The sequence below is a fragment of the Furipterus horrens genome, unplaced genomic scaffold (genome assembly GCF_987537825.1).
Source record: "Furipterus horrens unplaced genomic scaffold, mFurHor1.1.pri manual_scaffold_15, whole genome shotgun sequence".
NCBI lineage: Eukaryota > Metazoa > Chordata > Mammalia > Chiroptera > Furipteridae > Furipterus > Furipterus horrens.
In genome coordinates, this window is record NW_028327185.1 from 25,562,797 (window position 1) to 25,706,975 (window position 144,179).

At 46.2% G+C, this 144,179-nt stretch overlaps 1 protein-coding gene, 2 pseudogenes and 1 gene segment (V, D, J or C); all 4 read right to left on the bottom strand.

Moving 5' to 3' along the window:
- Positions 1 to 24,389: 24,389 nt before the first annotated feature.
- LOC149992544 (immunoglobulin heavy variable 1-46-like) lies at positions 24,390 to 67,285 on the bottom strand. The segment is given in 4 exon segments: positions 24,390 to 24,443; positions 25,618 to 25,734; positions 66,797 to 67,107; positions 67,193 to 67,285. Coding segments are annotated over 4 exon segments (528 nt in total).
- A 16,352-nt stretch (positions 67,286 to 83,637) lies between these two features.
- On the bottom strand, positions 83,638 to 87,128 carry LOC149992545 (immunoglobulin heavy variable 1-3 pseudogene; annotated as a pseudogene). Its single transcript, XR_016508258.1, has 3 exons — positions 87,042 to 87,128; positions 86,646 to 86,956; positions 83,638 to 83,748 (listed from the first exon to the last, which is right to left on the bottom strand). The product of XR_016508258.1 is annotated as an immunoglobulin heavy variable 1-3 pseudogene (transcript).
- A 23,755-nt stretch (positions 87,129 to 110,883) lies between these two features.
- LOC149992546 (histone H3.3A-like) lies at positions 110,884 to 125,563 on the bottom strand. The gene is made up of 5 exons (XM_090263296.1): positions 125,557 to 125,563; positions 124,357 to 124,452; positions 115,566 to 115,717; positions 113,177 to 113,217; positions 110,884 to 111,373 (listed from the first exon to the last, which is right to left on the bottom strand). Exons 1-5 carry the CDS (start codon positions 125,561 to 125,563, stop codon positions 110,950 to 110,952), a joined length of 720 nt encoding a protein of 239 aa, XP_090119422.1. The 3' UTR covers positions 110,884 to 110,949.
- A 15,815-nt stretch (positions 125,564 to 141,378) lies between these two features.
- On the bottom strand, positions 141,379 to 141,897 carry LOC149992547 (immunoglobulin heavy variable 1-2 pseudogene; annotated as a pseudogene). The gene is made up of 2 exons (XR_016508259.1): positions 141,808 to 141,897; positions 141,379 to 141,722 (listed from the first exon to the last, which is right to left on the bottom strand). The product of XR_016508259.1 is annotated as an immunoglobulin heavy variable 1-2 pseudogene (transcript).
- Between the last annotated feature and the right edge of the window lie 2,282 nt (positions 141,898 to 144,179).

A 144,179-nucleotide genomic window follows, 5' to 3' on the forward strand; every position in this document is an offset into this window, starting at 1 on the left:
AGAGGACGACGCAGCTCTGTCCTCCTCACACTGGGACACAGAAGATGTGGCCTCACTCTCTGGGCTTCTGTCTGAAGAGTAGACATGGGCCTGCAGTGGCAACTTGATGGGTAAAATGCATAATAGGCTGCCAGCTCTGTGACTATTTCCATCATTAATATTAATATTATTACCCACCTTGGAGGCAGAAAGATCCTCTGTGAGGCCTCACCTGCTCCAGTCCTGATATGTCACACCTGGGACAGGTCACCCGCCATTACCCCATGTCCTCACCACTGCGGTGAGTGATTTAGATCCATTTGTTTTATATTGAAAAGCCCTTTGCTCTACTTCTTTGCATGAACAAGGCTTTGAATGCACAATAATTCAGCATGGGTGTTCCATAATATTTATTGAATGAATTAAGTGATAAACTCTACATACCTGGAAGTAGGTTATTAAAGAGTAACCAGAATTTGGAGGATACATCCCAAGAAGAAGAAAAACCTCAGCGCCTTGTTTAAAACCTGAAAATGTGAGCTGACCTGTGACAGGCCAACAGAAGGGGAGAGACAGATCCTGATGTTCAGAACCAGGTGAGTCCCACATTCATCAGCTGGTCTCTGGCCCCTTGGTTTGAACAGGTGTACACAGGTCAGTCCTGGCCATAGAGAGAATATGAGCTTGGATGGACACTAGTTCACATTGTTGCTCACCCAGAAAAAAATATACTCGGTGTGCATATGCTTATGTGGGTTTGGATGGGTTACTCAAGTGTTCCAATCCCCAGGAAACAAAACGTTATGTCTACTTGTAAAAAAGAGCTGTGACATTTTGGTTATTAATAAACTGTGGAGGGAAACAAGATCATGTCACTCTGAGAGTAGGAAGACACAGTAAATACAATCCCCACCCCCAAAAAGGTAAAGGTGCCTTTTCAGGTTACCAGTAAGGAACACACCAAGGAAATTAACCTTCACAAGCAGAGGAATTACAACTGCAGGAGACAAGAAGTTCCATTTGACACAATTTCCCCAAAAAGGTGATTAGAGAATGAAGTATAAGAGAGAGTGATCCTAAGCACATGGACCCAGTGTTGGAGGAGGTGGAACATGTGTGGGGTCATTGGGAGACAAGTGTGGGCTCTACAGAGAAGCAGACAGTGCTCCAGGGTCATGTTTCTTCAGCGGAGTTTGGTGCTGAATGTGCAGCAGCCTCACTGTTTCATTTTTGTTTTTATCCTCTAGACTCTGTGGTAAAACCAGGTCCAAACATTGGGAACACAAATTTAAGTCAATCTTGATGCCATGTTTCGGCAAAGATGTAGAAAAACATTTATCAGTTCCTAAATTGATTGTACAAAAATTTTATTAAAATTTAAATATATGCCATATCACATTGTGTAAAGTTAATGTGCACAACATGTTACTTTGATATACGTATTTCTATACTGTAATGATTGTCGTTGTAGCCCCAGATAGCACCAGCATTACCTTTCATAATTTTCATCTCTTTTTAGGGCTTGGAATAATCAGGTCTAGTCTCTAAGCAACTGTGTGTTTATAATACATTAGTGTTGTCTGCACTCACTTTACTGAGCACTAGATCTCTAGGGTTAGTGTGCTGCTCACTGCAAGTCTGTGCCTTACACAACTGAAGATCCTCATGGCTTTCTCTGAGAAGGAATAACCCAGGGTCAGTGAGATCATTAGTTATATGAAAACATTGTTCTTTTTTTCTATCAATTACAGAACTGACGAATAACTCAAAGCCCTCCTGTTATTGAGTTGCTTAATTTTATATGAGAAATAGACAATCACATTGATGCAGCCCCATGTTCCACATCAGGAACCCGTGTCTCTGTGGACATGTGATGCAGTTCCAGTCAGGGAGGCAGGAGAGAGGGTAGGTCAGGGCTCTCCTGGCTCTTCAGAAGTTAATTTCAGGAAATCGTCTCCTGCTTCATTCGTCCTTTTCACACCTGACTGTGACCCTTGGGAATGCTGTCACCATGTCAGCTCATGACGGATGTCCATGGGAGCAGGAGCCTCACTCGCTGCGGTATCCATGTGTAACACTGGGGCAAAAGCAACCTGGGTACATGAATGGTGGGATTAACCAGGACTGAGGTCTCACATACTCCATGTTCTTGCTTAATTAGGTTGTGATTTTTCTTGTTGTTTAGTCAGCTCTTCTTCTCTTTCCTCATTTTCCTGTGAGATACAGTGACCCCTCACTTATCACAGGTATTATGTTCTAGACCCCCATGATAGCTAAAAATTGTAGGAACCTTACAATTATTTTAGCATTTATATATATTTTAAGGCTTTATAAACTATTCCCACACACTTATAAACACTTCCCAGTTCCTTATTAATCTTTCCCACTCCGTTATTAACCTTTTCCACACTTTTATAAACACTACTTATGTTCTTAAACACATTCTACACTCTTAAACATATGTAACTTTAACAACATATGTGTACAGTACTGTAAAATTTCATATGGGTACTCACCAGTGAAGTATACTACAACTTGAATGATGAAGATGATGAATTAGCTGTGCGGTACTGATGATGATGAAGGTGATGAAGATGAGATGAATGTACTGCACAGCAAAGAAGCGCATTACAGCTCTTCTAAAGGCACCGCTTCATCAGGCGCTTCTGCAGGTGGTGCAGTGATATCTTCGGCCTCATCTGTAACTTCTACTCCCACTAAAGGCATAGGCATAACCGACCTCTTTGTTCGAGTGATGAACGTAGTTATGGAGAGTTGCTGGCGCTGCTGCTTCTTCTGATTGAGAATGTTTTTGTAAACTGACGTGGCACTGTCGATTGAGTTTGCAAACTGCAACAAATGACCCATATGAGGGTCCCGTTCTTCAGCCACTCGTTGAAATTCTTTGGCCATTCTGACCATGGTTGCAAGATGATCAAGTGTTAGGACAACCTCCTCCTCTTCTTCAACCCATTGTTTACCTTGTCCCTTATCCCCTTCTCCATTTACTGACTTAGCTCCTTCAGGTCTTCATCCATTAGTGGTTGAGAGTGCACATTGATCAGGGTATTTACATCTTCAGTAGTCATGTCACTGAAGTCCTCTCCTCCCAGTATTTTGGCAGCTTCACAGCCTTATGCACCACAGAGTGATGGATTGCATCAGGAGAGAATCCCTTGTAATCATGGACCACTTATGGCCATAATTTTTTCCAGCTGACATTCAAAGTCTCACTCTTCATCTCCTTCATGGCCCTTTGAATATTTTGAAGACACGATGCAATTGTGTACGCATGGCAGTACGGCTTTAGCGAGAAGTCTTCATCCGAGTCCGCAGCTTCAACGAGGTTTTGCAGGGCGTTTTGGGTGTAGAGCACCTTAAAAGCGTGAATAACGCCTTGATCCGTTGGCTGAATGAGCGATGTGGTGTTCGGCGGCAAGAAGTCCATCTGGACGCCATCATACGTCAGGTCAGCAGCATGGCCTCCAGCATTGCCCGTTATCAGAAGCACTTTGAAATCAAGGCCTTTCTCTGCCAGATAAACCTTAACCTCCAGTATAAAACATTGATGAAACCAATCAGTCGTGAGGAGTTTCATGATCCAAGCCTTAGGGCTGTGCATCCAGTACACAGGCAACACATTCTCATTTTTGTTTTTAGGGCCCTTGGGTTCTCGGACTTATAAACAAGCCCTGGCTTTATCACAGAGCCCCCAGCATTCCCACACATGATTAAAGTTACCCTATCTTTTTGGGACTTGAAACCAGCGGCTTTTGCGTCTTCCTTCATAATGAAAGTGTGAGACGGCATCCGTTTCCAGAATAAGCACGTTTCATCCATGTTGAAAACTTGTTCAGGCTTATAGCCCCCTTCTAGATAATGTCTTTGAATGCGTTGTTCATGGGGAGCTGTGGTTAGAAGGAGCCATGAACCCTACAGAGCCACATCAGAGAGCTCAGGGTGTGAGCTCCGCACAGGGATCGCCTTCCAGAAAGAGGCCCCAGGGCCCCAGGGGCAGGTGTGTCTTGTCCATCAGGGCCTGCACTTCTCCACTAACCAGCCCCTGTTCTCAGTCCTGTGGACACAGCACAGTATTTCTTTTGGTGATGGATCTGATGGGTCCCTGGGAGGGGACTTAGGGGGCTCTCCTCCTCAGCTAGTGGAGGAATTTTGAGGTCTCAGCCCATGGTTTCTCGCCCTGTGCCCCTCACACAGTAATGCAAGGCTGTGCCAGAGGCCTTGAGGCTGCTCCACAGCAGGAGCCGGTGCTGATGGGGTTGTCCCTGGAGATGGTGAGGTGGCCTTGGAAGGCCAGTCTGTATCTGATTTCCAGGTCACCAGGATTTCTCCTTCACATACACTCCAAGTTTTTTCTAGGTGTCTGGTGCCCTTAGCTGACCCAGCTGCTCATAGGGATGTATCCTGAAGTCCTGCAGGAAATCCTCAGAGACTCCCTGGGTGTTTTCACCTCTGCCCCAGATGACACCAGCTGCACCTGAGTGCAGACACCTGTGTGGGAGAGCAAGATGCAGGCCAGGGGCTCCCTGCTGCCCTTCCTCCACTTTGATCTGAACACTGAGACCGTGACTCATCTGGGAGGACAACCAAAAGGGTGGCAAGGACAGTGGCACTGCCCATCCTGGAGGGGGACAGTGAGGGACAGTATTGAGGATACAGTGGGTGGTGAGGAACACTGCACTGTGGAGGGGGTGCTGGGTTCAAATGGGTGGTTCCCCACTTGAGTGTGCATATTTACCACCCTGCCTTGCAGGTGAGGCCTAAAGCCTGGGTTCATAACCCTAAAGCCCCAGGGCACAAGCACAGGGGCATGTGTGAGCCTCCTGGGAGGTATTGAGACATTCACACCCAGTCTGTGCTCCTGGGAGAAGGCAGGTAAATTCTGGTTGGGATGGAGTGCCACCTCCCAAGGTGGATGTGATCTGAAGTCATCAACTAATACTGCGTGGCAGGTATTTTGTGCTCTGTGGCCATGTTAATGGGCAGGAATGACGTACATAAGAATCAGCTCAGGCACTCAGGGGGCAGAGAGCTGAAGAAAACATTAACTCTCACCCTTGTTTAGCGCCAGGAAGGCTGAGTGAACTGGGAGGAGTATTCAATGGAGATTTGCAGAAGCAGAGAGAGACTGGGTTCAACTTTAAATAAAACAAGGACATGCTGAAATTTAGGTGCAGGGAGCAGGGTGGGGTCAGTGGACAGAAAGTACTAAGAAGGAACAGCAGGAGTGAACCTGGCTGGCTATTCTACCTGAACAGCATTCATGCTAAAAGCAGGCCCAGGTGATCAGATATCACTGCAGGCTGATTTCCAATGAGATAGTGAGGGTGATCAACTATTAACAGCAGAGGATTCTACCCAACCAACTTAACAGGGTTGATTCCATTATTGAGCTGTGCAAAGATGGGCCTTAAAGTCCCACAGTGGCAGCCTTCTGGTAAAGACACGGGGAAGAGCCTGACTAAATAGGGTTGAGGAGAGGACCTTTTTCCAGAGCTGCTTCAGCCGTAGGGGAGGCAGCCCTGCTCAGCCTCCAAGGTCAGGTCCAGGGGAAGACTTGCTGTGAACTCAGTTGTCACTAGAGTGTGTAGGGCAATACTTACTATTCTCTAAGGACCACTGCTTTCCTGGACTTTCTGACCCAGTGCACACATTTTCCTAGAGTGGACTCGAGGACTCATTTTATGGATTAATAATTGGCTTGCAATTTATGGTGTTAATTATTCTGCCAGATTTTAAAACAGAAAATCAGTGTCATTTTAGGGGTATTATAACATTAAATCTAAGGAAGCTGCAGAAGATACATCAAAAAGTGTGAATAGACCTGCCATACAAGCAACCTAGACTAAAAGGGGAGAGATTATCTCAAGTGTATTAACGTGGCCACCAATGGCTAAGGCTACAAAAAGCTCGTACAGAGTGTGCTGTGCAGCAGAGTGAGCGGGTTGACATGGCCAAGGGTTCATTATGCCAAGAGAGCAGCATGCAGGTTGTGAGGAGACCAGACACCAGAAGGAAATACAGACAGAAAGATACTTGCGAGACCTTAAGACAGGCAGCGAGTCAGCTCTTCAGTTTGTCCAGGAAGAACAGTGCATGGGCTCCATCTGAGAGGTGGTGGGAATTTAGAGAAGATTCGTCAGTGAGGGTCACTGGTAAACCACTCCGGAGAGTCCCAGGACAGGGCTGTGGAGGTCACAGCGCCTCTAGTGGTCACTCTGAGCCACTGAGGCAGCTTGACCCTCGTGTCTTTCAGTCCAGCAAAGGGTTGGGCAAGGCAGTTCTCAGCTGTAAGTTTAGAGTTAGTCTGTGAAGAAGAGAGGAACATGAGGACACAAAACCTGAAATTTTCATGCAAATTTGTATTTTTTATTTATTACAGAATGAGAGTATATGTTGTTAATTTGATATTTGCAATATCCCATGGTCTCAGTTTCAGAGTGCAAGCAAGTTAGTTGGTCATTTTAGACAGCATGAGTGAGTATGAAGAAAAGACAACATTATTATTTTTAATGTTTTGAGTTACACTCAATTGAAGTTTACATTTTCTGTCCCTTTTTCAATTTCTTAGGTAAACACTTCTATTACTGTCACTTACTAAATTTTGAGGACTCTGACATAATCCCAGGTCTGAATTTCTCTCCCAGTCCTGCTTCGTGTGTGACATCCACATCTCCAGATATCTATCTGTACATTTAAGCTCTGGCCACTGCAGACATCAGCGACCCTGGGACACCTTCCCTTGGCTGCCAGATGACAAAGGGCTTTTCTGTCCCCTGAAATGTTCTGCAGGTAGAAAAATGTGAGGACATCCACTGAACTCAACCCTGTGAGACAGGAGGTGCCCTGAGCTGCCTTGTCCCCATGTTTCACAGCCTGTCCTGCAGTAGCCTTGAGTCTACTGGTGTTTTGCTTGTGTGGCTGGTGGGCTCAACAGGGAGCTGCAGCCAGCTTCAGGCCACGTGTCTTGCATGTGTCCAGGATGTCCATGAAGTGATGCAGACACCAGATGAAGATATCAAATGTGTGTATGCAGCGATGGGTAAAACGTTATTAAAGACCACAAGGGGCAGGGGTGTGCTTGTCTGCTGAAAGGGGCCAATGTGAGGACAGTGTGTACCAGTCTGAGGACAGCGAGTGTCAGAGTAAAACAAGGAGTGTACTGATTTCCTTGTTGTCTCCCTTTAAAAAAAATTTGTCCCAATCAAGGGACCATGAGAACTCTCAGGAAAATCTCTTTGCCAAGGTCCTAGAGGAAACAAGTGAAGGAAATGTCTCCAGTGACTGTTCAGAGTTCACCTGCAAACAAGTGTTTGTTTCTCTGTCCTTGTCCCACCGATGATGTGAGAAGTTAGAGATTCAAAAAAAAGACATGGTTGTCCCAAGGGGCCAATAACAAGCAGAAGAAAACCCTGATCGCAGTGGAGACACGGTCTCTAGACTCTCGGCTCCTGCCCAGCAGTAGGTTTCTGTGATGTGGTGTCCTGTGGGCCCCTGAGGTCTTGTGAGCGTCCTTGTGTCCTGAGCAGCTCCTGGTGTCATGAGTGCCCCCTGGTGTGCTGTGTGCCCCCCGGTGTCCTGTGTGTCCCCTAATGTCTGAGCGCCCTCCTGTGCCTGAATGTCCACTGCCACCAAGCACTTCTGTCTCCAGCAGGGAGGTCTGTGTCTGGGCTCACGCTGACTTCCTCGCCCTGTGACTGTAGCACAGTAATGCACGGCTGTGTCCTCAGTGCTCCTGCAACTCAGCTGCAGGGAGAACTGGTTCCTGAACGTGTCTGCGTCAGTGACTAACTGACCTTGAAGAGATGGTGCATGATCGCTTTACCACTTGGACCTGCAGTGTGTCCTTCGCAGCCACTGGAGACCTCTCCCCAGGGGCTGCCTGAGCCAGTTCCAGGTATCACTGTTGCTGGGGACACTGCCCCCCGAGATGGCACAGGTGAGGGAGAGGGACTCCCCGGGCTGCACCACCTTGGAGCTCGACTCCTGCAGCTGCACCTGGGACAGAACACCTGAAGACAAAAATAAGCAACAATATTAGTCACGCCAGGTCGCTATGAACACTGCTGTGCACTGTCAGGTCTCCCAGACAGTGAGCCCACAAGAGACTCAGCATGGGAAGGAGGAGGAGGAAGGAGACAGGCATTTCTCTGGGTGACCAAGACCCAGCAGGCTCTGCACCCCCAGTGTGCAACCACATTGAAACAGGAAGCCGCCTGCTTGAGCATCGTTCCCTGATGATAGGCCCTGGATGTGCACAGCCCGCGGGAGCATGGCCCCAGTTCTGCAGCCAAGTTCCTCCAGAGTCGTGTCTGTGGGCAAGTTGGATGCAAGGCAGAAGCAGAGACAGGGGTGCTCACAGGCAGTCCCCTGGGTGTGGGCATTGTGGACCTACCAGAGTCTGTATACACACATCCATTGATTGGATTTAATTAATTAATTACTTTTGGCAACACCGAGGGCCAGTTACACACCTATCTCCCTCTAGGCAACAAGGACAGAGTCAAACACTCCTGTGTTCCTGGTGTCAGACACACAACACCCGACCCCCAGTCCCAGCACACTGAATGAGTCTGGGGCCATGGGGGATGCAGGTAACAGTCCTCAGTCCCAGAGGACCCCCAGTGGAAAGGAAACAGGGGTGCATTTGTATTTTGCTTGCACATGAGGGTGCCGTGCAGCTGAGCACAGGGAGGTGTTGGAGTGTCTCTGCAGGGGGCATGGGGTGGGAGGATGGAAGCTCTTCCTCCTAAAAGGACCCCAGTGTTGCTCAGCAGAGAGGGCTGGCTCATCACAGGTGACTCCTGCACAAGGCGCATCGTAGGGGAGAGTTTCAGTTTGGTGACCCTGCTGCACGTGTGGTACGGGGCTGTGTCCCTCCTGGTACTTCCTGCTGCAGCCCCCAGGTAGCTTCATCATCAGCCCCACTGCCCGCAGGCCTGTGGTCTTACTCTCTGTGCTTGACACACGCGTGTTGTCCCCCGAGGCGGCTGCATCCATGGCTGGGGCAGCATGTCACCATTCTCTGCACATCCAAGAGCCGCTGCAGGTCAGCTAATCGGTGCGTGGCCACTGTCTGCTGCTGGCCCCCGGGCAAAGCCTGGCTGCCGCTGAGGGGACCACAGGGTGGCAGTCTGCTGGGCTGCTCCAGCTTGAGGGTTGACGGTGGCACCTGGAGGAGGACAAAGCAGTGTCCCCAGCCGTGACCATGGCAGGGCCAGGCCCCTTCAGGCCCTGGTGTGTTCCCCATGGAGCGCCTGTTGGAAGGTCTGTGAGGCCTCTGACTGCAGGCAGTTCCTCACACCTGAACCGTCCCCAGCGGAACCACGGGAGGAGCCACAGTGGCACTGCTGAGAGGTCCTCACGGCAGCCCCTCAGCCCACCTGGAGCTTCCCTCCTGCTGGGAACGAAGGCTCTGACAGTGGGTGGGGAGGCGGTTCCTCATGTCACGACCGGTGACTGACTGCGCTAGCCACCACCCTCCCTGCTGTGTGTGGGGAGACGGTGGGAGCCAGGGGGCTGGTTGCAGGAGGGCCACCTACAGGGTGGAAATCTGTCTCTAAACGGCACACCCAGTGCCCAACCACAGCATCACGGGGTTTCCCCTGATTCACTTTAAGGCCTGACTGTGGCCCAGAAAGTGAAAACAAGGCCCCATGCGAGCTCTTCACCCCCAGCCACCTGTTTTGTTCTGCTGCCCATTCCGAGCCCAGAGGGAGGTCCAGGCTCCCTTGCAGACTGGGCCCTGCTGGGGGAGGGGACGTTGCTCTGACAAACCAGACTCTCCAGGCTCTCAGAGGCCCAAACAGCTTCCTTCTGAAAACCTAATTTTGTGCTGGATTCTGAGAAGTTCTGACGCCAGGTGGGAAAGGGGACCAAAGAAGGTTCTGAGGGAAGCAGTGAAACCTGCCGCGTCCCATGCAGCGTGGGAATGACCTGCCCCAGAGTCTGCCCAGAGCCCATCATGCAGCTTTGGAATCTGGACAGGAAGCCCGGCTGGTGGTGCTGCTGTGAGAGACGTCACCATCGAGGTGCGGCCACACTGCCTCCCTGAGCCTCATCTACATGGTCACCCCAGCAGAGCCTGCCCCGCAAGCCCACCAGAGGCTTCAGGGGAAAGGCCTGCTTTTCTGTTCAGAGATTATGCAATTAATTACATAGAAAATCTTAAGTAATATGAAAATATATATATATATATATATATTCAAAATAATTAGTATAAAATCACCAAGCAACAGGAAAATAAATTTGGAAAGAAAAAAAACTGCAATAATGTAAAAACAAAGAGAAAATGCCTTAGGATACATCTGAAATTTGATGCACAAGAACCGTCCATGGAAATTATGAAATGTTGCTCAGAGAATGTGAATAAGGGAAGAGGTAGGCCATACACTATGTGTGTGGATGGAAAGTTCAACCATAGTTGAGATGCCAACTGTCCCTAAATAACATTTATAGTTTCAATTCAAACCCAATTGAAACCCCAACCTGTTTCTGAAATAAAGAAGCTGCTTCTAAGAGTTTTGTGAAGATGCCAACAGCTGGAATAGCAACACATCTTGAAGGACACACTTGGAGTGACCCGCACTACCAGAGACGGAGATTAAACCCATGGTGATTAAGTCCCCACGGAGTTGGCACAGAACAGGCGCAGGGCACACAGGCACAGCGTGGAACCCGTGGACACCGTCATTCACGTAATGGCAAGTCACGGTGCAGGGGTGACCGGCAGCTTTTCTCTTGGCCGTTGCTGGTGGCAGTGCAGAGGGTCGTGGCCACGCTGGGGGACAGCTTGGTGGTTTCTTACAGAACAACACATCCTCACCACAGGATCCAACAACCAGACCCCTTGGTGTTGACCCAAAGGAGCATGAGAACCATGTTTGTAGGGAAGCCTGCACGCAGTGTTTGTAGCAGATTCATTCACATTTGCCAAAACGTCCTTCAGGAGGTGCGTGGATGATACACTGCGGTCCATCCTGACAGTGCACACTGCAGCGTCCCATGGATTTGGCAGAAACACCAAACGGTGTGAGGGAGTGTGACGTAGAGATGCCTGGATAGCCAGACCCAGGTGACAGCCTTGGTTTTCACGCCATTCCCCCTCCTTCTGCCTGCCTGAAGCTTTCTGGGAGTTTCCTGTGACTGTGCGGTGCATCAACCCGAGCTCTGTTTGGCCTTGATCAGCCCCAGACTCGCACCTGCGAGATAACGACTGAACTCAATAGTTTCTTTTTTCTCCCCCCTATAAAACAGCCCCTCCTTCCCTAGGACCCCGGAGTCAGGCCATTCGCAGCACGGCTTGCTCCCCACTTGCTAATTCCCTCAAATAAACTTCTTTTCTTCTGCTCGCTGCATCCTCATGGTTCTCTGAGCGACACCGTTCTTCCACCAGGCAATTATTTCTAGAATGTGAAAGAGGCCAGTGGGGATGGAGGCAAGGAAGAGGTGGTGTAAACTGAGACAAAAGAGAACATTGGTTGGATTTGACATCACAGCGTGTTCTACAACACGGGAGCGTATGTTAGAATTGGTCGTGTGAGCCAGAGCCTAGAATGAGTGCATCTGGTTGGTTTGACATATGCAGTTTTTGGTGTGTGCGGTAGACTCCGTAAAAGTACAATGAACCTCATTGACACTTCTAGAGAGTGGTGTAAAGGAAAGGCATAAAATCAGCTTAAATGTGTGTGGGAAGACTTATTTAACACACAGTAGAAGACAGAGGTGATGATGGGGCAGGTGATGATTTTAAGGAAGCTCAATGAGCTCAGCAATCTCAGAGAGAACTACAAAGACACCAGGGGAACAATAAAAAACTCTAGCAAAACTACAAAGAATTCCATGGAAATTACAAGGAACTTAGTATATAGAAACTATCGAGATAGAGCCAGGAGGAAATAAAAAATACTATTTCTGAACTGAAAAACACAGTAGAAGGAATTAAAAGCAGATTAAATGAAGCAAAGGAACAGGTGACCAAGCTGAAGGAAAACGAAGAAAAAAAAAATCCAGACAGTGTAACAAAATGGAAAAAAGACTGAAAAGAATGAAGTGTGTCATGACCTCCACATGACACTGGCCTGAGTCCACCAAGTTTATTTATAATGTTTCATTACATCAGCTACTGATGTTGGCAGTCAGGAGGTAAAACTAACAAGTGAAACTTCTAAGAAACAAAACTTAAGAGAAACCTCTGAGAAAGCTGTAGGCGGCGTGTTCGCAGATATCTTGCAAGCAGCTCCTGCTCTAATCTAGTAGTCACGATGTTCCCTGCTCCTGCCTTGTTTCCAGCCCCCAGGGCTCCAGCTTTCATTATCAAAGGCTACATGTTTCAGATGCATTAAGGCAAGTTCTTGCAAATACCTGATCCTGGCCAAGTGAGTTGGCCTTCCTTTTGTAACTTCAGCTTTCACTGTCCCCTACAGAAGAGGGTTTAAGAGAACTGCAGGACAACATAAAACATAATAGTACCCATGTCATAAGGGTACCAGAGGGAGAAGAGGAGCAAAGGATAGAAAAGCTGTCTGAAAAAGGAATGACAGAAAACTTTCCTAACCTGATGAGAGAAAAAGCCACTGAAGTCCAGGAATCACAGAGGATCCCAATGAAGATGAACTCAAAGAGGCCTACTCACTTACACATCATATTAAAATCGCAAAATTCAAAGACAAAGAGAGAATTTTAAAGGTAGCAAGAGAGAAACTGTTAATAATATACAAGGAGTTATGATAAGGCTATTATCAGACTTCTCAACAGAAACACTACAAGCCAGAAGGGAATGGCAAAAAATATTCCAAGCAATGAAAAACAAAGGCCTACAACGAAGACTACTCTACCCAGCAAGGCTCTCATTTATAACAAAAGGTGAAATAAGGAGTTTGCCAGACAAAGAAGGCTAAAGAACACATCTCCACCAAACTAGCATTGCAAGACATGCTAAATGGACTGCTTTACAAAGATGGAGAGAGAGAGAGAGAGAGAGAGAGAGAGAGAAAGCTACAAAGAGAAAAATGGCAATGAATAAGGACCACCCATGTATATGTTGTCTGTAAGAGACCCACCTCAGAACAAAAGATCTACACAGACTGAAATGAAGGGATGGAAAAAATATTTCAAGCAAATAGACATGAAAAAACAGCAGTAGAAATGTTTACATCAAACAAAATAGATTTAACAACAAAGGTCGTAACAAGAGACAAAAAAGGACATTTTATCATACTTATGGGAACAATCCATCAAGAAAATCTAAACCTTGTAAACAGATATGAACCCAACATAAGGGCACCCAAATATATAAAGAAAACGTTGGAGGACTTCAAGAAAGATATAAACAGCAACAAACTCATAATAGGGAGTTTTGACACTCCAATGTCAACAACAGACAAATCTTCCAAGCAAAGAAACAGCAACAATATGTGGCATTGAACAGTCCTCTAGGTCAGATGCACTTAATTGATGTATACAGAAATTTTCACCCCAAGAAGCAAGCTATACATTCTATTGACAGTACAAGGAGCATTTTAAAAGATAGACTACATGGTAGGACACCAAACAGGTCTCGAGAAATTCAAGAAAACTGAAAACATATCAAGCATCTTCACAGATCACAATGACTTAAAACTAGAAACCAACCTCAAGAAGAAAACTCAAAAACATTCAAATTCATGGAGACTGAGGAAGATGCTATTAAATATTGAATGAGTTAACAATGAAGTCAAGGAAGAAATAAAAAATTTCTCAAAACAAATGAAAACGAACACAAAATTGCCCAAAATCTATGGGACACAGCAAAAGCAGTCCTGAAAGGGAAGTTCATAGCAATACAGGCCTATATAAAAAGGGTACAGGAATTTTAAATAAAACACCTAACTCTACAGTTATAAGAGCTAGATGAATAACAACCAACAAAGCCCAGAGTGAGTAGGAGGAAGGAGATCATCGAGATCAGAGCACAATTAAGTGACATAGAGACTAAAAGAATAAATCAAAGAATTAATAACTCCAGGAGCTGGTTCTTTGAAAAGATAAACAAAATTGACAAGCCTTTAACCAGATTCATAAAAATAAAAAAAAGAGGACCCAAATAAATTAAATCAGAAACAAAAGGGGAGAAATCAAAACCCATACTATAGAAATACAAAGGATTGTAAGAAATTACCACAAACTACTGTATGACAAGAAATTTGACAACCTAGATGAAATGGACAAATTTCTGGAAATATACAATCTTCCAAAACTGAATGGAGAACAAGCAGAAAACCCGAATAGACCAATAACAACTAGTGATTTTGAAGCAGTAATAAAAAAAAACTCCAAGTACACAAAAGCTCTAAACTGGGTGGCTTCACAGGTGAATTTTACAAAACATTTAGGAAAGAACTAACTCCTATCTTTCTCAAACTATTCAAAAAAATCCAAGAAGAGGGAAGACTTCCAAACTCTTTCTTTGAGGCCAGTATTACTCTAATTTCAAAACCATGGCAAGACACAACAAAGAAAGAAAACTACAGGCCAATATTGCTGATGAACATAGATCTAAAATCCTCAACAAGATATTGGTAAACCGGATCTAGCAACACATTAGAAAGATCATACACCATGATCAAGTTGGATTCATCCCAGGGATGCAAGGATGGTTTAATATTTGCAAATCAATAAACATGATACACCACATAAACAAAATGAAAGACAAAAATCACATGATCATATTAATAGATGCTGAGAAAGCATTTGATAAAATACAAGACCCATTTATGATGAAAACACTCAGCAAAATAGGAGAAGAGAGAGCATACCTCAACATAATAAATGCCATAAATGAGAACCCTGAAGCCAACATCATACTCACTGGGCAAAAACTGAAAGCGTTCCCCCGTAAGATCAGGAACAAAACAAGGATGTCCATTCTCTCCACTCCGATTCAACATAGTCTTCGAAGTTCTAGCCACAGCAATCAGACAAGAAAGAGAAATAAAAGGCATCCAAACTGGAGAAGAGGAAGTAAAACTGTCATTATTTGCAGATGACATGATAGTGTACATAGAAAACACTATAGACTCCACAAAAAGAAAAAGAGAAAGAGAAAGAAAACCCTCCTGAACCTAATAAGTGAATTTGGCAAAACAGCGGGATACAAAGTCAATATTGAGAAGTTGAAGACATTTCTGTACACCAACAATAAAATATCAGAGATAGAAACTAGAAAAAAAGTCTTATTTACTATCAAACCAGTCTGGTACTGCTATAAGAACAGGCATATACATCAATGAAACAGGATAGAGAGCCCAGAAATAAGCCCAGGTCTCTGTGGTCAACTAATATTCGACAAAGGGAGAAGGGATATAAAATGGAGCGAAAAAGCTTCTTCAACAAATGGTGCTGGGAGAACTGGACAGGGACGTGCAAAAAAATGAAACCAGGACACCCAATTACTTCACACACCAGAATAAACTCAAGATGGAAAAAAGGCTTAAATGTAAGCCATGACACCATAAAAGTCCTAGAGGAAAACATAGGCAGGAAAATTTCAGATATCTTGCGTAGCAACATTTTCACTGATATATCTCCTAAGGCAAGGGAAATAAAGAAAAGAAAAAACAAATGGGACTACATCAAACTGAAGAGTTTCTGCTCAACAGAAGAAAACATCAGCAAGATGAAAAGGGAACTAACCATATGGGAAAACATATTTCCCAATGATACCTGAGACAAGGGATTGATCTCCAAAATATATAACAAACTCAACACCAAAAAGACAGACAACCCAATTAAAAAATGGGTAAGGGACCTGAACAAACACTTCTCCGAAGAGGCCATGCAGAGGATCCATATGCATATGGAAGAATGCTCAACATCACTAACCATCAGAGAGACGCAAATAAAAACCACAACGAGAATCGCCATCATCAACAAATGAACAAACAAGTGCTGGCGAGGATGCGGAGAAACGGGATCCCTGGTGCACTGCTGGTGGGAATGCAGACTGGTGCAGCCGCTATGGAAAACAGTATGGAATTACCTCAAAAAACTGAAAATGGAACTGTCTTTTGAACCAGCGATTCCATTGCTAGGATTATATCCCAAGAATCCCGAAACCCCAATTCAAAAGACCCTATGCACCCCTATGTTCATCGTAGCACTATTTACAATAGCAATCCTCTCTAAGCAGAATTCCACTCCTCCACCATTTAGATAAAATAAAAGCCCTGAGGAGGTCCCCTTTCCAGGCTCTGTCAAAGCATGTGTGACTTGCAGAAGGGTTTTTTCTGTACCCTACAGATTTTTCAACTCTGCATGATAAGCATTTCATGTCCCTTTGGAGTGTGTGTTTGTCATCACCTGCACATCCACACCAAGCTGTCATGGGTCCCTCTTCCTCTGTGTGGTGGCACCTACACTTGGTGCTGTGGGCATGATGCCATGTCTACGACTGTCACCACTGAGGGTCTTTCTCCTCTGCAGTTCAGTTCATTGGCCTCTGCTGTCCCCTGTCCAGCGCGCACGTGTCCTGTTAGTGGCCAGTTTGGACACTGAGCAGTGTGGGGTTGGAATGCACTGTTGGGTCCAGCAGAGCCTCTATTTGATTCACTGATGTGGCCCAGAAGGGTTCATGTTTCAGTGGAAGAAGTCACAACAGTGTCTGAAAGGGTCTCTGACTTTTGTCCATGTGAGAATGTTATCTTTCTTGACAACACACTTTTCTAACTCAGAGACTCAGAGGTGAGTGCAGATTCAAGAACTCAGAGAGGTTCCCTGAAGGAAGCTGTTACAGAAAAAGGAAATCACCCAGGAACCCAGCCCATACCCCCCACTGCACCTGCTGCTGGGACAGCCCTTGGGCTCAGAGACCTTGCGCGCCCCCTGGGGGTCGCAGCCCCTCCTGCAGGGAGGTTTGTGTCTGGTCTCAGGCTGACTCCCCCTCACTGTGTCTCCTGCACAGTAATACACGGCCGTGTCCTCGGTGGTCACGGAGCTCAGCTGCAGGGAGAACTGGTTCTTGGATGTGTCTCTGGAGATGGAGGTGCGGCTCTTGAGGGACGGGCTGTAGTAAGTGCTTCCACTATAACTTATGTACCCGATCCACTCCAGCTCCTTCCCTGGGGGCTGGCGGATCCAGCTCCAGTAGTAACCACTGGTGATGGAGTAACCAGAGACCGTGCAGGTGAGGGAGAGGGTCTGCGAGGGCTTCACCAGTCCTGGGCCCGACTCCTGCAGCTGCACCTGGGACAGGACACCTAGGGACAAAGAGCATCAGTCCCTGTCAGTCATGTGCAGTCACCACCATCCCATAGACCTGTGTGTGACATCTGAGACACTCACCCTGGGGGGCTGTCACCAGGCACAGGAGGAGACCCAGCAGTGTCATCTTCTTCTAGAGCACAGCTCTGCCTTCCCCAGAGAACTGAGCCCCGTGTGAGGAGAGAGCTGGGAGCCCCCACAGCACAAAGGAGCTTTTACCCTGCAGCTCTGAGAGAAATTTGCATGTGGGGCAGCCTTTCCTGTATAAGTGAGGAGGCCCTGGGGTCAGGCACCCGGGCATTCTGGGGCATCTAGGGGGCATTTTCTTCCTTGAATTCACCATGTAAGTCAGGGACAAGTTTATGGGACACATTGGAATTAGATCAAACGACAACCTCACCTTCTAAGCATTAGAAGAAATGGTGGACTAGAAGAGTCTGACACCTTTAAATTCTCAAGCATCTTGCCCTGGCTTGTTTGGCTCAGTGAATTGAGCGCTGGCTTATAAACCAGAGGTTCGGGAGTTTGGTTCCTGGTTGGGGCACACGCCTGGGTTCCAGGCCGGTCTCCAGTGGTGGCATGTTCTCTCCCTCTCTTTCTCCCTCCTTTCTCCTCTCTCTAAAAATAAATAAATAAAATCTTTTTAAAAAGATAAATTCTCATTCATCCTTCACACAGATTTAAACAGGTTTATTAGCATTTTCTCAGGCTGTTTCTGTCTGAATCCCAAATCTCTATGATATTTACAACTTCCACATTTTTACTTCATAATTTAATATACAAATAATGTTTATTTTAGTGCATAAAATAACAAAGCAGAGCCATTTTTAACATTATATTATATACATCCATGACATCATTTTTTTTAGTAATTGCTTCCTGATCACAAGCGGATATGACATTCTTGATTCTTGATGTTGGAAGGTCTATAATTGTGTCTACTTTTTCCTCTGTAATTTCTTTGTTACACAAGACCGGGGCACTTTGCTGTAACTGCATTTGAGGTGCATCAGAAGTGATCCTGTTTTTCCACGGAAAAAAGAGGAAAATCTAAAGGAGTGCATATGAGTGCTGACAATCAGTATCTGCACATGTTGAAATGATCATAACAGGAAATTTACTGACCTGTTTTTTTTCAGTGTAGTGTTGTCAGTGATGTTGGGATTCAGTGGGAGGGAAAAGAGTTCCTAGCACAGGTGTGCTCACAGGAAAGGGAACTTGTACCCTGACAGGAAACCCTCACTCCCAGCATCGCTGTGCCATTTCTGGGGATGGTCACTGTGGTCAGAGGGTGCTGGTCTCTCTGACACAACATAAAATGTTCTTTTTTAAAAATATGTTTTATTGATTATGCTGTTACAGTTGTCCCAATTTCTTTTCCCTCTGTTCCCCTCCACCTGGTGGCCCCCCTCCCTCCAGTTGTTCCCCCCTTTTAGTCCATGTCCATTGGTTGTGCATATAGTTCTTCTCAACATCTTCCTGTCTACTCCACTCCCTCCTACTATGCTTCTTAATTCCTGTACCATCTCCCTCCCTTTCCCCCTTCCCCCTTTCTGCTGATCTCCCCCAATATGTTCCCCATACCTATAATTCTTTTCCCACTCTCGTTGCCTGTTTAGTTTGCCTATGTTTTGATTCCCTAGCTTCTGTTGTTGGTTCTTGTGATGCAGTTTTTATTTTAATGTTCATAGTTTTGATCCTCCTTCTTCTAAACAAGTCCCTTTAACATCTCATATAACAGTGGTTTGGATCAAATGAAATCCTTCAGTTTTACTTTGTCCTGGAAGCACTTTCCCTGCCCTTCTATTCTGAACAACTATTTCGCTGATAGAGTATTTGTGGCTATAAGTTTTTGATTTTCATTACTTTGGATATTTCTTGCCAGTCCCTTCTTGCCTACAGGGTCTCCTTTGAGAAATCAGCTGATAGTCTAATTGGGACCACTTTGTACATGATTCTTTTCTTCTCGCTGCTTTTTAGATTCTCTCTTTATCTTTAATTTTTGTCAATTTGATTATAATGTGTCTTGGAGTGGTTCTCCCTGGGTCCAGTTTTTCGGGAACTCCCTGTGCTTCCTGGACCTGTACGTCTATTTCCTTCCCCAAGTTTGGGAAGTTCTGCTTCATTATTTTTGCACATAATTTTTCAATTTCTAGTTCTTCTTCTTTGCCCTCTGGCAATCCTATTATTTGAATGTTTGTTCACTTATAGCTGTCCCAGAGGTTTCTGAGTCTCTCCTCACTTTCCTTACTTTTTTTCCCTCTATCTGCACTGGTTGACTGTTCCTTCCCTATGTTCTGGTTTGTTGATTTGATCTCTGGATTTTATTTCCTCACCACGTGTCTTGTATGTGTTTTCATTCATTTCGGTATGAGTAGCTTTCATTCCTTCCCTGTCTTGTTCCATATCGTTTGTTAATTCTGTAAGCCACCTTACGACTATAGCTCTGAACTGAGCCTCAGAAAGCTTTTCTATTTGTTCGTCTTTTAGGTCCTGCATCTCCTGCCTGGTGAGCTGTGTCACCAGGATTTCAATCGTTGTCTGCTTCATTCTGACAGATCTGCATTTAGCTTTGCTTCCTGGGCAGCCTATAGGGGACGGAGCCCCATGCACTTGTCGCTACCAGGCGACTGGCGGTGATTGGCGGCTTTTCTTTGCCGTAATGTGGCGCTTTGTGTGCGGGCAGGGGTCCAAGATGAATTCCTGCCGTTACTGTCCGCTGAGAGACCAGGATCCATCCCCCCGTCCTTTGGACCTCACCGTCCGAGGCAATGGGGGCGGGGGGCTGCCTTTCCCAGCGTTGGAATCGTGAGCTGCGGGGTCTCGCCCAGAGCCAGGATGGCTCCCTTGGTGTTTCTCGCAGTCCTGCCGCCATGCCTGCTGCTACCACAGACAGAACCGTGGTTTCTCGCCCCTCCTGCCCATCTGGACGAGCACCGCTGGTTTATAACTTCATACGTTGGGCTTCCATGTAGTTTTATTTCTAGAATTTCTGGTTATCTTTTGTTTTGAGGTAGTTATATTCCTTCTTAGTTCTAGAGGGAGACCGAGCATGTCAGTCTAAGCCTCCATCTTGGCCAGAAGTCATTTAATGTTCTTACTGTATAATAAACATTTCCTTTCAACAAACATATGATTTGAAATTATATTTTCTGTATAGGCTTGTATTTTAATTCCCTTAATGGAAATTTTGGTGATTGTTGGATAAACATTTTTAATTTTTATACAGTTCTATGAATGTCCATTGTTAGTGTCTCATTTATTGTTTTTTTAAACTGCACGGAAAATGACCAGCCTCCTTTGTCCACATTCCCTTGTTACAGAAGCCATTGGGACTATAACCAGCTCTGGTTCCAGGAGTTGAGTTCTGGTAGAAAATGTAGCCACAAATCTAGGAGGGACTTTGGAGCTGTGTAAGGGTAGGATGTTAACTTCTTTTGAGCCACATGACAGAAATATGTCTGATTTTCATGAACAGATTGTTACTAAAAATATAGGTGGAAGACTTTTTCACTGGGGAACCACAAAGAGGTACAAGGCATGAGACAGATTAAGTTTATATTTGTCTTTTCATTCTTAATGGAGTCTTTGGTGGGACAAATGCATATAATTTTAGCCAAGTCTAATTTATAAATATTTTTTTTATGGATTCAGTTTGGGCGGTTAATACAACTTCCCAGGAATTGGTCAGCCTCCATTCCCCATGTTGATTGGTTACCACAGGCATAGGGACTGGAACAGGGTCTGGTACCAGGAGTGGATGCTGCTGGAAAATTACCCACAAATCTGCCTTCACCAATGTTCTCCTTGCAGTGCCCAGTGCGGTCAGTACACTTTCCATGGTGGCAGCAGCCGTCTTCAGTACTCGGGGCTCCGCCTCACAGATAAGCATCTTCAGGGCATGTGAGGTTCTGCCTGAGGCAGTGCCCAGAGGATCACATATGTTTGGGACTGGCCTGCAGAGCGTCCCCGGGGGTGAGTAGGTGCAGTTTGTGCAACACCTGCCTGAGTGACAAGCGCTTCCAGGTGCAAAGCTGCAGGCACCTCAGCAGCGTGGGTTGTCATCACTGCTGGAAGGACCCGCAGTCACACTGCTCTCTGTCATCCCCCAGAGTTTCCACATTGAGCAAATGTCAGGCTTTTATCTGAATACTCGAGTCCACTCTGGTAGGTGCCGTGTTTCCCACCATAATTAACTGTATTTACTGCGTGCACCATGGAGCAGTTACTGAAGGCATCTGTCAGCACAGGTACCAGGACATGATGCAGGTGGCCCTGCTCTGGCCAACATGGCTCCTCATCATAATACAGAGAAAAACTTCTCCTGATTAATTGTCTGGCTGTAGTTGATAACAATAAATAATGTCTTGACAGATCACCCAGTATGACAAGATTTGTATATTTGCATAGACCATATAAGACTGGAGTAAACCGAAGTTCATGAAGCCCATTTCTAATCATAATTAAAGCTGAATGTGGCTGAAGAGGAGTGTAAATGTTGGTTACATTATTGACATAAAACAGACTCTCTGGCACCTCACAGCAACACACTAAACAGATCATACACCAAGATCAAGTGAAGTTTATCCAAGATATGCAAGAATGGTATAATATTCACAAATAAATATAATACACCACATAAACAACATGAAAGCCAAAAATCACATGATCATATCAATAGATGCTGGAAGAGCATTTGATAAGATACAGCACTAACTTATGATAAAAACACTGAGCATTATTTTAATCTCATGAATTATTCAAGTGAATATTAAAACAGATTAACATTATGCTCCACCATCACCCCAAGTCCAAGGAAAGACATGAAGTAGACTTATCCTTTCCAGACTGGAAAATCATAATTTCATATAAAATAACATTGATGTAAATTTTGATGTAAAAAGAATTACAACATAAAGGGCAGTCTTTCCCTTGAGCTGGCTGAGGCCCCTGGGCCTGCAGGTGGCAGTGCAGGTGCAGCCTCTGTCCCAGTCCAGCGCCAGGGAACAGGCCACGCTGGTTAGGACCTGCCGCCCAGAGTCCCGCCCAGCCCTGCAGCTGAGTCAGGTGTTAGGCCCCATGTGTTCTTCCTTTAGTCTCACTTCCCCAGGGCAGGCAGCCCCTTCCCACAGGTGAACCGCTTAGAAGGCTTCCAGGTTCCTAGACCAATGGGGCACTGGGACCCTGGAGCCACCTCCTTCCAGAGAGACACAGGCCCTGACTCCGTGGCAGCAGGTGTTCTGAGACGTGTGTGGGTGATGGGGCCTGCTTCCTGGTGAGAGAGGGTCAGTTTGGAACCTGCCATCCCTGCATTCACCTGCGACCCTGGAGGGGGTGATCTGGAGGCTGCTGTCCCGGGAAGGGGACTGGGAGCTCATGAAGGCCAAGGTGACAGATGGGGGGAACCACAGTGCAGAGTAGGTGTATCTTTTATTAAACCACTAAACAGGGCTGAAATGCATGATGGGATTTAACAGCCTCATAAATACTTAAAAGCAGGTTTGCTTCCCTGAGTCTCGCACACCCTCCACACACAGCAAGTCCCTCTGCTGTCCCCATGATGTAATCATGCACGGTGAGGCCTGGGCACATCTCACAGACTGAGGACATCCATGGAGCAGACGTGAGATTTGCACAGGAGACAAATGTCTCAGGAGACTCTCCCTTTGTTGACTAGAAGCTGAGAGTGGGAGTAGGTGCAGCCATGTGGGGTGGAAGTGGCATCTGTGACAGGGGTTGCTCAACTGTCCTGCAGGTGCTGGGAACACCCAGATTCCATTTCCCTGGGGACACCCATGGGTCACCCCCCTTCTGAGGTTCTTGGCCAAAAGCAAGCTTCTCAGAATGATCATCCATACCAGCCCCCTGCCTGCAGTCCTGACGCCATTGCAACCCTGTAAGTCAGGAGGCACCACCTCTCCTGGGAAACACGTGCACACCTCTCATCAGTACTGGTGTGACATTTGCAGGTAAAACACACATTAACTAACATTCGCCGTGCTAATCAACTTTAAACAGACACAGTGATGTTAAGTACATATGACCTCACCACCATTCAAATCTAGAAATTCTCTCTTCCCCAGACTGACTCTGTGCCCATTGAGTAAGAACTCCCCACTTCCTGCTCCCACCCCAGACACCCACTCTGTGCTGTCTCCATGCCCTGACTGCTCCATCTCTCAAAGGGGTGGAAGCACAGCCTCTGAGATTCTAGAGTGATGCGTTCCCCTGGGCCTTGTGTCTCCAAGGCTCCTCTGTGTTCTCGCATCTGTCCCCTTTCTCTTCTTTTTAAGGGGAACGATATTTGTGTGAGGACAGAGCACAACCTGTTGTCGGGTTTCCCATTTTACTTCTCTCATTACCACAGGAATGCAGTTGCCCGTCCATAGGTGTTTTTGCTGTTTTCCTGATCAGGAAGGAGGGGGCTTGGCCCAGAGAAGGTGGACAACAGACTCAGGTGAAAGAAGTCAACACATGATCACATGACACTGACAGGAAGCACCTGTGAGCAGAGGCTGTGCTGAGGTAGGACACACAGTAACAGTTTCCATAGTGTGTCTGTCGTCCTCTGTCACAGGCTCCCATCTGTCCTGGAAGCAGCAGGGTGAGGAGAAAGGGGAGGTGGAGACACAGCCTGTGTGACAGGGAAAGGGCTGATGGGGCCCTGGGTCTCACAGGAACCTGGTCCACCTACGGGTCACACCTGTCTCATCCTGGAGTTCCTGGGACAGGGACTCACACCCCAGCCCTGCTCTGTGGCTCTGAGGAAATAAGAGATCGTGACAGAAAGGAGGGTCAGGGGAATCGAGGAGTGGGGGTGACATGAAGGTCACAGAGGGTTCTCATGGTTAATTCCAGTCAAAGGACGCAGGAGGAGCCCGTGTGCCATGGGTGCTGGAGGCTGTGCCGAAGCTCATGTGAACGCTCCAGTTCCAAGGCCATCAGACAGGAGGGTCACATTGGTCCCCTGCAGGCCTTCATCAGTCGACAGGGTCCCCCACATAAGGACAGTGATCTGCCTCATTCATTCCACTGATTTTAAACACCTTCACAGACACCCTCAGATAACGTGGTACACCCATCACCTATCAAGTGGACCCCTAAATTAACTGTCACATGACCCACATATCCACCTCTCAACACTCAGATGTCCTTCACCCCACATCATCCTCAATGGTATCGTCATGTTCCACCACTAGGAGATTTACCTGCTGAATGAGGAATCAGGGGAAATGGCTGATGAAGCTCATGGGGAGACCTCAGCATGTGTGTAAACAGCAAAGGCTGCAGTAAACGCAAAGGTAGTACCTGGGTTCACAGCTTACACCTCACAGACCAAATGTGACCACGTACATATGAGAACAGCCCCATGCAGGACATTAAACTCAGGACTCTCAGATCCCCCAGAAGCTGCATCCTTGGAGCAGGCAGCTGACCCACAACCATTAATACAATGAGAAGAATCTCAGACAGCGGAAACTGCAACTCAAGATGTCCCAAGAGACCCTGTCTAATCTGTGGTCTGTTCTCATCTGCTTGCTCATAACCCTGGATGCTGTGCACCCCAATGCATGGCTATCTCCCTCTCCCTTATTATTGCAATTATTCGATGGACTCAGCAGTCTGAAGCTGGGCTTCACTTCCGAACATCTCAGAGCTTTCGAACCTCACCCTCCTGTGTCCACGTCTGCCTCAGCTGGACACACTGATGAGAAAGCCTGGGTGATCGCTCCTTTAACCCTCGTGGGACAGTCAGTCCACCCAAGTCCGTGCCCAACACGAGAACCCTCACCGTCCCTCACCCTCTGACACCAACAAGCCCTGAGACAGGCTCCTGGCCCAGCTCTTGGAAGCCACTTCATTCGTGCTGGAGAGGATGGCCCCACCCTCCTGAGACCTTGACTATGTCAGAACTGAGCTCCACCTGATACCGTGGTGTGTGGGAATCATCAGACTCAACATCTGAAGTTCCTTTGGGTGGGAGCCTCTGTGGGTTTGCACAGAGGCCTCAGTGTCTGGTGCTCTGTGCAGGGCACTGGGACAATGCCCACCACCACTGTTCTTTTATTCCACCAGGTTTAACCTCTGCTCTGATACCTGATGGGAGGTGAGCCCTGGGAGCTGCCATTTGTTGCTGGGGTGATGTCTGTTCTGTTGCTGCCTTGACCCTCTTGTAGGAGCAGATGCAGGAGCAAATGTCAGATGAAGAAATGCCAGACTAACACAGGAGCTGAGGGCTTGACCTCCACCTGCACCGCTCCTGCAGTGATGCTCTGATAACTGGGATCAGGGTGCCCCCTGGTGTCCATGTGCCCCCTGCAGCCCAGCCACCTGTCTCCCACAGGAAGGTTTGTGTCTGGGCTCAGGCTGACTCCCCCTCACTGTGTCTCTCGCGCAGTAATACACGGCCGTGTCCTCGGTGGTCACGGAGCTCAGCTGCAGGGAGAACTGGTTCTTGGATGTGTCTCTGGAGATGGAGGTGCGGCTCTTGAGGATGGGCTACAGTGTGTGTTTCCATAGTTACCTATGCGTGTCCCTTCCCTGCGGGCTGGAATATCCAGGTCCAACGGTAACCACTGGTGATGGAGTAACCAGAGACAGCGCAGGTGAGGGAGAGGGTCTGCGAGGGCTTCACCAGTCCTGGGCCCGACTCCTGCAGCTGCACCTGGGGCAGGACACCTGGGACAGGACACCTGGGACAAAGGGCATCGGTTCCTGTCAGTCACATGCAGCCAGGACCATCCCATTGACCTGTGTCTGACATCTGAGACACTCACCCTGGGGGGCTGTCACCAGGCACAGGAGGAGACCCAGCAGTGTCATCTTCTTCCAGAGCACAGCTCTGTCTTCCCCAGAGACCTCAGCCCCATGTGAGGAGAGAGCTGGGAGCCCCCACAGCCCAGGGGAGAATATACCCTGGAGCAGGGAGAGAGATGTGCAGTGTTTTTCTTATAAATGAAGAGGGACTTAGTTCAGACACCTTGGTCATTATGGGACCTCTGTGAACTCACTCACGATGTAAATCAGAGATACGGGATGATCAGCTTTATGAGATACCTAAGAATTAGATCAAAGGATGACCTCATATTTCTTAGCATAAGAAGAAATGGTGGTCACCCTGGCTGTTGTGGCTTAGAGCCAGCCATTAACCAAAAGGCCCCTGGTTTGATTCCTGGGCAGGTCATAAGCCAGGGTTGGATGTTAGGTGACCGGTTTGTGGTGTGTGAGAAGCTACCAGTTCATGTATGTCTTGCACATTCCTATTTCTCTCCCTCTATTTTTCCCTCCTGTACCTTCTTTCTAAAGCTAAATAAATAAAATATTTAAGAAAGAAGAAATTATAATCAGATGAGCCGGGGATGCTTTAAAATGCTCATGCATCATCGAAATAGATTTAAAAGAGATTACAGTTGTTCAGACAGTTTCTATAACAACACCTAAAGATAGCTACGATGACCAAATTGTTTTCTTTGTAATTTTACATGCACTCAATGTCCTCCTTGGTGTAAAAAAAATAATAAAAAAATAAAACAAGCTGATTTCAACATCACATTTTTATTATTTATGACATTATTTCATTATTTTTATCTGAGTAACTTCACTTCAAGCACAGACTTGAGAGAGTCATGATTTTTTTATTTTTGGAAGATTTTCATTGTGGCTCCATGTGCGACTGCACACCCAGGGCACACCCAGGGCACGTTGCGGATCCCTAGACTAGTGATGCCTGTCTACACCCGAGACTCTTCCATGTGTTGAAATGATTATGACAGTGGAGTAACTGACCATTTTTTAAAATCTCATATTGGCTGTGATAGTGGGGTTCAGAGAGAGGGAAATAAGGAGAATTCTTTTCATAGAAGTGCTCACAGAAAAGGGAACTTCAACCGTGTTAAGAATCCCTCACTCCCAGTCTCTGTCAGTCCTGTTTCTGGGGATGGTCACTGTGGTCAGAGGGTGCTGTGTTCTCCCACAGGACATATAACCTTCTTAATGCATAATGCACTCTTTATCAGACATATGGTTTGGAAATATACTCTGTCTAGATGTGTTTTAATCCCTTAATAGAAGTTTTCTGGGTTTGGTGAATCATTAGTTTTAAATTTAATATTGGTCAATTCATCACTATTTTAATGGGTTCTTTATTCCACGCTTTTACAAAATTGCCACAAAAAATGGCCAGCTACCATGGTCCATGTTCATTGGTTACAGCAGCCATACGGAAGTAGGTCGATGCTGGAAAATGTACCCACAAATCTGGGAGCGACTGTGGACGTGGTTAAGGGGAGGATGCTGGACTTACTTTGAGTCAGATGACAGAAACATATCTGATGTTAATGAACAGAATATTACTAGAAATTTGTGTTTAAGACCTCCAGAAAGTACAGGGCACCTAACTATTTATGGACAGGAGAGTATCTGACTTCCTGGCCTTCAAAGAGACAAAGCAGACTGAGAGGTGAGAAGAATCTTTTCTTTCACTGGGACTCAGACACACTCAGAACTTAGAGATTAAATTAGTTGATGAAAAGGCTGAGTGTTTCCAACAACCAGATGAGACCATTTTCAGAGGGTCTCTCTGTATAGACAGTAATGAAAAAACTTAAAGAAGATAATAGAGTAGAATAAGTACTGAAATAAATGTGGGTTATAATAAATATGATCAGTGAGTTTGGCTGTGGTTGTTTGAACTATGCTTGGTACCTGTAAATTCTATATGGGAAGGGGCTTTTCCATGTTTGGTCAATTTAGAAATCTTGGGATCCAAAGATCCTCTAGGGTAACCTGAGTGGGTCCTAATATGATAAGTGTCTATATTAGAAGGAGGCAAGGAAGCAGAGACTGCAAGGGAAGAAGAAAGTGACATGACCAATGATGTCATGTGACCTGATCCTGGCTGTAGAGAAGGAGAGAGGTCATGGGACAAGGAATGCAGTTCTAGCATCTGGGAAAGACAAGGAAGCAGATTCCCTGTCAGAGTTTGTTCAGGCTGCTATAACAGTGTGCCAGGGACTGGGAAGCTGATAAACAACAAACATTTATGTCACACAGACCAGGAGACTGGAAGTCCACAGTCTATGTTCCAGCATAATGGAATGTTACTTTATGCTACTCTGACTGACCATGAAATTGAACTACAATCAGATGTCCTATTTAACTGATTAAAATAAGAACTTAATGCACTGACAGTTCCTTTGTAAGTGTATTACAAATGGGAACATTTCCAGGCCTGCTTGTACAAGAACAACCATGACCTTGATTTTACATGATGCAGATCCCCCAGCTGCAGGAATGTGGCTGCCATGGACCAGCTGCAGGATGCTGACATTCAAGATCCACATCAGGACCAGTGAGGACACAGCCTGCACATCCACAGCCTCTCCCCCTGATCCCCTTGTTCTCCTTGTCCCTCTCCCTCCTCATAAACCCCACATCCTGCAGTGAGAGGGTAAGAAGGGGTTTGAGACAAGACCTGCCTTTGGTTACCGTTTTTGTCAAAACTGATAAGGCAAAGTGGACCCGTGCTAAGGCCCAGATGGTCCGAGCTGAGGTCTCAGCTTCTTGGGACAGGCTGTCCCCATGGTAGGGATTGTAGGAATTTCCCTGTGACTGCCAAGGGTTCTTTATCTCGGCAAACCTTCTCGCTCTCCCTGTAAAGGCATCAGCTGCCTTTAAGTGCTTTGCTGATGAAAAGAAATAGGACTCTGGAGAATTGAAGGACTCCGGACTGGGTAAGTCCCTCGTGTGCATGACCATGAGCCCCCAGCCCCTTGGTTTGTGTTCTTCAAACCATCCGGGATTCACTGGAATCTATGGGTGCGACATGGCTGTAGGCACAGCTCAGGGACTAAGGAAAACCCAGGTCTTCAGTGTGGGATTTGGAGTTCTGGTTATGGGTGTCTGGGCTTTGAGTATTGGTTTTCTTTAAAAGCTCTCATCTCTTCTGTTTGGGGCTCTGTGAGAGCTGTGACCTGTCCAAAGTGGAACTTTGGCCTGAGCAGTTCTCTGCTTGCTTTCTTATGTTTAAGGACTTGGCTTGGTCTTTGCTGCTTTGTTCTCCCACATAATTTTCTCTTCTTCTCATCTGGGTGTTGTGCCATTTAAAACTTGTGAAGGTAAGGGAGAGGCAGAGAAGGGGGATAAGTAAGGATGGGTTTAGTCAAAGGACGTGTATGAACGACTCACGGACATGGACAACGGGGAGGGATATGATTGTGGGAGAAGGAGTGGGCTGGGTGGGGTGAAGCAATGTGGGAAAATAGGACAAGTGTAATTGAAAAAAATTCTATATAGAAAAACAATAAAACTTGTGAAGGTGTTTGTGCTAATGTCCCAGGATTTATTTTGAGAGCACTCATTTGTTTTAGGTCTTCCTTTGTTTTAGATTTTGTTGTTGTTGTTTCTGTTTGGAAATGGGAAGCTAGGTCTGGACCCATTATTAGTTCACATGTTAGCTGACCGGTCAACTTCCAGCTCTAAGTCAATGACTAATAAGAATTGTTTTGCCAAAGTTCTGATAAATAGAATAAGATCTCTTTTGTGCAAGCTTTCATGTTGTTAAATCATAAGGATTCTACTCAGAAAGAATTTACATTGATTTGTCAGATGAGGAAGGGACTCATGACCCCCCCCAGACTATATGTTCAGAAAGAAGGAAAATGAGAAGGTAAGTCTTCAAAAAGTCTTAATAATCCTCATGGAGAATTAGCTTCTGTGATGGTCCTGGGAACAAGGGGAAAATTAATGCCACAACCAAATACTGAGTAGGTGCAGAAGTAGCAGGGACGACTGCCTCATTTCAATGTGAAGAGAAGAAATGGCACTTTTTAAGTCAAGACACTCTCCGCCCAGGCCTGATATCTCCCCCGACTCTCCTCCAGCCTCATTACAGTTGTCAAGGGCAAATGAAAATAAGAAAGTTTTGTTCTTCACTACTATTATTAATCATACTGTTTATATATATGATAATAAAATAACTCAACAGCAGCAACAACGGCCATCTGCCTTCACCTGTAACAAGTGTGGCAGGGATTGTCACTCCCGAGTCGGACTGCACAGCCATTCTCGGCGGTGCAGATAGACTCTCGGGAAGCTACGCCATCGTCTCTCGAGACGGACGGCTGCCGACGACGATGACGACGAATAAAATAACTATAAAATATGTTATTTTTCAGTATCATGTAGTCTGGAAAAATAATTGATATTAAGAAATTCATGTTATTTATCTCTATTACAGAATTTGTCAAGAAAATGGATTTGGTAATCATTGACTTTAAAATTTGTCATTTCTTAAAATCGAATAAATAGATGTATCTAATATGAAAACAATTGACATAGTTTTACAAAGTCTTTGGTAATGTGGAACTTTGGAGTTTTGATAGGTTAAATGGTAGAAATTATTATATAGCTTGATAATTTGATGTCACAGGACACTAAAATATTAATTGACCTAAGTGTTCCTGCTTTGGCCTCTTAATGAAGAGAAGCTAGAAAGTGGATATAAATCTGTTAGAGAATATATTTTGTACTTTATTTGAAATATGTTTTTTGAAAAATATATATGTGTTTTCCAATGGAAACAAAATTATTTCTTAAAGTGGTGTAATGTTCATAAAAGTATTAATCTAAAGAATGTTAACCCTTAATTTTAGTTGTCACTAAAAGTCATGGTTTCTAAGAATCAAGAATTCTCATTAAGGTGGGAAGATATTGTGGGAGACCAGTATGTGTGGTACACAGGGCTGGAGCCGCTGTGTGAAGCTGGGACTGAAACATGGGCCCATAAGCCTTAACTGGCTGGGAAATGTGCCCCACATACCATACTGCTGGTCCCACGCTCCAGGGGGTTTTAGAAGTAGAACAGGAGTCCAATGTACTCTTTGAAGCTGATGAAGCCTGCTCTGCTCTGTGTAGCCCTAAATTCTCATCAGTAGAGTGTGGAAACAAAATGTTTAAGTAAAAAGAGATGTCTAGAATTCTATGGTATGCCTTCCCACCTCACTGTCTTGTTACAGAAACTGGGGTGTCCAAAAATCTCCAGAGTTTCCGGCTGGGGGATGGGGAGAAGGAAGCAGCTTTTAGAATGCCTCCACATGCCTGAGGCTGGTGGCTAGTGTCTTTCTTATGCAAAATGGCTTTAATGCATCCAAAGCCTCAGGTAGATGGGAGGAGCCTTGGACCAGGGGACGGTATGGAAAAAGCACACAGAGCCTGCGTGAGGTTCTGTGAATGGTGAGAACTGTTTGCAATGCCCACTGCGTCAGAGGACGCAGTCAGGGATATATAAGCAGCTGCGGACATTTTAGCTCTCGCTCTCTCGCTCTCTCGCCCCCTCCATGTGGCTTGGAGAAGGGGTCTCCAGGCTGCTTTAAGAGGCTCTCGCCATGCGGTTTTGAGAAGGAGAGGAGATCCGCGTGGTTTGCAGGAAGAAGGTAGTTTGCAAGGAGGCTGAGAATCCAGGCGGTTCTGCATTGAGAGCTGGAGGGCACCACAGCACAGAAAGGACCTCCCCAATCAGAAGAGTGATTGACAGCTGCTGGTGAAGCTGAACTGTGTTTGGAAAGTAGGGAAACGGTTTCTCTGACTTTCCTAAAACTAGCCTGGTTTGGTAGGGGGGAGGCAAGGATATGTGTTTGTGGGTGTTTTAAAGAACATAAGACTTAACAACAGAAATCCGCAAATAACTAAATCTATATAAGTGTTAAATAAACAATTCTTTTTCTTTTCACTAAACTCTGGTATTGAGAGTTATAATTTTGGCAGCGGGCAGTCGGGCCCCTAACTAAAGAGCCCGTGGGGTTGTTTTCAATTGGAGCAGCCCAGCGGTTCTGTAATAGTCTTGCTACCTGTCTCCCTGTGCTGACTTATGCTTCCCTTTGTCGTTACTCCCAACCATTTGGGGGAGGTCTGCATGCTTACCCCGTGCATTTCTGCACGTAGCAAACTCAATAAAAACCCTGACAGAGAAAAGAGTGATCAGTGATCTCCTCTGAGAGACACTCACCCTTCTCTCTCCTCAGACAGTTAGTCTCTGAGTCAGTTCTGTCATCTGCACTGAGGGATCTGCAGGATCAGAAACCCTCGCAAGTGGAGCTGAAGAGGGACCAGGGAGAAGGACTCGCGGGTGTGCTGCTGGCTGCGAGCCAAGCGTGAGGACTGCACGTCTAGACGGAGGAGGGCATTGCCCACATCCGTCCCGAATGGAGGGACGGTGGCACCATTTTCATTGGTAAGGCCGCAGGCTTGCCTAGTTAAGAGGAAGGGACTTCTCAGCTTGCAGCATTCTTTTCCACCCCGGGTAACTTTTAGCAACTCAGTTTGCTTCTGAATACTTCTTGCCAAAGCAGCAAGGAGGGGCAATGTTAACTTTCCCAGGTAAAGGTCTTGATCTCTCTCGGAGAAACTGCCGCACTTTGCAGGCATGGGCCAGTATAGTTCTCCAGAGGAAAAAAGTAAGATCCTAGCCTGCAACAAGAAGCCCTGGCTTTTCCAGGAGCTAGTCTATTCACTAATTTTTCTCTTTCAAATTACCTGGCTCAAAAGCCTTCTTCTCTTTTCTCTGACCGCTCCTTTTACGAATCTACCACCCCCATCACTATCTGCTTTATAAATTAATCGCTATGTTTGTTTTCCAGCCAAGCAGCCACCTAACCACCCAACAGGAAGTGACGCTATTCATTGCCTGCCTGTCCCAAGCCTATACAGAAAAACTGTAAAAAAGTGTTTCCTGTATTTGCCTAAAAACTAAGGTTCTGTTTAGTAAAATAATATTCTTGTATATTACTCACATACTTAACTAATATTCAGAAATTCATGTCTCTCAATGTTAAGAATTGAATTTTTGTCAGCCTGTATTAATGTTATACACCTCTTATTATCACTTTAAATAAAGAGTCAAATATCATTTCATAATATATATATACCTTAGTTACAAAATTTCCAAAATTTAAAATTTAAAAGACTTTCTTATAGCTTTGGGATATTTCAAAGTATCTCAGAATTTATTATTTTCTTCCTACCAAAAAGAAGAAAACTCTAGACCAATCAGGCTTAATACATTTTGAAATATTTGGAAAGCTTTGTCAAATAAAATTTTACAAGAATTTCCAAAAGTCTACAAAATTCTAATTCTTTATAATTCTAATAATTATTTTAAAATGTTATATTGCAGAATTGCATATATTGCAAAGCATCTAAGCATGTAAGTTGTAAATAGTCTGTGTAAATTTGAAGAGGTGAAAAAAAGGAGAAAGGAAGGAATTAAAAATGTTAAAAAGACACATGTCATGTCCATGTGTGGCATGGAGAAGAAAAACATTGAAAGTGAAAAATAATAAAAAGTAAGCATATACGTCTTTAAAACAGTAACTAAATTCTAAACCTAGGAGGAACAAGAGGGTAATTAACCTGCTATTCATACCCAAACAGTAAACAGCAGGGTGCCTGCCTCACCAACAGAAAGAAAAAAAGGTGACAAGTTTAAACTCCAGCCGCTTTTCAGCTGCAGCCTGTCATCTCAGCCGCCTCTCTCCAGCCCCTGCCCTGAGAGAGCAGGACAGGAGTGGGGGAGGCCACTCTAGGGTGGAAACTCTTAAAAGTTACCTTTGTAACAGAACCTGGCTAAATATTTATAAAAAATTGCAGAAGGTAAAGGAATGGTCCAGATAGAACAATTTAAAACTCCCTAGAAAAGCTCAGAAAGTGTACAGTAGAAGAGAGGAAGAAAAGCAAAATCTTAAAAAGCTGCAGGATATCTCTGCAAATGTAGAAACTTTTAGTACCAGATACTGAGTTTGAGTATAATCTTTCCCAGTGTGAAAAAAAACAAGTATTGAAAGCAAGTTATGGGTAAATCTACAGAAGTAAAGGATATTTAGAAAGTTTGTAAATGTTGCAAAAGGCCTGTGAAAAGTTCTAATAATAAGAAGGGAACAGTTATGGAAGTTTTAAACCTGGGAAAAGGAAACCTCAGCTGCTTGTGTTCTAATTTCGTAGAAGTGAATTTTGGTCTGTTCTGTTGTGGAATTCTCTGTATCTGTTTTTGACCAATAAAACCTAGGAAACGTCATCTGTAAACCAGTCGGGGAGTATGCCTTTTACCACTGAGAACCCAGGAAGGGTGGTTCAGGGCTAATGAGCATCCAGCCTGGGCGAGGGAGTATGTCTGCCGAGGGCATGTCTCTGAAAGGCCAGTGGGTATACCAGTGAGAGAGGGCCTAGCTTTCTGTGTTTTGGGGTTATCGCTCTGTTTACTTTCTGAAAGGAAAAATTGAAGTTTCCCAGGGAAAATTAAAACTTCACATAAAAGAAAGGGAACAAGGAAAAGTGTTGATAGGGAAAATAATTGCCATGTTCGTTTGTGTAATGGTACTTGTGTATTTGCATCAGAAAAAGGCATAAGCACCATGTTCCGTTTCTGTAACTGTGCCTGTACATTTGCATCAGGAAAAGGCATAATTGCCATGTTTCATTCCTGTATCTGTACTTGTATTTGTGTAACAGAACCCATGGGCTGCCCCGATTCAAACAGAACCCACAGGCTGTTCAGTTATTAGGGGCCACCAGAAGCATAACTCTCAATACCGGAGTTTGGTGAAAAGAAAAAGAATTGTTTATTTAATAGTTATATAGATTTAGATTATTTGCGGATTTCTGCCATGTCTTATATTCTTTAAATCACCCACAAACACATAGTTCTGCCTCCTCTTACCAAACCAGGCTAGTTTTAGGAAAGTCAGAGATACAGTCTTCCTACTTTCCAGACACAGTTCAGCTTTACTGGCAGCTCCCAGTCATTCGATCCTGATTGGGGAGGATTTTCCTGTCTGTGGTGCCCTCCAGCTTTTAATGCAGAACCGCCTGGAGTTCCCAGTCTCCTTGTAAACCACATGGATTACTCCCTTTCCTTTCAAAACCACATGGTGTTCTCTTCTCCTCAAAGCTGCATGGTGTTTTCCCCTGAAATATCTGCTGCTTAGTTTTAAATCCCTGACTGCATCCTGTGACGCAGTGGGCGTGGTAACCAGTTCTGACCATTCACAGAGCCTTACACAGGCTCTGTGGGCTCTTTCCACACTCGTCGTCGTCGGCAGCCGTCCGTCTCGAGAGACGATGGCGTAGCTTCTTGAGAGTCTATCTGCACCGCCGAGAATGGCTGTGCAGTCCGACTCGGGAGTGACAATCCCTGCCGCACTTGGTACAGGTGAAGGCAGATGGCCGTTGTTGCTGCTGCTGACGCTGCTTCCGCCTCGATCTTTTCTGGACCGCCTCCCCGTTGCGCGCAGCCTCCACGCGTGACGTACCTTGCCTGACCGCGAGCCTCCAGGCTGGGCGGTCGTCTGCTTGAACTTCCCATGTGTTGAGATTGATGGAGCATTGTGTCATGTCCTTTTTGCAGATGTCTTTGAACCGCAGTTTTGGGCGCCCTGTCATCCTCTTGCCTTCTGCTAGCTCGCCGTAGAGGAGGTCTTTGGGGATACGGCCTGCATCCATTCTTTTGACATGGCCGAGCCACCTGAGGCGTCTCTCGCTAAGAACTGCATGCAAACTGCTCATATTGGCTCGCTTCAGCACCTCGGTGTTGGGGACCTTATCCTGCCAGGCGACATGCAGGACGCGTCGCAGGCACCTCATGTGGAAGCTGTTGAGTTTCCTTTCGTGCCTTGCGTAGGTGGTCCACGTCTCGCTGCCATAGAGGAGAGTGCTGAGTACGCAGGCTTGGTAGATGCGCAGTCTGGTTTTCTCAGTGAGGCTGGAATTGTTCCACGCTCGCCGGTTCAGTCTGGCCATAACTGTGGCTGCCCTGGCGATTCTCCGGTTGACCTCCAAGTCGACTGACAGAGAGCTCGAGATGGTGGACCCGAGGTAAGTGAAGTCGTTGACAACCTCCAGGGTGTATCCGTCGATGGTGATGCATGGGGGAGTCCCCATGCCTTGAGCCATAACATTCGTCTTCGTCAGGCTGATGGCTAGTCCGAACTCCTTGCATGCGTGGGAAAGGCAAGTGACTAGCTGCTGGAGTCCCTCTTCGGAGTGTGATGTCAAAGCTGCGTCGTCGGCGAAGAGCATCTCACGGATGAGCACCTCTTTGACTTTGGTCTTGGCTCGTAGACGGGCCAGGTTGTAGAGCTTGCCATCGGATCTGGTGTGAATGAAGACACCCTCGCTGCAGTCCTTAAAGGCGTATTGGAGGAGCATGGAGAAGAAGATTCCGAACAGCGTAGGCGTGAGGACGCAGCCCTGCTTTACTCCGCTGCTGACTGGGAAGGCCTCAGAGGTTGTGCCGTTGTAGGACACCGTGCTGTGCATGTTGTCGTGAAAGGACATGACCACAGCAAGCAGATGTGGTGGACAGCCAATCTTCCGTAGCAAGCTGAAGAGACCGCTTCGACTGACCAGATCAAATGCCTTCGTGAGGTCGATAAAGGCGAGGTAGAGTGGTTTATGCTGCTCGTGACACTTCTCCTGCAGCTGGCGTAGGGAGAAGATCATGTCCACTGTTGATCGGCCAGCTCTGAAGCCACACTGGGACTCTGGGTAGACGCGGGAAGCAAGGGTCTGCAGGCGGGCAAGAGCGACCCGGGCGAATACTTTGCCGACGACGCTGAGGAGAGAGATGCCCCGGTAGTTGTTGCAGTCGCTGCGGTCTCCTTTGTTCTTGTACATGGTGATAATGTTGGCGTCTCTCATATCCTGGGGGATGTAACCCTCCTTCCAGCAGAGACAGAGTAGATGGTGGAGCGGCTGTAGCAGGACTGGTTTCCCGCTCTTTAGGATTTCTGGAGGGATTCCGTCGCTTCCTGGTGCTTTCCCGCAAGCGAGGTGGTCGATGGCTTTGCCGAGCTCTGCCGCAGTAGGTGGGGTGTCTAGCTCCTCCATGACTGGTAGGTCTGGGATGGCGTTAAGAGCAGTGTCTGTTACAGTGTTCTTTGTTGCGTACAGCTCGAGGTAGTGCTCGGTCCACCGCCGCATTTGCTGTTCCTGGTCAGTGATGACCTCACCTGTCTTGGACTTAAGGGGGGCGATCTTGGAGGGGATTGGGCCTGTTGCCTTCTTGATACCCTCATACATTCCTCGTGCGTTGCCTATATCGGCGGCTTCCTGAATGCTTCTGCACAGGTTTAGCCAATAGGTGTTGGCACAGTGGCGGGCGGTCTTCTGGACTTTGTTCCTGGCAGCCCGTAGAGCTTGAAGTGTACTGGGAGTGGGTGTGACCTTGTAAGCCAGTAGGGCCTTCCTCTTAGCCTCGACCACGGGTTCCATTTCTTCCCAGTGAGCCTCGTACCAGTCAGCGTTCTTCCGCTCTTTCTTCCCGTAAGCAATAATGGCGGAGTTGTATATGGCGTCGCGGAGACGTGGCCAATTGGATTCGATAATGTCATCTGCCGCCACTCCCTCGCCGAGTGCATCTTCCATCTTGTTGATGAATTGCTGGGTCTTAACTGGGTTGCTGGCACAACTGGTGTTGATGCGTGGGCGACCCTTCATCTTGGAGTGGTGCAACCTCTTCGGCATTATGCGCACCTTGCTTACCACGAGGGCATGGTCCGTGTCGCAGTCTGCACTGTGGTAGCTGCGGGTGAGGAGGGTGCTGCCAATATCCGTTCTTCTGGTGATGACGAGGTCAAGCTGGTGCCAATGGTGGGAGCGGGGGTGCCTCCATGACACCTGGTGGATCTCTTTGCACTTGAAGAATGTGTTTGTCACGCACAGGCCGTGGTGACACAAAAGCTCAAGCAGTCGCTGACCATTCTCATTGATCTTTCCTCTCCCAAAGTTTCCAAGGCAGGTGGGCCAGGCCATGTGGTCGGTTCCTACTCTTCCATGGTCAAAATCCCTCCCATCATCTTGGGGCCTTGGAAGAACCAAAGCCCTTTGCATAACAAAGACACTAGCCACTAGCCATAGGCAAGTGAAGGCATCTCAAAAGCTGTTTCTTTTCCCCATCCCCCAACCCGCAGGCGCTGGGGAATTTTGGAGACCGCCATTCTGTAATTTTGCATCAGAAAGACTTGAACAGTTTGCCCAACAACAATTTTCCAATGAACAGTTTGTCCTCAAACGATCTGTCAATGAGCACTGATTCCAACGCTCATTGGCAAAATGTCATAAAAACCTGTAAAATGCACTGCTTGGGGCTCAGACCTTTGGAGTCTACTTCTCCGGTTGTGCATGTGTGAATAAAAGTTTGTTCCCCCACCTCTCTGAGTGCCGCTTGAGTTTCTCACCATCGGTAAGTTGCTGCAACCTTTGGTGCATTGGTCCGGAAACTCAACCACACTGGTCCCTTGCGCCACCAGTTTGGGGCAGTGGCCATGAGGGAGGGAGAAAGCCTCCCTCCTCGCTGCAGCTTTGGGGAATGCAGACCCTAGCAGGAGGAAAGGCCCTCCCTGAAAAGGTCCTGCCAAGGGGCGCAAGGTGGCACTCAGCGCAGATCAGTGTGCTTATTGCCAAGAGACCAGCCACTGGAAGAATGAGTGTCTGTGAGGAAATGGAAAGGAGAGGATAGCTCCAAGAAATACCAGCCAGAACCTTGCACTGCCATCCTGGGGCTAGCAGATTAGGACAGACCTGGCTTGTTTGAACTGGGCCCCTAGAGCCAATGGTCAATATATAAGTTGGGGGCTAGACTATGCCATTTATGGTAGACACTGGAGCCAAGTTTTCAGTAGTAACTACACCAACTGCCCCTCTCACAGACAAGATGACCAGTATCATCAGGGTCATGGGAGACCAGGTCACTGAACATCCCTTCTGCCAGGCCCGAGTCTGCCAGCTAGGCAGCCACCAGGTCATGCATGAGTTCCTCTACTTGCCAGAGTGCCCAGTGCCTCTCTTAGGCTGAGACCTCCTGACCAAGCTAAGAGCCCAAATCACCTTCAGACCAGGGGCTCCGGCAAGTCTCAGCCTGGGAACAGGACTTACTCTCCTCATTACAGTCCCCCAGGAAGAGGAGTGGAGACTCCACAATCCAGGGGTTGAAGAACAGAATCCAGAGGCCCTGCAAAGAAAGTTCCTGGGAGTCTGGGCAGAAGACAACCTGCCTGGAATGGCTGTCAACCATGCACCCTTGGTCATAGAACTCAAGCCTGGGGCCAACCCCATCTGGCAATGACAGTATCCCATCCCAGGAGAGGCCCAGCTACGCATGGTCCAGCCATCAAATGGCTTTGGAAAAAGGGCATCCTGGTAGAATGTCAGTCACCCTAGAACACTCCCCTGCTCCCAGTCAAGAAACCTGATGGGTCTGGGTACCGGCCAGTCCAGGACTTGTGGGCAGTAAACAAGGTTGCAGTCAGCCTGTACCTCATTGTGCCAAACCTGTACACACTTCTGGGGCAGCTTCCACCTCAGGAAATGTAGTTCTCATGCCTCAACCTCAAGGATGCCTTCTCCTGCCTCAGGTTGGCCCCCAAAAGTCAGCCCTTATTCACCTTCAAGTGGGAAAACCTACACACGGGGCAGCGGACACAACTCACTTGGACGCAGTGGCCGCAAGGATTCAAAAACTCCCCCACTCTTTGGAGAAGGCCTGGTGACTGACTTAGCCACACTTCCCAGTGAGACACTCAAGTGTACATTGCTCCAGTGTGTAGATGATCTTCTGTTAGCAGTGGGAATGGAGAAAGATTGCTGGAAGGGGACACGCGCTTTACTTCACCACCTAATGGCAGCCAGGTATACAGTCTCCAGGAGGAAGGTTCACATTTGCAAACAGCAAGTCAGGTACCTGGGATTCATGGTTACAATGGGACACCACATGTTGGGGCCAGGGAGGAAGAAAGTAACATGCAGCTTACCCCCGCCAACCACCAAAAAGAAACTGAGGGAGTTGCTGGGGGCAGCGGGATTCTGCCACATCTGGATACGGGGGTACTCAGCACTGGCCAAGCCTTTATACAAGGCTCTGAGGGTCTCCAACAAGGAGCCCCTGACCTGGGCAGAACCTGAACAACCCACCTTCCAGAGGATTAGGGAAGAACTCAGCCAAGCCACAGCCCTGGACCTCCCTGGTGTAAATTGGGACTTTAACGTATTTGTACATGAAAAGGATAAGGTGGTACTCGGGGTGCTAACACAAACAGTGGGGCCATGGCGGTGACCGATCTCCTATCTCTCCAAGCAACTGGACACAGTGGCATCAGGCTGGTCCCCATGCCTGCAAGCCATAGCAGCTGCAGTCACCCTGATAAGAGAGCATGACCGACTTAGACTCGGACAAAATCTAAAAGTCCCAGTACCACATACCGTCACTGCCCTCATGGGAAGCCATGGGCAAAAGTGGATGTCAAACCGCAGGCTTACCCACTACCAGGGGCTCCTATGTGAAAATCCTACAATAGCCATAGAGACTGTCCGCAGTGTGAATCCTGCCACCTTCCTCCCAGCGCAGGAAGGAGAACTCAAACATGACTCCGCAGAAGGAACTGAAGAAACATATGCCAGCAGACCAGATCTCCAGGGTACAGCCTTGCCGTCCCCAGACTGCACCTCTTACACAGATGGCAGTAGCTACATCGAGAGTGGAGAATGAGTAGCTGGATGTGCAGTCATCACAGACAGTCAGGTTATTGAGGCTGCACTGCTACCAAAAGGCTGGTCGGCACAGAGCAGAACTGTGTGCCCCGGTGTGGGCATTACAATTAGCAAAGGGACAGGAGGCAAACATCTACACGGACTCGCCACTGCCCATGTCCAAGGGGCTATGTACAAGGAAAGAGGTTTCCTCGCTGCGGGTGGCAAGGAAATCAAGAACAAGGAGGAAAGCCTCCAGCTCCTAGAAGCGCTGTGGGCTCCAACCCATGCTGCGGTAATCCATTGCAGGGGCACCAGGAAGGCAATACCCAGGAGGCAAGAGGAAACCAGCTGGCCGGCGGGGCTGCCCGGAGGGCGGCGGACGAAATAGTCATGCCCGGGGCAGGCCCACCCCAACAGCTACCCCGTTGCCGCTCCTCCGACAGGAGCCGCAGAGTCTGAACTACTCCGAGGACGAAGCACAGTGGGCAAAAGGAGAAGGTAGACTGAAAACCGAAGAAGGAGTGTGAGTGTCGCCATGGGAGAGTGTATGTCCCCAAAGGGGCTGCTCTGCCTGCCTCTCATGCAACTGTGCCTCCAGCTGACACACTCAGGAAAGAGCACCTGAAGCAGTCCTGGCAAGGTACTATTACATAGCTAGGCTGCCTTCCTCTGCGCCACCATCTGCCTTCGGTGTTAACTTGTGCTAAAAAAATCCCTCCAGGGTACCAAGCCCCCGCTTGGGATTCAACGCATGGGAATGGCCCCTTTCAAGGACCTAGAGGTGGACTTCAAAGAGGTCAAGCCCCACCACGGTTATAAATACCTCTTAAAATTAGTCTGCTCCTTCTCGGGTTGGATAGAAGCATACCCCACCCAAACAGAAAAGGCACGTGAAGTAACTAAGGCCCTTCTGAAAGACATAGTTCCCGATTTGGACAGTGGCTGTATGTTTGTAGCAGAAATAACTCAAGGACTGGCACAACTACTTGGAATTAGGTGCAAACTACATTCAGTATTTTGACCACAAAGTTCGGGGAAAGTAGAGCACATGAACCAAACCATAAAGGGCACCCTGGCCAAGTTCTGCCAAGAGAAAGGGCTCCCCTGAATAGAACTCATCTCACTAGTCCTGCTAAGGGTGAGATGTGCCCCAGGGGCCTCAGGGTTTTCCCCTTTGAGATCATGTATGGCAGGCCCCCACCACTCTTACTGGGTGATCTACAAATCATAGGAGAAACCAGCCAACAGATCTACCTCAAGCAGCTAGGAAAAGTGGTAACCAGAGTACATCACACTGTCCTAGCTAAGGCCCTGATTCCCCTTGGACAGCTAGTGCATCCATAGGAGCCTGGAGATGAGGTCTGGGTAAAAAGATGGAAGAAGGAGCCACTGTAGCCTACTTGGATGGGCCCACACACAGTAGTCTTAACCACCTCTACTGCTCTTAAGGTTATAGGTATAACCCCCAGGTGCATCACTCATGAGTGAAGAAGGCACACTCTACAAAGGATCTTGAGACATGGATCACCCACCTGGTGCCCTCACAGCCCCTGAAACTCCGACTGTGGTGCAGCAGCCTAGAAGCCAACAAGGAGGGCTCCTGAATGGCTTACTGCCCATGGTGGTTCCTCGTGCCTACTGGAATCTTCACCAGCATTCTCGGGATTGGACTGGCAGTCACCACTCTGGCAGGATGGGGCCGTTGGCAGAGACTCCTATTCCTAATTGTTTATGTGTGTTCGATATTGTGTTTTGGCTTTTTATGCTGCTTGTCCCCTTCCTTCAGGGTACTAGTGCTAGAGACTGCCTCTCAAAGTGCAGTAAACTGGTCACTTTGCAAGCTGTAGGTGGTAGCTGGAGATATACTGGGGCCACTTCATTTACATCCTGGACTGTGTTTCCTACCTATTGTTATGACAAGTCCAAAGCCACCTTATGTACACAAGGCGGAAGCAAGTATTGGACTGGAACCCTCGACCTTGCCGAGGCAGGGAAAGGGCCATGCAGAACATATGGGAGACACAGGGAGCAAGTGTGCTGGACTTACTACCCTCAATAGGTTGGTCAAATCAGGGAGAAAAACAAGATGATGTCCAGGAGCAGCTCTGGGATACCATTAAGGAAAGGACGTTAGTAAAGTTGAAAGAGGAGGCTAGGTTGAAAGAGGAAGCTAAGTATGACAGACTCAACCTCACAGGCATTGGGAACCAACTTGTTCAGGGACCACGTCCCAATGAGCAGACAAACAAGGAAGTTCAAGCAGCTTACCTGCTCTGTCAGAACACCAGCACTCAAAGCAGGACTTGCTGGATCTGCCTGCCGCTAGCCAGGAAGCACTCCTAGGGGTCCCAAGGCCTCCAGGATGGGAGCCAGACAGTCAGGGACCTAACCAAGTGGCACCAATAGGGCCTGTACCACAGGGGTTCAGTTATATTATACCAATAACAATCTGACCTGTTAGTGGGGCACAGGAAGGCCCCTAGCTCCCCAGGAGGTGGGATACATACCTAGGGCCTTCTGTGGGAAAAATCACACAGTCTCTAATAATTAGACCCATTGTAGTCCTTTAGGGTGATTCTACCTCTGTGGAGACACTGCCTACTGCTGCCTTGAGGTAAACTGAACTGGCTGTTGTATAACAGTATTTTTAGCTCCCAACATGTCTGTATACACCAAGGCTGAAGTAGAAAGCATGTTGATCCTTACCGGGTGACAGAGAAGAGCAATGCTAGCAGCCTCCCTGATAGGATTAGGAATTGCAGCAGGAGTGGGAACAGGAGTAGGGGGCATTATTACATCCATCAGATACTATTACAAGTTATCCCAGGAGCTGAATGAAGACATGGAACGTGTAGCTGATACACTAGTTTCCCTCCAGAACCAGAGAAGTTCCGTAGCAGCAGTAACCATGCAGAACAGGCAAGCATTAGACCTGCTCACAGGGGGGAATCTGTGTTTTCCTCAGGGAAGAGTGCTGCTACTATGTAAACCAATCCGGCATAGTAACTACCAAAATAAAGGAGCTAAGAGACAGGATCGAGAAAAGAAGAGAAGAGCTAAAGGATGGGGATTATTGGGGCCTAGGACAATGGTCATCCTGGCTCCCACCACTAGTGGGACCCCTCATCACTATCTTACTACTAGTCACTATTGGACCTTGCCTAGTTAATACCCTTACCAAATTTATAGAGAAGACAGTAACCTGAAGAGCAACCACCAAGATTTTGGCCTTGAGGGGATATCACCCATTAGCGGTAAGTGATGCCTTATAGAGAAATAAGGGCATCAAGGACTTCCGGCTAAGATGGAGGCATAGATAGACATGCTGCGCCTCCCTCCACAACTAAGAAGGAATATAACTACCTCAAAAGTAGAAACAACCAGAAGTTTCCGAAAATCAAAGTGCATGGAAATCCAGAAAACAAAGATATAAAGAAGAAATACTCATCCAGACAAGTAGGAGGGGCGGAGTCGGGGCAGAGAGGACACAGTGTGGCGATGGCAGCAGCGGCAACAGCAGCAGGCCAGCAGAAAGCACAGTTACACATTTTAAAAAGTCAGGAGGGACACATGGGGAGTGCTCCCAGTTCCTCACCAGACAGCGCAGCTCACTGTCCCAGTACCAGGGAAAATCAAGCCTCATTGCTTTTGACTGTAGAAACCAGTGGGAGTTGTAATGAAAGTAAAAATTGCCAGTCTCTCAGCAGAGTCCGTTTGTTTAAAGGGCCCCCATGGATCTAGAACATCTGCAGAACCACCCGCTCAGGGAACGATGGCCAGGGCAGCAGCTAGAAGGGCACCAGTCCCGTGCAGAAGTGGTAAAAGTGCCTCAAAAAGGGGCGAGTGCTGGTCAAGCGACATTGTTCCTACTCAGATCCCTCCTCCACATATAGCACCACAACGTGGTGAAAATGACAAATTCCTTAGGCTCCACCCCTTGCAATGTAATGGGAGCAACAGCTCTGACTAAGACACCACAGAAGCAAAGAAACACAGGAGAATTCCAGCCAAGATGGAGGCCTAGATTGACACACTCCATCTCCCTCTACAACTAAGAAGGACTACAACTACCACAAAACCAGAAATAACCAGAAGTTCCAGAAAATAAATGGAAGTCCAACATATGAAGTTATAAAGAAGTGGTGCTTGTCTGGTCAGGTAGGAGGGGTGAAGCTGGAGGGGAGAGGTCAAGCTGTGAGGTCCGTGGCAGCAGCAGCGACAGTGGTAGGACAGCAGTAGGCACAGACACCCGTATTTAAGGGGAGGTGAGAAGCGACTGGGGAGCACCCCCAGCTGCAGACCAGACCTGCCAGCTTGCAATGCCAAAGCTGGGAAAGACAGACCACCATTGCCTTGGACTGTGAGGCCCAGAGGGCATGGGGAGAGGAGGAGGAGGCTCCTGGTCTCTCAGCAGAGAGTGAATGGCAGGAATCCATCTTGGAACCCCACTCCCACAGAAACAGCACAGCATGGTGAGATGGGTCACACAGTTGTGATGAGTGCACAGGGCTCTGCCCCCTATAGTGTAGGAGGTGTGACAGCCCTGCCCAGGAAACAAAAATAAACACAAAATGATCAGGATGGCACAGATCATGATAGAGATCCCAGTGACACAATTGACCAGACAGCAAATATCTAATCTAATGGACCAGCAGATAGATAATTTTTCTGAGGCTCGGTTCAGAGCTATAATTATAAAAATGCTTACAGACATAACAGCTAAGCTTAAACAATACAGGGAAGGAATGAAGACTAGTCCTCCTGAAATGAACAATAGTACATATGAAACTAGAGGTTAGGGCAAGAAAACCAGGGATCAAATCAACAAATCGGAACATATGGAAGGAACAAATCGTTAAGAAGTGCAGAAAGAGGAAACGAGAAGTGAGCAAAATGAGGAGAGGCTCAGAAACTTATTGGACAGCTATAAGTGGGCCAACATCTGAATCATAGCGTTGCCAGAAGGTGAAGAACAAGAACTGGAAATTGAAAAGTTATGTGAAAAAATAATGAAGCAGAACGTCCTTAACTTGGGAAAGGAAATAGACTTACAGGTCCAGGAAACAGAGTTCCAAAAAAACTGGACCCAGGGAGAACCACACCGAGACACATTATAATCAAAATGTCAAAAATTAAGGATAAAGAGAGAATCTTAAAAGCAACAAGAAAGAAAATAATTACATACAAAGGGGTCCCAATAAGACTATTAGCTTCTTTCTCTTAAGAAACTCTGCAGGCAAGAAGGGATTGGCAAGAAATATTCTAAGTAATGAAAAGCAAAAACCTACAACCACGATTACTCTATCCAGCAAAGCTGTCGTTCAGAATGGAAGGGCAGAGAAAGTGCTTCCAGGACAAAGTAAAACTGAAGGGGTTCATCAGATCCAAACCACTTTTATATGAAATGTTAAAGGGCCTTGTTTAGGAGAAGGAGGATCAAAACTATGAACATTAAATGAAAACTGTATCACAACAACCAACAACAGAAGCTAGGGAACTGAAACGAGGCAAACTAAGTAGGCAACGAAAGTAGGTAAAGCATTATAGGTATGGGGAACATTTTGGGGGGAGGTCAGCGGGGAGGAGAAAAGGGGTAAAGGGAGGGAGATGGTACAGCAATTAAGAAGCATAGTAGGAGGGAGTGGAGTAGACAGGAAGAGGTTGAGAGGAACTATATGCACATCCAATCGGCATGGACTAAGGGACAACTGGAGGGAGGAATGTCACTGGGTGGAGGGGAACAAAGGGAAAAGAAAATGGAACAGCTGTAACAGCATAATCAATAAAACATCTTTAAAAAAAGAATTGAAATGACAAAGAAAAAGGAACGGCATTAAAGGGGGGAATGATAGGGAAAATAATTGCCATGTTCTGTTTCTGTAACTGTGCTTGTGTATTTGCATCAGAAAAAGACATAATCGCCATATTCCGTTCCTTTACCTGTACTTGTATTTGCATCAGAAAGACTTTTTGAACAGTTTGCCTGTGAACAATTCTCCAATGAACGGTCTGCCAATGAGCACTGAGTCCCACGTTTATTGGCAAAATGCCATAAAAACCTGTGAAATGTGCTACTTGGGGCTCAGACCTTTGGAGACTACTCCTCTGGGCCCACGTGCGTGAATAAAAGTTTGTTCCTCTGCCTCTCCAAGTGCCGCTTGAGTTTCTCGCCATCGGTAAGTTGCTGCAACAGTGTAAGGCATGAAAATAAAAAAGGTTTGTTAAAAGTTTATAAAAGTTTTGAAAATAAATTGTATGGTTTTAATAATGGAAGGTATAATGCATGGAAATGCAACTTTGAAGAACAGGATTTTCCTTCATACTTTTATATTTTTCTCCCTACCTAATCCCTCCAGTATTTGGCATTCTAAAGAAGTAAGCAATGACATCAGGTTTCTTTGCATAAAGCTAGTAAGACCCGTTGTTAATGGTGGTTTTGTCAACCAAATTTTGACTATAATGTCGTACCAAAAGGAGGCATGCCTAGGCTCTGTTTGTTACCAGATATTCTCTGATTTGATAACAGAAGGTATAAGGTATGAAAACACTTGAAGAAAAGAAGAAAATAATTTGTTCTAAACTTGGTTATTTCTAAATGAATTATAAAAAACAAATTAAAAGCAACTGTGTACAGCACAGAAAGACTATGTTTGTCACAGAGAGTTTATGCAAATTAAAGATTTGTGAAAAGAGAGCTGGTTGGTGTGACTCAGTAGTTTGAGTGCCATCCTGCAAACTGGTTTAATGATCAGTCAGGGCACATGCCTGGGTCGTGAGCTCGGTCCCCAGTTGGGGGAATGGGAGAGGCAACCAATTGATATATCTTTTGTACATCAATGTTTCTCTCCAGCTCTTTCTCCCTTCTTTCCTCTTTCTAAAAGTGAATAAATAAAATCTTTTTAAAACGTCTTGTGAAAAGAGATCTTCAGAGGAAACCATGTACATAAGTAAATTTAATAGGTAAATTAATCTAAATATCAAAAGTAACCTAAAAGAACTTGTTTCAATTTTCTTCAGTCTGTTAAAAGAGAAAAGTTTCCCTTCAAATAGAAATATGATTCTATATATTTTTTGAAATAGTTATGTGTTATATTATGTTAATCAAATACTTTTACTTAAAAACCCATATTTCTTATTGCAAGATAACGTTTTGCTAGCCTGTATTTATGTTTGATATCTTTATTGTCAATTTGTGTAAATAAATATCCAATAATTTAATATTCAGTCCTTTGTTTACATATGTTTGACAAACTACCAAGTGTTTAACTTTTAAGAGACTTTCTCTCAACCTAAAATTAGCTTTGAATCATTCCAATGGCTTCACAGAATGCCATATGGATTTGTACTTTCTTCTTATGCAGAAGAAAATTTGAACCAATTAGGCGTATTCGATACATATAGTACATGGGAAGTTTTGTCAAATAATAACTATGTTCTATTTATATACATATATTTGCATTATTACAATGGATGTTTAGAGGTTATATAAAAATCTCCAAGATATAATTTCATTTGTCATTTTAATATACCATTAAATGTTGTTATAGAAAAACAAATTTTTTTTTGTCAATCACATTATAATCAGATTTATAACCATATCATTTTAAGTTTCCTTTCTATCATTTAGGGACAGTCATTGTTTGATCCTGATGCATTTACAAATATCCTACCTCTTCAGAAAGATCCACGGAAAGGACTATCACTTTAAATTCAGTATTTCTGAGAATACATTTTCAGATCATATGTTAAAATAGGATAAAGATTACTAGAATCCTATGGAATAACTGGACTTATAGAAGTATTACCAAATAAGCAGCACAAACAAAATGGGTTATAGGGTAGAATGAACTGAAGATAATTCTAGTTTTGTAACTTTTGTTGAAAATATTACTAATTTCAAATCTTTTTGATTTTCAGACACAAGAAATCTTGAACTTCTTTCTAAAAGCAATTTGATAAAGATACTTTAATAAGCAATATTGAGGCTTTCTCCCAAGACTACCGGCCAAGATGGAGGTGTAAACAGACACACTGAGTCTCCCTCCACAACTAAAAAGGGATACAACTACCTCAAAACTAGAAACAGCCAGAAGTTCCAGAACATTAAATTGCATGGAAGTCCAACAAAGTATAAAGAAGAAATACTCATCCAGACAGGTAGGAGGGGCGGAGCCAGGGCAGAGAGGTCACAGTGTGGTGATGGCAGCAGCAGTGCCAGCAGCAGGCCAGCAGAAAGGACAGTTACATGTTTTAAAAAGTCAGGAGGGACACCTGGGGAGTGTTCCCAGCTCCTCATCAGACTGCTGTAGCTCACAGTCCCAGCACCAGGGAAAATCAAGCCTCATTGCTTCTGACTGTGCAAACCAGTGGGGGTTGGGGCAGAGGCAGAAACTGCAGGTCTCTCAGCAGAGTCCACTTGTTTAAAGGTGCCTCATGGACCTAGAACATCCACAGACCCACCCACTCTGGGAACCATGGCCAGGGCAACAGCCAGAGTGGCAACAGGCCCATACAGAAGTGGGAGAAGTGCCTGGAAAAGGCGCAAGTGCTGGGCAAGCAGTATTGTTCCCTCTCAGACCACTCCCCCATATACAGCGCCACAACATAGTGAAACACGTCGCCCTGTACTGACGATTCCGTAAGGTCCCAGCCCTTACAACCTAACAGGAGCAACAGCTCTACGTAAAACACAAAGGGAAACAAACAGAGGGGCCTCTCAAGATGAGGAGAGGGAAGATCAAGGTTCCAGTGGGAGAACTAAGTGATGAGGTTATAGCCAACTTAACGGATGAGGAGATAGCCAACCTAACAGATGCAGAGTTCAAAACACTGATGAAAAAGACACTCACAGGCTTGACAGATATGCTTGAGTACAACAGACGTATAAGAGAAGAGAAGGCTATGCTAAGTGAAATGAAGGAAAATCCACACAAAACCAATGGTGAAGGGAAGAAAACTGTGGTTCAAATCAGTGATTTGGAACATAAGGGAGAAAAAAACAGTCAACCAGTACAGAATGGGGAAACAAGAATTGAAAAAAATGAGGAGAGGCTTGGGAACCTCTGGGACAACTTTAAACATGTCAAAATCTGAATCATTGGGGTGCCAGAAGGAGAAAAGAAAGAGCAAGATATTGAAAACTTATGTGAAAAAATAACGGAGGAAAACTCCCCAAATTTGGTGAAGGAAATACACATACAAGTCCAGAAAGCACTGAGAGTGCCAGGTGAGCCAGACTCAGAGGGGACCACACAAAGACACGTAATGATTAAAATGCCAAAGGTGAAAGATAGGACAGAGTCCTGGGGGCAACAAGAGAGAAGCAGAGAGTTGTCTACAAAGGGGTGCCTATAAGACTATCAGCTGATTGCTCAAAAGACATTTTGCAAGTAGAAGGGACTGTCAAGCAGTATTCAATGTGATGAAAAGCAAGGACCTACAACCAAGATTACTCTTACCCAGCAAAGCTATCATTTAGAATGGAAGGCAGATAAAGTGCTTCCCAGACAAGGTGAAGCTAAAAGAGTTCATCATCACCAAGCCATTATTATATGAAATGTCAAAGGGACCTACTTAAGGAAAAGAAGATCAAAACTGTGAACATTATAATGACAAAAAACTCAAAACTATCAACAACTGAATCTAGAAAATAAAAACAAAATCCAACTAAGCAAACCAGAATAGGAACAGAATCATAAGTATGGGGATCATTTGGAGGGTTATCAGCTGGGAGGGGGAATGGGGAGAAATGGGAAAATGGTGCTGGGATTAAGAAGTATAATCAGTTGGTACAAAATAGACAGGGGGAAGTTAAGAATAATAAAGGAAAGGTTAAAGCCAAAGAACTTATATGCACAACCCATGGACATGAACTAAAGAGGGTGGGATTGCTGGAGGGAAGGAGGGTACTGGGCAGAGGGGAGCAAAGGGGGAAAATTTGAACTACTATACAACATAATCAATAAAATATACTTTAAAAAAGCGATATGAAGGCATTTGTGTTTCCCTCCTGTTTGATATATCTGGAATTTGGAAACTGTTAATGGATAAATATTATTATTTCCATGGAAATATATTTGTTTGCATTGATTGAGCAGGAATCAGAGTGATTCATAATAGGACACATAAAGCCACTTTGCAATTGTGGTTTTATTAATCAAGACTTTGACTGGAATGTCATATCAGAGAGAAACATACCTAGACTCTAGATGTCAGCAAAAGCTATAAGAAATTATTTTTAAAGCTGATAAAAGAAACTTGGAGAAAAGACTTGATGCTTGCTTATTCAGAAGGTGCATGGTAGTTTTTCCAAGCAAGCAGTGAAAGCTGCTTTCCTGGGAGATGGCAAAGAACTTTAAGACACATTGCAGGACCTCAAGAATTTGAAGAACTCCCCCAAAGATATAGGTATTGCAGGCAAAGCCTAATAGCAACCAGGTGGATTGTCTTCTCTGTCCATTGGGGCTAATTAAGGTCAATCTGCAAATTCCTGATAAGACTCCAACAAATCACACTTCTGAGAGCCTATATAATCAATCGCTAATCCTGTTATGTTTATGCAAATAATTAGGCTGAATCAAAATTGAAATTGAGGCAGTAAATAAATTGGCCTTATTTTTGATTTTTGATAATAATGAGGTTGATTCTACATAGAGAAATTATGTTTCTATAGACTCTGTAATCCACAGTTATAGACATTAAACTCTAGTTCAGTGACTCATCTACAAAGTTTTATTTTTCACTTATGAACAGACCTGAATCTTAAATTTTTCTGCCTATTTTCTCAGCAATATTGACATTAGGAGCACAACTTGACTCCTCTTGATAACAAGCCCTACACTCACTCAGGGAATACCAACCACCTCTAGGCACCATAACAACCATCTGCCTTGGTTGGCCTCATGTCCCCTCTGACGGGGAGCAAGGATCTCTTGACTCTGAAGGAAAATAACACCCATCTTCAGCAGGAAGAAGTTGCAGAAAAGAATCTGCCCCTCTTTTCCATGAAAGGATTCAGAGACAAAGTGCTTGAGTAGGAAATATAGTGAGCAGTAAGACAAAATCAGAGCAAGGACAAAAGACCAGGTACAGAATGTTACCAAGGCAGAAAAGTAAGGTTCCTAGCAAAATACGTGCAGGAGAGAAATAAAAAGAGGCACATAGGACAGTGATGAACTGGAAGGGTGAATCATGTGATGAGTGAGGGGGCCCTGGGCTTCTCTACACACCTCCCAACACATCATTATTCCCCCAGGAGCCTCAAATACAGTTGATACTGAGGAACAAGATAGTAGACTTCCAGTTGACATGGGAACCATGTACTCTTTCAAATTCCAAATTGACTTTAAAAAAAACAACAGTCTCAGTCATGGTGTTAAAGAGACTAATGCAGCAACAAGCCTTTCTCAGGTCACTAAAATGCCACCTCGGAGATCTAAGGTTATCAACAGCCCCCTCACTTTTGTCTGAATCTTTGATCCCTCTGCTTTAACAGGACTTGTTCTGTAAATTGCCTGCCCAAGTAACCATTTCTCCTGAAAGGCAGCAGCTTTAACTGATGGTCTCACCTGAACATGCACTCACACTACAGATGCCTTTAAACTTCTAAGGGGGACCCAGAGCAGAACTGTTTCCTCCTGAGAGGTAAAACCAAGTAAATATAACTGTTTGGGAAGATGGGCATCCAGGGTGATCAATCAACGTTTGCCCTAACAGCCTGACACCTCCCAGGAGATTCTCACACAATGATGATTTCCTTAGGTGTACTCCATTACCTGGGGACCAGCTGCACATCAGCCTGCACTTCAGAGTCTCTCCAAGACTTTGATCACCATAGCCAATCAAACTGCCACCTCACTTGTTAATATTCAGAAATCTCTTGGCTCTCTAGCTCAGGTTGTCTTAGAAAACCAAATTCTCTTAGCCTACGTACCAGCCGAACAAGTAGGAGTTTGCATGACCATCACCTCCTCTTGTACTTATAGTGAAACCTCAGCACAGGTTGTAGCAAGTATCACCCAGATCAGGAAACAGGCTCCCTGGCTTCAACAGGCAGCGGACTGTCACACCAATCTCTTTGGGGAAGCTGGAAATTGGTTCATTAGTCCGTATTCATGGATACCACAGGGACTCAGGTCCACATTAGAAGGGAGGTTTAATTTAGTTTTAACCATTCTTTCTTCACAATGCTTGCATTTATTTTTTCCAAAGATCTTTATGCTTGCTTTTCCCATGCCTGAAAAATAGAATCCCCCTGAGAGGCACCTCTAAAACTTATAACTGCATTCTACTTGTGAGATTTTGCTTTACAATAGACTCAGGGTTTTTATTCCCCAGGAAGGACTAGAGGACATCAATAGCTCCATAGATATTAAGGAAGAATGGACAGTGGGGAATTGAAATGGGAATTAAATATTATACTACTCTGACTTACCATGAAATAGAACTGAGGGTGTACTAGCAACCTTATTAAAAACTCACACACTGACAGTTTCTTTGTAAGCATATTGCAAACACCACTATTTACAGTCCTTCCACATGAGCCTTGACCATAAATCTGGGTGACACAAATCTCCCAACTGCAGGAATACAGCTGGATGGCATGGACCAGTTCTAGAAGCTGGAGTTAAAGATGCATATTGGTCACAGCAAGGACACAGGCTGCAAGTTCATAGCTTCTCCCTATATCTCTTTGTTTTCTTGTACCTCCCTCTTCTTAGAAAATCACCTGCCTGCGCTGAGATGTTAGGATGGGCTTTGAGGTGAGATATATTCCACGTTGTCAGCACCTGAATAAAACCATTTTCTTTACAGCAGCACCTGAGCCCTGAGCATCGAGGAACTGCACCTGCATTTGGTTACACCAGCGTGGTGCCTTCTGGAGAGGGCCCTTTTCCTGTTTCACTTCAGAAAACTTCTTGCCGGATCTTCATGTGGTGGTGGAAGGACCAGAAAACCCTTTGGGCTCGTTGAGAAAGACACAAACTCTCTTCATGGGGCAATCTCATGACCTGAGCATCTCCCTAAGCCACACCTGTTACACTATCCACTTTGGGGATGAGGATTTTCCATATAAATGTGGGGTAATACAAGTATTCAAACCAAAACACTTCCCTAAAGTCTGCAGAAAGGGTGGTCCTGCCACCACCTTGACGTCAGCCTCCTGAAGAAACTTCACGACCCTACTTCCAGATGGTACAGGAATAAGTATATGTACATTGCAGCCCTAGGAGTCTGGTGATTCATTCAGTTGTCATAGGAAGAGAATAGGCTGATGCTGCCTCCCATTGTCAAGGGTGTCTCCATGCTGCTACCTGCTGTGTGATGACATCATTACTGTCCCAGGGACAGGGACACTCACAGGGCTGTGTTGTCAGGTGAGGAGACTCCTTAGGATCTCACCTGAGGGAGGACTGAAAAAACGCTGTGGTCTCATAGACGGTGCTGGCACCTGGCACACCTGTCACACCTCGACTTTGCTGCCACAAACCTCTGTGCGATGTTTGGCCAGAGACAAGGACATGGAATTTCATCCTTGTCCCCATGCACAATTCAATTGTTCAGAAACAGGGGAATGTCATAGAACTTGCCGGGGAGTCACTACAGGCCAAATTCCTATAACTGACCCCAACCAAGATTCCCAGATGATGCCTCCAAGAACACCTCCTATTCAGATGACAAGGAGGCTCCCAATGTGTCCCCTGAACAAATCTCAATAGATAACAGGGGTCTTTACAGGGGCATCTTCCCTTCCTCTTCCTTGCGGGACATCTGGTCTCCTGAAATCTTCCCTGAGTTTCTATGTGTCCATGGCAGCATCAGTCCTGGTCCCAGATACTGACTGTGTGTGAGGAAGTGAGGAGACCCATCGCCCTCTCATCTCCGCGGCCCAGCACAGCTGCCCTGTTCTTCAGGGCTTGTGACACACTCAGGATGTGGGTCACCACACTGTATCTCTCACACAGTAATACAGGCCATGTCCTCTGACTTCAGGCCATTGGTCTGCAGATAGGCGGTGCTCACAAAGGTGTCCATGGAGATGACATTTCATTCTGAGAAGCCCTGGGCATTCATTGGTGTCCCGGTGTTTGTGTTCGTCCATCCCATGCACTGCAGGCCCTCTCCTGGGGCCTGTCGCACCCAGATCATAGCATAGCTGGTGAAGGTGTACCCAGGGCCTTGCAGGGGACCTTCACTGAGGCCCCAGGCTGCACCAGCTCCCAGGTCCCTGAGCTCTGTGGTGGAATACTTTCACAGAAACGCATGAAGTGCTAGAACATCTAATACAGGATCAAATCAGTAAGTACTTATTACATGCTTATTATGTGTCTGGGACTTTTAAAGAAATGCCTCATTCTGGTCCATAACCTCCTTGTCAGATCCTTTTAGCCCCTAAACTAACTCAAGAGGAGTTGACAAGGACTGTCCCCTTGGCCAAACCTCAGTCAGTCTCCCTCCAGCCATCTTACCAACCAGCCCATGACCTCGGGCCTCAGTGCCTGTCTTTGCTGTGCCTGCATTGCTCACTTTTTGCAAGAGTCCTGTTTAGAGGGAATCTCCCCATGATATCTGATCACCCCAGTTGGGTTTTGCAAGAATCCTGTTAAGTTGCTTCAGCAAGAACTCCCTGTCCTTGAAACCTCTCTTAGTAATTTCCATCCGCTGACTTCCATGACCTTCTCCTTGCTAGCAAGTCCCTCTTTCACCGAGGTATTAAGAACTGAGCCCAATTCTGTACTGAGGTCCCTTTCCATGATTTCAATAGTTCCTGATTACAACTGCAAGATGGAGCCCTGGCTGGTGTGACTCAGTGGTTGAGTGCCAACCTGTGAACCAAAGGGTCACCAGTTCGGTTCCCTGTCAGGGCACACGCCTGGGTTGTGGACTAGATGACCAGTTGGAGGCACACGAGAGGCAACCACTCGTAGATATTTCTCTCCATCTCTACCTCACTCCCTTCCTTTCTCTATAAAAATAAATACATAAAACATTTATGAGGCAGAGTTGCCTCCAACACCCGAGGCTCAGTTGGAAACTACTCTGTCCAGCAAAGGTTTCACGACCATGGCAGAACAAATCTATCCCGGACACTATATTATGTCTGCGAGGTAGGGAGGCAGCTGCTCTCTCTAGGGAAGAACAGCAGTCAGACCTCTGTCCCTTGTGCTTTTTATTGAGAAGGATACACACGGGAGATACAAGGTCAAAATTCATGAATCACCAATAGCTTTTAGGTGCTTGGATTACAGTTGACAATAAAAGATTACATGTACAAGTACAGAGGGCACAGTGACCAGTCTGTGTCAGGGTCTATCAAACACCTTGATGCCACACTGGCATTAGGTCCAAGGTTTCATACATTCCTTGCTAGAGATTGTTTATACTTAACTAAGAGATAAGAAAAGCAGAACAAGTTCTAAAGCATAATAAGTATTCTTTAAATCCAATTCCCATGGAAACCCTCTGAAAGGTTTTTGGTTATGTCTCTTGCACAGCCTTCTGTTGAGACTTAAAGACAAGCCAGAGGGGCAAGTCAGGCTCATGGCCGGGGTTATAATTCCCTAAAACACAAGGAGCAGCTCTCCACACATTTAAAAAATCTGACACATGGAAACGGAAGGGTGATTTTTGCACAAAAACAAATAAAAATTGAAATACTGCTTGACTGAGCTGTTCTTCTACTAGTTGTTCATCGAAATAATAAAAACTAGGGTTTGGAACAGGTATTTGCACCGCTCTGTTCATTGCAGTATTACTCACCGTAGTCAATTCATAGAAACCAGCTCAGTGTCCACCAGTGGGTGAAAGGATAAACATGCGCTATGTACTCCTGACAGGGTACTACTCGGTCTTTAAAGTGGGAACTCCTGTCCTCAACTGCAGCATGGTTGAAAGTGGGTGACACTCTGATCTCGAAAATAAACCCATAATGGAATAACAAATGTTGTACGATTCCACTCACGCTACAAATTTAAATTAGATTTCACTTCCAGCAGCAGATAGAGGTGCTGGAGGCCTGGGTGTGGTGAGAGGCAAAGGCAGGAGATGAGGGATCTTGGAGTGTCACTGCCCTGGGGTCCTGCACCTGCAGGAGAACCACAGACGGAGGCACCTGGAGGAGACAGCTGCTGTCAGGACCACATCAGACCTGGTCGCGGACGCTGTGAATTCACAGGGGCCTGGAGGTGTTTGCGTCTGTGTGTGGAGCCGTCCATCCCTCAGGGCCCTGCTGAGAATGAGGGAACAGTCAGTCTGCATGGAGTGCAGCTTCCCACCTGGGATGGGAGGAAGGGAGAAAGGGCCCCAGTACTGTTGTCTATTGATTATAATGGGAATAAACTATTCAAATATCTTTTCATTCCTGGAGCTGGTGGATCTAGCTTTATATAAAACTGGTCGGCCATTACAGTTTTAACCTTAGTTTTACCATCAGCCTCTGGGGCTCAGTGGACTTGTGATGTAGTTCTGATCAGGAATGGAAGAGACAGGTTCATCCCTGGTTCATCAGAAGTGAATTTCAGAAGCTTCACCTCCTCCCTCCTTCATCCTTTTTCATGTCTGCACATGACCCTTGTGAGAGCTGTCACCTCATCCACATGAGATGGGTGTCCCCTGAGCATGAAGTCACATGCTGCGTGGATCACTGCCCAGAGCTGGACAGAGATCCTCCCAGGTACATGGATGGTGAAGTTAAGCAAGCATGGAGCCAACACTTCCAGGTTTCTTGTTGTTTCTTTAAAGTATATTTTATTGATTATGTTGTCACAGTTGTCCCCATTTCTTTTCCCTTTGATGCCTTCTTCCCAATACGCCCCTCTCTTCACCAATCCCACCCCCTTAGTGTAGATGTAGTTTTGTGTGTCATCAAGCGACACTGAGGTAATTCCAGAGGACAGAATTATTGGATGAATGGGGGGCTGCCGCACACTCAGGCAAGTCAGCCAAGAGCAGCGCAGAACTCCATCCTTTTATTGAGTTTAACATGATAGTAAAAATAGATTAATGAGAACAGGCTCAAGGTAGAGAACTTAAAAAATTTTACAGAACACAATCATTATCTATAAAAGTTAAGTAGGATAACATATGATGAGGCTTTAACTTCCTAAAGATTTATAACTTTGTCCTTAGGTCTGGTTTCAGACAAGAGTTACCTATAAGGCAAGGAGATGGAGTACTCAGCAAGGTCTCTTTGCGCGCAGGATACCACGGCTCAGCGGCCTGATACAGCTTTGCAGCTGCAGGCGTCAGCAAGGCCGGCTGGCTTATCTGAGACACAGGACACCCGGGCTGAAGGACATGGGAACATATCCTTCCTCAGAGGCTCGATTCCCTCTAACACCTTAGTTCATGTCCATGGGTCGTGTATATATGTTCTTTGGCTTTACCCTTTTCTTCTTCATTCTTAACATCCCCCTGTCTATTTTGTATCTACCATTTATGCTTCTGAGTCCCTGCATGAATTCCCCCTTTTTCCTCCTTCCTCCTCCCAGGGGTTACTGCTCAAAATGATCCCCATACCTCTGGTTCTGTTTCTATTTTGGTTCTTTGCTTGGTTTGTTTTTTATTATGCTGTTGATAGTTTTGAGTTTTTTTTTGTCATTTCAATGTTCAGAGTTTTGATCATCTTGTTAGGTCTAGCTAGACTGAGAGGACAAACAACAGGAAAACAGGTGAAGAGTTTAAAAATATTCATTTGGCCACTACACAAGTGGGCTGAAACCCAGAGGTGTCAGCAATGAACAATGAAAGGCCCGGGTTTTTAAAAGGCTAATGGGGAAAGGAGTTGAAGGGGCTCTCTGTCAATGGCTTTTGTGGAGTTGGCCCTGGAAACAGAGAGGCTTACTAAGACAGAAAAGTTAGTAAGTTCTTGCTGGCAGGCTCTGATATCTTTGAAGGACACAGACAGTCACTGGCATCAGTAGTTACTGTGGGGGCTTGCTAAAACCAGACCTGGATTCCAAGAACCCAGTCCTTATGTCTAAGATTCCTGCCTTTGTTTTTATTGATTCTGGGAAGATGGGCCAAAGATCCATTATCTGCAACTCCTTCAAAGCTGAGATTTAGGATGTAGTGTTGTCCTTGTATTTCTTCTTGAGATACTGGTTGATGTGGAGGGGTATGGAGCAGGAGCACGTCACCTGCACTGTCCTGCAGACAAATCTTATTAGAAGACCTAGGAGACAGGGGACTACTAAGAGGAAAAAACAGATGATTATCATGGGGGATATTAAGGGTATTAGCATGGTTTGGAGGGGGGAGGAAAAATGGGAGAAGACAGTCTCGAGCCAGGAGGACTCAGTGGCAGTATCTATTTCTGCATGTTTTATGATGTCAATGTTTTCTTTGAAAACTTCTAAATCTTCTACTAGCTGCCCTCTGGTGTTGATATAAAAACAGCACATGTCATTCAACAGAGTGCATGTCCCAGCAGCCTCAGCATACAAGGAGAGGCAGGGCTACTTCTGTAAAAATTCCAGCGGGAGGAGGTGGGCTTGCAAGGAGGCTGTCCTGCACAGAGCAGGGGTGGAGACCAGCGGCTGAGATCACAGGCTCAGGCCTCAGGCTGCGGCTGAGTGTTAATGTCACACTTTTGTCCTCTGCGTTAGAGAGGCAGGCACCCAACTGTTTCTGCAACCAGTAATGAGATTGAGTAGTGAGTTAATTACTCTGTTGTTCCTAGGACCCAGCAGCTCCTAGCTCTAGAAATTACAGTGTTTCAAAGACTTATTTGCTTACATTTTCTTATTTCTTAACTTCATAATTTCTTTCTTTTTCTGCTCCCTCACAATCTTTTTTCTCAACATATAAGACCTCTACAACTTACACAAACCCTCTTCAGCATGCTCAGATGCTCTGCAGCATATGCAATCCTGCAATACATTCTAAAATAATTTATAGAATTATAAATGAAAGTATATTAGAACTTTGGGAGATTCTTGTATAATGTCCCATCTGTTAAAGCTTTCTAAGCATTTTAAAATATATTAAATAAGCCCGATTTGTCTAAAATTTTCTTCTGTGTAAGAAGAAAGAATAAATTATTGAGATATTCCAAGGCCCCTGTCAAATATCTCAAAGCTATAAGAAATGTCTTTTAAATTTTAGAACCTGGAAATTTTGTCTAACATTTAATTTAAGGAATATATATTAGGAAATTATCTTTGACTCTTTAAAGTGATAATGAAAGGTATGTGATACTAATATGTGCTGATAAAACTTCAGATCTTAGTATTGAGAGATATGAATTTTTGAAAGCTAGTTAAGTATTTGAATAACATACTATGTCACATAATTATTAAATGAACATTTCTTTTCTCCATTGGCAGACAAACACACAGTGCTTGGAAGTGAGCCATGCTATTACCACATAACCTTGACAACAGTATGGAGCCTGGAGAAGAAGGGGAGAGATCAGGCTGGGATGAGCTTTAGCCACTTTGGTTTAAAAGGACCAGATTTTTTTTCCTTTGTATGTTAAGGGAGGGTTGAGATTTCTCCCTCTTTGTATCCTTGTTCCTAGTTAAGGTAGGTGTAGTGGGGCCAAGCCCATTTTGAAGTCCAAGTCAAGTGCAAGGTGGGGATGAGGTGGATAATGAATAGCGTCACTTCCTGCTAGGGGATAGTGATCAAAAGCTTGACCTTGGGGATTAGATGGCCACTTGGCTGGAAGACAAACACAGCAATTACATTGTAAAGCAGATAGAAGTGGGGGTTGGTAGAGCTGTGAATGGAGGAGTCAGAGAAAAGCAGATTTGAATGAAAAGGCCTAGTTAGGAAAAGAGAACCTGGAAAAGCCAGAACTTTTCACTTCAGGCTGAAATCTTGCTTTAATACTGTGTCTTTCTTGGCAGCAAGCACCCTAGTGTTTCAGAAAGGGGGTGTCCAAGAACCCCCAGAGCTTGGGGCTGGGGGGTAAGGAAAAGGAAGCAGCTTTCAGAACGCCCCCACATGCCTGGGACTGGGGGCTGGTGTCTTTGTTACATAAATGGCTTGGATGTTTCCAAGGCCTCAGGTAGATTGGAGGGGTCTGGGACTGGGGGATGGTATGGAAAGAGCACACAGAGCATGTGTGAGGTTCTGTGAATGGTCAGAACCGGGGACCATGCTGACTGTGACACAGGACACAGTCCGGGATTTAAAAATAAATGGCACACATTTGAACCAGGCTCACAGTGTGGTTTGGGGACTGTCTGGCCCTGCTGCTTTGAAAAGGATGCCCATGCGGTTTTGAAATGGTCTCTCCATGTGGATTACAAAGGAGGGTGCACCATGCTGCTTTAAGAAGGGAAAACATGCAGCTTACAAGGAGGCTGGGAATTCATGCAATCTGGATTAAAGCTGGAGGACCCCATAACACAGACAAAACCTCCCCAATCAGAATTAAATGATTGGCAGCTACCGGTAAAGCTGAACTGTGTCTAGGAAGTAGGGAAACGGTATCTCTAACTTTTCTAAAACTAACCTGGTTTGGTAGGGGGAGGCAAGGTTATGTGTTTGTGGGTGTTTTAAGGAACATAAGACATAACAGCAGAAATCTGCAAATAATCTATATCTGTATAGCTATTGAATAAACAATTCTTTTTCTTTTCCCTAAACTGGTATTGAGAGTTATGCCTCTGGCCGCAGGCAATCGGGCCCCTGAGTAAACAGCCCGTGGGTTCTGTTTCAGTTGGAGCCGCCCAGCGGTTCTGTAACACTAGTGGCTTTTAAATGCTCACCTGTGCCTGCAGGTGCAGCTATTTCTCGAGGAGAGAGATTAAGACATTTACCTGACAATATTAATATTACCCCCTTTGCTGCTGTTGCAAGGAGTATTCTGATGCAAATTGGGTCGCTAGACGTCACCTCGGGTGGAGAGAAATGCTTTGAGCCTCTAATGATCTAAACTGGCTGGAGACAAAGAGTGGAATCCCAGTCACAGCACCATTTATGATAAATAATGGAGGGAACAGAGTGGGGATTGGTGGGTGTTGGAGACAGAGAGAGGAGAAAATGCCATGTGAGCTCTGAGGAGAGGAGGGTGTAACAGAGCACAGAGTGGGAGAGGGACCCCAAATTCCCTACAGCCTATGGTTTTGGGATGGGGAAAGGAAACAGCACAATGTTCAAGGCACCTTTCATGACAATGACATACAGCGCTCCAGGTCAGCGGTTACAATTGGGGAAGCCCATTGAAGAGGAAGATGTGGTTTTGCATTAGAGCTGGAGTAAGAAGGAGGAGATCCACTGGGAAACCTGCCTAGAGGATATGGCATCGTGGCTGATGGGGCTGGGATTGCGGGGACCTGCCTAACCAAGCACGGATTAGTGGGAGATGCCTGCAATGCTGAACTGTGGCCGGGAATACTGGGCCGTGGACTTCTGCTTTTCTGAAAGACAGTACCTCTGACTGGAATATTCTGAAACTGGTCTGGTTTGGCAGGAAGGGGCAGTTGAAATTTTTAAATAAACCTTCTTTCCACAAATTTTTTTACTGAGAGTCACGCTTCTTGGTGGTGGGCAGTTGGACCTCACAACTTTCCCAGAGCAGCATAGGGGTGGGCAACCACTCCTCGGGGTTTAAGGAACTGCAGCCCCGGCCTGAGCATGACAAGCCGTCAGCTTTCTGGCCGCGCTTGCCTCTAAGTCTCACCATGAGGCTGCGTGCGGAATGTGACTGACAACCACTCAGAGGGTTGCCATGGGAATTGGATCATTATGCTCATTATGCTCGTTATGCTTTAGAACTTGCTCTGCTTTCCTTATCAGTAATGTAGCATAAACAATCTCTAGCAAGGAGTGTATGAGACCCTGCACCTGGTCAAGATGTTTTATGGACCCTGACACAGACTGGTCACTGTGACCCCTGTTCTGGTATGTGTAATCTGTTACTGTCAAACGCCTAATTGCTATTGACGATTTATGAGTTTTAGCCTTGTATCTCTCGCATGTATCCTCCTCAATAAAAGACATAAGGGATGAAGGTTTGGCTGCTGGTCTCCACTAGACAGGCAGTCACCTTCCTTCCCCCAGACATAACACAGTGTCCTGGGTGAAAAGTTTGTTCCGCCGTGGTCACGAAGCCTCTGCTGGACAGAGTAACATCTGACTGTGCCTAGGGTGTGTGTGGCACCTCCGCCATACATAGGCTGGGGTTATTTAACAGTATGAGTATCTGGGCTTTGAGCTTGACTAGAATGTCTCCTCCAGGAATTGACTGGTGTTGGTCAGAGGAGGAGCACTAGAAATGAGTGGGCATAAACATGTTCTTCTGAGGAGCATGGGAGGAGGAGAGTACTGATGGTTGTGAGACTACGCCATCCACCAACAATCAGGACTGAGGAATTAGTAACTAGCCCAGAATATTAATTGTCAGGGCAGCCTTGCTCTGAGAAATCACCCAGAGACCACTGTGGGAGCAGGCAGTGGGTTTATTGAAGGGAAAGCAGGGTGGGGAGGGGAGAGGCAGCTCCTGGACCAACTCAAGGGCCCGTGGGAGCAAGGGGAATGGGGGACAGGGAATGGGGCCTCCCGGTCCTCCTCGTGGGCCTGTAGGAGTCCCACCCGCACTTCTGCAGGCACCTTTTTTATACTTGTCAACCACACATTTTGGTGAGGGTGAGTTTGCTCATCAACATATTCAGTAGATCATTTACATCTCATTGCTCGCCCCCCCCCACTCATCCCCCACCAGGTTAGTTAACACACTGGGCTCGGTTCATTACCATTTCTCTTGAAAATGGTTTCAGTCCATCAGCATAACTTGTGAACTGCTAAATCCATCAGCATATCTTTGGGAATGGCTAAGTCCAAGGCCACGCTGATTAGCATAGACCAGAAGTCCAGGTGTGCATTCTAGCTGCCTCCATGTTCTGACACTAATAAGAAAAAATATTGACTTACCTGCTACTGAAGGAGTTACCTGAGGCTCTGTCCTGAGATAGGACTGGAGGTCCATGTGGTCTCTGGGCAGCTTGTCCTCCACTGCAAATCCCAGAAGCTCTGGGCGACCAAAGTCAGGGGTCCATTCCATGGGGGTCTCTGATATCGCTGTGCCCTGAGGGGCCTGGAGGCTGCTGAATTTCCCGTGCCCTCCAGTTTGTACAGTGGGCACAGTCCTGGGGGGTCGTGGATCTGGACACTGTTTAGCCCAGTGTCCAGGCTTCCTGCACTTGAAGCAGGTCCCTGGAGGGGGATCTGACTTTCGCCTTTTGATGGGTTAGGTCCGTGGAACTCTTTCTGAGCAGAAGCCAGTAATTGGAAAGTCTGAGTTCAGGATTGGTCATGTTTCTCATCTTGATTGTTGAAGACATTGAAGGCCAAATTAACTAATTCGGTGCGACTGGTCTGAGGACCTGCCTTTGCTTTTGGGCGTTTGCTGCATAGTTGGGAGGTGGGTGGGAAATAAAATACCGTGGAGAATAAGAATGCCCTTTTGGGAATCAGGACTCAGGTTAGTGAAATGCTGGAGGGCTTCCTTAACCTGCCTAGAAAGGCAGGCCCAGGGTTTTCATTGATTCCCTGCTGTGGCACCTGTGGGGCCATTGTTAGGGTCCTGCCTGTTTAGGATGTTGGCATGCACCTGGGCTTCCAGCCATGCATGTTTCTTTTCCTGAGCAGACAGACAGGGAGAAGGACAGGGATCCAACCTGGTTAGGTCATAAGGAACAGTGAGATATTAGGGTTCTTTTATGAAGCAAGTGGGGTCAGGAGAATACAAACTGAGGTGGCCCTCAACCTGGGAGATGTTGGAGAGGGAGAAGGGGATACATACCCTATGGGTCCTTGGGAGCCTGTGACTTTCTGGAGGTTGTGGTGCAGGGCAAAGCTGAGAGAGGGAGGGAGCGTGAGGTGCCTCTGTCTCAGAGGCAGTGTCTGGTGCAACAGGGGACTTATCAGTGGCTGCAGCTGCTCCTGCTGGGCCAGGCAGAGGTGGAGGAACATGAGGAGGGACAATTACCATGTTGAGATAGGGAGGGGAGAGAGGTCCTCCTCAGGTCAAGGGTCATCAGTGGGTCATTCCAGTTTGCTGGGGCTGCATACAGACGAGGGGGATGGGAAGGACAGAGAGGAGGTGATCCCCCACATGATCTGAAGGGGTTTTGAGAAAGAGTCATAGGGGAAGCAGTTGGAGAGGAGGTTTGGGGAAGAGCAGAGAGGAGGATTGACAGAGAGAGAGGGGACATCTGTGAAGCACCAGCTTCATGGCCAGGTGGTGACAATAAATGTCAAGGTCAGTCAGGATTTGTACTGAGCCCAAGCTGTATTGCACAAGTTCAGATGGAAGTGTCCTGCACACTGAAAAGGTACATAGTATGAAATGATTTAGAGAGATTACTCCCCATGATTGATAGGGAGTCAAGACATCAGGAGGCCCTCTCCAGTCTAGGGTAGACTCACTGGGGACACCCCACATGAGAGATTCCTAAGCAAGATAGGGGTTTGGGAGAAAGAGGAGGAAGGTCTCCCACCATCTTTAGTTCTCAAGGGTCCTGGACCTGGCAGCAACTCTCACCCAGCAATGGGATTTTCTGGTGAAAGTGTCCTGGGCACTATAACCATACGTAGTACGGGACAAAAAGAGTGACATTGGAAGAGGACAGGTTCTTTATATACTAACTTTCACAAGTGTTGATGCAAAGGTCATCCAAAGGAAGGTAGACTCTGGCTCCTTAACCTCTCCTCACTCTCCTGGGATTTGGCACCAAAATATTAGGTCCTGTATAGAGAGAGAACAAATGACAGAAAAACAGGTGAAGAGTATAAAAAGATTTCTTTGGTCAGCTACACAAGCGGGCTGAGGTCTGAAGGTGTCAGCAGTGAACAAAGAAAGGCACAAGGAAGGGAATTGAAGGGACTGTCTGTTGGATTTGAGGGAGGTGGCCCTGGGAACAAAAAGGCTTACTAAAACAGAAAAGTTACTAAGTTCTTGCCAGCATGCTGAAATATCTTTGAAAGACACAAGAAGTCCCTGACACCAGCAGTTACTGTAGGGGCAGGAGTCTTCTTGGGGATAGGCAGTCCCTGACAATAGCAGTAACTGTGGGGCTTGCTAAAACCAGACCTGGATTCCCAGAACCAAGGTCTTGTGCTTAAGACTTCTTTTTCTTAAATAATTCCCTTTAACATTTCATATAATAAATGGCTTGGTGATTTGAACTCCATTAGCTTTACCTTGTCTGAGAAGCACTTTATCTCACCTCCTGTTCTAAATGATAGCTTTGCTGGATAGAGGTCCTTGCTTTTCACTAATTTGACTACTTCTTGCCAGTCCCTTCTGGCCTGTGAAGTTTCTTTTGAGAGATCAGATGATAGTCTTATAGGAACCCCTTTGTAGGTAACACTTCTTTTCTATTGTTGCTTTTAAGATTCTCTCTTTATCTTCACATTTTGGCGTTTTAATTATGTTGTGTCTTGATGTGATCTTCTTTGACTGTGCTTGTTTGGGACTCTGTGTTTTTCGACTTGTATGTGCTTGGGGAGTGTGTTTGTCATCAGTCTGCACATCCACACCAAACTGTCATGGGTCCCTCTGCCTCCGTGTGGTGTCACCTAAACTTGGTGCTGTGAGCATGATGCCAAGTCAGTGGCTGTGACCACCAGTGGTCTTTGTTCTCTTGCTTTGGGTTCATATGCCTCTGGTGCCCGCTGTCCCGCATGCACGTGTCCTGCTTCTCGCCGGCCGTATGAGCCTGGTCTGCACTGCAGGGTCCAGCAGAGCCTCTGGTTAGAATCAGCGACATGGGCAGAAGGTTTGGTGATTCACTGGGATTAGGCACAATACTGTCTGAAAGAGACTGCCTTCTTTTCACCAGAGAACGCTGTTTTCCTTTACAACTGAGGTTTCTAATCCGGAGACTTCATAAGTGAGGAGTGAATCCGTAATCCAAGGAGGTTTCCTGAGGAAACTGTTTTACAGAGGAAACCGCACAGCAAACGGGCCCAAACCTCCACCTGCACCTGCTCCTGGGATGGTTCTCGTGCTCAGAGAGCCAGAGCGCCCCCTGGTGGTCCCAGCCCCTCCTGCAGGAGGTTTGTGTCTGGGCTCCGGCTGACTCCCCCTCACTGTGTCTCTCGCGCAGTAATACACGGCCGTGTCCTCGGCTCTCAGGCTGCTCAGCTCCATGTAGGCTGTGCTCGTGGACTTGTCTGCGGTCATTGTGACTCTGCCCTGGAACTTCTGTGCGTAGTCTGTGTCACCATCTCCAGGGTAAATCCTCCCCATCCACTCAAGCCCTTGTCCTGGGGCCTGTCGCACCCACTGCATCCAGTAGTCTGTGAAGGTGTACCCAGAAGCCTTGCAGGAGACCTTCACCGAGGCCCCAGGCCTCCTCACCTCAACCCCAGGCTGCAGCAGCTGCACCTCGGAGTGGACACCTGTGGGGAGGAGGCAGGAGTGGGTGGAAATCCCCCTTGACATCCCTGGTCCCCTCCTCAACCCAGGGACTGGGGAGCCCCTTACCTGTAGCCACTGCCACCAGGAAGAGGGCTCTCCAGCTCCAGTCCATGCTGAGGGGCTGTGCCGTCAGGACCTCTGTAGGGGAGGGTGTGGCCGAGGGTGATGCTCTCAGGGCACAGACAGACCCACATTTAACCTAGTCTACCTCTTCTCATTTGCATATTCATGAGGCAGAGTGTTTCATAACTGAAGACTTGAACCCACCTGAGAAAAGATAGAGGGCACAGGGACCCTGCTCAGAGGACTTAGGGAGTCAAGTCCTAATCAGCGTTGTAGGATTTTTGCTGCCTGGAAGGTCCCCGAGTTCTGTGATGGCATAGCTCCTCACACAAGGAAGGGGCCCCCACAGGATATGCTCCTCATTGTGAGCCCCCCTCTGAGTGACACTCAGACCGCCTGGACTAGTTCTGGGCTTTAAAGCCTGAATATCTTATCCTGGGACCAGGGTGTCCCCAAAATGCTGCCCCTAGTGAGTTACTAAAACCATCTCCTTCTCTAGTTTCTTACAATTCACATATAAAGATGTTTTACAAATACCCTATTAACTGTGATATTCTTGTCATATCAAGTCTCATAAATGCTCTGATGGAATAGGATATTTCTAGTCACCTTTGTACAAACCTTATTTTAGATGTTTTCATGAAAAGAAGAAGGCCCAGCCCTCAGAGGAAATCCCCCCGAGATCCTCCCACAGCTGCTCACAGGGCAGCAACCCAGAGCCTGTGGGTCTGGCACGCACCCTGCTGCCCAGCCTGCACTCTGCACTGGAGGGTCACCTCTGGGCTCACAGGGAATGGACTATTCAGCATCTCAGCTCCAGAATTAAAGGCCACACCTGACTTCAGTTTGCTCCCTCAGAGACAGCATGGGCTTTGACAACTCCAGACACAGAGAACTGGCCTTAGCAAACCCAGGTCACAATTAAGGGATCCCCCAGCCAGGTCTCTCTGTGAAACCATCAGGGAACCCCTTCCCTGGAGCTGCAGATGCACTGACAGAGCCAACACTCCTGACTCCAGAAGCTCTCAGGGTCCTTGGGGGACTCTGGCGTCTTCATTTTCCTCTGCAGGAGGTCCCATCTGATGATCCTTGCATGGATCCTAAACTCAGTGCACTTCCAGTGCTCAATGGACCTCTCTCTCTCTCTCTCTCTCTCTCTTTCTCTCTCTCTCTCTCTCTCTCTCTCACACCCCCCCCACACACACAGAAGATTGTCATGATAATGTTTTCCTGGTCTCCCTTCTTCCCTGTATGTATCACATAGGCAGGGCCCCTACATGGACTCTAGGCCTGGATGTGACTTCCTACTTGAGGTCAGCTCTGTGGGTGATACCCTGGCTTTTTGTTCATTTTTGTCCCTTATAACCCCATAAACCATGGCCCTCAGTCCCTACCTCCCACATGGAGACAGTCTTACTGCTCAGTGACCCACAGCTGCGCCTGTCAGTCACTGCAGGAATCACCATCTCACCTGCATCTGGGTCTCTGGTTCAACCCTCATGGACATTCCTGCACTGACCACGGCATCACAGGTGAGAATGCAGACACTGCTGGTCATTACTGAGGCTCCCATACAAAGGTGGTCTTCTCTAGGGTCAGTCATGGAGGAGCTGAGGTGATGTTCCACATGAGGACTCTGCGTCCTCCAAATCCAGCAGCTCAGCAGGCACTGAGTTCCCGATTAGGTTCAGGGACAGAGAAGAGCATCTGTTTTGGTTCCCACTGTGTGGGGAATGTCACAGGTGGCTCCTACCTGGGAGAGCACTGAGAAAGCCCCCATTCCCACAGGATCTGGGATCTGTGCTGGATTGTTCAAGCAGGTGTCAGTCATGTGTGCCACACTGTCATTGCAGTCAGTGCATCTTTATCCTCTGTGTTGACCTTGCTATGATAAGGTATTATCACCCTTGAGACCTGCATCAAGGAAACACCCTTTCTAAACAAATATTCACAGTAATCTTATGAACCAAATAAATCTCTATCATTTCAGTAAATGTTTTTCCGGGACGGTTCCACATGACTACAAGTTGCAGTTGGTTTTGCGTAAGATCAAGATGAATAAAAGTCATTTGCAAGATCGGTCACAGATGACCCGTATCCTGTGCCTTGTCCTCAGCTTTGTCATGCTGAAGTCCTCTCAGTGAGCTCGGATGCCACACAGTACTGCTCTCTTCAAGCCTCAGTCATCTGCCCTGAGTCTTCATGAGGTTCTGGGATTTTCCATGGGCCTCACAGATCTAGGGCACAGGGAATGTTTGTTAACTGCTTTGCAAATTCTAACATGACATTACTTAATGTGACATCCCTGTTTGTTCAGTGAATGCATATTAATATTTATGTTTATATGGAATTCGTGCTCATATTCCAGACAGTGAGATGCACCAAAGCCCATGAACTGCAGTTTCCAGGAGCACACACTGCAGAGTTGCTGTCATGATTAAGCCTGGTCTGAAGGCAGAGGGCCAGGGTGCCCAGGGCAGGAGAAGGCCTCTGCCGAGCTCCAAAATCCAGCTCACAGGCAGGAAGGGCTTAATTGTCCCTTCTTCACTGTTTGATCCAGTCAGTCCCTCAGTGCAGTGGAGGGTGCCCCCCGCATTGGGGCAAACAGCCTGGCATTCTGAGCCACCAATTCCAAGTTAAATTATCTAAACACACTATAGACAAACCCATGAAAAACTTTGAGTCAGAACTTTGGGCACCATGAAATATAGTCAAACTAATATAAAAAACAACAGTCACAATAAAGGTATTTTGGGAAGAGCTCCAAGTCAGAGATAATGTGAATCTGCCCAGTGCATTTAGATGGAAGAGAAACAACCACTTTAGACGCGTCTCGGTGATCATTTTCTTAGGTAACAACCTATTGAGTGTCAGGTGGGGAGTAAGCTCCAGCCAGAGATGAAACCAAGTCATAGTCTCCAGGTCCCCGCTCCTGGGATGGTCCTTCTGTTCAGGGACCCTGCGCGCCCCCTGGTGGTCGCAGCCCCTCCTGCAGGGAGGTTAGTGTCTGGGCTCAGGCTGACTCCCCCTCACTGCATCTCTCGCACAGCAATACACGGCCGTGTCCTCGGCTCTCAGGCTGTTCATTTGCAGACAGGCAGAGCTTTGGGAATCATCCCTTGAGATGGTGAACCTGCCTTTCAGAGACGCAGCGTATTCTGTGTGTCACTGTCAGCTTTGTTTCTAATGAAACCTACACACTCCAGTCCCTTTCTTGGAGGCTGGCGGATCCAGTATATGTAATAGTGTTACAGAACCCCTGGGCTGCTCCAGTTGAAAACAAACCCACGGGCTCTTTAGTTAGGGGCCCGATTGCCCGCCGCCAAAATTATAACTCTCAATACCAGAGTTTGGTGAAAAGAAAAAGAATTGTTTATTTAACAGTTATATAGATTTAGTTATTTGCAGATTTCTGTTGTTAAGTCTTATGCTCTTTAAAATACCCACAAACACATATCCTTGCCTCCCCCACTTCCAAACCAGGCTAGTTTTAGAAAAGTTAGAGAAACCGCTTCCCTACTTTCCAAACACAGTTCAGCTTTACCAGCAGCTGCCAATCACTCAATTCTGATTGGGGAGGTCCTTTCTGTGCTGTGGTGCCCTCCAGCTCTCAATGCAGGACCGCCTGGATTCTCAGCCTCCTTGCAAACTGCCTTCTTCCTGCAAACCGCATGGATCTCCTCTCCTCAAAACCGCATGGCAAGAGCCTCTTAAAGCAGCCTGGAGACCCCCTCTCCGAGTCACATGGAGAAGGCCTCTTTACCAAGCCACGTGGAGGGAGCACACAAGAGAGCGAGAGAGCGAGAGCCCCAGACCGAGCGCGTGAGCGTGAAAGGGAGAGCTAAAATGTCCACAGCTGCTTATATATCCCTGACTGCGTCATCTGACGCAGTGGGCGTTGCAAACCATTCCGACCATTCACAGACCCTTACGTAGGCTCTGTGTGCTTTCCATACCGTCCCCCGGTTCAAGACTCCTCCCATCTACCTGAGGCTTCGGATGCATCAAAGCCATTTTGCATAAAAAAAGACAGTAGCCACCAGCCTCAGGCATGTGGAAGCATTTTGAAAAGCTGCTTCCTTCTCCCCATCCCCCAGCTGCAAACTCTGGGGTTTTTTGGAACACCCCTGTTTCTGTAACAATAGTCACTGAATGTGAATCCAGAGCCTTTGCAGGAGAGTCTCAGAGACCCTCCAGGCTGTCTCAGGTCTCCCCCAGAATCCAAAAGCTGCACCTCACATTGGACACCTGCAGACAAGTGATTCTTGTGAGCGGCAGACACACACACACACACACAGAAGTCCCCAGTTTCTCTGTACTGTTACCATGTAGAAGCATCAGAGCAAGTGCCCAGCTCAGACCAAACTTCATGGTGCTTCCTCTGGGTTAACTGCTGCAGGGAATGCAGACAGCAGAGACCCCAGCGCTGGGGCTGCGCTGCCAGAGGTGCTGGGACAGCTGTGGGGCCTGGTTTATCAGCACACGGAGCGCCCCATTTGCATGCGCTCCTCCGTTCTGGGACAGAGAATTGAGGTCCTGGGTGACGGTCTCCACTCCACTCAGAGGGACAGGCCCCATCATTGTGACAGTGGAGACTTTTATGAGAGGCTGGTTAATCTGTGTTCTGTGGAGTTACTATAGTTGTTGCTAATTTCTACCATCGGTCCATTTAGCACAATTTCATGTACCAGGATATTCCACATGTGCAGTGTTTCATGGTATCCAGCTCAGAATGAATTCCCTGTGCGACCTTGTCAATGTTTCAACACACAGAGTGAGGTTCTTCACCACCATCAGCCTCCTGGGGCCGAGGGCAGCAGGCGCTGCAGGGGCTGCTCTTTGCACTTCAGGTAAAAGTCCCTGCCCATCGCACGTCTGTGCACTGAGAGTCCATCCACATCAGAGAGAGAGAGTGGGAGCTAGGAACAAACACATGCAGAGCATTTAACTGTCCTGCACACCCTCTGCTCTTGGTCTCCACCCCCTCCTCCCCCAATGGCTTACCAACTGTCACATCAAGTGACTGAGGTGCACACAGCACATGAATCATTATTCTGTAAGGTGCTGCTATGATCAAGAAGCCACTCTGTCATTATATATGGTCTCTGGGAAGTTAGGAAAAAATGACATGCTTAGTTAAAATGATCAAACCTAACTGAACCCTCAAACCCCCCTTGGCCAGTGCCCTTCCTGAGTGGCATTCATGTCCACGACTTCAAGATCACATCAGTCATATCCCTATGACACAGTGACTGGGAGGAACGCATGTTCATGGACTTTACGTCCAGTGAGACTGGGGCCTGGCTCCATGCTGATGTGGTAAATGCTGAAAGGGTCATGGATTACACCCACTTCTAACACTGCCTTCCCGCTACAACTGTTCAGGAGCCTCCCATGGCCTTCAGCCAGGAAATTCTGTCTGTAGAAGAAAACACCAGAGAAAACTGCCCTTGAGCATCATGGAGGGACACTCATGCCATACTTTCTACAACAAATAGGGCATTGAAACCCCAGGGAGTCCACCCTTGTGTCATGTTACACTGCACTCCTCATCCATTCTGGAAGCTGTAACAAAGTACCACAGACTGGGCCATGGGCCAACAACAGAAATTTATTCCTCACAGATCTGGATGCAAAAAGTCCAAAAATAGATGCTGGTACATTTGATGTACAACCCACTTCTTAGATGACTCTTTGTTTACTATAAGCTCAGAGGGCAAGGGAGCTTCCTCTGTCCTCTGTTATAAAGGCCCTAATCCCCTCATGTGAGCTCCACCTTCAGGACTGACCCTTCTCCCAGGGCACCACCTCCTAACACCATCACGTGGGTCTCGGGTTTTAATGTGTGAGCTTTTAAGCAACACGAACACCAGCCCACAGTAACAATAATGGATCAAATCATGATTTCACCCAACCGTAAGGTACTCCAGCAGAGCTCCCCAAAATGATGATCTCTGTGTCCTGTGGAAGCTTCTCACCTTTGGGAGGAGAAAGTGGACCTAAGTCCTTCAGAACAAGGTGATGGCCTTGTAGAGTGGACACATCCTACCCTAGACTTTGCACTAAGATGTCTGTATAATTTATTACTATTTCCCATTATTGCTGACATATAGCCATTATTCTCATTTTCTAGGAACTAGAATTGTTTTCTACCCACAATGGTCAGGAGCTGAGTTGTCACTCATGTTTCCTGGGTATTAGGTGGAATAAGTAGTCATGCTGTAGTTTTTGACAGTTGATGTCAACATGTTAAGATTCACCCTCTCTCCTCCTGCACACTCATGTGAAATCTGAAGAGAAAAGGGAGATTCCCCATGGTTTGAATCAGGTGGGAGATTGACACCTTGCAAGAACCTCCTCCGCCCCGTCCTGAATGAACAATAAGAACCTGAATCTGTCTCCTTACCTGATGTGGTCCAGTCATTCCTGACTTTCTGAAAAAGTGCCCTGCTCTCAACAGGTTCCTCAATGCAGTGACAACCTTTTTCCTAGTCCCTCTGTGTGTGTGACTTCCAAAGCCTGGACCTCTGTCCCAAGGTATGGTGGGTGTCCTTCACTTCCACACTGTTGTCATGGACATGGAATCTAGTCTCCACTGGGGGATCTTTGTCCTCCAGCTTTGGGTTCATGCACATCTGGTGCCCAGTGTCCAGCACGCACGTGTGCTGCTGATGGCTGGCGAGGACTCTGAACTGTGTGGGGCTGGACTGCACTGTTGTGTCCAGCAGAGCCTCTGGTGGACCCAGCTGATGTGGGTCAGAAAATATGTTTCATTGACGATTCATTAGGACAGGAGTGTTGCAGGAAGACAGATCTCTGGGTAGGGGCATTCTCATGCCCCACCACCCAGGTGGCATCCCGTGACTCAGGAGACGATGAGCAACTCTCGTCTCCGCCTTCGGCTTTAGGCTGTCGAGGCCCCTGAGTCGTGGAATCCTGGGTAAAACAGGTTCTGTTGTGTACTCCATCTGCTTCCTTGTTAATGAAGTCTTGATATGGAGCTGGCCTTGAGGATTAGTGGATCTGCCTTGCTTCCTTGATAGGTACTAGATAAAACAGGAGTTACCCTGGCCGTATTTTACATATTAATGCTACTGTAAGAATTCTTTCACTTGTAAAATTCTCCTGTTGTTGGCTGGAATGTCACACCCTGTTCTATTTTTAGTAACTTTTGAAACCCTAATAAAAAGAGGATGAGGCTTCCCACTCTCTGCTGATGGTCTGAGCGAGCCACAGCCCTTCGTTTGTTACTGGCCAATCATCCTGCCTGGCGGATTTATTTCAGCGTCCGAAGTCACAACCAACCCAACACAGGAGTAAGAAAATGTATGCGACTCCCTGACTTTTGTGCATATGAGACTGTTTTCCTCCTATTACAACACCTGTATTTCAGATACTTCAGTGGTCAGCACAGAATCACGAAGGAAGGGAGGCTCCCAGAGGGAAGCTGCTGTGTGGAAACTTAACCCCACAGCTGCCAGGAAACCAGCCCTTAACCTACATCTGTACCTGCTCTTGGGCTGAACCCTGTGCTCTGTGTGTCCTGAGAGTCCCTGGTGACCTGAGTGCCCCCTGCAGCTTGGCCCTCCTGTCTCCCACAGGGAGGTGTGTCTGGGCTCACACTGAGTTACCGTCACTGTGTCTCTCACACAGTAATACAAGGCTGTGTCTTTGGTTATTAGACTGTTCATTTGCAGAAACAGTGCGTTTTTGCCACTGTCTCTGGAGATCCTGCAGGGACCCTTCACAGAGGTGGCACAGTAAGTGGTGCCACCATCACTATTACTGTGTGAGACCCACTAATCCATCAGGAAGGACCAGCACTTGTGATACCACATAGGTGAGGTCTCTGGTCAGCACAGCTCACAGACACAGGTAGCAGGATGGTGCGTGCAGCACGGGAGGAGGGACTTGGGAAGCAGGTGTTCCCTGGCTGGAAGTTTCCCTCATGAGGCAGAGTCAGGGCTGGGTCTGCTGTAGTGCTCGAGCCTGCAGTGAGTCACACTGTGTGGTGCACTCAGGGGTTTGTGGAGGCCACATCTCATGGACAGGGTTCTTACTGGGAGAAGGTGGCAGGAGAGGAGCCTGGTTAAAATGGGTCACAGGCAGCCATTCCAGAAAAAACACCTTGCACATCTTCCTTCTCCTACCTGTGATGGGCTTGGTCTCAGCACAGTCACCTCTGCACTGGGCCCCCAACGCTGTGTTTCAAACAATTGTTTCCACAGATAATAGGGAAGAGGCATCCTGAGTACAACACTGAAAATTGCAGACAAACTAGAATTTCCACCACCACGTGCAGCTAGAGACTGACTTACCTTCTCTGCACCTAAGGAAGTTCCTTCCCTCTAGTCCTGTAACTGCATCCCCCGCTTTCTCATGAGCACCCCTTGCCTTCACCCCTAGTCAGAAATGCATCAGGGCTTTGCCTGAATCCTGCTTCACAAATAGCTTTTCCTTTTGTTCTCAGTTAAACACTGGTTGTCGCTCACTTTGTTCTTTTATTTTTACAGCATCATTTCAAGAATTAAAAGGACATCCTGTCACATGCAACCACACAGGTGAACTTTGAGGACATCGTGTTGAGTGATGCAACACAGACACAGATGAGCAAACACTAAATGGTCCCTCTTATGTCGGGACTCTCAGACAGTCCACACGCAGCAGTGGAGGGGAGCCTGGTGGTTTCCGGGAGCTGGTGGGAGGAGAAGGGGGAGCTGCCTTTCCAGGGAAGAAGCATCCTGTTTTGCAGGGAGGTGAGGTTACAGAGGACCACTGCCAATCGCTGCACCTGGAGTTAACAAGGAGCATGAGAATTTGGTTTGTGTCAAGAGTAGATCTCACGTGGAGTTCTCTCCACAACAGAAAAAGTGAAGACAAGAATTCAACTCCAGCACGAGTGTATGAAGAGCTACAAGGATTCAGTCCAAGTCAGAATGCAGAAAATGTTTTGAAAAGTCTCACCATAACTGGAGATGGTCCTATTGGAACATGCACAGTGAGGAAGCATTTACTCCAGAGGAGATGCTAACAGCGGAAACAGCTAGACAACATAAATGAAAGTACATGCCCCCTTCCCCATCCCAGTGCAGCTACGGAAACTCCCCAGATAGGCCCATTCAAGAACGAGGTCTCCCTGCTGCCAGCTCCTGGCCACATGGTGCCTTTTGAGGGGGGAAGACATGAGTGTCCCTCATTCAGCCCCAAGGTGCTGGCTGCTGACATTGAGCTCCATGCGGGGGCCACCAAAACGCAGGGCTCACTCTGTCCAATAAACCCCACTCCTGGGACGGAGGCCATGCCCTGGGCACAGCAATACTGGGAAACTGGTTCCCTGGTCCCTGACTACACCACACTGAAGTGCCTGGCTGGGATCACCCACCAGGACAGACAGGCCATAGGGACGGGAGCTGACAGCACCCGACTCTGAGATCTCAGCTCCTGACTGAGTGAGGAGTGAAGTCACCTTTGTGCCAAGTGGCAGCTGAAGAACCTGCCTCAGAGTTGTCAGGAAAAGGGCTCGAAATCAGCCACCAAGTAGTGTTCCGGATCTATTCCCATAAAAATGATGTCTGCCATGTCCCAGGAAGGCTATAGCCAGGATCCCCGCCTCAACACGTATGTATGTCCCCAAATCATCCTTATGTTAGAGAGTGTCCTAGTGCATGTGTGCTGTGCTATGCACCATTCTTGTTGGCCTTGTGCCACTTTTGTACACACACCCTATATATGCACCCCTGTCGTTCAATGGCGTGGGTGCTATGTTGTTCTTCCTGTCTGCCTCCATGAGCATACCCCTGGTATGCATTCCCTCTCCAGCTCCTCATTGCTGATATTTCGTCCCGCCACATCCAATGTTACCCTGCCTGCAACTGCGTTCCTGCAACGCACTGGGCGTAGTCAGCGGGATTCACCACAAATTGAATCTAAGGAGCAGGGGTCAGCCAAGGCCCCTGAGCGTGGGCTACTGGGTTGACCCATAAAGCATATATGGTTCATGTTAGCAACCGTGTTTCAAGATTGGGTGTTCCCTCAGTACTAGGAGGCAGTGGAAGTTACTCTTAAGGTGAGAGGAGAACCTGTTGAAGAGAGGGGACTCGGTAGAGAAAAGTGTCTGGGAAACAATCGGTGTCACATTGTGCTTATTCCTCACTATTCTATGTAAAGTGGTCCAGGAGTCACTGGTATTGGAGACACAGTTCCAAGAGTTGAAGGAGGACCTACTTAAGGAACTGTAAGTGAGGGCTGCCTGTGAGAAAGCACAGGAGTAACTGGAGATGGAAGTGGCCACCCTGAGGGCTCGGATTCAGACCAGCCCTGTGAAGGATCAGAGGCACAGGTCATAGATTCCTCACAGGATGAGGATGATGGGGTGGGACATATCCAATCCCTGTTATGGGCACAACCAGTGGTGATGCAGAAGATCAAAACCTAGTGCCCCCAAGTGCCCCAGAGGCAAGCTCAGCCTCCTCTGCAAGTAACTGAGCTCTCCACCATCAGTCCATATTTGGAAGCAGAGCTGGTGATTATGGGGAGCAAATTCCGGCAAAAGACAGTGGAATCTCATTTTCTTTATGTAGTGTATTACATTTATTGATTTGCGATTATTAAACCATTCTTGCATCCCTGGGATGAATCCCACTTGATCATGATGTATGACCTTTTTAATGTGTTGCTGGATCCGTTTTGCCAATATTCTGTTGAGGAATTTAGCATCTATGTTCATCAGTGATATTGGCCTGTAGTTTTCTTTCTCTGCTGTGTCTTGACCTGGTTTTGGACTTAGGGTAATACTGGCTTCATGAAAGAGTTTGGGAGTCCTCCCTCTTCTTGGATTTTTTGGAATAGTTTGAGAAGCATAGGCATTAGTTCTTCCCTAAATGTTTTGTAAAATTCTCCTGTGAAGCCATCCGATCCAGGACTTTTGTGTGCCGGGAGTCTTTTGATTACTGTTTCAATTTCACTCTTCGTTATCAGTCTCTTCAGGCTTTCTGCTTCTTTCTGATTTAGTTTTGGAAGATTGTATGTTTCTAGAAATTCGTCTATTTCTTCTAGGTTTTCAAGTTTCTTGCCATATAGTTGTTTGTAGCAATTTCTTACAATCCTTTGTATTTCTGTGATATTGGTTGGGATTTTTCCTCTTTTGTTTCTGATTTTGTTTATTTGAGTTGTTTCTCTTTTTTTCTTGATGAGCCTAGGTAAAGGCTTGTCGATTTTGTTTACCTTTTCAAAGAACCAGCTCCTACTTTTGTTGATCTTTTGAATTGTTTGTTTAGTCTCTATGTCATTTAATTCTGCTTTGATCTGGATGACTTCCTTCCTTCTACTCACTATAGGCTTTGTTTTTCTGTTGTTGTTATAGTTCTTGTAGCTGTAGGGATAGATCTTTTATTTGGGCTTCTTCTATCCTTTTTAGGTAGGCCTGTATTGCTATGAACTTTCCCCTCAGGATTGCTATTGCTGTGTCCCATAGGTTTGGGGCTGTTGTGTGTTCATTATCATTTGTTTCCAGAAATTTTTGATTTCTTCCTTGATGTCATTGTTAACCCATTCATTATTTAATAGCGTGTTATTCATTCTCCATGAGTTTGAATGTTGTTGAGTTCTTTCCTTGAGGTTGATTTCTAGTTTCAAGGCATTGTGATCTGAGAAGATGCTTGATATAATTTCAATTTTCCTGAATTTGTTGAAGCTTGTTTTGTGTCCTACCATGTGGCCTACCTTTGAAAATGTCCCAGGCTTCCGCCAAGATGGAGGCTTAGACTGACATGCGCTGTCTCTCTCCACAACTAAATAGGAATACAACTACCTCAAAACCAAAGACAACCAGAAATTCCAGAAAATAAAACTACATGGAGGCCCAGCGGTGCTCGTCTGGATAGGTAGGAGGGTGAAATAAGAATTCGGATGGGAAGGTCAGGCGGTGCTGTCCGCGGTAGCAGCGGGGATAGTGGTGGGACTGCGAGAAACACCGGAGGAGCAACCCCCACTGCAGCCAAGACCCGGCAGATCGCGATTCCAATGTTGGGGAAGGCAGACCCCTCATTGCCTTGAACAGTGAGGACCTGTGGAAGGAGCCTCCCAGTCTATCAGCGGAGAGTAATGGCAGGAATCCATCTAGGACCCCCGCCCCCACACAGAGCGCCACACAGAGGTGAAAAAGGTCACCAGTTGCGGGGTAGTGATGAATGCACGGGGCGCCGCCCCCTACAGCCCTCCCAGGAGACAAAGGTAAACAGAAAACTGACAGGTTGAAACAAACCATGATTGAAATTCCAGTGACACAGCTCACCAGGCAGCAGATGAGAGACCTAAGGGATCAGCAAATAAGAAAGCTTTCTGAGGCTCAGTTCAGAGCTATAATCATAAGATGTCTTCCAGAATTAACAAAAAATTTGGAAGAAGACGAGGAAGGAATGAAAGCTACTTACACTGAAACAAATGAAAACACATACAAGACAAGTGGTGAAGAAATGAAAACCAGAGATCAAATCAACAAATCAGAACATAGGAAAGGAACAAACAGTCAACCAGCGCAGAAATGGAAACTAAATGGGAGGAACACGAGGAGAAGCTCCGAAACGTCTGGGACAGATATAAGCGAATGAACATTCTAATTATAGGATTGCCGAGGGCAAAGAAGAACTAAAAATCGAAAAATTGTGTCAAAAAATAATGAAGCAGAACTTCCCAAACTTGGGGAAGGAAATAAACTTACAGGTCCAGGAAGCACAGAGAGTTCTAGAAAAAACTGGACCCAGGGAGAACCGCTCCAAGACACATTATAGTCAAATTGTCAAAAATTAAGGATAACGAGAGAATCTTAAATGCAGCATGATAGAAGAAAAGAATCATGTACAAGGGGATCCCAGTTAGACTATCAGCCGACTTCTGAAAGGAGACCCTGCAGGCAAGAAATATTCAAAGTAATGAAAATCAAAAACTTACAGCCACAAATACTCTACCCAGCGAAACTGTCATTCAGAATAGAAGGGCAGAGAAAGTGCTTCCAGGACAAAGTAAAACTGAAGGAGTTCATTAGATCCAAACCATTATTATATGAGATATTAAAGGGACTGGTTTAGAAGAAGGAGGATCAAAACTATGAACATTAAAATGAAAACTGCATCACAACAACCAACAACAGAAGCTCGGGAATTGAAACAAAGGCCAACTAAGTAGACAACGAGAGTGAGAAAAGAATTATAGGTATGGGGGAACATATTAGGGGGAAGTCAGTATGGAGGGGGAAGGGGGAAAGGGAGGGAGATGGTACAGAACTTAAGAAGCATGGTAAGAGGGAGTGGAGTAGACAGGAAGATGTTGAGAAGAACTATATGAACAACCAATGGACATGGACTAAAAAGAAGGAACAACTGGAGAGAGGGGAGTCACTGGGTGGAGGGGAGCAGAGGTAAAGAAATTGGGACAACTGTAACAGTATAATCAATAAAACATATTAAAAGAAAATAGAAAATGTTCCATGTGCATTTGAAAAGAATGTATATTTTGCTTCTTTGGGGTGAAAATTCCATATATATCAATTAAGTGCATCTTGTCTAGAATGTTATTCAATGCCTCAATATCTCTGGTGTTTCTTTGCTTCGAAGATCTATCTTGTGTTGACAATGGGGTATTAAAGTCCCCTACTATGAGTATTGTTGTTCATATATTTTTTGTAATTTTTAAATATTTTCCTTATATACTTCGGTATCAATAGATGCTGAAAAGGCATTTGATAAAGTACCACACCCATTTATGATGAAAACCCTCAGCAAAATGGGAATAGAGGGAGCATACCTCAACATAATAAAGGCCATATACGAGAAACGCGAAGCCAACATTATACTCAATGGACAAAAACTGAAAGAATTCCACCTGAGGTCAGGAACAAGACAAAGATGTCCACTCTCTCCACTCCTATTCAACATAGTATTGGAAGTTCTAACCACAGGAATCAGACAAGGAAAAAATAAAGGTATCCAAATTGGAAAAGAAGTAAAACTGTCACTATTTGCAGATAACATGATAGTATACATAGAAAAACCCTATAGACTCCATGAATAAATCTACTCGATCTAACAAGTGAATTTGGCAAAATAGCAGGGTATAAATTCATTATTCAGAAATCAAAGACATTTCTATACACCAACAATAAAATATCAGAGATATAAACTAGAAAAAAAATTCCATTTACTATAGCAACAAGGAAAATTAAGTACCTAGGAATAAATGCAACCAAAGAGGTAAAAGAGTTGTACCCGGAAAACTACATAACCCTGAAGAAAGAAGTTAAGGAAGATACAAATATATGGAAGCATATACCATGTTCATGGATGGGAAGAACCAACATCATTAAAATGTCCATACTACCCAAAGCAATTTATAGATTCAATGCAATCCCTATTAAAATACCAGCAACCTATTTCAAAGACCTAGAAAAAATACTTCAAAAATGTATATAGAACCAAAAAAAAAAAAAAAAGCCCAAATAGCCACAACAATCTTGAGACAGAAGAACGCAGCAGGAGGAATCACAATACCTGACATCAAACTATACTACAAAGCTGCTGTAATCAAAACAGCCTGGTACCGGCATAAGAACAGACAAATAGATCAGTGGAACAGAATAGAGAGCCTGGAAATAATCCCAGGCCTCTATGGTCAAATAATATTTGACAAAGGGGGAAGAAACATAAAATGGAATCAGATGAATCTGTTCAACAAATGGTGCTGGGAGAACTGGATAGGGATGTGCAAGAAAATAAAACTAAACCATCAAATTATGTCACACACCAGAATAAACTCAAGATGGATGAAAGACTTAAATGTTAGACATGACACCATAAAAATACTAGAGGAAAACATAGGCGGGAAAAATTCAGATATTCCATGTAACAATATTTTCACTGATACATCTCCTAAGGCAAGGGACATAATAAAAAAACAAATAAACAAATAAGACTACATAAAACTGAAGAGCTTCTGCTCAACAAAAGAAAACATCAGCAAGAAGAAAAGGGAACCAACCATATGGGAAAGCATATTTGCCAATGATACATCAGATAAGGGATGGATCTCCAAAATATATAAAGAACTTACATATCTCAACACAAAGAAGACAGACAGCCCATTAAAAAATGGGCAAAGGACCTGAACAAACACTACTCCAAGGAGAATATACAGATGGTTCATAGGCATATGAAAAAATGCTCAACATCACTAGCCATCAGAGAGATGCAAATAAAAACCACAATGAGATACCACTTTACACCAGTCAGAATGGCCATCATCAACAAATCAACAAACAAAAAGTGCTGATGAGGATGCGGAGAAATGGGAACCCTGGTGCACTGCTGGTGGGAATGCAGACTGGTGCAGTCACTATGGAAAACAATACGGAATTTCCTCAAAAAACTAAAAATGGAACTGCCTTTTGATCCAGCGATTCCACTGCAAGGATTATACTCGAAGAGTCCTGAAACTCCAATTCAAAAGAACCTATGCACCCCTGTGTTTATAGCAGCCCTGTTTACAATAGCCAAGTGCTGGAAACAGCCTAAGTGCCCATCTGTAAATGAGTGGATCAAAAAACAGTGGTACATTTACACAATGGGATACTATGCAGCACAGAGAAAGAAGGAACTCCTGCCATTTGCGACAACATGGATGGAACTAGAGAGAATTATGCTTAGCGAAATAAATCAGGCAATGGAAGAAAAATGCCTAATGCTATCACCCAATACAGGAGACTTATGAACAACACGAACAAATAAACAAAATTGAACAAGAAGCAGAGTAACAGTTATCGGGGGGGTAGGAGAGAAGGGGGTAAGTAGGGGAAGGGTTTAACAAAGGAAATAATATGAATAACCCATGAACATGGACAACAGGGTCGGGAAGGACTGTGGGAGAAGGGGTGGGCTGGGTCGGTGGGAGCAATGAGTGAAAAAGTGGGACAATTGTAATAGAAAAACAATTTAAAATTTTTTTGAAAAAGACAGTGGAATCTTTAGCTGCTTAGTGCTCAGGTTTTGGCATGTGGGGGAGGACAGCCGTTTGCATTTCTGGATAATCTTACATCCATCATCGCACACCAGTGCCCAGACAGTGGCCTCAGAATGCACACCAGACGCCAGGCAATCATCCCCTGTTAGATTGGATCACAGCGGCCACTCTCATTACATGGTCAAACCCGGGTGGTTTGCTATCTAAGACCGAAAGGTGTCAAGCATATACTGAATTAGAGCAAACATTGCAAAAAACTGGGAATAAGGAATATTATTTATAATTTGAGTATCTATGGCCCAGATCAAGTAGTGTTCACAGTGGGAATGAGGGATTTGGTCTTACAAACTGCTCCGTGGGAGTTATTCGGACCCTTCATAACAGTCTTTGCTCATTATGTGGGCAACGCAATCCATGTGGTGACCGGAACTGGATCTGATCTAGGGAAGGCTGAAGCTCTCCGCACCAGGAAGCCTTTGCAGGCAGTAGGGCCCGTAAAGGGAACGAAGGGACCCATTGAGGTCACTAGGACCCAGATATGGGTTGGTATCCTAGAGCAGGAGCTGATACGGAGAAATTAGACAGGGTGTTTAACAAGCTGCTCTTGGAGATGTGGCAACAGGTGAAACTGGAGTAACAGTTTCGCCCACTACAAAGGATTGTGGGCTGTGAATTTATTGCAGGATTACTTGTGGAAGTCACCCAGCAGGGCTGAGGACCCAGCCAATGACGGGGAGAGGGCTTTCCAGTTTGACTGAAGAGATGGCTGAGGGGCCTGCTTAGTGGGACCTGGTGGGGACAAGAGGCCACAAAAACATACAGCAGGTACTGTCTTTAGTGCACAGCAGAGTCGAATGTCCCCTTTTGCAAGGCAACTCTGATCACTTGCATGGTGCAGGGGCCATCATAGCAGGGTATTGTCGTACCGCTGTACAGGTGAAACAAGTGTCACTTACACTGGGGATAGGATGCCTGACACCCAAGTAATATGTGGTCTATGTCTCCCCAATACCAAGTATATCTTGGGAATTGATGTGTTACAAGGGTTGTGGCTCATTACTACTGCCTGGGAATTCTGCCTTCATGTCCGTGTTGTGAAGGCTGTTATTTGGGATCACGCCCATCGCCCCCATTGGTTTTTCCCGAACCACAGCAGGTAACCAATACCAAGCAATACCGCCTTCCTGGAAGTCATCAGGGGACACTATCAAGGAACTGGGAAAGGCCCAGATAGTTTGTCCAGCACAAAGTCCTCATAATTCCCCCATGTGACTTGTGAGGAACCAGATGGCACGTGCAGGATGACAGTAGATACTGCGAATTAAATAAGTTAATACCACCATGACATGCTGCCGTGCCCTCAGTAGCTGATTTTTTAGAGAAGTTGAGCCATAACTATCATTATGTTCTTGATTTGATAATGTCTTTTTCTCCATTGACATAGCAGCCGAGGGTCAAGTTCAATTCGCCTTCCCCTCAGAAGGAAACAAATGGACCTTCACTGTATTGTCACAGGGATATCTGCACAGCCTGACACTGTGCCATGGGCTTGCGGTGCAGGATTTAGCAATGTGGCAAAAGCCCCAAACGGTGCAATTGTATCATCATATTGATAATATCATGCTGAGTTCTCACTCTCTTACAGGTTTAGAAACTGCTGTGCCTGCCTTGCTGAAACATTTGCAGTAATGAGGATGGGCAGGAAACACAAGATACAAGGTCCTGCTGTTACAGAAACAGGAGAGTCCAAAAACAAACCCCAGAGTTTGCGGCTGGGAGATAGGGAGCAGGAAGCAGCTTTCAGGATGCCCTTGCATGCCTGGAGCTAGTGGCAGAAAACATTATTGCAAAGATCCACTTTACTTCCAAAACTCAGGTCTGGGAGGGGTCTTTGACTGTGGGCTGGTATGGAGGGAGAAGACAGAGCCTACGTAGGGTTCTGTGAAGGGTCAGGACTGTTTGCAACACCCACTGCGTGAGAGGAGGCAGTGGGGAAGGGAGAGAGAGGAGGCAGGGAGGGAGAGAGGAGCAGCTGCGGACATTTTGGGCTGGCTCTGGCTCCAGGAGGCTCTCTCTCAGGTTCTCTGTCTCTGGCCCTCACACCCTCACTCTCTGGTTCTTGTGGGCTCCTTCCATGTGGCTTGGAGCAGGGGTCTCCAGGCTGCTTAAAGAAGAAGCTCTCACCAGGCGGTTTTGAGAAGGAGAGGAGATCCACGCCGTTTACAGGAAGAAGGCAGTTTACAAGGAGGCTGAGAATCCAGGCATTTCTGCATTGAGAGCTGGGGGGCACCACAGCACAGAAAGGACCTCCCCAATCAGAACTGAGTGACTGGCAGCTACTGGTAAAGCTGAACTGTGCCTAGGAAGTAGGGAAATGGTGTTTCTGACTTTCCTAAGACTGGCCAGGTCTGGGAGGGGGAGGCAGGACAACGTGTAAATAAGCAATTCTTTTTCTTTTCACCAAACTCTGGTATTAAGAGTTATAATTCTGGCGGCGGGCAATCGGGCCCCTAACCAAACAGCCCATGGGTTCTATTTCAATCGGAGCAGCCCAGGGGTTCTGTCACACTGCTTTATCTGTCAAGTTATTCAGAGTAGTCTTGTCTCGTAAGATGAAAGTGCTGCCCAAGGTGGTAATTATGATAAAGTACAAGCAATGTCAATCCTGGCAGTGATCGAGCAGCTCCAGGATCTCCTGGGTGTATTTTGGACTATTGGAGGGTGTTTACTCCATATTTGGCACAAATTCTAAAGTCTTTTTACCATTTGGGACAGAAAGAGCCAGGTGGGCCTGGGAACACAAGCATGAAAGGCTTTTGCAGCAGCTAAATGGGACATAAAAACTGTACAGGCCTTGAGTGTGACATCCAACATTATTGTGTGACTTGGATGTCTGTGTCACCCCGAAAGGGTATGGTTGGGGTTCATGGCAATGTCAAGAATCAATCTGTCACGGATGGGGTTCTGGTCGCAACCTTGGAAGGGAGTGGAGCTATGTTATTTCCTAACTGAAAAGTAATTTGTTGCTACTCACTGTGCACGTGTCCTGTTAGTGGCCAGTTCAGACACTCAGCAGTGTGGGGCTGGAACGCACTTTGGGTCCAGCAGAGCCTCTATTAGATTCAACAGACACAGCACAGAAGGCTTTGTGATTCAGTGGGAGTGGACACAGCAGTGTCTGAAAGGGTCTCTGACTTTGTCCATGTAAGAATGTTATCTTTGTTGACAACACACTTTTCTAACTCAGAGACTCAGAGGTGAGTGCAGATTCAGGAATCCAGGGAGGTTCCCTGAGGGAAACTGTTACAGGAAGAGGAAACCAGCCCATACCCCCCGCTGCACCTGCTCCTGGGATGGTCCTTGTGCTCAGAGAGCCAGAGCGCCCCCTGGTGGTCCCAGCCCCTCCTGCAGGAGGTTTGTGTCTGGGCTCAGGCTGACTCCCCCTCACTGTGTCTCTCGCGCAGTAATACACGGCCGTGTCCTCGGCTCTCAGGCTGCTCAGCTCCATGTAGGCTGTGCTCGTGGACTTGTCTGCGGTGATGGTGACTCTGCCCTGGAACTTCTGTGCGTAGTATGTGCCACCATCACCAGGGTAAACATACCCAATCCACTCAAGCCCTTGTCCTGGGGCCTGTCGCACCCAGTGCATGCTGTAGTCTGTGAAGGTGTACCCAGAAGCCTTGCAGGAGACCTTCACGGAGGCCCCAGGCTTCCTCACCTCAGCCCCAGGCTGCACAAGCTGCACCTCGGAGTGGGCACCTGTGGGGAGGAGGCAGGAGTGGGTGGAAATCCCTCCTGACATCCCGGATCCCCTCCTCAACCCGGGGACTGGGGAGCCCCTTACCTGTAGCCACTGCCACCAGGAAGAGGGCTCTCCAGCTCCAGTCCATGGTGAGGGGCTGTGCCGTCAGGACCTCTGTAGGGGAGGGTGTGGCTGAGGGTGATACTCTCAGGGCACAGACAGACCCACATTTAACCGAGTCTACCTCTTCTCATTTGCATATTCATGAGGCAGAGTCTTTCATAACTGAAGACTTGAACCCACCTGAGAGCAGATAGAGGGCACAGGGACCCTGCTCAGAGGACTTAGGGAGTCAAGTCCTAATCAGCGTTGTAGGATCTGTGCCGCCTGGAAGGTCCCCGAGTTCTGTGATGACATAGCTCCTCACACGAGGAAGGGGCCCCCACAGGACATGCTCCTCATCGTGAGCTCCCTTCTGAGTGACACTCAGACCGCCTGGACTAGTTCTGGGCTTTAAAGCCCGAACGTCTTATCCTGGGATCAGGGTGTCCCCAAAATGCTGCACCTAGTGAGTTACTAAAACCATCACTTTCTCTAGTTTCTTACAATTCACATATAAAGATGTTTTACAAATACCCTATTAACTGTGATATTCTTGTCATATCAAGTCTTATAAATGCTCTGATGGAATAGGATATTTCTGGTCACCTTTTGTACAAACCTTATTTTAGATGTTTTCATGAAAAGAAAAAGGCCCAGCCCTCAGAGGAAATCCCCCCGAGATCCCTTCACAGCTGCTCACAGGGCAGCAGCCCAGAGCCTGTGGGTCTGACACACACCCTGCTGCCCAGCCTGCACCCTGCACTGCAGGCTCACACCTGGGCTCACAGGGAATGGACTATTCAGCATCTCAGCTCCAGAATTAAAGGCCGCACCTGACTTGAGTTTGCCCCCTCAGAGACAGCGTGTGCTTTGACAACTCCAGACACAGGGAACTGGCCTTAGCAAGCCCAGGTGACACTTCAGGGATCCCCCAGCCAGGTCTCTGTGAAACCAGCAGGGAGCCCTTCCCTGGAGCTGCCAGATGCACTGACACAGCCGACACTCCTGACTCCAGAAGCTCTCAGGGACCTTGGGGGACTCTGGCATCTTCATTTTCCTCTGCAGCAGGTCCCATCTGATACTCCTTGCATGGATCCTAAACTCAGTGGGCTTCCGTTGCTAAATGGGTCTCTCTCTCTCTCTCTCTCTCTCACACACACACACACACACACACACACTGATAATTGTCATGATAATGTTTTCCAGGTCTCCCTTCTTCCCTGTATGTATCACATGGGCAGGGCCCCTACATGGATTCTAGACCTGGATGTGACTTCCTACTTGAGGTCAGCTCTGTGGGTGATACGCTGGCTTTTTCTTCATTTTTTGTCCCTTATAACCCCATAAATCATGATCCTCAGTCCCTACCTCCCACATGGAGACAGTCTTACTGCTCAGTGACCCACAGCTGCGCCTGTCAGTCACTGCAGGAATCACCATCTCACCTGCATCTGGGTCTCTGGTTCAACCCTCATGGACATTCCTGCACGGACCAAGGCATCACAGGTGAGAATGCAGACACTGCTGGTCGTTACTAAGGCTCCCATACAAAGGTGGTTTTCTGTAGAGTCGGTCATGGAGGAGCTGAGGTGATGTTCCACATGAGGACTCTGCGTCCTCCAAATCCAGCAGCTCAGCAGGCACTGAGTTCCCGATTAGGTTCAGGGACAGAGAAGAGCACCTGTTTTGGTTTCCACTGTGTGGCGAATGTCACAGTGGCTCCTACCTGGGAGGGCACTGAGAAAGCCCCCATTCCCACAGGGCTTGGGATCTGTGCTGGATTGATCGAGCATGTGTCAGTCATGTGTGCCACCCTGTCATTTCAGTCAGTGCATGTTTATCCTCTGTGTTGACCTTGTTATGATAAGGTATTATCACCCTTGAGACCTGCATCAAGGAAACACCCTTTCTAAACAAATGGTCACAGTAATCTGATGAACCAAATAAATCTCTATCATTACAGTAAATGTTTTTTCGGGACGTTTCCACATGACTACAAGTTGCAGTTGGTTTTGCCCAAGATCAAGATGGATAAAAGTCATTTGCAAGTTCGGTCACAGATGACCCGTATCCTGTGCCTTGTCCTCAGCTTTGTCATGCTGAAGTCCTCTCAGTGAGCTCGGATGCCACACAGTACTGCTCTCTTCCATCCTCAGTCATCTGCCCTGAGTCTTCATGAGGTTCTGGAATTTTCCATGGGCCTCACAGATCTAGGGTACAGGGAATGTTTGTTAACTGTTTTGCAAATTCTCACATGACATTACTTAATGTGACATCCCTGTTTGTTCAGTGAATGCATATTAATATTTATGTTTATATGGAATTCGTGCTCATATTCCAGACAGTGAGATGCACCAAAGCCTATGAACTGCAGTTTCTGGGAGCACACACTGGAGAGTTGCTGTCATGATTAAGCCTGGTCTGAAGGCAGAGGACCAGGGTGCCCAGGGCAGGAGAAGGCCTCTGCCCAGCTCCAAAATCCAGCTCACAGGCAGGAAGGGCTTAATTGTCCCTTCTTCACTGTTTGATCCAGTCAGTCCCTCAGTGCAGTGGAGGGTGCCCCCCACATTAGGGTAAACAGCATGGATTTCTGAGCCACCAATTCCAAGTTAAATTCAGCTGTAAACACACTATAGACAAACCCATGAAAAACTTTCAGTCAGAACTTTGGGCACCATGAAATATAGTCAAACTAATATAAAAACCAATAGTCACAACAAAGGTATTTTGGGAAGAGCTCCAAGTCAGAGATAATGTGAATCTGCCCAGTGCATTTAGATGGAAGAGAAACAACCACTTTAGACGCGTCGTGGTGATCGCTTTCATAGGTAACAACCTATTGAGTGCCAGGTGGGGAGGAAGCTCCAGCCAGAGATGAAACCAAGTCATAGTCTCCAGGTCCCCGCTCCTGGGATGGTCCTTGTGTTCAGGGACCCTGCGCGCCCCCTCGTGGTCCCAGCCCCTCATGCAGGGAGGTTTGTGTCTCGGCTCACGCTGACGTCCCCTCACTGCGTCTCTCGCACAGTAATACACGGCCGTGTCCTCGGCTCTCAGGCTGTTCATTTGCAGATGGTCAGAGCTTTGGGGATCATCCCCTGAGATGGTGAACCTACCTTCCACAGACGCAGCGTATTCTGTGTGTCACTGTCAGCTTTGTTTCTAATGAAACCTTACCCACTCCAGTCCCTTTCCTGGAGGCTGGCGGATCCAGTATATGTAATAGTCACTGAATGTGAATCCAGAGCCTTTGCAGGAGAGTCTCAGAGACCCTCCAGGCTGTCTCAGGTCTCCCCAAGACTCCACCAGCTGCACCTCACATTGGACACCTGCAGACAAGTGATTCTTGTGAGCGGCAGACACACACACACAGAAGTCCCCAGTTTCTCTGTACTGTTACCATGTAGAAGCATCAGAGCAAGTGTCCAGCTCAGACCAAACTTCATGGTGCTTCCTCTGGGTTAACTGTTGCAGGGAATGCAGACAGCAGAGACCCCAGCGCTGGGGCTGCGCTGCCAGAGGTGCTGGGACAGCCGCGGGCCGGGTTTATCAGCACACGGAGCGCCCCATTTGCATGTGATCCTCCCCTCAGGGACAGAGAAGTGAGGTCCTGGGTGACGTCCCCACTCCACTCAGAGGGACAGGCCCCCTCACTGTGACAGTGGAGACTTTTATGAGAGGCTGGTTAGTCTGCGTGCTGTGGAGTTACTATAGTTGTTGCTAATTTCTACCATCGGTCCATTTAGCACAATTTCATGTACCAGGATATTCCACATGTGCAGTGTTTCATGGTATCCAGCTCAGAATGAATTCCCTGTGCGACCTTGTCCATGTGTCAACACACAGAGCGAGGTTCTTCACCACAGTCAGCCTCCCAGGACTGAGGGCAGCAGGCGCTGCAGGGGCTGCTCTTTGCACTTCAGGTAAAAGTCCCCGCCCATCGCACGTCTGTGCACTGAGAGTCCATCCACATCAGAGAGAGAGAGTGGGAACTAGGACCAAAAGCATGCAGAGCATTTAACTGTCCTGCACACCCTCTGCTCTTGGTCTCCACCCCCTCCTCCCCCAATGGCTTACCAACTGTCACATCAAGTGACTGAGGTGCACACAGCACATGAATCATTATTCTGTAAGGTGCTGCTATGATCCAGATGCCACAGTGTCATTATTATATATGGTCTCTGGGAAGTTAAGAAAAATGACATGCTTAGTTAAAATGATCAAACCTAACTGAATCCTCAAAACCCCCTTGGCCAGTGCCCTTCCTGAGTGGCATTCATGTCCACGACTTCAAGAGCACATCAGCCACATCCCTATGACACAGTGACTGGGAGGAACACATGTTCATGGACTTTACCTCCAGTGAGACCTGGGCCTGGTTCCATGCTGATGTGGTAAATGCTGAAAGGGTCACATATTACACCCACTTCTAACACTGCCTTCCTGTTACAACTGCTTAGGAGCCTCCCATGGCCTTCAGCCAGGAAATTCTGTGTGTGGAAGAAAACACCAGATAAAACTGCCTTTGAGCATCACGGAGGGACACTCATGCCGTACTTTCTACAACAAATAGGGCAGTGAGACTCCAGGGAGTCCACCCTTGTGTCATGTTACACTACACTCCTAATCCGTTCTGGAAGCTGTAACAAAGTACCACAGAATGGGCCATGGGCCAACAACAGAAATTTATTTCTCACAGATCTGGATGCAAAAAGTCCAAAAATAGATGCTGGTAGATTTGATGTCTGGTAACAACCCACTTCTTAGATGACTCTTTGTTTACTATAAGCTCAGAGGGCAAGGGAGCTTCCTCTGTCCGCTGTTATAAAGTCCCTAATGCCCTTATGGGAGCTCCACCTTCAGGACTCACGCTCCTCCCAGGGCACCACCTCCTAACACCATCACATGGGCCTCGGGTTTTAATGTGTGAGCTTTTGAGCAACACGAACACCAGCCCACAGCAACAATAATGGATCAAATCATGATTTCACCCAACTATAAGGTACTCCAGCAGAGCTCCCCAAAATGATGATCTCTGTGTCCTGTGGAAGCTTCTCACCTTTGGGAGGAGAAAGGGGACCTAAGTCCTTCAGAACAAGATGATGGCCTTGTAGAGTGGACACATCCTACCCTAGACTTTGCACTAAGATGTCTGTATAATTTATTACTATTTCCCCTTATTGCTGATATATAACCATTATTCTCATTTTCTAGGAACTAGAATTGTTTTCTACCCACAATGGTCAGGAGCTCTGGGTTGTCACTCATGTTTCCTGGGTGTTGGGTGGAATAAGTAGTCAGGCTGTAGTTTTCTATGGTTCATATTGACATGTTAAGATTTACCCTATCTCCTCCTGCACACTCATGAGAAATCTGAAGAGAAAAGGGAGATTCCCCATGGTTTGATTCAGGTGGGAGATTGACACCTTGCAAGAACCTCCTCCACCCCATCCTGGATGAATGATAAGAACCTGAATCTGTCTTCTTACCTGATGTGGTCCAGTCATTCCTGACTTTCTGAAAAAGTGCCCTGCTCTCAACAGACACCTCAATGAAGAGACAACCTTTTTCCTAGTCCCTCTGTGTGTGTGACTTCCAAAGCCTGCACCTCTGTCCCAAAGTATGGTGGGTGTCCTTCACTTCCACATTGTTGTCATGGACATGGAATCTAGTCTCCACTGGGGGATCTTTGTCCTCCATCTTTGGGTTCATGCACATCTGGTGCCCAGTGTCCAGCACGCACGCGTGCTGCTGATGGCTGGCGAGGACTCTGAACTGTGTGGGGCTGGACTGCACTGTTGTGTCCAGCAGAGCCTCTGGTGGACCCAGCTGATGTGGGTCAGAAAATATGTTCCATTGACAATTCATTACGACAGGAGTAAGAAAATGTATGCAACTCCCTGACTTTGGTGCATATGAGAATGTTTTCCTCCTATTACAACACCTGTATTTCAGGTACTTCAGTGGTCAGCACAGAATCATGAAGGAAGGGAGGCTCCCAGAGGGAAGCTGCTGTGTGGAAACTTAACCTCACGCCTGCCAGAAAACTATTTCTTAACCTACATCTGCACCTGTTCTTGGGCTGAACCCTGTGCTGTGTATCCTGAGAGACCCTGGTGACCTGAGCGCCCCCTGCAGCTTGGCCCTCCTGTCTCCCACAGGGAGGTGTGTCTGGGCTCACACTGACTTACCGTCACTGTGTCTCTCACACAGTAATACACGGCCGTGTCCTTGGTTATTAGACTGTTCATTTGCAGAAACTGCGTTTTTGACCTCGTCTCTGGAGATGGTGCATGGACCCTTCACAGAGGTGGCATAGTAAGTGGTGCCACCATCACTATTACTATGTGAGACCCACTAAGCCATCAAGAAGGACCAGCACTTGTGACCCCACGGAGGTGAGGTCTCTGGTCAGCACAGCTCACGGCCCAGGTAGCAGGATGGTGCCTGCAGCGCGGGAGGAGGAACTTGGGAAGCAGGTGTTCCCTGGCTGGAAGTTTCCATCATGAGGCAGAGTCAGGGCTGTGTCTGCTGTGGACCTCGAGCCTGCAGTGAGTCACACTGTGTGGTGCACTCAGCGGTTTGTGGAGGGCATATCTCATGGGAAGTTTTCTTACTGGGAGAAGGTGACAGGAGAGGAGCCAGGTTAAAATAGATCAAGGCGGCCATTACATAAAACCCACCTGGCACATTGTCCTTCTCCAACCTGTGATTGGCTTGGTCTCAGCACACTCACCTCTGCACTGGGCCCCCAACACTGTTTGAAACAACTGTTCCCACAGTTAACGGGGAAGAGGCTTCCTGACTGCGGCACTGAAAATTGCCGACAAACCAGAATTTGCACCACCACGTGCAGCTAGAGACTGACTTAGCTTCTCTGCACCTAAGGAAGTTCCTCCCCTCTAGTCCTGTAACTGCATCTCCCCCTTTCTCTTGAGCACCCCTTGCCTTCACCCCTACTCAGAAGTGCATCAGGACTTTGCCTGAATCCTGCTTTATCAATAGCTTTTCCTTTTGTTCTCAGTTAAACCTGGTTGCCGCTCACTTTTTTCTTTTATTTTTACAGCATCATTTCAAGAATTAAAAGGACATCCTGTCACATGCAACCACACAGGTGAACTCTGAGGACATCGTGTTGAGTGATGCAACACAGACACAGATGAGCAAACACTAAATGGTCCCTCTTATGTTGGAACTCTCAGACAGCCCACACGCAGCAGTAGAGGGGAGCCTGGTGGTTTCCGGGAGCTGGTGGGAGGGGAAGGGGGAGCTGCCTTTCCAGGGGAGAAGCATCCTGTTCTGTAGGGAGGTGAGGTTACAGGGGAGCCCTGCCAATCGCTGCACCTGGGGATAACAATCAGCACGAGAATTTGGTTTGTGTCAAGAGTAGGTCTCACATAGAGTTCTCCCCACAACAGAAAAAGTGAAGACAGGAATTCAACTCCAGCACGAGTGTATGAAGAGCTACAACGCTTCAGTCCAAGTCAGAATGCAGAAGATGTTTTGAAAAGTCTCACCATAACTGGAGATGGTCCTATTGGAACTCGGACAGTGAAGAAGCATTTACTCCAGAGGAGATGCTAACAGCGGAAACAGTTAGACAACATAAATGAAAGTACATGCCTCCTCCCCCATCCCAGTGCAGCTATGGAAACTCCCCAGATGGGCCCATTTAAGAACAAGGTCTCCCTGCTGCCAGCTCCTGGCCACATGGTGCCTTTTGAAGGAGGAAGACATGAGTGTCCCTCATTCAGCCCCAAGCTGCTGGCTGCTGACGTTGAGCTCCATGCGGGGGCCACCAAAAGGCAGGGCTCACTCTGTCCATTAAACCCCACTCCTGGGATGGAGGCCATGCCCTGGGCACAGCAACACTGGGAACCTGGTTTCCTGGGTCCCTGACTAGCCCACACTGAAGTGCCTGGTTGGGTTCACCCACCAGGACAGACAGGCCATAGGGACAGGAGCTGACAGCACCCAGCTCTGAGATCTCAGCTCCTGACTGAGTGAGGAGTGAAGTCACCTTTGTGCCAAGTGGCAGCTGAAGAACCTGCCTCAGAGTTGTCAGGGAAAGGGCTCGAAATCAGCCATCAAGTAGAGTTCCAGATCTATTCCCATAGAGATGATGTCTGCTGTGTCCCAGGAAGGCTATAGCCAGGATCCCCGCGTCAGCATGCATGTATTCCCCCAAATCATCCTTATGTAAGAGAGTGTCCTAGTGCTCGTGTGCTGGGCTCTCTCAGCATTCTTGTCGGCTTTGTGCCACTTTTGTACAACACACTCTGTGTATGCACCCCCGTTGTTCAATGGCGTGGGATGCTCTGCTGCTCTTCTGTCTGCCTCCGTGAGCATGCACCTGGTCTGCATTCCCTTTCCAGCTCCTCACTGCTGATATTTTGTCCCGCCACATCCAATGTTAACCTGCCTGCAACTGCGTTCCTGCAACGCACTGGGCATAATCAGCGGGATTCACCACAGATTGAATCTAAGGAGCAGGGGTCAGCCAAGGCCCCTGAGCGTGGGCTACTGGGTTGGCCCACAAAGCATATATGGTTCATGGTGGCAACCGTGTTGGAGGATTAGGTGTCCCCTCGGTACTAGGAGGCAGTGGAAGTTACTCCTCAGGTGAGAGGAGGCCCTGCTGAAGAGAGGGGACTCAGTAGAGAATAAAAGTGTCGGGGCAACAGCCGGTGCCACGGGGTGGTTGTTCCTCACTATTCTATGTAAAGTGGTCCAGGAGTCACTGGTATTGGAGGCACAGTTCCAAGAGTTGAAGGAGGCCCTAAGTAAGGAACTGTAAGTGAGGGCTGCCTGTGAGAAAACACAGGAGTTACTGGAGATGGAAGTGGCCACCCTGAGGGCTGAGGTTCAGACCAGCCCTGTGAAGGATCAGAGGCACAGGTCATAGATTCCTCACAGGATGAGGATGATGGGGTGGGACATATCCAATCCCTGTTATGGGCACAACCAGTGGTAATGCAGAAGATCAAAACCTAGTGCCCCCAAGTGCCCCAGAGGCAAGCTCAGCCTCCTCTGCAAGTAACTGAGCTCTCCACCATCAGTCCATATTTGGAAGCAGAGCTGGTGATTATGGGGAGCAAATTCCGGCAGAAGACAGTGGAATCTCATTTTTTTTATGTAGTGTATGACATTTATTGATTTGCGATTATTAAACCATTTTTGCATCCCTGGGATGAATCCCACTTGATCGTGATGTATGACCTTTTTAATCCGTTGCTGGATCCGTTTTGCCAATATTCTGTTGAGGAATTTAGCATCTATGTTCATCAGTGATATTGGTCTGTAGTTTTCTTTCTCTGCTGTGTCTTGACCTGGTTTTGGACTTAGGGTTATACTGGTTTCATAGAAAGAGTTTGGGAGTCCCCCCTCTTCTTGGATTTCTTGGAATAGTTTGAGAAGCATATGCATTAGTTCTTCCCTAAGTGTTTTGTAAAATTCTCCTGTGAAGCCATCCGATCCAGGACTTTTGTGTGCCGGGAGTCTTTTGATTACTGTTTCAATTTCACTCTTTGTTATCAGTCTCTTCAGGCTTTCTGCTTCTTTTTGATTCAGTTTTGGAAGATTGTATGTTTCTAGAAATTTGTCCATTTCTTCTAGGTTGTCAAGTTTCTTGCCATATAGTTGTTTGTAGCAATTTCTTACAATCCTTTGTATTTCTGTGATATTGGTTGGGATTTTTCCTCTTTTGTTTCTGATTTTGTTTATTTGAGTTGTTTCTCTTTTTTTCTTGATGAGCCTGGCTAGAGGCTTGTCAATTTTGTTTATCTTTTCAAAGAACCAGCTCCTACTTTTGTTGATCTTTTGAATTGTTTGTTTAGTCTCTATGTCATTTAATTCTGCTTTGATCTGGATGACTTCCTTCCTTCTACTCACTATAGGCTTTGTTTTTCTGTTGTTGTTATAGTTCTTGTAGCTGTAGGGATAGATCTTTTATTTGGGCTTCTTCTATCCTTTTTAGGTAGGCCTGTATTGCTATGAACTTTCCCCTCAGGATTGCTATTGCTGTGTCCCATAGGTTTGGGGCTGTTGTGTGTTCATTATCATTTGTTTCCAGAAATTTTTGATTTCTTCCTTGATGTCATTGTTAACCCATTCATTATTTAATAGCGTGTTATTCATTCTCCATGAGTTTGAATGTTGTTGAGTTCTTTCCTTGAGGTTGATTTCTAGTTTCAAGGCATTGTGATCTGAGAAGATGCTTGATATAATTTCAATTTTCCTGAATTTGTTGAAGCTTGTTTTGTGTCCTACCATGTGGCCTACCTTTGAAAATGTCCCAGGCTTCCGCCAAGATGGAGGCTTAGACTGACATGCGCTGTCTCTCTCTACAACTAAATAGGAATACAACTACCTCAAAACCAAAGACAACCAGAAATTCCAGAAAATAAAACTTCATGGAAGCCCAGCGGTGCTCGTCTGGATGGGTAGGAGGGTGAAATAAGAATCCGGATGGGAAGGTCAGGCGGTGCTGTCCGCGGTAGCAGCGGGGATAGTGGTGGGACTGCGAGAAACACCAGAGGAGCAACCCCCCACTGCAGCCAAGACCCGGCAGATCGCGATTCCAATGCTGGGGAAGGCAGACCCCCCATTGCCTTGGACAGTGAGGACCTGTGGAAGGAGCCTCCCAGTCTATCAGTGGAGAGTAATGGCAGGAATCCATCTAGGACCCCCGCCCCCACACAGAGTGCCACACAGAGGTGAAAAAGGTCACCAGTTGCGGGGTAGTGATGAATGCACGGGGCGCCGCCCCCTACAGCCCTCCCTGGAGACAAAGGTAAACAGAAAACTGACAGGTTGAAACAAACCATGATTGAAATTCCAGTGACACAGCTCACAAGGCAGCAGATGAGGGACCTAAGGGATGAGCAAATAAGAAATCTTTCTGAGGCTCAGTTCAGTGCTATAATCATAAGATGTCTTCCAGAATTAACAAAAAATTTGGAAGAAGACGAGGAAGGAATGAAAGCTACTTACACTGAAACAAATGAAAACACATACAAGACAAGTGGTGAGGAAATGAAAACCAGAGATCAAATCAACAAATCAGAACATAGGAAAGGAACAAACAGTCAACCAGCGCAGAAATGGAAACTAAATGGGAGGAACACGAGGAGAAGCTCCGAAACGTCTGGGACAGATATAAGCGAATGAACATTCTAATTATAGGATTGCTGAGGGCAAAGATGAAGAACTAAAAATCGAAAAATTGTGTCAAAAAATAATGAAGCAGAACTTCCCAAACTTGGGGAAGGAAATACACTTACAGGTCCAGGAAGCACAGAGAGTTCTAGAAAAAACTGGACCCAGGGAGAACCGCTCCAAGACACATTATAATCAAATTGTCAAAAATTAAGGATAAGGAGAGAATCTTAAATACAGCATGATAGAAGAAAAGAATCTTGTACAAGGGGATCCCAGTTAGACTATCAGCTGACTTCTGAAAGGAGACCCTGCAGGCAAGAAATATTCAAAGTAATGAAAATCAAAAACTTACAGCCACAAATACTCTACCCAGTGAAACTGTCATTCAGAATAGAAGGGCAGAGAAAGTGCTTCCAGGACAAAGTAAAACTGAAGGAGTTCATTAGATCCAAACCATTATTATATGAGATATTAAAGGGACTGGTTTAGAAGAAGGAGGATCAAAACTATGAACATTAAAATGAAAACTGCATCACAACAACCAACAACAGAAGCTCGGGAATTGAAACAAAGGCCAACTAAGTAGGCAACGAGAGTGAGAAAAGAATTATAGGTATGGGGGAACATATTAGGGGGAAGTCAGTACGGAGGGGGAAGGGGGAAAGGGAGGGAGATGGTACAGGACTTAAGAAGCATGGTAAGAGGGAGTGGAGTAGACAGGAAGATGTTGAGAAGAACTATATGAACAACCAATGGACATGGACTAAAAAGGGGGAACAACTGGAGGGAGGGGAGTCACTGGGTGGAGGGGAGCAGAGGTAAAGAAATTGGGACAACTGTAACAGTATAATCAATAAAACATATTAAAAGAAAATAGAAAATGTTCCATGTGCATTTGAAAAGAATGTATATTTTGCTTCTTTGGGGTGAAAATTCCATATATATCAATTAAGTGCATCTTGTCTAGAATGTTATTCAATGCCTCAATATCTCTGGTGTTTCTTTGCTTCGAAGATCTATCTTGTGTTGACAATGGGGTATTAAAGTCCCCTACTATGAGTATTGTTGTTCATATATTTTTTGTAATTTTTAAATATTTTCCTTATATACTTCGGTATCAATAGATGCTGAAAAGGCATTTGATAAAGTACCACACCCATTTATGATGAAAACCCTCAGCAAAATGGGAATAGAGGGAGCATACCTCAACATAATAAAGGCCATATACGAGAAACGCGAAGCCAACATTATACTCAATGGACAAAAACTGAAAGAATTCCACCTGAGGTCAGGAACAAGACAAAGATGTCCACTCTCTCCACTCCTATTCAACATAGTATTGGAAGTTCTAACCACAGGAATCAGACAAGGAAAAAATAAAGGTATCCAAATTGGAAAAGAAGTAAAACTGTCACTATTTGCAGATAACATGATAGTATACATAGAAAAACCCTATAGACTCCATGAATAAATCTACTCGATCTAACAAGTGAATTTGGCAAAATAGCAGGGTATAAATTCATTATTCAGAAATCAAAGACATTTCCATACACCAACAATAAAATATCAGAGATATAAACTAGAAAAAAAATTCCATTTACTATAGCAACAAGGAAAATTAAGTACCTAGGAATAAATGCAACCAAAGAGGTAAAAGACTTGTACCCGGAAAACTACATAACCCTGAAGAAAGAAGTTAAGGAAGATACAAATATATGGAAGCATATACCATGTTCATGGATGGGAAGAACCAACATCATTAAAATGTCCATACTACCCAAAGCAATTTATAGATTCAATGCAATCCCTATTAAAATACCAGCAACCTATTTCAAAGACCTAGAAAAAATACTTCAAAAATGTATACAGAACCAAAAAAAAAAAAAAACCAAATAGCCACAACAATCTTGAGACAGAAGAACGCAGCAGGAAGAATCACAATACCTGACATCAAACTATACTACAAAGCTGCTGTAATCAAAACAGCCTGGTACCGGCATAAGAACAGACAAATAGATCAGTGGAACAGAATAGAGAGCCTGGAAATAATCCCAGGCCTCTATGGTCAAATAATATTTGACAAAGGGGGAAGAAACATAAAATGGAATCAGATGAATCTGTTCAACAAATGGTGCTGGGAGAACTGGATAGGGATGTGCAAGAAAATAAAACTAAACCATCAAATTATGTCACACACCAGAATAAACTCAAGATGGATGAAAGACTTAAATGTTAGACATGACACCATAAAAACACTAGAGGAAAACATAGGCGGGAAAAATTCAGATATTCCATGTAACAATATTTTCACTGATACATCTCCTAAGGCAAGGGACATAATAAAAAAACAAATAAACAAATAAGACTACATAAAACTGAAGAGCTTCTGCTCAACAAAAGAAAACATCAGCAAGAAGAAAAGGGAACCAACCATATGGGAAAGCATATTTGCCAATGATACATCAGATAAGGGATGGATCTCCAAAATATATAAAGAACTTACATATCTCAACACAAAGAAGACAGACAGCCCATTAAAAAATGGGCAAAGGACCTGAACAAACACTACTCCAAGGAGAATATACAGATGGTTCATAGGCATATGAAAAAATGCTCAACATCACTAGCCATCAGAGAGATGCAAATAAAAACCACAATGAGATACCACTTTACACCAGTCAGAATGGCCATCATCAACAAATCAACAAACAAAAAGTGCTGACGAGGATGCGGAGAAACGGGAACCCTGGTGCACTGCTGGTGGGAATGCAATGCAGACTGGTGCAGCCGCTATGGAAAACAATATGGAATTTCCTCAAAAAACTAAAAATGAATCTGCCTTTTGAACCAGCGATTCCACTGCAAGGATTATACTCGAAGAGTCCTGAAACTCCAATTCAAAAGAACCTATGCACCCCTGTGTTTATAGCAGCACTATTTATGATAGCCAAGTGCCGGAAACAACCTAAGTGCCCATCTGTAGATGAGGGGATCAAAAAGCTGTGGTGCATTTACACAATGGGATACTATGCAGCACAGAGAAAGAAGGAACTCCTGCCATTTGCGACAACATGGATGGAACTAGAGAGAATTATGCTTAGCGAAATAAGTCAGGCAATGGAAGAAAAATGCCTAATGCTATCACCCAATACAGGAGACTTATGAACAACATGAACAAGTAAGCAAAATTGAACAAGAAGCAGAGTACCAGTTATCGGGGGGGGGGTAGGAGAGAAGGGGTAAGTAGGGGAAGGGTTTAACAAAGGAAATAATATGAATAACCCATGAACATGGACAACAGGGTCGGGAAGGACTGTGGGAGAAGGGGTGAGCTGTGTCGGTGGGAGCAATGAGCGAAAAAGTGGGACAATTGTAATAGAAAAACAATTTAAAATTTTTTTGAAAAAGACAGTGGAATCTTTAGCTGCTTAGTGCTCAGGTTTTGGCATGTGGGGGAGGACAGCAGTTTGCATTTCTGGATAAACTGACACCATCATCGCACACCAGTGCCCAGGCAGTGGCCTCAGAATGCACACCAGACGCCAGGCAATCATCCCCGGTTAGATTGGATCACAGCGGCCACTCTCCTTACACAGTCAAACTCGGGTGCCTTGCTATCTAAGACCGAAAGGTGTCAAGCATATACTGAATTAGAGCAAACATTGCAAAAAACTGGGAATAAGGAATACTATTTATAATTTGAGTATCTATGGCCCAGATCAAGTAGTGTTCACAGTGGGAATGAGGGATTTGGTCCTACAAACTGCTCCGTGGGAGTTATTCGGACCCTTCATAACAGTCTTTGCTCATTATGTGGGCAACGCAATCCATGTGGTGACCGGAACCGGATCTGATCTAGGGAAGGCTGAAGCTCTCCACACCAGGGAGCCTTTGCAGGCAGTAGGGCCTGTAAATGGAACAAAGGGACCCATTGAGGTCCGTAGGACCCAGCTATGGGTTGGTATCCTAGAGCAGGAGCTGATACGGAGAAATTAGACAGGGTGTTTAACATGGTGCTCTTGGAGATGTGGGAACAGGTGAAACTGGAGCTACAGTTTCGCCCACTACAAAGGATTGTGGGCTGTGAATTTATTGCAGGATTACTTGTGGAAGTCACCCAGCAGGGCTGAGGACCCACCCAATGACGGGGAGAGGGCTTTCCAGTTTGACTGAGGAGAAGGTCGAGGGGACTGCTTAGTGGGACCTGGTGGGGACAAGAGGCCACAAAAACATACAGCAGGTACTGTCTTTAGTGCACAGCAGAGTCGAATGTCCACTTTTACAAGGCAACTCTGATCACTTGCATGGTGCAGGGGCCATCGTAGCAGGGTATGGTCGTACCGCTGTACAGGTGAAGCAAGTGTCACTTACCTTGGGGAGAGGATGCCTGACACCCAAGTAATATTTGGTCTGTGTCTCCCCAATACCAAGTAAATCTTGGGAAGTTATGTGGCTCATTACTACTGCTGGAGAATTCTGCCTTGATATCCATGTTGTGAAGGCTGTTGTTTAGGATCACGCCCATCATCCCCCAATGGTATTTCCAGGACCACAGCAGGTAACCAATACCAAGCAATACCGCCTTCCTGGAAGTCATCAGGGGACACTATCAAGGAACTGGAAAAGGCCCAGATAGTTTGTTCAGCACATAGTCCTCATAATTTCCCCGTATGACTTGTGAGGAACCAGATGGCACATGGTGGATGACAGTAGATACTGCGAATTAAATAAGTTAATACCACCATTACATGCTGTCATGCCCTCAGTACCTGATTTATTAGACAAGTTAAGCCATAACTATCATTATGTTCTTGATTTGATAATGTCTTTTTCTCCATTGACATAGCAGCCGAGGGTCAAGATCAATTTGCCTTCACCTCAGAATGAAACCAATGGACCTTCACTGTATTGTCACAGGGATATCTGCATAGCCCAACACTGTGCCATGGCCTTGCGGTGCAGGATTTAGCAATGTGACAAAAGCCCTGAATGGTGTGATTGTATCATCATATTGATAATATCATGCTGAGTTCTCACTCTCTTATAGGTTTAGAAACTGCTCTTCCTGCCTTGCTGACACATTTGCAGCAGTGAGGCTGGGCAGGAAAGATAATATACAAGGTCCTGGTTTATCTGTCAAGTTATTCAGAGTAGTCTTGTCTCGTAAGATGAAAGTGCTGCCCAAGGTCGGTAATTATGAAAACGTACAAGCAATTTCAACCCTGGCAGTGATCGAGCAGCTCCAGAACCTCCTGGGTGTATTTTGGATTATTGGAGGGTGTTTACTCCATATTTGGCACAAATTCTGAAGTCTTTTTACCATTTGGGACAGAAAGAGCCAGGTGGGGCTGGGAACACAACCATGAAAAGGCTTTTGCTGCAGCTAAATGGGACATAAAAACTGTACAGGCCTTGAGTGTGACATCCAAAACTATTGTGTGACTTGGATGTCCGTGTCACCCCCAAAGGGTATGGTTGGGGTTCATGGCAATGTCAAGAATGGATCTGTCACTGATGGGGTTCTGGTCGCAACCTTGGTAGGGAGTGGAGCTATGTTACTTCCTAACTGAAAAGTAATTTGTTGCTCCCCACTGTGCATGTGTCCTGTTAGTGGCCAGTTCAGACACTCAGCAGTGTGGGGCTGGAACGCACTTTGGGTCCAGCAGAGCCTCTATTAGATTCAACAGACACAGCACAGAAGGCTTCGTGATTCAGTGGAAGAGGACACAGCAGTGTCTGAAAGAGTCTCTGACTTTTGTTCATGTGAGAATGTTATCTTTGTTGACAACACACTTTTCTAACTCAGAGACTCAGAGGTGAGTGCAGATCCAGGAATCCAGGGAGGTTCCCTGAGGGAAACTGTTACAGGAAGAGGAAATCACCCAGGAAACCAGCCCTTACCCCCCGCTGCACCTGCTCCTGGGACGGTCCTTGTGCTCAGAGACCCTGAGCGCCCCCTGGTGGTCGCAGCCCCTCCTGCAGAGAAGTTTGTGTCTGGGCTCAGGCTGACTCCCCCTCACTGTGTCCTCGGCTCTCAGGCTGCTCATTTGCAGGTACAGCGTGTTTTTGGCGTTGTCTCTGGAGATGGTGAATCTGCCCTTCACAGAGTTGGCATAGTATATGTAACTACTGCCACTACTGATGTATGCGACCCACTCCAGCCCCTTCCCTGGAGCCTGGCGGACCCAGTTCATTTCGTAGCTACTGAAGGTGAATCCAGAGGCCACGCAGGAGAGTCTCAGACACCCCCCAGGCTGCACCAGGCCTCCTCCAGACTCCACCAGCTGCACCTCACACTGGACACCTGCAAACACAAAGATATGAGGTCAGTAACCTGTCCCCAGTCCACTGTTTCTCTCAGTCATATCCACTCACATACTCAGTATCTCTCGTTCTCCATAAATTACCTCTTAAAATTGCAACAAGGAAAACCCAGCTGAGCTGCAGGTCCATGGTGCGTGGCCTGTGTTCTGCCTTGACCAGGCCCTGGGAACACCTGGGAGTCTTGGGCTGTGCTTCTGTCCCAGAGCTGCAGTGTCAGGGTTGGGCTGCTTTTCATGAGCAGAGGGACCTTATTTGCATGTCCTCCTACCATATGGGGAGCTCTGCCATTGGAGACCTGCAGAGAGGGCCGTGCCTCAGTGCAGGTGTGAGCCCTACACCCCAGGGCTGGAGACAAGTGCACCCCTTGGAGAAAGGCCCCAGGCTCAGATCTTATAAAAAGGAATCAGTGTGTTTGGTGATGTTAGTTCCCTGGGCCCTGACAGTCTCTGACTTCCCAGCCTTCAGGGACGCAAAGCAGACTGAGTGTTGAGAAGATGCTTTTCTATCATGGGGACACAGAGACACTGAAAACCTAGAGATTCATAGAGCCGATGGAGAAATGCTTAGTTTACAACAACCAGAAAGAGGCCATTTACAGATATTCTCTTTCTATAGGCAGTAGAAGTAAACTTTAGAGAATATAATGGAATAGAAAAATTAGTGAAATAAATGTGAATCATAAGACCAATGACCAGTGAGCCTGGCTGTGGTTGACGGAAGTTTGCTTGTTATCTGTGAATTCTGTATGGTAAAGGAACATTGTTATGTTTCATCAATTTTTATATTTTTGGATCCAAAGAAGTTCCAGATAAACTTGGGTGGGTCTTAGTATAATGTGTCTGTAATAGAGGGAAGCAGAAGGAGGTTATACTCCATGAGAAGAAGGAAGCAACATGACCATGGATTTCAGGTGACCTGTTCCAGGCTGCAAAGAAAAAGGAAGGGGCCACAGGACAAGGAATGCAGTTCTAGCATCTGGAAAAGACAGAGAAAATAGACTCCCTGTCTAAAATGGTCCAGGCTGCTATAATAGTGTGCCTGGGACTAGGAAGCTGATAAATAAATATTCATGTCTCTCAGACCTAGAGGCTGGAGTTTCACAGTCAAGGTGCCAGTGTAACAGGGCATAAAAATTTTATACTACCCTGACTTATGATGAAGTGGTATTAGAGTAGATGTGCTATCCAACTGATAAAATGAATTCATACACTGACAGTTTTCTTGTAAGCATATTGCAGCACAAGCAGGTTCATTCCTGCTTATAGAAGAAAGTTTCATGTGACAAAATTTATGTCAGTGTATTAACTGACTTGTTTTTTCAGTCCAGTGTTGTGAGTGGTGTTGAGGTCAGAGGGTGGGAAATGGGGAGAATTCCTAGCACAGATGTGCTCACAGGAAAGGGAACTTCCACCCTGATAGAAAACCGTCACTCCCAGGCCTCCTGTGCCCTGTTTCTGGGGAAGGTCACTGGGGTCAGAGGGTTCTGGGCTCTCCCACACAACACAGAACACCCCTAATGTGTAATAAACACTTTCTTCTATCAGACTCATATTTTGTAAATATGTTCTTCATGTTCACATTTGTCATATCATTGGCTTAATAGATCTTTTTGAGGACAGATTTGTTTAATTTTAACAGAGTCTAAGTTATCAACATTCAATGGATGATTCATTGGATTAAAAAAAAAAAAAAGCCCAGTAATTGGTTAGCCTTCATTTTCCATGGTCATTGTTCCAGCAGCCATACTAAAATAGTCTTTGTACCAGAAATGTATTGTTGCTGGAAATTCACACACAAATCTGGAAGTGTCTCTGGAGCTCTGTAACAGGAGGATCTTAGACTTATTTTGAGTCACATGACACAAATGTTCCTAATTTTCTGGAAAAATAGATTACTAGAAATATGGCTTCAAAGACCCTTCTATTTAGGACCCAGAAGACAGTACAGGAAAGAGAGAGCTTTTCTCATCTTTGGAAATACCTAAATAATTGTAAACTTGTGTTTGTTAGAAATAGAAATGTTGAAGATTGTGTTGTTAGAGATCAAGAGAAGTAAAAAGGATGTCATTACAACTTTAGGAAAGTGGATTTCTTGTTACCCTCATTCAAAATTTCACAGTGTCTCTGATATATTAGGTAACAATGTCACAGGTCCTGGCGATTAGGGGTTGGAAACTTGAAGTCATTACTTATGTGGTTACATCATGACTCACACCAGCTGCACAATTCACTGGGGCTCCACATGAAATCTCTCAATACTTACAGAGAAGAGGACACCACTGATGGTCAGAGTCTTGGAGATGGGGATCTGTATGAGGTGCCATACTTGAATTGCACGATGACCCCTATCTCAGTTCATCGTCGGCAGCCGTCCGTCTAGAGAGACGATGGTGTAGCTTCTTAAGAGTCTATCTGCACCGCCGAGAATGGCTGTGGAGTCCGACTCGGGAGTGACACAGTATCTGTCTCCTCCCGTGTTGAATCGACATCTTGCGATGACGCTGGAGTGTCCTCTCCAGTGAAGCTGAAGCTACAGAGCCTGGGCAGGGTGATATGGAGGGCCAGCTGTTGCCCATGCAGCAGACCCCCCCTCTCTTCGCAGCTGAAGGGTCCAAGGGAAAGACGGAGTCAATACAGCTTGGCTTCAGGTGCGCCGCAGGAGTTGCCGGTATTGACTACAACGTCAAACCGCCTTAGGGACTCAGTTCATCACCATCGTCATCATTATTAACATCATCATTATTTGCACACTTATAGTTATTACTTTTGATAGACATGGTTGTTGTCCCCACTTAATCACTTTATATATTTTATGCTCATTTTTATGGTTGATAAGTGGAATAGGTAGTCATAGTCTATTTTATTTTATTGTGACTGCTCAGAACTGATGGCTCCTTCCATCCTCTTCTCCATCCACCCCATTTCAAAAATTTGACAAGAATGCCTGGGCCACCTCTTAAAATATTATTGAGATCTTGAAACCAAACAAGACCTTGTGAGCAGAATTCCCCTCTCCCATCACCAAGACAAAATAAAAACCCTGAGTCGCTCTCCTCTCAAGGGTCTACCAAAGCAAGTCAGTCTTGCAGAAGATCCTTTTCTATTCGTCCCAGATTTTTCAACTGTGTGCATGATAAGCATTCATGTCCTCTTGGGATGTGTGTTTGTCATCAGTCTGTACATCCTCACCAAGCTCTCATGGGTCTCTCTTCCTCTCTTTGGTGGAAACTACGCTTGCTGCTGTGAGCATGATGCCCAGTCTAAGACAGTCATAAACAAGTGTCTCTCTTCTCTGGTGTTGGGTTCATTAGCCTCTGGTGCCCACTGTCCAGCATGCACGTGTGCTGTTGGTGGTCAGTTTGTACACTCAGCAGTGTGGGGCTGGAATGCACTCTTTGGTCCAGCGCTATTTGGTTCACTGATGTGGTCCAGGAGGCTTGGTGATTCATTGGAAATGGATGCAACTGTGTCTGAAAGAGTCTCTGTCTTTTGTCCACACGAGAATACTGTTTCTTGACAACACGCTTTTCCAACTCAGAGACTCAGAGGTGAGTGCAGATTCAGGAATCCAGGGAGGTTCCTTGAAGGAAACTGTTACAGGTAGAGGAAACCACGCAGGACACCAGCCCGTACCCCCCACTGCACCCGATCCTGGGATGGTCCTTGTGTTCAGAGACCCTGAGCGCCCCCTGGTGGTCGCAGCCCTTCCTACAGGGCGGTTTGTGTCTGGGCTCAGTCTGACTCCTCACTGTGTCTCTCGCGCAGTAATACACGGCCGTGTCCTCGGCTCTCAGGCTGCTCATTTGCAGGTAGAGCGTGTTCTTGGCGTTATCTCTGGAGATGGTGAATCGGCCCTTCACAGCGTTGGCATAGTATGTGCTACTTCCATCAGTATTGATTATACCAACCCATTCCAGCCCCTTCCCTGGAGCCTGGTGGACACAGTGCATCCAGTAGTTACTGAAGGTGAATCCAGAGGCTCCACAGGAGAGTCTCAGAGACCCCCCAGGCCGCACCAGGCCTCCTCCAGACTCCACCAGCTGCACCTCACACTGGACACCTGCAAACACAAGGATGTCAGGTCAGGAAACTGTCACTCATCCACTGTGTCTCTCAGTCATATCCATTGACATACTCAGTGTCTCTCTTTCCCCAGAAATCACCTCTTAAAATAGCAACAAGGAAAACCCAGCTGAGCCCAAACTCCATGGTGCGTGGCCTGTGATCTCTCCTGACCAGGGACTGAGAACATCTGGTAATCCTGGGCCGGCCTCCTGTCCCAGAGCTGCAGGGTCGGGGCTGGACTGCTTTTAATGAGCAGAGAGGCCCCTATTTGCATGTCCTCCTACTATATGGGGAGCTCTTCCATTGCAGACTTGCAGATGATAGTGTCCTGGGGCATGTGGTCATGATAGCATTTCAATAACTAAACACAGAATCTCCAGCTGGTCTGGGGCATGTCCAAGAGACTATATATGATGACAGAGAGCCCAAATTCAGTGTATATGTGCACCTCACTGACCCCCACTGCAACACTGTACCTGATCCAGGACAGAGTGGACATGCCCTGTGAGGCTGTAAGACGCCTTTTCTGAATGAGGGTGTGAACCAGTATCTGTATCTAGTGTTGCCTACACCCAAGGGCTGGAGACAAGTCCACCCTTGGAGAAAGGGCCCAGGCTCATACCCTGCAGGAGTGTACCTGGCGATGTTGCTTCCCTTGGCCCTGGGAGTCTCTGGCTTCCCAACCTTCAAGAACATGAAGCAGACTGAGTGTTGAGAAGATGTTTTTCTATTATGGGGACACAGAGACACTGAGAAGCTAGAGATTCATGGAACAGATGGGGAAACTCTTAATTTACAACAACCAGAAGAGGCATTTTACAGAGGTTCTCTTTCCATAGTCAGTCAAGGAAAACTTTAGAGAAGATAACAGAAATGTTAGTGAAATAAATGTGAATCATAATACCGATGATCAGTTAGTTTGGCTGTGGTTGTCTGAACTACGCTGGATACATATAAATTCAATACAGCAAAGGAAAGTTGTCATGTTTGATTCATTTTTATATTTTTGGATCCAAAGAAGTTCCAGGGAAATCTGGGTGAGTCTTAGTATAATGTGCCTCTAATAGAGGGAAGCAGAAGGAGATTATATGCCATGAGAAGAAGGAAGAAACGTGACCACATATGTCAGATGACCTGTTCCAGGTTCTGGAGAAGGAGGAAGAGGTCATGGGGCAAGGAATGCAGTCCTAGCATCTGCAAAAGACAGAGAACTAGACTCCCTTGTCTAAGACTGTTCAGGCTGCTATGAGTGTTCCAGGAACTAGGAAACTGGTAAATAAATATTTATGTCCCTCTGACCTAGAGGTTGGAAACCCACAGTGAAGATGCCAGTATAACAGGGAATAAAAAAACTATACTATGACTTACGATGAAGTGGGGTTAGGGTAGATGTACCATCCAACTGATAAGTAAACTCACACACCGACAGTTTCCTTGTAAGCATGCTGCAGCACCAGCTGGTTCTGTACAAAGAGTTTCATGTGACAATATCTATGTCAGTGTATTAACTGACCTGTTTTCTCAGTCTAGTGTTGTCAGTGATGTTGGGGCTCAGAGGGAGAAAAAAGGGGAGAATTTCTAGCACAGATGTGCTCCCAGGAAAGGGAACTTCCACCCTTACAGGAAACCATCTCTCCCAGCCTCCCTGTGCCCTGTTTCTGGGGATGGTCACTGTGCTCAGAGGGCGCCGGTCTCTCTCACCCATTATATAATAAACATTTTCTTCCATCAAACATATGACTTGGATTTATATTCTCTGTCTTTTAATTCCCTTAATGGAAATTCGTTGGGTTGTGAAGCAAGCATTTTTAATTTGAATAAATTTTTATGCATCACTATTTTTTTTTAGCTTAATGTATTTTAATAGCAAACTTACAGGAACAGCACAGAAGACAGACAACATTAAAAATATGTACTTGCATGTAGGACAACTCAGTTAGAAAAGTATAGCGAATGGATGGAATCTACTGTATGATAAAAATGCTACAAACACCATTTAGTTGCCATCAATAAGAAATTTACTTGTTTTAAAAAAATCCAAATGCTGGCATTGTCCAGAAAAATTTAACAGGTTTATTTATATTGTTATAAAGCTGAACTGCTGAAACTTCTTCACTGAAACATCTTGACTTGCATTAATGCTTTATGTCCCCGCATTTATATTAAAAAAATTCACACACAAATGAAAATGGAAAAACTGCCAATACCTGATTTCTGTCCCCTATTTTCCACTTGCAATCATATACTTAGGTGCCTTATGACCCCATGGAAAAAAATATCTAATGTTTAGAAATACCAATAACAGGAAGAAAAGAATTTTTTTTTTTTTTAAAGAATGAAATGTTTCCCATCATAGTGGACTCTTAAGCACATTCTCCACGTATGCGGCGTGCTAGCTGGATGTCTTTTGGCATAATTGTTACACGTTTGGCATGGCCGGCACACAGGTCGGTGTCTTCAAAAAGGCCAACCAGATAGGCTTCACTTGCCTCCTGCAAAGCACCAATAGCTGCACCCTGGAAGCGCAGATCTGTTTTGAAGTCCTGAGCAATTTCTCGCACCAGACACTGGAAGGGAAGTTTGCGAATCAGAAGTTCAGTGGACTTCTGATAACGTCTAATTTCACGGAGTGCCACAGTACCAGGCCTGTAACGATGAGGTTTCTTCACCCCTCCAGTAGAGGGCGCACTCTTGCGAGCGGCTTTGGTAACCAGTTGCTTCCTCGGGGCTTTACCACCAGTGGATTTGCGGGCAGTCTGCTTTGTACGAGCCGTGGTAGAGAGACCTCTTTAGTTACCCCCCTTTTCCTTCGGCTGGAGCTCTGTGAGCTGAGGGAGGCGCTGGCGTTAGAGAGCGACGGCGGCTGCGAACACAATCCCGCATCACTATTTTTAATGTGTCTCTTATTTCAAAACACTCCACAGAAAATCACCAACCTCCATTGTCCATGTTCATTTGCTACAGCAGCCAGAGGGACTAGAACAATCTCTGGTTCCAGGAGGTGAGGGCTTTGTGCCATTTACTCACAAATCTCAGAATGACTGCTGTGTTAGATTAGGATGTACATTATTTTGAGTCATATCATATGTGTGATTTTCATGAAGAGATTGTTACTAAAAACATGGATGACTCCTCCACTGAGGAACCAGAAGGAAGTACAGGGCATGAGACAGATTCTGTTTATATTTGTCTTTTCATTCCATTAATGCAGTCTTTGGTGGGACAAATGTGGTTAATTTTAGGCAAGTCTAATTTATAAATATTTTCCTTAGTGGGTTCAGTTTGGGATGTTAATACAACTTCCCAGGAATTGGTCAGCCTCCATTAACCATGTTGATTGGTTACCACAGCCATAGGGACTGGAACAGGGTCTGGTACCAGGAGTGGGTGCTGCTGGAAAATTACCCACAAATCTGCCTTCACCAATGTTCTCCTCGCAGTGCCCAGTGCGGTCAGTACACTTTCCATGGTGGCAGCAGCCGTCTTCAGTACTCGGGGCTCCGCCTCACAGATAAACATCTTCAGGGCATGTGAGGGTCTGCCCGAGGCAGTGCCCAGAGGATCATGTATGTTTGGGATTGGCCTGCAGAGCGTCCCCGGGGGTGAGTAGGTGCAGTTTGTGCAACACCTGCCTGAGTGACAAGTGCTTCCAGGTGCAAAGCTGCAGGCACCCCAGCAGCGTGGGTTGTCATCACTGCTGGAAGGACCCGCAGTCACACCGCTCTCTGTCGTCCACCAGAGTTTCCACATCGAGCACTTGTCAGGCTTTTATCTGAATATTCGAGTCCACGCTGGTAGGTGCCGTGTTTCCCACCATAATTAACTGTATTTTCTGTGTGCACCACGGAGCAGTTACTGAAGGCATCTGTCAGCACAGGTACCAGGACATGATGCAGGTGGCCCTGCTCTGGCCAACGCATCTCCTCATCATAATACAGAGCAAAACTTCTCCTGATTAATTGTCTGGCTGTAATTAATAACAACAAATAATGTCTTGACAGATCACCCAGTATGACAAGAATAGTATTTTTGCATAGACCATGTAGAATTGAATTAAAACTAAGCTCATGAGGCCCATTTCTAATCACGATTAAGGCCGAATGTGGCTGAAGAGCAGAGTAAATGTTAGTTACATTATTGTCATAAAACAGACTCCCCGGCACCGCACGGTTGTCCATGCTGGTTGGATCTCTCACATTATAAATGATTATGACACTGATGTTGTACCTTAAGGCAAGAATTTGGAATATGGTGTCAATTAAACTACCTGGATTTACCAGGAATTTGGCACATTTTGACAAACTGTTGTTTAGAGTATAAACTGAACTGGAACTCACAAGACAGCGTTTTCAGTTTTCTCTGTGGGACACATAGAGCATACTACTGCACCTGGAGGCTGCACTGACTTTCGCTTGAGAGAACAGGGGGTGCGTCTCCTCTTTGTACCCCAGCAAATGTGTGGAAACTGTTGTGTGAGTGTCTGCCACTCTCTGAGAAACTGTGTGTTCAAACCTTCAGGAATCCTTGAGGGGTTTGATTTCATAGGCAAGACCATCCCACTGCACAGCGCCTTTCGGGCTTCCACAGCACCTGTCCGTGATGACCATGGAGAGAGGAACCTCCCCACGTACCTGGGGGAGTAACAGTAGAAAGTGGCAAAAGCGTCACCCCCTGCAAGGAACCCTGGTCATCCTGCATCATCACCAGCTGTTGGGACCAACAGTGGTTGTTGCCCTGCACGTGGACAAGGCCCCTGGCCCCCAAATGCAAGCTTCACGAGAGCCAGCCTGGTGTCTGAGTGCCTTTACAATGGCAGAGATCAGTTTTGGAACCGCCACCTCGGAGGAGATGTAGCACCATGAGTAATTTGGAGCCTAAAACATCCATAATGTCTTTAGCCAGAAAGACAATCACTTCCCTAAGGTCAGCTGTGCCCAGAATGGCTCTGCATTAAAATGGGAATAATTGACACTGGGGCGAGCCACCTGATGAATGCAAGGGGCTTCTACACATGTTCTTAATCAGGGAGCCTCTCTTCCTTCATTGCTGACCCTCAAGAACATGGGGTTCTGTCAGTTCCTGTTGTCATGTAGCTACTGGTTCATGAACATCTCCCAAATGACCATCACGATACTGCTTGTGTGACAAGTGGCATTTTCACATGGATGAGCAGGCTCTTGTGTGGAAGGCCACCTCATGGTGATGGAATAGACAGAGAGAGGTTGAGAAGAACTATATGCACAACCAATGGACATGGACTAAAAGTGGGGGACAAGAGGAGGGAGGGAGGCCACCGGGTGGAGGGGAGCAGAGGGAAGGGAAATTGGGACAAATGTAACATTATAATCAATAAAACACATTTAAAAGAAAAAAAGAAAAAAGAAGAAACTTCCAGGTGACAGGATCCAGCAGAGGGGCTTCCTAATACCCCTGGGGCCCTGAGGTGAAAGGATGTGGGGCGCTCACACAAGGCAGTGATGGGCTCAATGTCCACATGTTCCTCTTGCAACAACAGAGGAGCCAAGTGCCAGCAACCTGTTCAGTCTGCCAGCCTCAGAGACCGCAGCTGGCCATGGGACTGATGCCCTTGGGAACAGCTTACCCACCACACAGCTCATGATGGGCAGGGAAAACCATATCCTGTGGCCCACAGAGGCTGTGAGTGGGTCACAACAGGAAGAGGTGCTTGCTCCGTCCTGCACATCACAGACCCTATGAAAGGATTTAGATGCAGACATGGCACCACCATGTACCGCTGACTTACATTTCCTCCTGTGGAGGGACACACTGTTCTTTCCATAGCATATAACGATGAGCAAAAAGGCACCCCATGCGATGGGCTTACTGGGTTCCATACCCTGTTCATAGTCCTGGTTGGAAGGGGATTGAAATGAGCTATTGAAAGGTGTTGCGTGCACACAGGGAGACAAATGTGTGAGGGCTGGTGTACAGGAGTCAGGAGCGTGTGCTCACATTCATCACGAGGGGTCTATGGATGTTTCCTATGCACAGACTCTGCAACCTTCCTGGGGGTTCAGGAAGGAGACATGGAGGACCATGCAAATGGAACCCTCACATCATCGCACCTCCTCTGTTTCTACAGGATGCTGTGCGCCTGATCCTGCAGGAGTTAGAGGCAAATCCCCCTAAGCAAGCAAAGCTCAATGAACTATGTATTTCAACCTTAATTTCAGAACTCCTGTGAGCCGGGTGGTGTGGATGGTGCCTTCACCCTACCTGGCATAGTCGAAGGAATATGAAGAGTCCAGAGCAAGATTACCTAACAATATTTTGGTTTAGAAATAAGAATAAAATTAAATCTTTTGGAGCTTCTAATACAAATAGAGAGGCTATAAATATTTGCTTGTTGTTTTGTATGAACATACAAGTTGCTCTTCTGGATCAAACACTCTTAGTGGGACCTGAAGGTCACATTATAAGTATAATTTCATAAGAAACTTTAACGAGATTTGTTAAGAAAGGGAAAAATAACAGAGATTTGGTAAAATAGAGGGCTGTAATTGCTGGTGATATGTCACCTGCAAACAGATATTGTTACTTGCTTATTGTCAGCAGTGATAATCTGAAAAATTAGATTCACAGAGAGAAGGAAGAAGTCTCCTTGGATGCAGCTGAGAGCTGGGAGAGAAAACCCTGTTTCCAAGAGGAAGCTCATTTCTTCCCCACCCTACTGTGCCCCTGGGGTTGTGCTCTGTGGTTTGTGAGATCTGAGCTCCCCCTGGTGTCCTGAGCACCCCCTGCAGCCCAGCCGTCCTTTCTCCTGCAGGGAGGTTTGTGTCTGGGCTCCCACTGACTCCCCCTCACTGTGTCTCGCACAGAAATACGCGGTGGTGCCCTCATCCCTCAGGTTGCTCAGTGTTAAATAAACGTGACTCTTGGAGGTGTCCCTGGCGATGCTGAGTCGGGATTTCAGCGCTGGGTTGTAGTCTGTGCTTCCGTCACTCCATCTAGCACCGACCCACTCCAGCCCCTTCCCTGGAGCCTGGCGGGCCCAGTGCACACCATAGCTCGTTAAAGAGAATCCAGAGACAGCGCAGGTGAGGGAGAGGGTCTGCGAGGGCTTCACCAGTCCTGGGCCCGACTCCTGCAGCTGCACCTGGGACAGGACACCTGGGGACAAGGAGCATCAGTCCCTGTCAGTCACGTGCTATCACCACCATCCCGTAGACCCGTGTCTGACATCTGAGACACTCACCCTGGGGGGCTGTCACCAGCACAGGAGGAGACCCAGCAGTCCCATCTTCTTCTAGAGCACAGCTCTGCCTTCCCCAGAGACCTCAGCCCCCTGTGAGGAGAGAGCTGTGAGTCCTCACAGCCCACAGGAGGGTTTACCCTGGAGCAGAAGAGAAATTTGCAGGTGGGGCAGCCTTTCCCCTGTAAGTGGAGAAGGACTGAGGTCAGGCACCCTGGTAATTGTGGGACCTCTCTGAGGATATCTTTTCTCTTGTGCTCACTCAACATGTGCATCATGGATAGAGGATCCCCTGATTTATGAGACACATTGGAATTAGATAAAAGGACTGCCTCATTTTTCTGAACAGTAGAAGAAATGTTGGACCAGATGAGTTTCTTACACTTTTGAACTCTCATGCTTCTTTCAAGCAGATTCTAAAACATTACCATTTATTCAGATAGTTTCTGGCCCAACAATTACCAAATTAATTTAATATGCATCTAATGCCCACTTTGATGTAAAAACTTAAAAATTAAACAAGCCATTTTCAGTATTATATTTTCTAACTTTACAACATTACTTTTAGCTGAGTAACTTCACCCCAAGCTCAGGCAAGAGGGACTCATAATTTTGGGGGAAAGATTTTAAATCTATAGCTCCCTCTGCAAAATCTTCCTTTATGCACACCCATTGCATATTCAGAGACACTAAACTAATTGCAGGAGAAATAATCACCTTTCTACCTAAAGAAAAATATTAGAAATAACAATAATGGTTATGCATGTGTACAATATATAATTTTTCATATTGTGAAATGATATGAAAGCTGTTTAAGTGACCTGTCTTCTCAGTCGAGTGTTGTCAGTGATGTTGGGATTCAGAGGGAGGGAAATGAGGAGAATCCCTAGTGAAGATTTGCCCAGAAGAAAGGGAACTTCAGACCTAACAGGAAACCCTCACTCCCTGGGCCCTATTTCTGGGGATGGTCACTGTGGTCAGAGGGTGCTGGGCTCTCCCAGACAACATATAACATTCTTAATGACAATAAACACTTCCTTCCATCAGACATGTGAGTTACACCTATATTCTTTATGTCCAGGCTTATCTTTTAATTTCTATAATAAGATGTTCGGTGCGAGAAAAGTTTTTCTTTTAACAAATTCCCATTAATTACACTTTTCAAAATGGGTCCTGTTTTTCATGCTTTATTTAAAATATTTACAGAATATGGACCCCGATTTGTCCATGGAATAAGAAATGTTATGCGGACAGGGTGGTCATTAAAACTGGTAGAGCAATGGTAGTTGGAATCCTTAATATTATTAAAAACTGGATCCCTGTGTCAGTGTTACCAGTAGACCAACATTCCAAGGCATGGATGGATCCAAGTCCAGGATGGATTCACTTGATTGGACTTTACATTGTGAATCTCCCTACAGTACGCAGCAGAGCAAACTAGACTCTCCCCTGAGAAACTATATCATGTGATGGTCAGGCAGACTTGGGAGGAATACCCCAGGACCAGATGTAGACACTAAGCAGAAATGACAGCGTTCTTTGTGAGGATGAACGTGGCCAGGCAGGGCCGAGGCTACAGAGAGACTGAGAGACATAAAGAGATGGACTGGAACTGACACCTGGGAGTGCTAGCTGTGTGCATAGACCTGTGCGCATAGCCCTGTGTGCATAGAATTGACACTGGAACGAGGGAGAGAGACATACCTGGCAAGTGTGAAGACCTGGCAGGGACTGCACTTGCAGTGTGTGCGGGAGAAGGAATGGAGGGGTACCCCTGGATGGGCACCACTGGATGGGCAGTTGGGTTTTCAACCTTGTTCTCTGGTGCAATGGCTCATATTTCCACCACTCAGGGGATGTCCCAAACAGGGTGGCAGAGGTGATGATTATGTGTCCTAGTGGTCACTCTGAGCCATGCATGCTTCACCATCCTTGGACTTAACCAGCTTCCTGTCTGTCCACACAAGACTTGGAGTGGGAACAGCTCAAGTTAAAGTCAGGAGTTTACTCTCTGAAGAGGAGAGGAGCACGAGCACAGGGACAAAGATGCCACTTTGCACCATTTACAGTGTCCTCATTAATCACACACAGGGGAGCATCTCTGCGTGATTTGATATTTGTAACTTTTGTGGTCTAAACTTAAGTGGAGAAACAAGTCAAATGACAGTCTTAGAGATTTTGAGTGAGTAGAAATAATATGAATTTAAAGTGTGTTGAACTTGACTCTGACTGAAATTTGGAGATAAACTGATATCCATGGGTCTCTGTTGTACTGTTAAATGGGGGTGAGTTCAGGCTCCCTGATCCTTCCTGCTCTCGTCCCCCGCCATCACTCCTGTGATGTGGCTCCTATCACCCCCGAGGGCTTGTTACACATTACATTGATCCATGACTCGACTTTCATGCGGTCCTGGGCCCCCTCCATTCCGTGCCTTTGTGATTGGAGAGGATGTCATGTGGTGAAACCTTAAAGTGGGACCACAGGAGGTTCCACTCTATCACACACCTTGAAACTCACCAATTTTTCTGTACACATAGCCTCTATTGGACCATCAGCCTTCTGATGTTTATGACTCAGTAAGAGGCATGGGGGAAACAGCATTTCCCAGGTCAATAGCCTTGCACCAGGCACCAGAGTTATGTTAGTTTGCTCAGCACTGAAGTCACATCTGCTAGGACAGCTGTATTTGCTGCTACAACTGGGTTAAGTTTAGAAAAATTCACCATCATTCTCCAACATCCATTTCCCACACACAAGCCACGCAGTTGACTGGTGCGGATGGGGTAGGATCCACCTGGGTTTTTGAAGACATTAACTTTTGCTGGAGTTTCTGAGTTCCTTATTTTGGTTTCCTGAATGGAGGCAGTTTTTGTGGATTTTGCATGATCTTCTTCTTCAGAATATCGGTACTCTGCAGGACAGAGAAACCGTGTGAGAGATCCTAGGTTTGTGTGTTTCCTATGAAGATCAATTATGCCAGCATAACAGGGGACATAACCACAGGATGGGGTCAAGGACCCTCTGTGTCCCCGTGAGAAGGATGTGGGATGGAACTCCACCAAGCATCTGATCTTCATAAGCCCCTGTTGTGACGGATGGACCTCAGTGACATTTGATGTCTTCTGAAATCAGTGGCAGCTCAGAGACTATAACTAGCACTCTTTGCAAGTATGATTACTTCCTGTTCCTCAGTACAGTCAACCTGGAATGGTCACAGTTCTCTGAGGAAGTCTTCGGAAGATTAATATTACACTCTTTTTGTAGTGCGGTGTCATCTTTCTCCCAGGCACCTGACCGTCTCTTGACTTCAGTGTGCCTGAGTCTGTAAATTAACTCAAAGTTGGAAATAGTTGAAGGACCTTGAAACTCCAATGACTATTCAAGTTACAATCTGTTAACTTGACATAGAACCCTTCCATGTTGATTTCCCAAGTAAGAATTTAGTAGACTCTACAGACATTAAGTTTCCAGAGACATCATGACCAAAGAGCCAATGTTTGGGTCTCTGTAAACCAGGCTGTGCTGACTGCTGCTTTGAGCCTCTAGTCAAAGTAAACACACCCAACTTGTCTTAGCTTTTAAGACCTGTCATTAGACAGGTTTCACAGCAGTGACAGTTCAATACAGATGAGAATCTTAGCATCAAAACCTTGGAATATAACATCATTCTTAAATGAAATGATATAGGATTCCTTGGAGATAAGGCAATTTTAGGGCAGAGGAAGGAAATATACATGATTATCCAGGAGCATCTCACATCAAGAAAAAGTGAGGAAGAGACAAAGCAAGCTCAGGGCATTTCATCAGGACCCTGGAGCCTATAGGATAGAGCTTAAAACTGACAAAAAATGTCATAAATTCCAACTATAAAAAAAAATAATACAACATTGGATTTAAACCAAACATAAAATAAATGTGTGAGTACATATTAATATCAATAAAAATATTTTGACTTCCAGTCAAGATGGCAGCATAGGTAAACAGAGCTCACATCCATACACAACCACATCAGGATCACAACTAAAGTACAGAACAACCATTATTCATAACCACCAAAAACTGAGCTGAATAGAAGTCCTACAATTACAGAATTAAAGAGGAAACCACATCAACACTGGTAGAAGGGGCAGATATGTGAAACATCTGTTCCCACGCATGGCAAATAAAAATTGGGAGGGATATCTCAGGAGTGAGGGGTCCCAGCTGAACACCAGGGCCTAAAACTAGTGTGGATTAAGGCTGTGAAAGACACAAACTTCTGGAGTCCCAGGCAATTTTTCTTAATGAACAGTGCATGGACTTAATTGGACTCACTCCCTCTGAGCTACAGCACCAGGGCAGTAGCTTGAAAGGCAATAGAGGTATACAGGGAGGGACTGAATTTTCTGGCATTGGGTGAGATCTTAGGGGGGCAACTTACTCCCAGACAGGAGTGCTGGCATCTCTATTGTTCTTTTGCTGAGCCATCCCCCGCACAGAGCCAAAAGTTGTGTGCCATCAACCTGGCTCACAGTGTTTGTCCCACTCCGGTGATTCCCTGAGACACTGACCCACCCAACTTTCCATCCCACCCAAGTTGTTTCCAGTGACTTTTTCATAGGAATGGCTTAGCTCATGCTTCACGCTTTCCTAAATTCTCTCCAGCAGGAAGCATTTGGCCTCAGTGATACCCTTACCACTCAATAAGTGGTTCCAGGCTCAGCACTGGCAGCAGGTGACCATAGTTCATATCTTGGCCTCATTTGGGCACCTCCAAGCTCAGCAGAAGCAGCAGCCATCTACAGATCACTTTGTATCTTATGCTGGGTGGACAGAGCACAGGTGGTGGCTGACCTTGGCCTGCACCTTTAAGAGGCCCCAGAGCCTGTGCACCAGTGGACAAGCTACAGACCATATCAGAGCACCACCACTCAACCACCTCCACAAGGAACACACGCAAGGGGTGGACTTAGTGAGCACCAGAGCCCTGCTGAAATAAGTCCTGCTCAGTGGAGTGGGACTCTGCTCAGCTGATGCTCTGTGGTATCAGAGATTGGTGCACAGTGGTCACAGCCAGTCCTTGCAGCTGATTGGCCTGGATAGATTCCTCCCATTTACCTGCCAACAACAATCAAGGATCAACTACAATACGATTGTTTATACAGCCCACATGGGTGATCACCTTAAGTACCCAGGTTTGGGGATAGGGGAGAATGTACCCCTGGATCCTACAGGGCATTTACTGCATCATGCCACTCTATCAAGCCAGGCAGATGTAGCAGCTCTACCTAATACATAGAAACAAACACTGGGGGGCTGCCAAAATGAGAAGACCAAATAACATGGTCCAAATGAAAGAACAGAAGAACCAAACTCCAGAAAAGGAACTAAATAAAATGAAGACAAGCAATAAACTAGAAGCAGAGTTCAAAACACTAACTTTTGGGATACTCAATGAACTGGGAGGAAGAGTAGATGAACTCAGAGATAACTTCAACAACATAAAAAAGGACGTGGAAATCATATAAAAGAACCAGTCAGAAATGAAGAATACACTAACTGAACAATTTATAGTGAATCAAGAGTAGTGCAGATGAAGCCAAGAATGAAATCAGCAACTTGGAATATAAGAAAGAAAAAACACCTAACCAGAACAGCAAGAAAAAAAACAATCTAGAAGATGAATATATTGTATAGAGCCTCTTGGACAACTTCAAGCATACCAGCATTTACATCATGGGGGTGCTGGAAGGAGAAGAGAAAGGGCAATAAATTGAAAAACTATTGGAAAAAATAATAACAAAAAATTTACTTGATGAAGAAAATAGACTTAGAGCCCAGAATCACAAAAGTCCCAAACAAGATGAACCCAAAGAGGCCCACACCAAGACAGATCATAATAAAAAATCCAAAGATTAAAGACAGAATCTTAAGAGCAGAAAGAGAAAATCAGTTAGTTATCTAAAAGGGAACTCCCATGAGGCTATTAGCTGATTTCTCAAAAGAAACTTTGCAGACTAGAAGGAATTGGCAAGAAATATTCAGTGATGATAAACAAAGGCATGCAACCAAGATTACTCTATCCATCAAAATTATCATTTGAATTTGAAGCACAGATAAAAATCTTTCAAGACAAGAAAAAGCTAAAGGAGTTCATCACCATAATTTAAATTAAATGTTAAAGAGTATTCTTTAATAAGAACAAAAATATGAACAATAAAATGAAAATAAATACATTTCTATCAATAATTGAATTAAAAAACAATAAAAAAACACACTGTGCAGAAACACAATCATAGATACAGAGAACATTTTTATGGTTGTCAGTAGTGAGAGGGATTTGGGGGATGGGCAAAAAAGCTGAAGGGATCCAGAAGTGCAAATTTGTTGTTACAGAATAGTCACAGGGATGTAAAGTACTGCATAATGAATATAGTAGCCAAAGAACATATATGCACGGCCTATGGACATGGAGAATGGTGTGGGCATTGCCTGAAGGAGTGAAGGGAAGTCTCTGTGGAGGAGGTAAAGGGAATAGACTGGAATAATTGTAATAGCATAAACAATAAAATATAATTTAAATTAAAAACCAAGCATTTAACATAAAATAAATAAATAAAAGATAGTAATCAACAAGAAAATGAAAATATTTTGTTAGGCTTTTAAATTTTTCACTTGAGGATATGTTTATTAATCTTATGGAGAAAGGAAAGCAGATGGAGAGAGAGAGAATGAGAGAGGGAGAGAGAGAGAGAGAAACGTTGATGTGAGAGAGAAACACCAAGTAGTTGCTTACTGCACATGCGTGTACAGGGATCAAACCCACAACCTGGGTGTATGCCATGACTAAGAACTGAACCTGCAACCTTCTCAGTGTATGTGATGATGCTCGAGCTAATGGAGCCAAATGGGCCAGTATTTTTGCTATGATTTTCAATTTTTTTTTAATTTCCTTCTTTTTGTTTTGACATCAATAAACTATTGAATACATGAATCAAATTAGGTAAAAAGACATCTTTTTCTAAGGAATAATTCCCAATAAATAACTTAGCATGGTGTGAAAGCAGAAGATAATTTCCTCCCACCTTTCCAAATTCTTCTAGCTGCTCTAATAATCAAATTAACATGAGAGACAGGTTAACAACAGAAAACGTTCAAATCTATTATGTATGTACATGCAGGATGGTGTGATATGAGAATATGCAACCCCAGGATGGGGCAGTTGAAACTTCTTTGCCATCTGGAGCTCAGGAGAGGTGGTAGGGTTGTGGATTGGGGCATGAAAAGGCAGGACACTATTCACATAGAGATTTGCAAAAGCAGTTGCTTGGTATGCAAATATTTGTTGGGCCATCTTTAACAAATGGACACAGAGTGGACTTTTTAGACCTGGACATTGCTCATTTCCACTCTGTCTACTCACTCTAGTTCATATTAAACTATAGTTGTCTATGATGATAGGTCTTTCCTGGAGCAGATCCTCAATCGAAACTGTTTTAGTGAATAAGGAAAAAGTTCAGTGTTTTTGTTGAGTCTTTTGTTTCTTAAAAATAAGCAACTTAGCCCTGGCATGGGGATCCTATCACATGATTAGAGGATTGTCTCATACTAAAAGGTGCCACGTGTTTGATCCCTGGTCAGGGCACGTATGAGGATTTCAAAAATAACCTACTTAAAATAATACTCTAAAAGGCATATTTGGGGGTAGCAAACTCTGCTCCCCTGCAGTGCACTACCTTGAAAAGTATGCTGATTGAAAGAAGCAGAGACCAAAGCCATGTCTATATCACTCGACTTACAGAAAACATCCTGAAAAGCCAATCCATAGACACAGAAGGGGGATGAGTGGGTTGCAGAGGAATGGGAGGTGACAGACTGAATGACATGAAATTTTATTTGAGGTGAAGAAAAACTTTTGCAACTACACAGTGGTGATAGTAACAGAGTTGTGATACTACATTAAGGGATACTGAATTGTATGTTTAAATGCTTAAAATAGTGAATTTCATGTTGTGTAACTTCAAAAATATATAGAAATAATTGATTTGATATCTGTTCTACATTATAACCTGTAAGGTAAATGCAACCAGGGAGTTGGAAATGAAGAAAAGAAATAAAAAATAAAATAAAAACAAAACGACAACAACCACAAAACACCTAAAATGTCTTCTGTACTTACTGACTCCCCCTCACTGTCTCTCGTCTCTCACAGTAACACACGGCCGTGTCCTTGGATTTCACGTTGCTCATTTCAAGAGAGACCGTGTTGGTAGGGTCGTCCTGGAGATGGTGAGTCTCTCCTGACTGAGGGAGCATAACACTGTGTGCTTCCTGTTGGTGGCCTCACTAGAGCCACCCCCTCCAGCCATGTCCCTGGGGCCTGGCGGACCCAGGGCATTGCATAGTCAGTGAAGGTGAATGCAGAGGCTTTGCAGGAGAGGCTCAGAGACCCTCCGGGCTGCACCAAGCCTCCCGCAGACTCCGCCAGCTGAACTTGGCCCAGGACACCCGCAGAGAAGCGAAATGAGAACAGCCCCTGAGGAGCATTCCCCGAGGAGCCCGATGCACAGGACACACCTTTGACAGCGATGAGAAGGGAAGCCCAGATGAGGGCAGATCCCATGCTGTGGACCCTTGAGGACAGGCTCACATGGGAGGGCTCCTCAGAGGGTTCTGCAGGGACAGGAGGCGAGCTGGTTTTCATGAGCTGTGGGGGGCGTATTTGCATGCCTTTTCCCTGTGGTCTGTCTGCGCTACCCAGTAGGGATCCCCTGCCCCGTCTTGGGTGGGGAGAAGGGGAAGGGCAGGGAAGGTGGACAAAGATGCCTGTGTCTGGACTCAGGGGCACTCTGCTGGTCTGAATAGCCTGGTAGTTTGTCTATGAATACTGATAGACACCCTGCACCAGGGTGGGACGTGGGATATTTAAGGCTCTCCAGGGCGGGCTGCAAATAAAACCACTCAGGAGACGTCCTGAAACAGGACGTGGGTGGCGACAGTGCCCCTAGCGGTGGATCCGAGCCGCACAGGCTGATGACCCAGGTCTGGACCGCCTTCGCGAGAAGGCACAGTCCGCCACGCGGCAGCCATGCCCAGCATCCTTGAAGTGGTGGGAGCCCCGATCCCGTCCCCTACTTGCCCACAGGTGAGTCTCTGCAAGACCACCACGGGCCTGAGGACCCCCACCTTGAGGGACAGCCTAAGGGACATAAACCCTCCTCAGTGCCAGGTCCTCACCTCGCAGTTAGGCCGCACCTGTCACTTGGTCTGCTGTCTACACGCACACATTCTGGTGTCCGTCAGGTGACACTCTAGGGACATTTTAACTTGTAGATGGGGGCCCCTTCATGACTGTTGTCAGTAGAGCTGCAGAGGGAATGCTGAACACAGGGGCAAACTCACCATCTACAGGTGGAATTTCCCTGCCCAGGAACCAGGCCCCCTTATACACCCCTGGGAGCTGCCTTCTGAGACCCAGGATCACTGACCTACGAGACTGTCCCTGAGGTCACACGACTAACCAGCAGTGGAGAGGACGACGCAGCTCTGTCCTCACTCTAGGACACGGAAGATGTGGCCTCACTCTCTGGGCTTCTGTCTGAAGAGTAGGTGTGGGATTGCAGTGGCAACTTGATGGGTAAACTCCACAATAGGCTGCCAGCTCTGTGACATATTTCCATCCTTAATATTAATATTATTACCCACCTTGGAGGCAGAAAGATCCTCTGTGAGGCCTCACCGGCTCCAGCCTGATATGTCACACCTGGCACAGGTCACCCGCCATTACCCCATGTCCTCACCACTGCGGTGAGTGATTTAGATCCATTTGTTTTATATACAAAAGGCCCTTTGCTCTACTTCTTTGCATGAACAAGGCTTTGAATGCAAAATAATTCAGCATGGGTGTTCCATAATATTTGTTGGATGAATTAAGTGATAAACTTTACCTACCTGGAAGTAAGTTATTGAAGAGTCACCAGAAGTTGGAGGATGCATCTCAAGAAGAAGAAAAACCTCAGCACTTAGTTTAGAACGTGAAAATGTGAGCTGACCTGTGACAGGCCAGCATAGGGGAAGAGACAGACCCTGGTGTCCAAGACCAGGTGAATCCCACATTTATCAGGTGGTCTCTGGCACCTTGGTTTGAACAGGTGTACACAGGTCAGTCCTGACCATAGAGAGAATATGAACTTGGATGGAAACTGGTACACATTGTTGCTCACCCAGAAAAAAATATACTCGGTGTGCATATGTTTATGTGGCTTTGGATGGGTCACTCAAGTGTTCTAATCCCCAGGAAACAAAACGTTATGTCTACTTGTAAAAAAGAGCTGTGACATTTAGGTTATTAATAAACTGTGGAGGAAAACCAGATCATGTCACGCTGACAGTAGGAAGACACAGTAAATACAATTTCCACCCCCCAAAATGGTAAAGATAGAAATAAGGTGCCTTTTCAGGTTACCCGTAAGGAACACACCAAGGAAATTAACCTTCACAACCAGAAGAATTACAACTGCAGGAGACAAGAAGTTCCATTTGACACAATTTCCCCAAAAAGGTGATCAGAGTATGAACTATAAGAGAGAGTGACCCTGAGCATGTGGACCCAGTGTTGGAGGAGGTGGAGAGTGTGTGTGGATCATTGGAAGACAGAAGCATGAGCTCTACAGAGAAGCAGACAGTGCTCCCGGGTCATGTTCCCTCAGTGGAGTTTGGTGCTGAATGTGCAGCAGCCTCACTGCCTCATTTTTGTTTTTATTCTCTAGACTCTGTGGTAAAACCAGGTTAAAACATTGGGAACACAAATTTAAGTCAATCTTGATGCCATGTTTAGGCAAAGATGTAGATAAAAGTTTATCAGTTCTTAAATTTATTGTACTAAATTTTATTAAAATTTAAATATATGCCATATAACATTGTGTAAAGTTAATGTGCACAACATGTTACTTTGATATACATATTTCTATACTGTTGTAATGATTGTCATTGAAGCCACAGTTAGCACCAGCATCACCTTCCATAATTTTCATCTCTTTTTAGTGCTTGGAATAATCAGGTCTAGTCTCTTAGCAAGTGTGTGTTTATAATACATTAGTGTTGTCTGCACTCACTTTACCGAGCACTAGATCTCTAGGGTTAGTGTGCTGCTCACTGCAAGTCTGTGCCTTACACAACTGAAGATCCTCATGGCTTTCTCTGAGAAGGAATAACCCAGGGTCAGTGAGATCATTAGTTATACAAAAACATTGTTTTCTTTTTCTTTTTCTTTTTTTCCTTTTTTTTTCAGATTTAATGTGTTTTATTGATTAAAATATTACATTTGTGCCAATTTCCCTTCCCTCTGCTCCCCTCCACCCGGTGGCCCCCCTCCCTCCAGTTGTCCCCCCCTTTTAGATTATGTCCATTAGTTGTGCATACAGTTCCTCCCAACCTCTCTCCGTCTATTCCATTCCCTCCTACCTTGATCCCCAATTCCTATATCATCTCCCTCCCTTTCCCCATTCCCCCTCCCTGTTGACCTCCCCCCAATATGCTTCCCGTACCCACAGTTCCTTTTCCACTCTCGTTGCCTATTTAGTTTGCCTTTGTTTCATCTCCCTAGCTTCTGTTTTTTTTTTAAACCAGTCCCTTTAACATCTCATATAACAGTGGTTTGGATCTAATGAACTCTTTCAGTTTTATTTTGTCCTGGAAACACTTTCTCTGTCCTTCTATTCTGAATGACAATTTCGCTGGTTAGAGTATTCGTGGTTGTAGGTTTTGGATTTTCATTACTTTGAATATTTCTTGCCAGTTTCTTCTTGCCTGTAGGGTTTCCCTTGAGAAGTCAGCTGATAGTCTAATTGGGACCCCTTTGTACATAATTCTTTTCTTCTCTCTTGCTGCTTTTAAGATTCTCTCTTTATCTTTAACTTTTGACATTTTGATTATAATGTGTCTTGGAGTGGTTCTCCCTGGGTCCAGTCTCTTGGGAACTCTCCTTGCTTCCTGGACCTGCAAGTCTATTCCCTTCCCCAAGTCTGGGAAGTTCTCCTTTATTATATTTTCACTCAATTTTTCAAGTTCTAGTTCATCTTCCTCACTCTCTGGCAAACCAATGATTCTTATGTTGGGCCTTTTATAGCTGTCCCAGAGGTTTCTGATCCTTTCATTGTTGCTTCCCATTTCCTCTCGCTGCATTGGTTGACTGCTTGTTCCTTCTCCATATTCCAGTTTGTTGAAATGAACTCTGGATTTTATTTCCTTTCCTTCTGTCTCGTATGGGGTTTTGTTCCTTTCGTTATGAAAGTTTTTCGCTTCTTTCATATCTTTTTCCTGCTCTTTTGTGAATTCTGTAAGCCACCTGATAACAATGGCCCAGAACTGAGCCTCTGACAGGTTTCTTATCTGTTCATCTGTCAGGTTCTCTATCTGCTGCCTGGTGAGTTGTGTCACCAGGATTTCTATAGTTGTCTGCCTCATTTTGACAGATGCGTTTTGTTTTCTTGGGCCGGCTGTAGGCGGGGCAGTGTCTGTGTATGCGTCACAAATCAGCGACCGGCCGGCGCCTGCCTGTCCGCGACCTATTTCGCAGCCCTGTGGTGCTTTCTGTGGGGGCGGGGGTCCAAGATGGATTCACACAGTTATTCCGCTAGGAGACCGGGATCCGTCCTCCCGCCCCCTGGGCCTCACTGTTCAAGGCGATGTGGCGGCCGCTCTCCCCAGTGCCGGAGTCGCGCACCGGCAGGGGCTTTGCCGCAGCCGGGATTCCTCGCCGGGGTCGTGCACCGCCAGGGGCTTGACGGATCCGGGATTCCTCGCCGCCCGCCGTTGTCCAGGTGTGACCGCAAACAGCACTGCCCTCTTTAACTCTTACCTGCCCAAATGGCACCGCTGGTTTATAACTTCATATGTTGGACTTCCGTGTACTTTTATTTTCTGGAATTTCTAGTTATCCTTTGTTTTGAAGTAGTTGTATTCCTCTCTAGTTGTAGAGGGAGACCTAGCGTGTCCGTCTAAGCCTCCATCTTGGCCGGAAGTCTGTTTTCTTTTTCTATCAATTACAAAACTGACAAATAACTCAAAACCCTCCTGTTATTGAGTTGCTTAATTTTATATGAGAAATAGACAATCACACTGATTCAGCCCCATTTTCCACATCAGGGACCCGTGTCTCTAAGGACATGTGATGCAGTTCCAGTCAGGGAGGCAGGAGAGAGGGTGGGTCAGGTCTCTCCTGGCTCTTCAGAAGTTAATTTCAGGAAATCGTCTCCTGCTTCATTCAGTCCTTTTCACATCTGACTGTGACCCTTAGGAATGCTGTCACCATGTCAGTAGATGACGGATGTCCATGGGAGAAGGAACCTCACTCGCTGGGGTATCCATGTGTAACACTGGGACAAAAACAACCTGGGTACATGAATGGTGGGATTAACCAGGACTGAGGTCTCACATACCCCATGTTCTTGCTTAATTAGGTTGTAATTTTTCTTGTTGTTTAGTCAGTTTGTCTTCTCTTTCCTCATTTGCCTGTGAAATACAGTGATCCCTCACTTATCACAGGTATTACGTTCTAGACGCCCGCGATAGGTGAAAATCTTCGAAGTAGAAACCTTACATTTATTTTAGTATTTAAATAAAATTTAAGGCTTTATAAACCCTTCCCACACACTTATAAACACTTCCCAGTTCCTTATTAATCTTTCCCACTCCCTTATTAACCTTTTCCACACTTTTATAAATACTTCTTATGTTCTTAAACATATTCTACACTCTTAAACATATGTAACTTTAACAACATATGTGTACAGTACTGTAAAATTTCATATGGGTACTCACCAGTGAAGTATACTACAACTTGAATGATGAAGATGATGAATTAGCTGTGCGGTACTGATCATGATGAAGGTGATGAAGATGAGATGAATGTACTGCACAACAAAGAAGCGCAGTACAGCTCTTCTAAAGGCACCGCTTCACCAGGCGCTTCTGCAGGTGGTGCAGTGATATCTTCGTCCTTGTCCGTAACTTCTACTCCTACTAAAGGCATAGGTGTAACCAACCTCTTTGTTCGAGTGATGAACATAGTTATGGAGAGTTGCTGGCGCTGCTGCTTCTTCTGATTGAGAATGTTTTTGTAAACTGACGTGGCACTGTCGACTGAGTTTGCAAACTGCAACAAATGAACCATAAGGGGGTCCTGTTCTTCAGCCACTCGTTGAAATTCTTTGGCCATTCTGACCACGGTTGCAAGATGATCAAGTGTTAGGCCCACCTCCTCCTCTTCTTCACCCCATTGTTCATCTTGTCCCTTATCCCCTTCTTCATTTACTGACTTAGTCAGCTCATTCAGGTCTTCATCCATCAGTGGTTGAGAGTGCACATTGACCAGGGTATTTACATCTTCTGTAGTCATGTCACTGAAGTCCTCTCCTACCAGTACTTTTGCCAACTTCATGGCCTTATCCACCACAGAGTGATGGATTGCATCAGGAGAGAATCCCTTGTAATCATGGACCACTTTTGGCCATAATTTTTTCCAGCTGACATTCAAAGTCTCCATCTTCATCTCCTTCATGGCCTTTTGAATATTTTGAAGACACGATGCAATTGTGTACGCATGCCAGTACGCCTTTAGCGACAAGTCTTCATCCGAGTTCATTGCTTCAACGAGGTTTTGCAGGGCGTTTTGGCTGTAGAGCACCTTAAAAGAGTGAATAATGCCTTGATCCATTGGCTGAATGAGCGATGTGGTGTTCGGCGGCAAGAAGTCCATCTGGACACCATCATACGTCAGGTCGACAGTATGGCCTCCAGCATTGACCATTGTCAGAAGCACTTTGAAATCAAGGCCTTTCTCTGCCAGATAAACCTTAACCTCCAGGATAAAACATTGATGAAACCAATCAGTCATGAGGAGTTTCATGATCCTAGCCTTAGGTTTGTGCATCCAGTACACAGGCAACACATTCTTATTTTTCTTTTTTAGGGCCCTTGGGTTCTTGGACTTATAAACAAGACCTGGCTTTATCATAGAACCAGAAGCATTCCCACACATGATTAAAGTTGCTCTATCTTTTTGGGCCTTGAAACCAGCGGCTTTTGCTTCTTCCTTCATAATGAAAGTGCAAGATGGCATCCATTTCCAGAATAAGCACGTTTCATCCATGTTGAAAACTTGTTAAGGTTATAGCCTTCTTCCTAGATAATGTCCTTGAACATGTTGCTCATGTACTCCTCAGCTGTGGCTTTATCCACAGTGGCAGCCTCTCCATGCAGAGAAACGTCCTTGATTCCAAAACGTTTCTGAAATTTGTCAAACCAGCCCTTGTTGGCACTGAATGGCGTTGGTCTGGTTGGAGAAGCACTCAAAGGTCCTGCCATCATCATCATCCTCTTCTTCATTCTCATCACCATCGTGACCATCCCTTTTTGTGGCTAAACTGTCATACAGTTGCTTGGCATTCGTCCGGATGATGTTTATATCCAGTGAGATTTCCTTTTTTCTGCAATTCTTTATTCACACAGTTAATGCAGACTCCATCTTCACAATTATCTAATTGTGGAAAATAACCACCTTCTTTACTCTTTTGTTTAAAGTCACTGATGCTGTAGACCTGATATTCTTCTCATCGTTCTTTATATAGCGAACTGTAGACTCATTGATCCCGTAATGGTGGCCAACAGATGCATAGCTTCTCCCTTCTTTCAACATGTCGAGAAGTTCCACCTTCCCTTTTATGGTAAGCATCTTCCTCTGGCACTTCGGTTCACTGCCAGAATCATTAGAAGATGCAGAACATTTGGGTGGCATCATAGTACTTGCAATAAATTCAGTCTTTAAGGAAAATTTCACAAAACACAACACTGCAGGGCAAAACTACACACAACAATCGAAGGTAGGAGTGAAGTGGACAAGGTGAGATGCTGAATATGCGCACAGTGCAGGATAGCAGGCTGATACAATGGTTTCTGAGCCAATCAGCACCCAGGTTGTTCGCCTTCCATCAATCAGTCAATCGTGTGCTGTGTACAATCTCATGTAAGTAAATGAGCTCGAGTGTACATCTCATTATCAACATTATGTATGTGTTTGTCTACAAAAAAATATGTACTGTAAACAGTATGCAGTATTTTATTTTGATTTAATATTCTCTTAATGTTAGAATCATTTATTATATATTTTATATATTTTTGGAAAAATTTTAGGCAAAAGTCATTAAAATCATAAATACTCTCCTTATAAATACATATAAAGTAGCGCAAAATCCCATGATATAGCAAAAAGTCTGCAGTAAATAATTAAATATAATATTTTTAAAAATCCCACGATACAGTGAGGCCCAATAAATAAACCGTAATATAGAGAGGGACTACTGTATCCACATATATTTTCTAGAGACCTGAAGACACTTTGTTGACAGTGTGTAGGAAAATAAATCATTTGTGTATGTACATCTTTCCTGCATCCACTTTTCTACTTCTATTTGCTTTCTGGTGCAGTTGTTGTTGTTTTCCATCTACAACATTATGTGCTCTGCATAGAGACAGAAAGAGATATTTGCCTGATCTGTTCTGATTTAGACATGCTGTGTCCCTTTTTCTTGTCTAATTATTCTGACATGAACTTCCAGCTCTGCTGAAGAAAACTAATCACAGTGGGGGCCCTAGTCTTGGCCCTGACCTTAAAAGAATAGCTCTGAATATTCTGTTTAGTGTGATGTCACTTATTGGCTTCTCAAATGTGCCCTTTATTATGTTGAGATATGTGGCTTGTATAAATAATTTGTTGAGAATATTAATCATGAAGAAATTTTGAAACATTAAATTTTTTTTATTTTTCTATTGTTATCTATAGATTTGTATAGTTTTATCCCACCTGTTGTGAATGAGTTGTATAATGTTTATTGATGGACACACATTGAACCCTCCCTGCAGTTTAGGACAATTTCCCATGTGGTGAGGAAAATGATACTTTTCTCATTCAGTTCAGTCTCCTAGGATATTGTAAATTAGGTTGGTGTTTGTGTTCATAGAAGATATTGAACTGTCATTTTCTTCACATTTTGTGTCCTTCTTTGGCTATGGTGTGAATTTAATGGTTATCTCGATTTATGTGTTTGGAAGTATGCCCTCTTCTTGCTATTCTTGGAATCGTTTGAGCAGAAGTAATTGAGAAGGTTTTTTTTCCAGCAGCAAAGAGAGGTGTTTGTTTATGTGTCTGCGGAGTTGGGCCCACAGCCAGCCAGGAGCATGGGCGTGAGAAGGCATTGTGTTTTTGAAGATTTGTATGAATCACAGTTAAATCCAATTGGAAGTCTGCTATTCTTTATTCAGAGTTTTTGATTAACACTTCAATTACCTTCTATAAATTTGAAACAATCTAGCAACATTGGGGTCCTATTCCCATTTCAGCAGAAAATAAGTGTTCTGAGAAATGCAACAGCTGATATTCACGAGGTGTAGACAGCACATTGTAATTCCCTCATGCACACACATGGAGCTAGGAAGTGACAGCCTAACAGGATCCTAATTCTGCATCTCACAGTTTGATCTGAGCAACATAAACTGACAGGGGAGCAGGGGGAGATTCCCACTCAGGGAAAGACCTGCCCCTGTAAACTGCAGTTGGGGGTGGTCTCTTCAGGATAAGAGACTAAGACTCAGCAGTCAAAGATGTCTGTGTCCTTCCGTTGGGAGAAGGGGGTATTTTCTGAAGAAAGGGACAAACATACTAATTTATATTTCTGTGCATGGAAAGAAACCAATGATAATGGAATAAGTTTTCTACCTCCACATTTAACAATTTCTCCTGTGAAAGACAACACTCAGGAAGGACACCCGCACAATAGAACGATAATGCATTTGGGGTCCTGTTGAAATTACAGTTGTTTGAAGAGCACATAATAATTTTAGGTGCCACACAAGAGAATGAAATAAAACCATAATTCATAAAGTGTCTTAGTTCCAAGAATGCACCTGCCTCTCCTCCACCTCCAGGGAGCACAGGGAACAGGTCCCATGTGATTCTCTCAGACACCCATCATGGTTTGTAGGGAAGACACAGCTGTGCACGACTCCCAGACCATGACTGAGCTCAGCAATGACACTAAAAATCAGTCATTGCAGGGAAACCCAGTTATCATCTGAGGGAAACATAAAGGTCGAGAGATTACCATCAGATTTGTTGGGCCTTCCTGAAATGCAGGGAGGTTTAGGCAAGGTCCGCCTTTTGTGATCCAATGATGATCATGTGCTCACAGTTTCCCAGGCTCACTAACCCCTCTGCATTTTTCTCCCTCGATAGGAACACACTGCCTTCGGTTTATGTGAGAATGTTTCTACCATTGCAATGAACTTCTAAAATTCACATATGTCGATTTTAGGCACAATTATAGGTCTAGAGCAAGTCGGAAAAATTGGAATAAAAAAGAAGCTCAAGACCCCAAGAAAACAGCCACAAACACCACCTGCACCTGTTTCAGGAGCTGATCTCTGTGCTCAGGGTGTCCTGAGAAGACACTGGTGACCTGGAAACACCCGAGGGCCTGAGATAAATATGTTTTAAAGTAAGTAAACTTTTTTTGAAAAATACCACTGACAAGAATCAGAACACTGTGCATGAAGAATTTTAATGACCTGGAAGACAAAACAGACAAAAGAATCCAAGATGAGAGGCGGGTTTGTGAAGATGGAGAGAGAAACGGACATGAGAGTGAGGGGGAAACACTGACTGTCGACAGCGTTCCATGGGGAGCTGTGGGTAAAAGAAGCCATGACCCCTACAGAGCCACATCAGAGAGCTCAGGGTGTGAGCTCCACAGAGGGATCACCTTCCAGAAAGAGGCCCCAGGGCCCCAGGGGCAGGTGTGTCTTGTCCATCAGGGCCTGCACTTCTACACTAACCAGCTCCTGTTCTCAGTCCTGTGGACACAGCACAGTATTTCTTTTGGTGATGGATCTGAGGGGTCCCTGGGAGGGGACTTAGGGGGCACTCCTCCGCAGCTAGTGGAGGGATTTTGGTGGTCTCAGCCCACGGTTTCTCTCCCTGTGTCCCTCACACAGTAAATCATGGCTGTGCCAGAGGCCTTCAGGCTGCTCCACAGCAGGAGCCGGTGCTGATGGGGTTGTCCCTGGAGATGGTGAGGTGGCCTTGGAAGGCCAGGCTGTGTCTGATTTCCAGGTCACCAGGATTTCTCCTTCCCATACACTCCAAGCTTTTCCTAGGTGTCTGGTGCCCCCAGCTGACCCAGCTGCTGATAGTGATGTATCCTGAAGTCCTGCAGGAGATCCTCAGAGACCCCCCGGGTGTTTTCACCTCTGCCCCAGATGACACCAGCTGCACCTGAGTGCGTACACCTGTGTGGGAGAGCAGGATGCAGGCCAGGAGCTCCCTCCTGCCCTTCCTCTACTTTGACCCGAACACTGAGACCGTGACTCATCTGGGAGGACAACCAAAAGGGTGGCAAGGACAGTGGCACTGCCCATCCTGCACGGGGGGAGTGAGGGACAGTATTGAGGATAGAGTGGGGTGCTGAGGGACACGGCACTGTGGGGAGGGGTTCTGGGTTCAAATGGGTGGTTCCCCACTTGAGTGTGCGTATTTACCACCCTGCCCTGCAGGTGAGGCCTAAAGCCTGGGTTCATAACCATAAAGCCCCAGGGCACAAGCCCAGGAGCATGTGTGAGCCTCCTGGGAGGTATTGAGACATTCACACCCAGTCTGTGCTCCTGGCAGAAGGCAGGTAAATTCTGGTTGGGATGGAGTGCCACCTCCCAAGGTGGATGTGATCTGAAGTCCTCAACTAACACTGACTGTGTGGCGGGTAGTTTGTGCTCTGTGGCCATCTCAATGGGCAGGAATGACGTACATAAGAATCAGCTCAGGCACTCAGGGGGCAGAGAGCTGGAGAAAACATTCACTCTCACGCTTGTTTAGCGCCAGGAAGGCTGAGTGAATTGGGAGGAGTATTCAATGGAGATTTGCAGTAGTAGAGAGAGACTGGGTTCAACTTTAAATAAAACAAGGACATGCTGAAATTTAGGTGCAGGAAGCAGGGTGGGGTCAGTGGACAGAAAGTACTAAGAAGGAACAGCAGGAATGAACTTGGATGGCTATTCTACCTGAACAGCATTCATGCTAAAAGCAGGCCCAGGTGATCAGATATCACTTCAGGGTGATTCCCAATGAGATATTGAGGGTGATCAACTATTAACAGCAGAGGATTCTACCCAACCAACTTAACAGGATTGATGCCACTATTGATCTGTGCAAAGATGGGCCTTAAAGTCCCACAGTGGCAGCCTTCTGGTAAAGACATGGAGAGGAGCCTCACTGAATAGGGTTGGGGAGAGGACCTTTGTCAAGAGCTTGCTTCAGCCTTTGGGGAGGCAGCCCTGCTCAGCCTCCAAGGTCAGGTCCAAGGGAAGACTTGCTGTGAACTCAGTGGGCACTAGAGTGTGTAGGGCAATACTTACTATTCTCTAAGGACCACTGCTTTCCTGGACTTTCTGACCCAGCTGCACACGTTTTCCTAGCGTGGACTCGAGGACTCATTTTATGGATTAATAATTGGCTTGCAATTTATGGTGTTAATCATTCTGCCAGATTTTAAAACAGAACATCAATGTCACTTTAGGGGTATTATAACATTAAATGTAAGGAAGCTGCAGAAGAAACATCAAAAAGTGTGAATAGACCTGCCATGCAGGCAACCTAGACTAGAAGGGGAGAGATTATTTCAAGTGTATTAACGTGGCCACCAATGACTAAGGCTACAGAAAGCTCGTACAGAGTGTGCTGTGCAGCAGAGTGAGCGGGTTGACATGGCCAAGGGTTCATTATACCAAGAGAGCAGCATGGAGGTTGTGAGGAGACCAGACACCAGAAGGAAATACAGACAGAAAGATACTTGCGAGACCTTAAGTCAGGCAGCGAGTCAGCCCTTCAGTTTCTCCAGGAAGAAGAGTGCATGGGCTCCATCTGAGAGGTGGTGGGAATTTAGAGAAGATTCGTCAGTGAGGGTCACTGGTAAACCACTCAGGAGAGTCCCGGGACAGGGCTGTGGAGGTCACAGGGCCCCTAGTGGTCACTCTGAGCCACTGAGGCAGCTTCACCCTTGTGTCTTTCAGTCCAGCAAAGGGTTGGGCAAGGCAGTTCTCAGCTGTAAGTTTAGAGTTAGTCTGTGAAGAGGAGAGGAACATGAGGACACAAAACTGAAAATTCCATGCAAATTTGTATTTTTTAGTTATTACAGAATGAGACGATATGCTGTTAATTTGATATTTGCAATATTCCGTGGACTCAATTTCATTGAGTGCAAGCAAGTCAGTTGGTCATTTTAGACAGCGTGAGTGAGTATGAAGAAAAGACACAACATCATTATTTTTAATGTTTTGAGTTACACTCAATTGAAGTTTACATTTTCTGTCTCTTTTCAATTTCTTAGGTAAACACTTCTATTACTGTCACTTACTAAATTTTGAGGACTCTCTGACATAATCCCAGGTCTGAATTTCTCTCCCAGTCCTGCTTCGTGTGTGACGTCCACATCCACACGTATCTATCTGTGCATTTAAGCTCTGGCCACTGCAGACATCAGCGACCCTGGGACACCTTCCTTTGGCTGCCAGGTGACAAAGGGCTTTTCTGTCCCCTGAAATGTTCTGCAAGAAGCAAAATGTGAGGACATCCACTGAACTCAACCCTGTGAGACAGGAGGTGCCCTGAGCTGCCTTGCCCCCATGTTGCACAGCCTGTCCTGCAGTAGCATTGAGTTTCCTGGTGTTTTGCTTGTATGGCTGATGGGCTCAACAGGGAGCTGCAGCCAGCTTCAGGCCACGTGTCTTGGATGTGTCCAGGATGTCCATGAACTGATGCAGACACCAGATGAAGATATCAAGTGTGTGTATGCAGCGATGGGTAAAACGTTATTAAAGACCACAAGGGGCAGGGGTGTGCTTGTCTGCTGAAAGGGGCCAATGTGAGGACAGTGTGTACCAGTCTGAGGACATAGAGTTTCAGAGTAAAACAAGGAGTGAACTGATTTCCTTGTTGTTTCCCTTCAAAGAAAATTTGTCCCAATCAAGGGACCATGAGAATTCTCAGGGAGATCTCTTTGCCAAGGTCCTAGAGGAAACAAGTGAAGAAAATGTCTCCAGTGACTGTTCAGAGTTCACCTGCAAACAAGTGTTTATTACTCTGTCCTTGTCCCACTGATGATGTGAGAAGTTAGAAATTCAAAGAATAGACATGACTGTCCCCAGGGGCCAATAACAAGCAGAAGAAAACCCTGATCGCAGTGGAGACACGGTCTCTAGACTCTCGGCTCCTGCCCAGCAGTAGGTTTCCGTGATGTGGTGTCCTGTGGGCCCCTGAGGTCTTGTGAGCGTCCTGGTGTCCTGAGCAGCTCCCGGTGTCATGAGTGCCCCCTGGTGTGCTGTGTGTCCCCCGGTGTCTTGTGTGCCCGTAATGTCCTGAGCGCCCTCCTGTGCCTGAATGTCCACTGCCACCAAGCACTTCTGTCTCCAGCAGGGAGGTCTGTGTCTGGGCTCACGCTGACTTCCTCGCCCTGTGACTGTAGCACAGTAATGCACGGCTGTGTCCTCAGTGCTCCTGCAACTCAGCTGCAGGGAGAACTGGTTCCTGAACGTGTCTGCGTCAGTGACTAACTGACCTTGAAGAGATGGTGCATAATCGCTTTACCACTGGGACCTGTAGTGTGTCCTTCGCAGCCACTGGAGACCTCTCCCCAGGGGCTGCCTGAGCCAGTTCCAGGTATCACTGTTGCTGGGGACACTGCCCCCCGAGATGGCACAGGTGAGGGAGAGGGACTCTCAGGGCTGCACCACGTTGGAGCTTGACTCCTGCAGCTGCACCTGGGACAGAACACCTGAGGACAAAAATAAGCAACAATATTAGTCACGCCAGGTCGCTATGAACACTGCTGTGCACTGTCAGGTCTCCCAGACAGTGAGCCCACAAGAGACTCAGCATGGGAAGGAGGAGGAGGAAGGAGACAGACATTTATCTGGGTCATCAAGACCCAGCAGGCTCTGCAGCCCCCAGTGTGCAACCACATTGAAACAGGAAGCCGCCTGCCTGAGCTTCGCTCCCTGATGAAAGGCCCTGGATGTGCACAGCCCACAGGAACATGGCCCCAGGTCTGCAGCCAAGTTCCTCCAGAGCCATGTCTGTGGGCAAGTTGGATGCAAGGCAGAAGCAGAGACAGGGGTGCTCACAGGCAGTCCCCTGGGTGTGGGCATTGTGGACCTGCATCAATTCCAGAGTCTGTATACACATATCCATTGATTGGATTTAATTAACTAATTACTTTTGGCAACACCGAGGGCCAGTTATACACCTGCATCCCTCTAGGCAACAAGGACAGAGTCAACCACTCCTGTGTTCCTGGTGTCAGACACACAACACCAGACCCCCAGTCCCAGCACACTGGATGACCCTGGGGCCATGGGGGATGCAGGTAACAGTCCTCAGTCCCAGAGGACCCCCAGTGGAAAGGAAACAGGTATGGGTTTGCATTTTGCTTCCAGATGAAGGTGCCCTGCAACTGAGCACAGGGAGGTGTTGGAGTGTCTCTGCAGGGGGCATGGGTTGGGAGGATGAAAGCTCTTCCTTCTAAACGGACCCCAGCAAAAGAGGAAGTAAAACTGTCATTATTTGCAGATGACATGACAGTGTACATAGAAAACCCTATAGAGTCCTCAAAAAAAAAAAAAAAAAAAAAAAAAAAGCAAAGTTAGAAAAGAAAACCCTACTGAAACTAATAAGTGAATTTGGCAAAACAGCGGGATACAAAGTCGATATTGAGAAATTGAAGGCATTTCTGTACACCAACAATAAAATATCAGAGATAGAAACTAGAAAAAAATCCCATTTACTATCAAACCAGTCTGGTACTGCTATAAGAACAGGCATATACATCAATGAAACAGGATAGAGATCCGAGACATAAGCCCAGGTCTCTGTGTTCAACTAATATTCGACAAAGGGAGAAGGGATATAAAATGGAGCGAAAAGAGCCTCTTCAACAAATGGTGCTGGGAGAACTGGGCAGGGACGTGCAAAAAAAAAAAAAAAAAAAAATGAAACCAGACCACCCAATTAGTCCACACACCAGAATAAACTCAAGATGGAGAAATGATGTAAGTGTAAGCCGTGACACCGTAAAAGTCCTAGAGGAAAACATAGGCAGGAGAATTTCAGATATCTCGCATAGCAACATTTTCACTGGTATGTCTCCTAAGGCAAGAGAAATAAAGGAAAGAAAAAACAAATGGGACTACATCAAACTAAAGAATTTCTGCTCAACAGAAGAAAACATCAGCAAGATGAAAAAGGAACCCACCATATGGGAAAACATATTTCTCAATCATACCTCAGGCAAAAGATTGATCTCCAAAATATATAACAAACTTATATGACTCAACACCAAAATGACAGACAACCCAATTTAAAAATGGGTAAAGGACCTGAACAAACACTTCTCCAAAGAGGCCATGCAGAGGATCAATAGGCATATGAAAAGATGCTCAACATCACTAACCATCAGAGAAATGCAAATAAAAACCAAAATGAGATACCACCTCACACCAGTCAGAATGGCCATCATCAACAAATCAACAAACAACAAGTGCTCGCGAGGATGTGGAGGAATGGAAACCCTAGTGCACTGCTGATGGGAATGCAGACTGGTGCAGCCACTATGGAAAACATTATGGAATTTCCTCAAAAAACTAAAAATGGAACTGTCTTTTGCACCAGCGATTCCATTGCTAGTATTATATCCCAAGAATCCCGAAACCCCAATTCAAAAGATCCTATGCACCCCTATGTTCATCGTAGCACTATTTACAATAGCAATCCCCTCTAAGCAGAATTTCACTCCCTTACCATTTAGATAAAATAAAAACCCTGAGGCAGTCTCCTGTCCAGACTCTGTCAAAGCATGTGTGACTTGCAGAAGGGTTTTTTCTGTACCCTACAGATTTTTAAACTCTGTGCATGATAAGCGTTTCAGATCCCTTTGGAGTGTTTGTCATCACCTGCACATCCACGCCAAGCTGTCATGGGTCCCTCTTCCTCTATGTGGTGGCACCTACACTTGGTGCTGTGGGCATGATGCCATGTCTATGACTGTCACCACCAAGAGTCTATCTCCTCTGAAGTTCAGTTCATTGGCCTCTGCTGTCCCCTGTCCAGCATGCACGTGTCATGTTAGTGGACAGTTTGGACACTGATCAGTGTGGGGTTGGAATGCACTGTTGGGTCCAGCAGAGCCTCTATTTGATTCACTGATGTGGCCCAGAAGGTTTCATGTTTCAGTGGAAGAAGTCACAACAGTGTCTGAAAGGGTCTCTGACTTTTGTCCATGTGAGAATGTTATCTTTCTTGACAACACACTTTTCTAACTCAGAGACTCAGAGGTGAGTGCAGATTCAGGAATCCAGGGAGGTTCCCTGAGGGAAACTGTTACAGGAAGAGGAAACCACACAGGAAACCAGCCCATACCCCCCGCTGCACCTGCTCCTGGGACGGTCCTTGTGCTCAGAGACCTTGATCGCCCCCTGGTGGTCGCAGCCCCTCCTGCAGGGAGGTTAGTGTCTGGGCTCAGGCTGACTCCCCGTCACTGTGTCTCTCGCGCAGTAATACACGGCCGTGTCCTCGGCTCTCAGGCTGCTCAGCTCCATGTAGGCTGTGCTCGTGGACTTGTCTGCGGTGATGGTGACTCTGCCCTGGAACTTCTGTGCGTAGTTTGTGCCACCAGTGTTAGGGTAAACATACCCAATCCACTCAAGCCCTTGTCCTGGGGCCTGTCGCACCCAGTGCATGTAGTAGCTGGTGAAGGTGTACCCAGAAGCCTTGCAGGAGACCTTCACGGAGGCCCCAGGCCTCCTCACCTCAGCCCCAGGCTGCACCAGCTGCACCTCGGAGTGGACACCTGTGGGGAGGAGGCAGGAGTGGGTGGAAATCCCCCTTGACATCCCTGGTCCCCTCCTCAACCCGGGGACTGGGGAGCCCCTTACCTGTAGCCACTGCCACCAGGAAGAGGGCTCTCCAGCTCCAGTCCATGCTGAGGGGCTGTGCCGTCAGGACCTCTGTAGGGGAGGATGTGGCTGTGGGTGATGCTCTCAGGGCACAGACAGACCCACATTTAACCTAGTCTACCCCTTCTCATTTGCATAGTCATGAGGAAGAGGCTTTCATAACTGAAGACATGAACCCACCTGAGAAAAGATAGAGGGCAGAGGGATTATGCTCAAAGGACTTAGGGAGTGAAGTCCTAATCAGCGTTGTAGGATCTGTGCTGCCTGGAAGGTCCCCAAGTTCTGTGATGATAAAGGTCCTCACACAAGGAAGGGGCCCCCACAGGGCATGCTCCTCATTGTGAGCCCCCCTCTGAGTGTCACACAGACCACCTGGACTAGTTCTGGGCTTTAAATCCCGAACATCTTATCCTGGGACCAGGGTGTCCCCAAAATGCTGCACCTAGTGAGTTACTAAAACCATCACCTTCTCTAGTTTATTACAATTCACATATAAAGATGTTTTACAAATACCCTGTTTAACTGTGATACTCTTGTCTTATCAAGTCTCATAAATGCTCTGATGGAATAGGATATTTCTAGTCACCTTTGTACAAACCTTATTTTAGATGTTTTCATGAAAAGAAGAAGGCCCAGCCCTCAGAGGAAATCCCCCCGAGATCCCTTCACAGCTGCTCACAGGGCAACCGCCCTGAGCCTGAGGGTCTGGCAGGCACCCTGCTGCCCAGCCTGCACCCTGCACTGCAGGCTCACACCTGAGCTCACAGGGAATGGACTATTCGGCATCTCAGCTCCAGAATTAAAGGCCGCACCTGACTTCAGTTTGCTCCCTCAGAGACAGAATGTGCTTTGTCAACTCCAGACACAGAGAACTGTCCTTAGCAAACCCAGGGCACAATTAAGGGATCCTCCAGCCAGGTCTCTCTGTGAAACCAGCAGGGATCCCTTTCCCTCATGCTGCCATACGCACTGACACAGCTGACACTCCTGACTCCAGAAGCCCTCAGGGGTTTGGAGGGACTCTGGTGTCTTCATTTTCCTCTGCAGCAGGTCCCACCTGATGATCCTTGCATGGATCCTAAACTCAGTGCACTTCCAGTGCTCAATGGGTCTCTCTCTCTCTCTCTCTCTCTCTCTCTCTCTCTCTCTCTCTCTCTCTCTCTCTCTCTCTCTCACACACACACACAGACACACACACACACACAAACAAACACTGATAATTTTGAGCATAATGACTCCAGGTCGCTCTTATTTCCTGTTCCTACTACAGTGGCAAGATCCCTACTCTCACCCAAACCGAGTGTGCGCCCCACTTTGATGGGAGAACAAACAGAAGCTAGACTGATGTGAAGACTGGAGAGGGCCCACCCTTGTGGTTTCCTGTTCTCTCAGAACTTGGAACCAGCAGAGGGCATGTTGAGATGGGTCCTGCCTTGTCCTGGGAGGGTCCAACCCCAGAGACTCTTGTGCAGTCAGTGTACCCAACACTACCCAATATGTTGGGGGGTCACACTGACATACAGCGCACACGTCCCTTTCTCAGGGTTCAAAGCCTGGATCCCCAGGGGCAGGATCATGACAACACTAGACAGGTGTCTCCCCAGGAGCAGAAGCAGGTGCTGAGCCGCAACAGAGGACACAGAGAAGAGTCTGTCGACCAGTGTCAGTGTTGTTTCCCACGGGGCACATTGTGTCCTGAGCGTCCCCTGCAGCCCAGGCCTTCTGTCTCCTGCAGGAAAGTTTCTGTCTGGACTCATGCTACTTCCCCTCACTGTCTGTCCCACAGTGATACACAGCTGTGTCCTCAGTCATCACAGAGCTCAGCTGCAGGGAGAACTGGTTCTTGGATGTGTCTCTTGAAGCACAGGCTGTAGTAAGTGTTCCCATCCTTACCATTGCACCCATTTATTTCAGTCCTATGGGTGGGGGCTGGCACCACCACCTCTAGCAGTAATTACTGGTGATGGAGAATCCGGAGACAGCGCAGTGAGGGACAGGGTCTGCGAGGGCTTCACCAGTCCTGGGCCCGACTCCTGCAGCTGGACCTGGGACTGGACATCTAGGGACAAAGTGCATTAGTCCTTGTCAGTCATGTGCTATCACCACCATCCAATAGACCCGTGTCTGACATCTGAGACACTCACCCTGGGGGGCTGTCACCAGGCACAGGAGGAGTCCCAGCAGTCCCATCTTCTTCTAGAGCACAGCTCTGCCTTCCCCAGGGACCTCAGCCTCATGTGAGGAGAGAGCTGTGAATCCCCCCAGCCCAGGGCAGGATTTACCCTGGAGCAGAGGGGAAATTTGCATGTGGGGGACTCTGATATGATAAGTGTGTCAAAGACTGAGTCAGG

Bases quoted from the DNA above. Each gene is read 5' to 3' on its own strand.
- LOC149992546 (XM_090263296.1), bottom strand. The intron at 113,218-115,565 runs GTCGGTGCTAGA...TTACTCCCCCAG, and splicing joins CAGGGAAGGGGCTGGAGTGG to GTACGTGGGGAGGTTCCTCT. The intron at 111,374-113,176 runs GTGCTGTGGAAG...GGGTAACTAAAG, and splicing joins TCCATGGTCATCACGGACAG to AGGTCTCTCTACCACGGCTC.